At 42.4% G+C, this 144,179-nt stretch overlaps 2 protein-coding genes across 7 annotated transcripts in view; both read left to right on the top strand.

Annotated features, from left to right (window-relative positions):
* lypla1 (lysophospholipase 1) overlaps window positions 1-44,104 on the top strand; it is a 46,506-nt gene extending 2,402 nt beyond the window's left edge. For 2 of the 5 annotated variants that reach the window (XM_078216173.1, XM_078216171.1), the window contains exons 2-9: window positions 13,405-13,436; window positions 18,939-19,004; window positions 24,318-24,365; window positions 28,561-28,631; window positions 32,216-32,289; window positions 36,393-36,494; window positions 39,932-40,108; window positions 41,806-44,104. In XM_078216173.1, coding sequence (XP_078072299.1) covers window positions 24,337-24,365; window positions 28,561-28,631; window positions 32,216-32,289; window positions 36,393-36,494; window positions 39,932-40,108; window positions 41,806-41,859 — 507 coding nt within the window. In that variant the 5' untranslated portion in view covers window positions 13,405-13,436; window positions 18,939-19,004; window positions 24,318-24,336 and the 3' untranslated portion in view covers window positions 41,860-44,104. Of the gene's footprint in view, window positions 1-13,404; window positions 13,491-18,938; window positions 19,005-24,317; window positions 24,366-28,560; window positions 28,632-32,215; window positions 32,290-36,392; window positions 36,495-39,931; window positions 40,109-41,805 lie in introns of all 5 variants that reach the window. The other 3 variants (XM_078216175.1, XM_078216174.1, XM_078216172.1) reach the window with 2 other exon arrangements.
* Window positions 44,105-60,829: 16,725 nt separating this feature from the next.
* tcea1 (transcription elongation factor A (SII), 1) lies at window positions 60,830-134,811 on the top strand. 2 transcript variants are annotated; one of them, XM_078216168.1, is made up of 11 exons: window positions 60,944-61,140; window positions 85,305-85,367; window positions 87,831-87,907; window positions 111,580-111,685; window positions 117,721-117,808; window positions 118,610-118,755; window positions 123,760-123,816; window positions 125,464-125,618; window positions 129,248-129,394; window positions 130,580-130,651; window positions 133,696-133,991. In XM_078216168.1, exons 4-11 carry the CDS (start codon window positions 111,595-111,597, stop codon window positions 133,702-133,704), a joined length of 765 nt encoding a protein of 254 aa, XP_078072294.1. In that variant the 5' UTR covers window positions 60,944-61,140; window positions 85,305-85,367; window positions 87,831-87,907; window positions 111,580-111,594; the 3' UTR covers window positions 133,705-133,991. The 2 variants fall into 2 exon arrangements, with proteins under 2 accessions (XP_078072293.1, XP_078072294.1); XM_078216167.1 differs by lacking the exon at window positions 87,831-87,907 and having other exon boundaries at window positions 60,830-61,140; window positions 133,696-134,811.
* The last annotated feature ends 9,368 nt before the right edge of the window (window positions 134,812-144,179 follow it).

The raw sequence follows: 144,179 nt of genomic DNA, 5'->3' as shown, positions 1-144,179 counted from the left end.
CAACTGAGAGCAAATCAGTGTGTTGGAGGAATGGGGCCGTGTTTGCAAATGGAGAAGTGCAGTTTAGGCGTGTATCAAGTTTAAGTTTTTTAATCCAATTCAATCAAATCAAGTCCAATTCAGAGTCTCAACAAGTGAGACATTCCTGATCCAAGCAAGACAGGGCTCTTGCCTCCTGTCTTGGGCTTGATCTACATGATCCAAGCTGATTGGAGTAGGCATTGCACCTCCTCCAAGGCTTGATTTCATTTGCATCTTAGCCAAAAGGCCGAGATGCCGCTTTTAAAAATTACTTCAAATGAAGCTAAAATGTAACCTAATGACCAAGTACAGCATGTCGATACTACACTTGATCTTAGCCAAAGTTTATTTATTATTGTCACAAGTAGGCTTGTTACGAAGTTACTGTGAAAATCCCCTAGTTGCCACACTCGGTGACACCTGACCAGGTAAGCCTGAGGGAGAATTTAGCATGGCCAATGCACCTAACCAGCACACCTTTCTGACTGTGGGAGGAAACCGGAGGACCCGGAGGAAACCCATGCAGACACAGAGAATGTGCAGACTCCGCATAGAAAGTCAACACTTAGGATATTTACACTTTGAGGAATGTGGTGGAAGAAAAATATCATAATTTGTAAATCTCTAAAGATTCATGATTAAGCAATCGCTAAGGGAAAACTTGCCTTTATGTAGTATTTTCATGACCACCTAATGTCTCAAAGCATGTTACAGCCCATTTTTGAAGTGGAGTCGCAGGTGTAACATAGGGAATGTAGCAACCAATTTGAGCACAGCAAACTCTCAAACAGCAATGTGATAATGACCAGATAGTCTATTGTTTTGATGCTGATTGACGGATAAATCTTGGCCAAGACACCAGGGCTAATTCTTCTCTTTGAAATAGTGCTATGGGATCTTCTACAGCCACTCGAGCAGGTAGTTGGCATCTCAGTTTAATGCCACATCTGAAAGATGACACCTCCAACAATGCGGCACTCCCGCAGTCTTGTGCTGGAGTGTCCGCCTTAATTCTGGGCTATATTCATAGGGCCATCCATTCAGAAAGCCTTTGTTAAAGTCTCACATAAGAGGTTAGTGTACAAAATTAAAGTACATGGGATTGGGGGTAATATATTGGCATGGATTGGGAATTGGTTATCAGGAAGAAACACTAAATGGATTTTTTTTCAAAGTGGCAGGTGGTGATGAGTGGGGTCCTGCAGGGTTCAGTGCTTGGACGTCAATTATTCACAATATAGAGTGATATTTCCAGGTTTGCTGATGACACAAAACTTGGTGGGAATGTGAGGCGGATGTTAAGAGTCTTCAAGATGATTTAGACAATTTGATGAGTGGGCAGAAGCATTATAACATCGAGAATTGAAGTTATCCACTTTGGATGGAGAAACAGAATGGCAGAGCGTTATTTAAGTAATGATAGATTTGAAAATGTTGACATGCAAAAAAGGGATCTGGATGTCCCTGTACGCCAATCACTGAAAGCAAGTATGCAGGTACAGCAAGCAGTTAAGAAAACAACTGGTATTTTGGCCTTCATTGTAAGAAGACAGAGTACAGGAGCAAGAATGTCTTACTGCAGCTATACAAGGTCTTGGTGTGACCACACCATAGAACCATAGAAAATTACAGCTCAGCAACAGGCCTTTTGGCCCTTCTTGTTTGTGCCGAACCATTCTTTGCCTAGTCCCGCTTGCCTGCACTTGGACCATATCCCTCCACACCCCTCTCATCCACGAACCCGTCCAAGCTTTTCTTAAATGTTAAAAGTGACCCCGCATTTACCACTTTATCCGGCAGCTCATTCCACACTCCCACCACTCTCTGCGTGAAGAAGCCCCCCCCTAATATTCCCTTTAAACTTTTCCCCTTTCACCCTTAACCCATGCCCTCTGGTTTTCTTTCTCCCCTAGCCTCAGTGGAAAAAGCCTGCTTGCATTCACTCTATCTATACCCATCAAAATCTTATACACCTCGATCAAATCTTCCCTCATTCTTCTACGCTCCAGGGAATAAAGTCCCAACTTATTCAATCTCTCTCTGTAACTCAGCTTCTCAAGTCCCGGCAACATCCTTGTGAACCTTCTCTGCACTCTTTCAACCTTATTTACATCCTGTAACTAGGTGACCAAAACTGTACATAATACTCTAAATTTGGCCTTACCAATGCCTTATATAACCTTACCATAACACTCCAACTTTTATACTCGATACTCCGATTTATAAAGGCCAATGTACCAAAGGCACTCTTTACGACCCTATCCACCTGTGACATCACTTTTGGGGAATTCTGTACCTGTATTCCCAGATCCCTCTGTTCAACTGCACTCTTCAGAGTCCTACCATTTACCCTGTACGTTCTACTTTGGTTTGTCCTTCCAAAGTGCAATATCTCACACTTGTCTGCGTTAAATTCCATTTGCCATTTTTCAGCCCATTTTTCTAGTTGGTCCAAATCCCTCTGCAAGCTTTGAAAACCTTCCTCACTGTCCACTACACCTCCAATCTTTGTATCATCAGCAAATTTGCTGATCCAATTTACCACATTATCATCCAGATCATTGATATAGATGACAAACAACAATGGACCCAACACTGACCCCTGCGGCACACCACTAGTCACAGGCCTCCACTCAGAGAAGCAATCCTCCACAACCACTCTCTGGCTTCTTCCATTGAAAGAAGTCTCACAACACCAGGTTAAAGTCCAACAGGTTTATTTGGTAGCAAATACCATAAGCTTTCGGAGCACTGCTCCTTCGTCAGATGGAGTGGAAATGTGCTCTCAAACAGTGCAAACAGACAAAATCAAGTTGCAGAATACTGATTAGAATGCGAATCCTACAGCCAGCCAGGTCTTAAAGGTACAGACAATGTGGGTGGAGGGAACATTAAACACAGGTTAAAGAGATGTGTATTGTCTCCAGACAGAACAGCTAGTGAGATTCTGCAAGCCCAGGAGGCAAGCTGTGGGGGTTACTGATAATGTGACATAAATCCAACATCCCGGTTTAGGCCGTCCTCATGTGTGCGGAACTTGGCTATCAGTTTCTGCTCAGCGACTCTGCGCTGTCGTGTGTCGTGAAGGCCGCCTTGGAGAACGCTTACCTGAAGATCCAAGGCTGAATGCCAGTGTCTAATCCAATTTACTACCTCCCCATGTATACCCAGCGACTGAACCTTCCTAACTAATCTCCCATGAGGGACCTTGTCAAAGGCCTTGCTGAAATCCAGGTAGACAACATCCACCGCCTTCCCTTCATCCACTTTCCTGGTAACCTCCTCGAAAAACTCAAATCGATTGGTCAAACATGACCTACCACGCACAAAGCCATGTTGACTCTTCCTAACAAGTCCCTGTCTATCCAAATATTTGTAGATCCTATCCCTTATCACACCTTCCTTGCCCACCACCGACGTCAAACTTACTGGCCTATAATTTCCCAGATTTCTTTTGGAACCTTTTTTAAACAACGGAACAACATGAGCCACCCTCCAATCATCAGGCACCTCCCCCGTGAATACTGACACACGTGGAGCATTGTGTGCAGTTTTGGTCTCCTTCCCCAAGAAAGGATATACTTGTCATGGAGGGAGTGCAGTAAAGGTTCAGCAGATTGATTCCTGGGATAGCAGGATTGTTGTATGAGGAGAGATTGGGTTGACTAGGCCTTTATTCACTGGAATTTAGAAGAATGCAAGGGGGTCTTATTGAAACGTATAAAATTCTGATAGTTGGACAGACTGGATGCAGAGGTGATGTTTCCTCAGCTGGAGGACCTAGAGCTCAGGATATATGGACATTTAGGATTGAGATCAGGAGAAACCTCTTCACTCATTTGGTGGTGACTCTGGAATTCTCTACCACAGAGGGCTGAGGAGGCCAAGTCATGGAATATATTTAAGGAAATAGATTTCTAGATTCTAAAAGGTGTCAAGGAGTAATCGGGAGCATGCAGGAGTATGGTGTTGAGATTGAGGTTCAGCCATGTATTGAATGGCAACACAGGCTCAAAGGGCTGAATCATCTCCTGTTTTCTGTCTTTCTACGAAATGAAACATCATTTCGTCTGTGTGTTTTCCCATGACCGGGATTTGGGCCTCATTTAGAATATAGTGTTTATATCTGATCCATTCAGATGATGAGTGATAGTAAGGCTTTGGAAATGATTTAGGGGAGTGCCATAAGAATGGTTTAAAATATTTTATTTAGCCAGATAGGCTTGAAGTACTGGTCAAATACTTTAGAGAGGTATAGATCAAGCAATCTGAGGCTAATAACACTGATTTGTAAACACTGACAAATTATTTCAGCTATTAAGTTGAATAAGACGTGGGGTTATGCATATTATTTATGCAAGGGAAGAAATAGATTTTATGTTAGACAAGTTTTTGTTTTATAGAATAGTAGGTCCATGAGACACGTTGCTAGTTTATCTGCGGTCAGTCTTTATTTGAGAGAGCAGGACTGTGTTGTTCCTGGCTACAGGAAGATCACATTGTAGAAGTAGGATCGAATTAACATCAGTGATGTTCAATATAGTCTCTTGGAGCAGTTTTGTTGCCTAGGGGGTTCTAAGAGGAATTTTCAACGTGTTTTTTCCCTAATTGTCAATGGGTTTTTGATCTGATTTTTCATCTCCCAGGAGACTGAGACACCTAGGTAGTGAGGAGTCTCTTGACATGACTTTTCTTGTTTGTTTTTATGTTGCACTTCTTCCAACTCCTCAAAAATAAGTAAAATGCCAGTAAAGACATTGTGACTTCTCCCTTAGCACACTCAGTTTGTCCTGAGTTTTATTTGCTTTTCATGTATCTTTACTTTTCATATATTTACATATGTTCAGTTGTTGGGCTTGTTTCTATTTAGTTTTTATTATCTCTCCGTTTGAAAAATGTTAGTTAATTAGAGTTTAACTTTGGAAAATGTTAGTTTATAGTTTAACGTTGCTTAGCCTCTTTAACTTATGTAATTTGCTGCAGGGCACCAATTGGAATGAAAACATTGGTGATAAGATGTGGCATTTAAATGATTAGGTGGAGCATTTTTATTTTGTTAGCTAGAGTACTTTTACTTATTCCAAACCACTCTATTGAGTGCTGTTACTGCTGGATATTTAAACGCAAAGGTTAATTCACTTGTTGAGTAAACATCACCATTCAGTAACTATATGGATATCAATTTCTTTCCTCCAATCCACACAAAAAAATTAAATATTCTGTCCTAAAAGAATAGGATTCATGTCCAGGTAAATTTGTAATGTCCTTGATACTGCAGTCCAGGTGTGCATTCATGGTAACTAGAGATATGGTGAGGCGGTCTGTGACCTTAATGTTCATCTGCTTCCTTTCTTCTTCCAATAAAGTGTGCAATACCATGCTAATTTTTCATGCTTTCTTTCTACTTGACTCACTGCATTGACTCACTTGGTTTCCCTTTTCTCTCATTCTGATTCCTTCACCTCCTGTTAATAGTAGTGTGCCATTTAATCACCTACTGTTCTCTCCCAGAGTGCTTTACCGATCATTCTATTTATTTGCCTGTGAGTCTTTTTCTTCTTCCCAATCCCCTTGCCCATGTTTTTAACTATTGATCTGAGATTTCTCTTAATTCCGAGAAAGGGCTGAAGTATCAACTGCTATCTTTTTAAAAGAGAAAATGACCCAGAAGGATGACACTGGACTACCTCGGTGTCAACAACACCAATGGTGTCTTTAAGAGCACAGTGAAGCAGGGGCAAGGAGGAGACAGTGGTCTAATGGTATTGTAGCAGAACTAGTAATCCAGAGACCTGGGGGAGCAAGGTTCAAATTCCACCATGGCAAATTTGAATTCTGTTTTTATAAAACAAAGTCTAATGCTGACCATTGTCATAAAAACACATTTGGTTCAATAATGTCCTTTGGGAAAGGAAATTTGCCACCTTTACCTGGTCTGGCCGATATGTGACTCCAGGTCCACAGCAATGTGGTTGACTCTTAAATGGCCTGGAAAGCTGCTCAGTTGTATCAAACCACTACAAAGACTATAAGGAATGAAACCAGACTACTTGGCATCAATGTAGACACCAGAAACGACAATGGCAAATTCAACCTTGTTAACTCAGGAAAGTCCTTCTCATTGATTTGGGGCTTGTGTCAAAATTGAGAAAGTTGTCCTTCTGATTACCATGTACTGCTCCTTCTGTCCCCCCCCACCCCACCATTCTCTCTCGCTCCCAGTACTTCGCCATGTTGAACACCACTGGGAGGAAGCACTGAGGTGGCAAGGAACCAGAATGTACTCTAGTGAATTTCAATGTCTCATCACCAAGAGTGGATCAGTCGCACAACTACACACCAAGCTGGCGGGAGCTAAAGGACATAGTTGCTAGACTGGGCCTGCAGCATATGGTGAGGGAAGCAACTAGAGAGGAAAGCATACTTGATCTCATCCTCAGCATCTCCATCATGTTGTGCAGCACTAATAGTGCTAAATGGGATTGATTTTGAAGAGATCTCGTAACTTGACTGGGCAACCAAGAGGTGCTGTGGGCCCTCAGCAGCAGCAGAATTGTAAGCAACTACAATCTTCAACCTCATTGTCCGGCACATTCCCCCACTCTATAATTACTATCAAGCCAATGGGTCAACCCTGGTTCAATGAAGATGCAGGAGGGCGTGCCAGGAGCAGCACTTGGCATACCTAAAAATGAGGTATCAACCTGGTGAAACTACAGCTCAGGGCTACTTGCTTGTCAAACAGCATTAGCAGCTTTATATTTTATACAACACAACAATCGTTCTTTAGGAGCTACATTCAACCTGTTCCTTGCAGTTCTTAAAACCACCAAAGCGTATTATTGACAAATCTAAGAACTATTTTAAAAGACATTGCAGTTTTTCATTGGATTTCTCCTTATGGTGAGAAGCCACAATTGTACTTGGGAACACATTGCCATTCCGTAGAATGTACTGCAGTTGCTTGCCAACATTTACTTCTAAATCACTTCCCTCCTCTACTATTGAGAAGGGCAAGAGGAGCAATGTTGTAGTAACAAAATCAAATCTGAATTCTGCTCCCAAGTCGCACACATTTTTCTACTGTCTTTCCTTCACCATCGCTGGTTCTGTATTCCAGTAAGCCTATGGACGATTGCCATCTTCTCAGTGTAACTGGTGATAAGTAATAAATGCAACCTTTCTAGCATCACCCACACTCTTAGAATTTTTAAATAAGATAGTTATCTCTGAAGCTGTAGCACTATAGTATTTGTTTCAGAAGTCTTTCTCCTGAATGAATTAAAATTTAATCAGCTGTCCTTTCACGAGTAGTCACATGTTGTTATAGGGCTGGGTAAGGGGTTGGCTGAGGAAGGATCATCTAGACACAACTTTGGCTCTATTCTCTCCCCACAGATGCTGTCAGACCTGCTGAGATTTTCCAGCATTTTCTGTTTTTGTGGGTGGGGGGGGGGAAAAAAAGCTCATGCTATCTCAACCCACCCAACAGAGATTAATTCCTGGATTTTCCTGCTTCTGAATACAATTTTAATGTCTGGAAGGAGAGGTTATAACTCCCAATATTTTATTTAAAATTTTGAATTGGTGAGTGGTTAATACACATTAAAGTGAATGGGGCTAAATCAGGGGGAAAAAAACAAACTTGTTTCCCCTTCCTCCCCAACCCAACTAGAGAATAGAGGGACATTTTAAATGGTTATTATAGCTCCTCGTGCCCAAGGTGTGACCACATTAATTTTATGGGGCAAAAACAAATTGCAGGAAGTCGTCTTAGATCAACATTCTCCCCCACGATGCACAATAACTTGTCAATCCTATTCCTTAAACCAGGTGATCCAGCCCCACCTTTTTAAACTTCCCAGTCCAGATTTTAATCATTTCCAACAAATATTTTCCCATCTTCACCCTGTGAATTCCTGATACTGATCAGCTTGGAAAGTGGGAGTTGGACATTTTCATTCATCCCCAGTTCCCTAATCAGAGGGAACGGGCTGTTTGTGTTGGATTGGACTGAATAAAACCTAATCTTGCATGCATTACTAGTAGTAGGTCTGAACAGCCACCGCTTCATCCTTTCGATATATTGCTGGCACTCAGACAGAAAAAGCAGAAATTTTTTTTTTCCAACAGCTGATTGGGGACCAAAGACAGATTTAAGGTATTTGGCAAAAAAAATCTAGAGGTGACATGAAGGAGGAATTTATTTTTTACACAGGTTAGGATTTGATTTGGAGTCACTGTCTGATTCAGCAGTAACCTTCAATAGGGAATTGGATAAACACTTGTATAAGATAAAACATTGCAAGGACGTAGGGAAGGAGCTGGGGAAATGGGCATAACTGGATTGTTCTTCGCAAGAACTGACACACACTCCATGGAACGAATGGCCTCCTGTGTTGTATTGATTCTGTTTTCCTTCAAGCGATTATTGCCTGGAAAGAAAGCATTTTAACATTTGGCGTAGCCATGTCGCAGCACAGGTGCCACTCCAATCAAATTAAAACACATTGCGGAAAGTTAGATGTTTTCATTGGCACATGTTCCTTACAAGTTAATTTTTGGAACAAGATGCCCAGATGATTGTATTCCTGTATTATCAAAATATATTACAACATGTTACCATTTGACGGCGTGTGTTGATGGAGCATTGCAGTGGACTAGAGACAGCATCATATGAGAAGTGTCACTCAGACCTGGTGAGCTGGTGTGAGGATGGGTCATGGTTAAACAAGGAGCTATATATATTATGTATAAAAGCACGTAAGATCTGCGCATAAATTCCACAGAATTAAAGAAGCAACAGAATCTCAAAATTTTCCTTCAATCGTTAACTTCACTTAACTGCGTCCAAGACTAAATAGGAATTTCGGATAAAATGTCTTCATTGAATCCTATTGTATTTATTAAATGCCCGGAGGTCAGGTTTAACTGTACTTCGAGTTTGAATTTTAAATGCTATCTTAAGTCCAGCTTCCAATAAGGCAGTGTTTTACTTGGCCAGTGAATTCAAGAGCCACAATGAATTGATTATATAGGAGTGATACCAGCAGAGCATGAGTTAGTGAAGAATTTACTCATTCTTAATTGCCTATTGACTATTAAATCCAGGTTAACATGAAACATTGGACTGTCACTGTGATATGGGTTTTCACAGAATTCCCTCTCCAGCAGAACTGTGCCAGTTTCAAAATGCAAAAATTTTGCACCTTTGTACGAATTCTCTCGGTTCTCCAGTGCCACTCCAGAGCTTGAGCATAAAGGCTAATGCTTCAGAGTGGTATAGAGGGAGCATTGCACTGGCACTTTTTGGATGAAGCCTTAAACAAAGGCCCAATCTGCCTGTTTGGGTGAATGTGAAAAAGCTTTGAAATGTTTGATTGTTGTGAAAAGCCCTATGTTAATACATTTTTTTTCTTATAATGTGATAATTGTTGGTGACTGCAAATCAACTTCTTTAGCCCAGAAAGTGAACAATTAAGCTGTTCAGTCCCAGTCCTGCATGCTCTAAATAATTGGAGATTTTAAAAAATCTTAATTTTTTTTCTCTTTTTCTTTGCTCATCTCCCTCCACCAATCCAATCCTTCTTTCTCTTTTGATGTACCTACTATAAATTCATCCATTTAAATTAACAGCGCTCTTCAATCTTTCCTTTGTTTATTGCTCAATCTTGCAATCTCACTGATTAAGGGGAGACACTGATTCTTTTGTAGAAAAGTCACTCGGTCTAGATGAGGTGCAACTGATGTTACTGATGGAAGTAAGGATGGAAATTGTGGAAAATTTGGTTACAATCTTCTAAACCTGTTTGTATATGCAAATTAACTGGAACTGGAGGATAGCAAAAAAAGAGTGAGGGATGAACCTGGCAATCGGCTTAATGTGGAAATGCCGGCATTGGACTGGGGTAAACACAGTAAGGAGTCTAACAACACCAGGTTAAAGTCCAACAGGTTTATTTGGTAGCAAACTCCACTAGCTTTCGGAGCGCTGCTCCTTCGTCAGATGGAGTGGAAATCTCTCATGTCATTTCCACTCCATCTGATGAAGGAGCAGCGCTCCGAAAGCTAGTGGCGTTTGCTACCAAATAAACCTGTTGGACTTTAACCTGGTGTTAGACTCCTTACTGAATTGGCTTAATGCCAGGGATGAGGAGATTTCTTTCACAATACAGGACAAAAGTAATTGGCACCTGTGAAATGTGGCTTCATTAATGAAAGCAAGAACAAATATGTTAAAGGCAAGTCATATTTGAATAACTTTGAGTCCAATGATGAAGTAACAGAGAGGCTTAATTAGGTTTTTTTTTAAAAAATGGGATTTGAGTGTCACTGACAAGACCAGCATTCACTGTCCATCCCCAGTTGCCCTTGAGAAGGTGGTGATGAGTTGTCACCTCATACTGGTGCAGTCCATGTGATGGCACTCCCACTCCACCAGGATTTTGACCTACCAATGATATATTTCCAAGTCAGAAGAGTGTGTTGTTTGGAGAATTTGCAGATGAAGCATTCTCATACACCCGTGGACCTTGTCATTCTAGGTGTTGGAGGTTCTGTTGAAGTTTTGGTGAGTTGCTGCAGTGTATTGTAGCCACAGTATGCTGGTGGTAGATGAAGTGAATGGTTCAAGTGGTGAATTTGGTGCCCATCAAGGCTGCTTTTACCTAGGTGGTATCCAACTTCCCCCAAGTGTTTCTGAAGTTGCATTCATCTAGACACTTGAAGAGTGTTCTGTCAAACTCCTGACTTGTGCCTCAAAGATGGAGGAAAGGCTTTGGCAAGGCAGGCGATGAGTCATTGCCCACAGAATAATACCCAGCCTCTGACGTGCTCCGATATCCATGTAATATTTCTATAGCTGGTTCACTTAAGTTTCTGATTAATGATGCTAACAGTGGAGGGTTTTCCTTCAATTCCCATTGACTTCAGTTTTACTATGGCTTCTTGATGCCACATTTGGTCAAGTGCTGCTTTGATGTCAAAGGCATTACTCTCACCTCACCTGAAATTCAGCTCTTTATAGCCCGCATCCAAACATGGGCAAGTGAGGTTTGGAGATGAATGACCCTGGCACAATCCAAACTAAATATCAATGATGAAGTGCTTTCTATCACTTGCTTATGTTTTGAGAGTGATTAATGATTGATGTCAGTGGCTGGATTAGATTTGCCCTGCTTTTTGTGAACAGTACATAGGCTATTTTCCACTGACTAACGTTTATGTATGTATGGACTCTCAAAAGGTGTTTGAATAAAGTAGTGCATAATAAACTTGTTAACAACATTGGAACCTATGGGCTTAAAGGAGAAATGTCTGGTGAATTCAAAGTTGGCTAAAGGAAAGAAAACAGTTGTGTGGAAAGGTTATTTTCCGATTGGAGGGAAAGTGTACAATGGGGTTCCCCAGGACTCTATTAAACTACTATGCTTTCTGAAATATGTTGATATTGGCTATAAAGGACATACTTTCAAAATTTTCAGACAATAGGAAACTCAGAAATATATTAAGCAGTGAGGAGAACAATGCTAGACTTAAACAGGTAGGTACATAGATTAGAGAAGTGTGACCATTTTGATCGGAAGATTGAAGAGAGGTGTTCTAAACGGAATGGTACAATTTAAAGGGGATGCAGGGACACAGCTATAAGATTGTTAATACACAAATTTTTGAAGATAGAAAAACAAGTTGAGAATGCCGTTTAAAAAAAAAACACATATGTGATCCTTGGCTTTATAAATAGCAACATGGAATACAAAACCTACAAAGTTGTGCTAAATCTTTAATAAAACACTGGCTAGGTCCGATTAGGAGTCATATGCCTAATTCTGGGCACCACACTCTGGGAAGGATGCCAAAGTCTTGGAGAGGGTGCAGAGCACAAAATATTTACAAACATGATGGCAAGGGTGTGGGATTTTAGTTGTGTGGAGTGACGAGAAAAGCTGGGGTTGTTGTTAAAGAGAGAAGGTTACGAGAAGATTGATAGATGTTTCAAACACATGAAAGATTTTGAAAGTAAACGAGGAAAAATGGTTTCCTGTGGCATAAGGGTCACTAACCACAGGCCACATATTTGAAGTAATTGCCAGAAGAGGCAGATGTAGTGAATTATGATCTGGAATGTACTGTCTGAAAGTGGTGGAAGCAGATTTAACAGCGACTTTCAAAAGATAATAAGATGCAACATTTTCGAGGGGTGTGGGTCTAATTGGAAAGCTCTTGAAAGGCTATTACAGGTATGATGAGTCTTCTGCCACGACATTTTAAATCGTATTATTCAACAAGGTCCCTTTTGCCCTCTTCATGCAATGATAAATTTGTACTGCCAGATGTTTACTGGGTAAGAATAGTTTGAACTGAGAAGTGCAGAAAAAGTCTAACTGGGCCTGAGGTGCCCCCAGTTTCCAGCAAATTCTGAACCATTATCTTTATTGCAATGCAGCTTTTGTCCACAGCCATGACGGTTGTGATTTTGTTTTAAAAAAGAAAAGCTTTCACAGATGCTACTGTCTTTTTTTTAGTGCAACTTTCCATCTTATGTCAATCAAGGCTGCTATTGTCCTTCCCCTACTTTTCACCCTGACCTCTAACCTTGCCCTACTTTAACACTTGACGCTTTCTAATCTTGCTGTACATTTCTCCTTTGTGCTCCTAACAGTTTTTCCCAACCAGCAACATTGCAATGTGACAATATCACAGGAGATCAGTTAGCATTTTGAAATATGCTTGTGTATGCACTTCCTGTCCAACCTCCTGTGGCCATTTTTGGCAAATTGTGAAATTAAACATTGAAACTGCCTATGTAAACATTTTGAAGGGTGACCCTTTATGTAAAATGGTGTTCTGTTAGTTACCAACTTTGAAGTTACAATTGGAAGATGTTTATATGATGTGAGAACAAGATGTTTGTAACAGCCTGCAGTACAACTATGAAACAAAATAAAATTTATGGAAATAATTTTAGACTTGAGAGTACCCGTGCCAGTGCACAAATCCCAACTGTGTTTCAGGTGATTAATCAATGAAGAAATATGACTGAATTGATACTTCTAAACAACAAAAAAAGAATGGTTCCCCTAATTTGTTGCCTAACAATGTAAATTTATCAGTTTATCTTCTCAAAAATTGTCCATGGACAATGGCTAACATTGGAAAGTTAGAAACAGTTGTTGGGTTTTGTGAATTTTAGTTTTGACCTTCAAGGACAAAGGTAGGCATGTCCTATTTTCTCTCGATTCTATCTTGTTGCTACGTGTATTCACCATACAGTTAATTTGGTCAAATTTAAGCAAACTTTTATTTAGGGTATTTTGACATTTCATAATTTATTAATAACAATTTTAAAGAGTTCTTAACTTTGTTTCTCTCCTTTATTTGAAGGTTATCTTCCTACATGGATTAGGAGATACTGGGTAAGAGGATACTTTTTTTAAAGAAGGTTTTGTGTGCAACGTACCATTTCAAAGGTAATACTGTAAAACCTGGATTTATACTCTGTCATTCCTCGTTGGTTCAATAAATATACTGTGGTGTGATAGGAAAATCAAGATGATCCCATTCCTGAAATGATGGGTTGGTTTGTCCCTGTCACTGTGAGGACAGAGCACTTCAATACCCGTCCGCGTCCCTCAGCCACAAATGGAGTAAACATGTTTAAGGTTTCTCACATACTGGCATACACAAATGAAAGGGTACATGTCTAAGTGCTGATTAAGGACAGGTTGGGGCTTGATTGTAGTTACCCGGCCTCCATAATCAAATAGCACTCCCAACCTTATTTTCTAGTCTTACATGTGATGGGCATGCATGTGGCTGAGCTCTGAGGGGGCTACTGGCACAATAAAAACCAAACCACAACATAACTATTATTACATGAATAATCAATATATTCATTACTGAATAGAAAACTTAGTGCCTCCCGTAACCAAGCAGTATTGAATCGAAAGTGTAGACAAAGCACGTTGGCAACGACAGTGGATAATCACTGAAACTATTCATCAAATACCAATTTAATCCCTTTATTTGATAAAGCCAATTTCAGTGTTCAGTGTCAAGATCCGTGGTGATGGCAGTTCAGTGACCGGATACCTGGATTGGCAGGAATTCAGTGACTGGATCCTTGGCAACGAGTTAGTTCGGTGACCGGATTCCTGGCAGGGGCAGTTTTCTCGGTGACCAGATCACTGGTGATGTTAGAATCCCCAAAATGCAAAAGAGGCCATTTGGCCCATCTAGTCTGCACTAACTCTCCTAAAGAGCATCCCAAATAGACTCCAGTCCGAATGCCCTGTATATTTACCCCATTAATCCCACTAACCTACACATCTTGGGACACTAAGGATGCATGTATTAGACAAGGCTGGCACAGTGGTTAGCACGGCTGCCTCACAGCAACAGGGACCTGGGTTGGATTCCAGCCTAGTGTGACTCTGTGGAGTTTGCATGTTGTCTGTGTGGGTTTCTTCTGGGTGCCCCAGTTTCCTCCCACTGTCCAAATATGTGTCAGGTTAGGTGGATTAGCCATGGTAAATGCAAGACGTTACAGTGATAGGACAGAGGGGAGAACCTGGGTGGATGCCCTTTCAGAGAGTTGGTGCAGATCCGATGAGTTGGATGGCCTTGTCTACACTGTAGGTTACCATGGCTTATGAGACTAGTGCGGCATGACAAATGAGCTTGTTCTCTTCTGTACATGGAACATGTAATTCTTTCCGCACAAGAGCGTGCAGTCTGGAACTGCTTTTCTGCAAGCCACTAGCACTTTAAAATAAAATCAAGCAGCTATGGCTGCCCCTTTCAATTTGCTATGGTAACTCTAAGCAATCTGCACCATCAGTAATATATACATTTTTTGAAATATCAATGCTTCACAAGAATCAAGCAAACCTAGAAGCCATGGTCAAATCTCAATAACCAGCGGATGCATCAATAAATTGTAAACAAAATCTAGAAGTTTTTTTTCCCAACTTCTGAAAAAACATAATGTTCTGGTTGTAATTATTTTTGTCAGGATTGGAAATGAGTGAGCAATTTAATAGGATTGAACAGAATAGAAAGGAAATCACCACAGCTAGTGATACAGAACTGAATACAGTATGACAATTACTATTGTACGAAAGATGCTGTAAATAGACTTTTCCTAAAAGCAAAGCATTTGAAGACAAGTGCTGTGTAATGGGCAAAGATCACCTAAATCAGGCAGGATCAAGCATTGAAAGTGCTGGTAGAGATGCATTTCAAAGGACATGAACATTTCCAAAATAGGTGGGAATGAAATAGAATTGAGTTCTTGTTCCTTTTGCTAGAATATTTATATTTATATTTCTCACAAGTGATCCCTGGCAGCTGATTCTTTTTAAAAAAGATTGTGTCTATCAAAATGTGATATTTGATGTACATTGAATATGTACCATATGATAGACTTTATTATATATATATTGTTATTGGCTGTCTGTCGATTCAAGGATGATGTCTACTCAGTTCTGGTTTTCTGCCATGGGTCATGGCAGACTGATTAGCCTGATTCCCGACTCTCAGATCTTTGGGTACATCCATAGAATCCCTACATTGCAGAAGGAGGCCATTCAGCCCATTGAGTCTGCAAATATTCTCCGATAAAGCATATTATTCAGGCCCATATCGTAGCCTTGTGCATTTGTTATGGCTAACCCACCTAGCCTACACATCTTTGTGACACTAAAGGACAATTTAGTATGGCCAATCCATCTAACCTGCGCATCCTTGAACTGTGGGAGGAAACCAGAGCACCCAGAGGAAACCCAAACAGACGCGGAGAACGTGCAAACTCCACGCAGACAGTCACCCAGGCAGCAGTGCTAACCACTGTACCATCGAGCCGTCCTGGGACAGGATGTCCACAAAATAATGGGATCTGGAGTGCAGGATTTGCTTACTTTTCTTTCCTTTGCTGCTTCATGAAAATGTTATTCCTCAAAATTATGATGCAGCTTGATGGGCAAATTGTTGTCATTGTGTCATTTTAATGATTGGTAGCAAGCTCCTCCCAGTTGTTAAAGTCAATGCAGCTACACTTCAAGGAAAATTTCAGAGTGTCTTTAGAGCATTTTCTTTGTCCTCCCTGGCCTTTTGAGAGTTGAGAAAACATGATCTAGTGGGAAAGGTGCTTTTTGGCCATCTGGGTACAGTATCCAGTCCATTGAAGTTGATCTCACTGAAGTTTTGCTTGAATGCTTGTGGATCTGGCTTCAAGGTGGCATGAGCATTTGTTCGACTGTTTTCTTAGTGGATCAGAAGGGTGCGGCAAAGGCATTGCTGATGGAATTTCTCCAGCGCTTGTATATGTGAATGATATACAAAGTGGCCCTCACAATAGTACAGGTGTTTTGACGACTACTCTGTACACTAGGACTTTGGTTGGCCTGTGTGGAGGGCTTTGTTGTCAAAACACCTGCTACCGTATTTTGTAGAGGCTGAGCTGATGCCCCTATCTGGTGTTGGATTTCCTTGTCAGTGGTGACCTTTGAGAAAGGTGCTGCCAAATTATATAAAGTGCTCAACATGGAATCTCTCCATCAACATATGTGGCAAGTAAATTATTTGGCTGATCAGGTGTAGGTTGAGTTTTATTTTGGCAACATTCAAGGACAAGTTGAATTTCTTGTATGTAGAGTTGACGAGAGCAAGTGTGGCTTGCAAATCTGTTACAGAGTAGGCAATGACACTGTAATCATTCACAAACTTTATCATGTATCTTTATGGTGATCAGTTTAATTTTGGCATGGCAGGCGACTGAGGTTAGAATTTTCCATCTGGGTGGTGTTTAATACTGACACTGGAGGACATTTGACCTTGGATGAGGTGAATAGCCACTGTTAGATTGTAAGTAGTAAGAAGATAATCCCACACAACCCTGTTCAGCCTTGGTCTGAATTTTGAAGGTGACTGTCACAGATTTCTCACTCGACAGTTGCAGAGATTGTGATGAAGTTTGTTGGACGTCCAAATCATTGGAGCACAATCCCCAGATTTGCTGAGTCATTGCTTTGGTCTGGTTGATGAATGTAATGAAGAGTTCCTGATGGTGCTCTGGACATTATGTTTGGATTTGCCTGGCAACAAAGACCATGTCAGTGATTTAGGTTTAAAGTCACACTCTGTCTCTGAAAGAATTTCCTCAGCCACAGGAAATCAACAATCCAAAAGAATATATGTCAAGATTTTCTCTAATGGGCAAGAACGAAATACGTTTTTATATATGAAGGTATCTATATTCCTGTATTAAGAATCAGATGAACATAATCCGATAGAATTATTTACACTGATAGGAAATAGATATAACTTTAAGTAATTTTTATGTTTGTAATTGTGTGATAGGAATAAGGTCATTTTAATTTTAAGCTTAATTTATATTTCTGTATTTGTGCGAAAGGAAATTGCGTTTTGGTTTCACTTTTTAAAAAAAAAGTTACCTGCAGGTCTGTGGGTTTGTTTAGATGCCTACATTTGAAATAAGGTTTGGTGACTCCAAAGCAAACACGATTAAAACAAAAACAGGGCTATTGCCTAGCAATGAAGAGGCCACATGGGAATAGATAGCAGTTTGAGTTCAGTTGAAAGAATTCAATCCATTCACAGAATCTACTGGAACAGGCATGAAGGAAAACTGCAGAAGGGATTTCCCAAACTGAAAGGTCCCAAAACCAGGGAGAGGGACAAAAGGAAGTTCCAAGAAGATCTTCGAGTTTAAGGGAATGGGCAAGAATCTGGAATAGGTCCTGTTCAGTGACGGGCTTGTGAGAAGCCAGAAATTTTAAGAGGACCCAGACGTTAGTAACTCCTTATTATGGGCCTCTGAAGCAGTGATGTTCTGGGTATCTGAGGGATTGTGTGGAAGGTGAAGTTTGAACGCACGTGACAATCCAGATAGAGGAACACTGGAAAGAGAGGTTGAAACCCTGTAGGTGGATCCTTGGTGATGGCATCCAAGAGAAAATGTTGTTTTGGCAGGGATTCCAAGGCATGTCTTTCAAGAGCAGAGATTGAAAACTTTCGTGAAAGTTAGATTTCCAGTGAGATCTGTTGGTGGGCAGTGTATGACAAATGTCTGGGGGGACTTGAGAAATCTGTAGAAGTTGTTTGGGTGGCATCTGTCGCTTGGTTTCGGAAAGACAGTTCGCCTATTGATTTACATGGGCTGTGTAATTTGAACATTGGAGTACAAGGCAGGTTTTGTAACTTGTGTTATCCTTACAAATTTGTATATATCTATAAAGATATAGTTGGGTTTCTCATTTAATAAATGTTTTATTCTTCGTTAAAAGTTTATCAGCAGTCCTGTGACTCTATTGAGTAGTCACCCTCTATCTGTTAAGCCAGATTCTACCCTGGGATCTGATTTCTCCAGAATTAACATCAGCTAGGATCATAACACTGGGTTATCTAATTGTTGATGGTCTAATATACCTTGTGATAACTATTCTCCAGCATTCATCCACTCTGCCTAATGCTGTGCACCACGTGGTACCATCACACACAATAAAAACATGGTTTGTTTCTGAAATCTTTTAACATTTTATATTGCACAATAGGCAACATAACTCAAAATTATCTATCTTTCATTTCATAAAGGCATATATTTTCTATCAGTTGGACTTCTCCAGCTTGCTTCATTTGGGCCTTGGCATTTCTCAATTAGGAACAGCCTGTAACGTATATTGGAATTGTTTGTCTGTGTGCAGCATGGAACCAGATTCAGCAAATGTGTTGTACATTTGTATAATTTGCAGTTACCTGCTGCTTATTTAATATTTGCACACATTGGTTCCTTGGTTGAGCTAAACAAAGTGGCTGGCATCCGTCTTCATTGGGAATGTTTCAGATTTTAACGTGCAGCATTTGTTAGTTACTGTCTTTACATGCTTTGTATTTTGTAGACATGGCTGGGCAGAGGGCTTGGCAGCTATCAAGACTCCACATGTGAAATACATATGCCCGCATGCGTAAGTACATTAATGGAAAATTTTTAAAGGTCTATTTTTGACTTGTTTGAATGTCCATATCAAAATAAAGCAGCATGTTTGCTACAATTGCTTTATTCTTTCATGAGGTATAGGCACCGCTGGCAAGGTCAGCATTTGTTGCCCATCCTTAATTTTCCTTCAGTTGAGTGGCTTATTAGGCCATTTCAGAGGGCAGTTAAGAATCAACCATGATGTTGCAGGTCTGAAGTCAAATGGAGGCCAGTCCAGGTTAGAATGGCAGATTTCCTTCCCTAAAAGGCATCGGTGAACCAGATGGATTTTTATGTTAATCGATGAAAGTTTTATGGTAACCGTTATTGACACTAGCTTCCATTCCAGATTTTATTAACTGAATTTGAATTCCACCAGCTGACATGGTCAGATTTGAACCTATGTTCCAGAGCAGTAGAATAAAAGCAAAATACTGCAGATCATGGAAATCTGAAATAAAAAACAGAAAATGCAGGAAAGACTCAGCAGGTCTGGCAGCATCTGTGGAAAGAAGAGTCATATGGACTCAATTGTTTTTCTCTCCATAGATGCTGCCAGACTTGCTGAGTCTTTCCAGCATTTTCTGTTTCTATCCCAGCACATTAGCCTGGGCCTCTGGATTAGTAATCCAGTGATGTTATCACTACACCAACATCTTCCCCCAAATTCGGTAAAGCAGATATGTTGTTAAAAATCTTATCAGTTGCATCTTTCCTGTGCACATATCCCTGGCGATTTAATTTTGAAAGCAAACAGAATGCTACCAGCTGCAATGAAATTAACAACTGAGTTTTGTTAAAGGTTGGAAAATGTAAAAATTCTAATTATTGACTGAGACAGGCATCAGTTTTGTGTGAGAAGCACTTCAGGAATCATTTACAAAACATCAGATTTAATGTTAGTGGACGCATTTTTTAAAACCAACAAACCTGAGCTGCCAGACATTAGGGAGGCCCTGACAGGCCCACATCATCCTTTTGTTCAAGAAATATGAGCAGGAGTTGGCCAATTGACGCCCCCCCCACCCTACCGAGCCTGCTCTGCCATCCATAAAGACCATGGCAGATCTTTGATCTCAACTTCATTTTCCTGCCTGATCATCTTATCCTTTGAATCCCTAGGCATTCAAAAATCTTATTGATTTCAACTTTGAATACACTGAGCTTCCACAGCACTCTCAGGTAGAGAATTCAAAAGATTTACAACCTCTAAATGAAGGGACGACTCATATGAGCCTTTATGGCTGGCCCCTTATCCTGAGACTATGTCCCCTGATTCTCGATCATTTAAACAGGGAAAACAGTTACTTAACATTTATCCTCTCAAGCCCTGTTAATCTTTCAATGGAGGTATAGAAACCAACAAAGGATGACTTAAAAAAAAATAGGGGGAGTATGAGAGAAAACTAGGAAGAAATCTCACCAGACAGTAAAAGCTTCCTCAAGTATATAAAAAAGGCAAATCACGGTTGAAGTAAGCAGAAGGTGAGACTGGGGAATTAATGGGAAACAAGGAACTGGCAAAAACTTTGAATAAGTATTTTATATTTGTCTTCATAAACAAAAAACAGCCCATGAATAGTAGAAAATCAAGATGTGAAAGGGAGGAAGGAACTTATGATCGTTGGAGAAAAAGTTATTGAGAAAACTAATAGGAGTTAAGGCTCACCGTTTCCCTGGGACCTGGTGGCTTTCATCCCAGGGTATTAAAAGAAGTGGTTGAGGAGTTGGTAGATGAATTGGTTGCAATCTTCCAAAATTCCAAAGGTCCCAGCAGATTAGAAAAGCTTGTTGAAGCAAAGAAGGAGATAGAAAACAGGAAACTATAGGCCAGTTAGCCTGAAGTCTGTCTTTGTGGAAAATGGCAGAATATTATTCGGAGGATAATAGCAGGACATTTAGAACATCATAATACTACCAGGCAGGGTCAACATGGTTTTGTGAAAGGGAAAATATATTAGACAAAATTATTAGGGTTTTTTGAGACTATAACAAGTAGGGTGGATAAAGCAAGATTGACAGTTGCAGTTTATTTGGATTTCTAAAAGGCTTTGTCCTTGTTGTTTTGTTCAATATTGGGCCCTCACAACTCCCCAGCCCATCCATTCGTCATGCCTGATCTATCCAACTCATGCCCTCTACTCACGTCCAATGGCCCCTCAGAACCTCCATGGCACCCTATGCTCCTATTCATCCCATGGCCCCTTTAGCCCCTAAGCTAAATTAGTGCCATACAAACATGCATATGAACATACAAATGAAGAGCAGGAGTAGAATATTTGGCCTCTTGAGCTTGCTTCACCATTCAATAAGATCTGATCTGATTGTGGCCTAAATGCCACTTTCCTGCCTACTCCTGATACCCTTTGACTCCCTTGTTAGTCAAGAATCTATGTACATCTGCCTTAAAGATATTCAGTGGAGTATTGTGTGCAGTTTTGGTGTGCTTATCTGAGGAAAGATGTCTTTGCTATAGAGGGAGTAGAGCGAAGGTTTACCAGGCTGATTTCTGAGGTGGCCGGTCTGTCATGTGAGGAGAGGCTAAGTCGGTTAGGATTGATTTCATTAGAGTTTAGAACAGATCTCGTAGAAACTTATAAAATTCTAACGGGGTTAGACGGGTAGATTCAGAAAGAATATTCCCGATGGTGGGGGAGTCAAGAACTAAGGGTGATACTATAAGGATAAGGGGCAAACCTTTTAGAACTGAGGTGAGGAGAAATTTCTTCACCCAGAGAGTGGTGAATCTGTGAGATTCACTACCACAGAGTAGTTGATGCCAAAACGTTGAGTGATTTTAAGAAGAAATTATATATAGCTCTTGGGGCTGAAGGGATATGAGGAGAAGAGAGGATCAGGATATTAAATTTGATAATGAATGGCGGAGCAGGCTCAAAGGGCCAAATGGCCTACTGCTGCTTCTAGTTTCTGTTTCTGTGACCCTGTCTCCATCACTGTCTGGGGACGAGCGCTCCAAAGATCTATGACCCTCAGAGAAAAAAAATCGAATTTCTGCGTTAAATGGGAGCCCCCTTTTAATCTGTATCTCCCAGTTCTCTTTTCTCCCACAAGATGAAATGATATCTCCGTATCCAGTCTGTTAACCCCCTCAGGATCTTATGAGATCACCTTTCATTCTTCTAAACCCAAATAGATACAGTCCCAACCTGTCCAAGCTTTCCTCATAGGATAACTCCTTCACCCCAGAAATCTGTAAGGTGAACCTTCTTTGAACTGCTTCTGAAGCAATTATGTTCTTTCGTAGAATCATCACATCCCTACAGTGCATAAGGAGGCCATTCGGCCCATCAAATCTGCACCAACTATTTGGCAGAGTATCTTACCCAGGCTGCTACTCTACAAAAGGAAGCTTTTCCATAAAAGCCCTTAAGTACATTTATATCCCCTCAATACTTAAGAAAGCAAACATTTGTCATGACCCCCCCCCGCCCCAGTTAACTTAAAGCTGCCAATTAAACTGTGAACCTTCAGCTTCCCGAACAAAAGTAATGACAGATTGCAGAAGCAATAAAATCCATATTAATGTCAACACACATCGATTGAAATTGCTGGATTTTTTCACTCTTGAGACGCAGGCGGGCTTTTCAAAATTTCAGGGCAGTGGATTTTAATAACTCGTCAGTTTCACAGTTCCACAGATTTTATCCATCCGTCATGACCATTTATACCTCCGTCCTGAAATTGTGGAATGCACACTGCGGCTTGAGGTCGCTCCTGGAATGACAATCTGATCTGCTTTTCCTATAAATTGAGTTTGAACAGACCAGCTGCTTTGTAATTCTTGCCTCTATGCTTCATGTCCTGCCCTCTATGCCCTACTGGCAAAAATGGCAACTGGCCAAAGAATCTAAAAAGGGATATAGATACATACAAACATATGAATTAGGAGCAGAAGTAGGCCACCTGGCCCCTCAGGCTTGCTCCACCATTAAATACGATCATGGCTGAACTGATCATAACTTCAACTCCACATTTCCACCTCACCTTCCTTGCCCCCCAGTAATCCTTCACCTGCTTGCTTATCAAGAATTTATCTAGCTCTACCGTAGAAATATTCAAAGACCCTGCTTTCACCACCTTTTGAGGAAGAGAATTCCAAAGAAAAACTTATCTCTGTCTAAAATGGGTGACCTTTTATTTTTAAACAACGACCCCTAGTTCTAGGTTCTCCCACAAGAGGAAACATTCCTTCCGCATCTTAAATGGCTTCCAGGACCTCATCTTCCAAATGTCTTAGACATAATAAGCAGGCAATGTGAAGATTAAAGTTGTCCACAAATATTACTTTTGTTAAAAACTGCTCCTATTTCTTAATTAATACTCTGTTCAGCAGTGTTGTTACTGTTGGGGAGTCCATAAACTATTCCCATAGTAGTTTCTACTCTTTGTTATTTCTTATCTTCACTCCTGCGAATTCCACTTCCTGCTTTATGAAGCCAAGATTCTTCATCAGTACTGTTCTTAATATTGTCCATTATTATTTGAGCTACCTCTTTTCCATTTGTCTTGGAATTGTCAAGAATATTTAGTTCCCAATCTTGGTCTCTGTGCAACAGCATCTCTTCAATGACTAGTAGAGCAAACCCTATTTGTGCCATTAATCTGTCTATCTTGCTACAAATGCTTCATTCGCTCTGATAAAGCACCTTTCATTTTAATGTTTAATCAATTTCCCTGATTTGATCAGATGCACTTTCCCTGTTAAACTTTTATACCTTCCTGTGAGACTCTATTTATCTTTACCTGAAACACTACAGTGCTCCATGGTCTTGACTTTTCTTTTTGGGTTTATATATTTCCCTTGCATGAATGATTCCCTTCCCTTCTTTCCCCTCCACTTCTGCCAGTCTCCTCAATTTAAAGTCCTATTTACAACTCAAGTTATATAATCTGTCAGGACACTGTTTCACCTCAGTTTAAGTGGTGTGTGTCCCAAAGGAGAAGTTCTGTCTTTGCACAGTACCAGTGTCATTGGCACAGAAATTGAAACCTTTGTCTTCTGCATCACTGTTGAAATCATGCATTCAGCTTTCTGATTTGTTTGATCCAACGCCAATCCAGAAATTAACTTTTTTAAAGTTGTAGGTCGAAATCCTGAAACTTTCTAATAGTACTATGAGTCTACCTCCACCACAAGGTCTGCAGTGGTTCCAGAAGGTGGCTCACCATCACCTTCTCAAGGGCAATTAGGGTTGGACAGTAAATACAGTGTTTGCCAGTGATGCTTATACCCCATGAACTATTTTTTAAAAGTTAATGTATGGTCTGTGTTTGTTTTTAGGCCTATTGCTCCTGTCACAATGAACTTCAGAATGAATATGTCATCTTGGTAAGTGTTTGATGAGAATGGATGCTATTTGTAATTCTAGTGCAGTTGGTTTGTATGAAATGTCATAGGGATGCAAGACATTTTAGGAGTGCACTAGTAATGTTCCTTACTGAATAAGATTTTCCAGTTTGTGTAATGCTGCAAACCAGTACTGTCCTTCCTCAATCCCTTTCTGTCTGTCAAATATATTTTTGGAGCTTAGTGTCCTGTTCGATCTTCCTTCGAATTGCAATGCCTAACCCCTCCAATAATAAAATAACCCAAGCCTAGCCAAAGCAGGACCTGAATGACATTCCTGCTTAAGCTTCCACTTGGAGAGTAATATTTGCTTCATGTAAATGTCATAGTGACTGTTGAACAAAGCTGACCACAGGAATGTAGGACTTGGGAACAGGAGTAGGTATTTGGCCCTTTGAACCTGCTCCGACATCAATAAGATCATTGCCTGATCTGATTTTGATCTCAACTCCACCTTCCTGTCTGTCCCAGCCTCCACTGCTTTCTGGAGAAGAGATTTCCATAGACTAACAACCCCCAGAGGAAGATTCCTCCACGTCTACGTCTTAAATCAGAGACTACTTATTCTTTAACAGTGCCCTCCTTCCAGTATCCACTCAATGAAGTCCCATCAGGATCTTGCATTTACTAAGATCACCTCTCATTCTTCTTAACTCCTGTGGATATTGGCCCAACCTGTTCAATCCTTCTTCATAAGATGAGCCTTTCATCCCAGGAATGAGTTGAGTGAACCTGCTCTGAACTGTTTCTAATGCAGTTGCATCCTTTTTCAAATAATGAGACCAAAATTGTAGGCAGTACCTGACATGTGGGCTCAGAGACTCTGCAACTACAATAAAACATCCTAACTTTTATATTCGATTTTCCCTTGCAATAAGCACAAATATTCTGTTTGCTTTCTTAATCACTTGCTGTACCTGCACACTAACTTTTGTGATTCATGTACCAGGGCACCCAGATCCCTCTGTACTACAGAATTCAGCATTCTTGTTCTATTTAAATAGTATATTTTTTTCTTCTTGCCAAAGTGGATAAGTTTGCATTTTCCCACTTTTGCTGATTTTCAGTGGCTGGGTGCCACCATTTCCTGAGTTCCCTCCATTTATGTTCTGGAGGTCACCATTGTCCAAAACTGCCCTGGAGCAGCCATTACAATGCCTTGCTGCTGTTGCCATGGTGGAGGAGTATTAGGAGCCAGAGTTGGCCCTTCAATCCTACTCGGTCATTCAGTTAGGTCATAGCTGAACTATACCTCGGCTCCATTTGTTCTCATCTAACAAAAATCCATCTTAACGCCTTGAAAGCTCCAGTTGTCCCAAAAGCCCACAGCATTTTGCAGGAGAAAATTCCAGATTGCTACAATCCGTGTTTTTAAAAAAAAGTGTTTCCTGATTTTATTCCTAAATAGCCTGGCTCAAACTTAAGGATATGCCCTCAATTTTAGCAGCAGATAAAATAGCTCCTACCCAACAAACACTTCAAATATTTTAGTCACTGATCAGATCACTTGTCAGTTTCCTATGCTAAAAGGAATATAAGCAACATTTATCATATCTGTGCTCATAATTTCATCCTCATAGTTCTGGCATCATATTGTTGTTCTGTGCTGTGATCATTTGAAGCCAATTTGTCCTTCCTGAGGTGGTGAACCCAAAAATAAACTCTGTGCATCAGATGGCATCTGACTTAGACTGTATATAACTGAAATGTAACTTCCTCCCCTTTGTATTCCAAACCCCTTGAGATAAAGGCCAACGTTTCGTTTGTCTCTTTAATTGCTTTATGCATCAGTCTGCTAGCTTTTAATTAATTTTGTAGTTGAACTTCCAAATCGCTTTGCTCCTTTAGATTCAAAGTGGATGGCATCAAACATGTCCACGTTGAACTCCATCAGCTATAGTATTGTCCACTCCTATTAATGAGTCTCTCTCTTTGCAACTTCCCATTCCCATCAGTGTCAGCTCTGGCTCAGTTAGTAGCATTCTCTTGAGCCTGAATGTATGGGTTCAACTCCCCAGAGATTTGAGGACAAAACTGTTGGTTGGCATTATAGTGCACTGTAGATTATCTGGCCATCAATCACATTGCTGTTTTTTGGGAGCTTGCAGTATACAAATTGGCTGTACTCCATCATTATCAACTTGATGGGAGGTGTGATGGTGGTGGTTGGGGTGCAGGAGATTCTCTACTGGTTGAAGTCATACCTAGCACCAAGGGATGATGGTTCGGATTGTTGAAAGCCAATCATCTCCGCCCCAGGACACCTGCAGGCGTTCCTCAGGGTAATGTCCTAGGCCCAACTATCTTCAGCTGTTTCTTCAATGACCTTCATAAAGTCAAAAATAAGAATGTTCCCTGATGATTGCACGCTTCAGTATCACTGAACACTCCTCAGATACTGAAGCAGTCGATATCTGCATGTATCAAGATCTGGATAGCATTCTGGCTTGGACTGATAAGTGACAAGTAACATTGATTCCACACAAGTGCTAGACTGTGACCACCCCCAAAAGAAAATCTAACCCCATCGCCCTTGACATTACCATTGCTGAATCCCCCACTTATCAACCTTCTGGAGATTACCATTGACCAGAAATTGAACTGGATCAACCATATAAATACCGTGACTACAAGAGCAGGTCAGAGGCTAGAAATTCTGTGGTGTATAATTTGCCTCCTGTCTCCCCTAAGCCATCTATGAAGCATAAGGTAGTAGTGTGATTAAGTACTTTCCACTTGCCTGGATGGTGCTGCTCTAACAGCATTCAAAAAGCTTGACACTGTCCAGGAGCCACTTGATTGGCACCCCATTCACAACCTTAAAACATTCACTCCCTCTGCCACAACATACTGACAGCAATGTGCACCATCTGAAAGATGCAGTGCAGCAACTTGTCAAGCTCCCTTTGAAAGCATCTTCCAAACCCACGCCTACCACCTAGAAAAATAGTAGTTGCTTAGGAGCACCACCACCTGTTAGTTCTCCTAAGCCACACACTATCTTGACTTGAAACTGTATCCCTGTTCCTTCATAGTCACTAGGTCAAAATTTGGAACTTCTTTCCTAATATCACTGAGTGTACCTACACCAGTTGGACTGTATTACTTCAAGAAGGTGACTCAGCACCATCTCCTCGAGGGCAATTAGGAATGGGTAACAAATGCTGGCTTTGTCAACAATACTTAAGTCCCATGAATAAAGAATGAAATAAGATATAACCATTACTTACCTGGATGATGTGCAGTATTAACAACTGCATCCAACATCTCAAAGCATTTAAAGCACTTCTCTGGATTGACATACCCACCGCTGGACTTAATATCTTCTTCTTTCATCACTAACTCTCTGGCCAGAGGAATGACAGAAATTGTGGGGGTGGGAGATCACAGCAAAGCAATATTGGGCGAGTTGCTGCAGTACATTTGGTATGTAGTACATTTATTTAGCCCCTTTTATGATCTGTGTCCCAATGTGCATGAATGATATACTTTTGAAATACAGGACATTTCTTTCCAGAAATATTTTTACATTTATGCTCACTTTAAGTAGTCAAAACTATACATCTGGGCATTATCAATATTATTCTCTAAGTATCCACTTACAGTCGGCGCCATATAGAAGACTAGTGCTCTTCTTCACCCAACATTTGTTGGTGAGCAAGACATTGGAAAGTATTGCATCCTAAGAGAAAGCAACCACAATGATGACCTTTGACACAATCTTGAGGTTCAAAAATATTTAAAGTTGGGGCTCTGATAACTTGGAATGGGCTAAATTCAAATAAATAAATTTTCACCGAGACAAGAGGAACACTCTAAATTACAAGGCTAAACAAACTAACAAAGAGAGTGTGCAAACTAATTCCTAGAAGTCTTGCAGGGAGAAAGAGTTTACTGAGGTAACAAGAAAATGCAGGAACATTTAAAATGGAGCACAGAGAAATAAAACACAAGGGCCAAGTCTAAAGCAAAGATGGAACAGTACTTAAATGGTAAGAAGAGAGGAAAAAAGCCCATAAGCTCAAAATGGGCTTCGAACTGAGGAATACAAAATAATAACTAACCAAAATGAAGAGGTACTCACAGGAAGATATGAACAACATGGGTTATCTGAGTTTAGGGAGGCCAAGTTCATTCATTACAGATTTGTCAGTAAAAATGTTTTTTTTCCCCATAGGTTTGATATCTTTGGACTTTCTGTGGATTCTATTGAGGATGAGGGAGGAATCAAAAATGCAGCAGAAAGTGGTATGGGAGAAGAGAACTTTGCGCAACTAGTGCTTAATTAAGTCACAAATTGTTATTGTTGATAGTTTAATCCATGTTCAGACTTTCAAGAGCTAGGCGGCTTTGAAACTTTTTGCCTCATCCATTAACTGCTTGAGAAAACATTTTGGGTAACATTTATATCATTTATCTAACCATCTGCTTAATTTACTAATATTCTGAGATGTGTTACTGTTATTACATGTTTTTCAGAGTTTCCACTTCTCTCTGTTGGCCTATCTTTAATATTTCACCTTGTAAAATATTTGACTGAGAGATGAAGTAAGTTTCCATCCCCAGGGTCCTCGGGGAATCCAATCAATTCAATTTCTTCTTGCCTTCCTTCCTAGCCTGAACTCCTGATTTCCTTGCACCTCTTCTCCAGTATTTGAGGTTGATTTTCTTTTTCATTGGCACTTTGCTCTGTCCTTTGCAACTCCGTTTAAAAACCACCCCAACTCCTGCCTTCAAGGTCTAAAACCTTTTGCCTTTGATTTTCTTTCTTTTCACCCACCCTCTTTAAAATTCTCCTATTCCCTGCTCTGTATGCAACTTTCTCCACTTTGTAGTGTTCTCCTGAGATATTTAAAAAGTAAATAAATTGTGAAGCACATGTAATGTAAGCTCTTCTGGAATGTACTTTCTAATGTTGTCAGTTGCTGGGTTGACAAACACACAGGAAAGTAACAGCATGCAAATCTTGTCACTTTGTGGATCAGTGTCAATGGTTGTCCCTAAAATCTGGCAAACGTAGAAACTAGAAGCAGAAGTAGGCCATTCGGCCCTTCGAGCCCGCCCCACCATTCATCTTGATCATGCCTGATCACCGAATTCAATATCCCGACTTTTCTCCCCCCCCCCCGCCCCCCCCTCCCCTTTCCTCCCATATCCTTTGATCCTTTTAGCCCTAAGGGCTATATTTAATTTCTTCTTGGAAATCAGACAACGTTTTGGCCTCAAGTACCTTCTGTGGTAGTGAATTCCACACATTCACCACCCTCTGGGTGAAGAAATTTTCCTCACCTCAGTTCTAAAAGATTTACCTGTTATCCTCAAACTATGACCCCTAGTTCTGGAATCCCCCACCATTGGGAACATTCTTTCTGAATCTACCCTGTCTAACCTTGTTAGAATGTTATAAGTTTCTATGAGATCCTCTCTCACTCTTTGAAACTCCAGTGAATAGAATCCAACCCTTTTATAAAATATTCTATTCATACCTATATTCTAAATAATGCATTGATCTTTTAAGGCAGGCTTTCACATCAAGTTTTGAATTTCCCACCTTATTTTGTCCACTTAAGAAGTGTAGGATAAGAAAAGCCAAGTGGCCCACTTGAATTTATTCCTTTGTGACGAACCTGCTCGCTGGGGTGGTCTTTAGATTGCTTGGCTATTCTGTCTGGGTGAAGGTGTTTTTTAATGGCACAAGATGTCAGCATTGGCTCAGTGGTAGCACTCTTGCCTTTGGGTTAGAAGTTTCAAATCCAGCCCTAGAGACATTAGCACAAAATCCAGGCTGCCACTCCAGTATGATACTGAGGGAATTCTGCACTGTCTTTCAGATGAGATGTTAAACAGCGATTTCATTTGCACTCTTGGATGGATGTGAAATATTCTATGGAATCCTATCAAAGTAGAGCAGGGAATAAATAGAGTTGTGGCTGCAGAGGGCGCCCAAGGTCAGGAGTGAAACTGATGTGGATAAAGATAGTGGTGATGCAAGAGGAGTGAGAGCTGAGCAAGGGATGAACCAGGGTCTTGGGGCAGATTTTCTCATCCAAGGCAGGAATTGGGAAGGGAGTCTGATCCCATTTTGCATTCTTGCCTCCATCTCCAGCCTGCCATGAAGCACAATTTTCTTGAGGCCAGGGCTTAATGACCCTTGACACTGTTCTACCACCCACTCACTGGCCGGGGGTCAGCAATAGAGGCAGAACATCTGGGAAACTGGCCACATTCTAGCCTGAAAGTTACTGCCTGTGCATGGTCTTTATATAAAAGAGATGATCTTCATGTTCAAAGTGACCAGGGCAAAATGGAGAGCTGGGACCTGGGATAGGATAGGCAAAGGTTGATTATTAAAATGTCATTGCTGCTCAGCAGTTTTTTATTGTCCAAGCTTTACATTTTGCATCAAATAAAACTGTCTGAGCGCTGTCATCCCTGTTCCTGTCAGATGCAGCTAGTCAGCTTTAGAGAGCTCCTAACAGTTGTCACCTGTTACCCCGTGAAAATCCCAGGAAATCAGAAGGTGAGCTCACAATGAGCTTCCCAGTGGGCTCAATATGCCCCCTTAATGAGGCAGGTGACTTTACTTGGTGCCCTCACTTCCCAAGTCCATGGGAGACATCAGCAGAGTAGGAGACAAAGGCAGTAGATGGACACGCAGACACCATTTCTTTTTTCTCTCCATCCTCCATTCCATCTCAATTTGGGACAAGAAAATCTGGAATGAGGACTGAGACACCCCGATGAAGATAAATAGGCCTGGGTTTGGGAGAACACCGCTCAACAAATCTAGATGTAACAATTTAACAAGACAGTGGAGGAATTGGGAGGAATGATGTTGAGGTGGAGCACGGTTGACAGTGCATGTGTCTCAGTGGATAATATCGCTATGGCAGAATGTAGAAGAGGAGATAACTTGGTGGGGGGGTGAGAAGAAAACCCATTGCTGCAGATGTTTTGGCTATTGTCAGGAAAGAAAGGAAGTGTTTAACAAATGAGTGCAGTCCCCCTTTCCTATAGAGATGAGGCATTGGTGGGAATGGTGTGATTGGTACCGTCAAAGATTCCATTTGTGCCTTTTGGAGAAAAGATGTTTCCGTGCTATGGCAGGAGCACATACTGATTAGAGCTATTGAAATGGGGAGTTGTGGAAAAGATGAGCATGGATTTGGGAGCTAACAGCAAATTAAATTAACTTGGAGAGACTAAAGATGGGCAACTGTTTTTGAGGATCTGGAGGTCAAGGGTACAACTGTGGCTTATAAGTCAACTTATAGTCAACAGGTATATAAGGCAACTCCACTTTCCAGACCTAATAATTAAGATTTGCATGTACTCAGCATACAAATCAACCCCCTTTTCAGCCATGACATGATATACTCATATTATAGTCAACCTCAATTTTTCATTCCACAAATACACATTATGCTTACTAATGCCTTATAACTGAGCACAAGGCATCAAGCAGGCAAGAAGGCTGTGTTGAGAAGATGTGCAAGCGTTTAAGACATGTCCATTTTTGTGTTGGATGCTGATGACATTTTAAAATGGTGGCCACCCACATCCATGCTGGCTGTTCACTTTCATACTCGGCATTTAAGTTGACCCCCATCTTTGAGGGTTTTTTTTGAGACTTCAAAGGCTGAGTTATATGGCAACACCTACAGTATTGTTTGGGGGGATGGGGAAAGATGATGGCCGTGTTTTCCTTTTTTAAGTACACAATTTATACAAAATCTAAATGATGTGTAATTTACCTTGGGAGATTGCATAATTTTCTCTGCACTGAGTAAATACAATACATTTGTTTAATTTTATTTCCATTTATTTTGCAGTTAAAGCAATGATAGATCTAGAAGTTAAGAATGGAATACCGTCTCACCGAATTATTTTGGGAGGATTTTCTCAGGTGATGTATCATGTGAGCAAGGCATCATGTCTACTGGAATAAAAACAAATAATGCTAGAAATACTCAGCAGATCAGGTAGCATCTGTGGAGAGAAACATAATTAATGTTTCAGGCTGAGATTACTTTTATAAGAACATTGTGATGAAAGATTATCTAGGCCTGAAATGTTCACTCTGTTTCTCTCCACAGATGCGGCCTGATCTGAGTGTTTCCAGCATTTTTTGTTTTCAGATTTCCAGCTTCCACAGTTTTCTGCTTTTGTTTTCATGTCTAATTATGTTGGTCTATATAGTATTAGTGACTGGTTATCACTAAAATATTAGATTATAGTGGAACTGTAGAAAAAATACTGTCAAAATTAAAGCATGATAAGTTCTAATATTTGCTAACTCTGAATTGAGAGGGAAGCAGTTTTCCCATCATTTTCGATGTTGCAAGTTTAAATGTTGCTGTGGGTATTATTGTGGTATTGGTTTTGGTTTTATGTTTTCGAAATACCAACCAGGGATATTTACAGAACCCTCCCTATTGTGATATCATTGTCTAATTTAATAACATTAGCAATGTTCATTTTTAAAATTTATTTTGCACAATTTCTCCTGTCAATACATTCAGTATAAAGTGTTAATGACACCGCAAATCAAGCAAAGCTGATAGATCTAAAAGGAGTAGGAGGTAGCAATTCTCCTCAGACTATGGGTTGATGAGAATTTTTTGAGGAATTGGGCAGTGCAAGAGCTAAATGACCTTGCACTTTTCTCTAAAGTTACTGATCTGTAAAAATATACTGCTATGAATTGCCTGGTGACTTTTGACAGGTGTGAGATCCCAAGTAGCTTTGTTATTACAAAAGCTAATTATTGCTAGAAAAGAAAAAGAACAGCATGAGGCCAGGAGCTGTCTACAGCCTCATGTCATTTCTGTGTGTGGGTGTATGTTAAAATCTAAATTTTTACTTCCGCTTACAACCCAGCATCTTGATGATGAGTTCTATCATTGACCCTGGAAACTAAAACATGCATAGAAAAGGCTTATACTAAGTCTAAAAGGCAGGTAAGGGAGGCCAAAGCCTGTATCTGAACATCAAATTTGCTAGATCTGGATACATTTCTCCATTGTTGCAGACATTTTTGTTGAATCCTATTTTCACTGTAAAAGGATGTGGAATGACACCAGAAGGGTGTAGATGCTGTTATGATCCATAGGCCAGACCCCCATGTTTTCAATAAAATCCGGTTAGGGACCAAAAATGTTTTGTGCAAGATGCTCAGTGACTAAAGTCATAAGATTTTGGGAGCTTTAACTCAAAACAGACTTCTTCTTTAGTATCTCTGAGCTATTTGCTCAGCCTTCCAGACCTTTTTATCCAGCTCATGCAGAACTTACAAGAGTTCCTATCTTGTTTTCTGACAAACAGAAAAACTGACCTCTCCCTGAGTGTTTTTGTTTCTCTTTAGCAAGAATTTCCACGTTCCTCTTTATATCTGTCTGCTTTCTCTTTGTGTCTACATCTGTACACTGATTGCCTTCATCCTCCAGCTCCTCTGCTTGTAGTTCTGCTTTGTGTCTGCCAACCCGAAAGGCTTCTTTCTTAACTTCCTTCCTATGGTACTGCTTCTGGGTCAAGGGCTGCCAGGTCACATGGACCAGTACTTCTTACTATTCAAAAAAAGATCCCTTTACTACTGATCTAAACTCTTAAGTCATTTTCAAGCATTCTTTCTTTTTAAAGAAATTACAAATATTTCTTACTGCAATGCTTTTGGATCCAAGGTTGTCATAGGGAATTCCAGGGCTTTATGGCCTTGGTAGCTAAAGGCCACTGATAGTGGAGCAATTAAAATTGAAGATGGTCCAGAGATACCTTGAAGAGCTGTGGGACTGATGGAAGTTACAGAGATTGTGGGGCTGGAGGAGAGGGGAGGTGTGCAGTCATGGAGAGATTTGAAAACAAGCATGCAAATTTAAAAATTGAGGTACTGCTTAACCAGGAGTGCAAACGGGGGTGATGACTAAGATATTTTAAGAGTTAGGATACAGGCAGCAAAGTTTTGGATGACTTCAATTTTCAGAGTGTAGAATGTGGGCGACCAGCCAGGAATAATTAAGTCTAGAGAGAGTGCAGAAATGGATCAGAATGAGCTGAGACAGGGATGGAGTCGGGCGATTTTATGGAGATGGAAAGAGGTAGTCTTTGTAATGGCTGGATGTGGGGTTGGAAGCTCGTCTGTGGTTAAATGTGACTCGAATTATGTGAACAGTCTATTTCTGCCTCAGGCAATTGCCAGGGAAAGGGATGAAGTCGGTGGTTATGGATTAAAGTTTATAATGGGAACTGAAGATGGCTTCAGTCTTCCAAATATTTAGTTGGGGGAAATTACTGCTCATCCAGTGACTGATGTCAAACAAGCAGCCTGACAACTTACAAACAGTGGAGGGGTCGAGCAAAGTAGAGCTGGGTGTCATCAGTGTAGATGTGGAAACTGATGCACTGTATTTGAATGATGTCACTGAGGGGCAGTATGGAGGAGGGAGCAAGGATAGATCCTCGGGGTCAGCAGAGGTAACGATGCAAGAGTAGAAAAAGAAGCCAGGTTATTCTCTGGCTGTAATTAAACAAGATGAGAGTGGAACCAGATAAGAGCATTCCCATCCAGCTGGATGTCTGTGGAGAGGCATTGAAGGAGAATGGCATGGACAATTGTTAAAGGCTGCAGACGGGTTGGGAAGGAAGTCGCAGGATGCCATTTATGACTTTGACAAACTGTTTCAGTAATGTGGCAGGGATGTAATCCATTTTTGGAAGGTTTCAAACATAAGAGTTCTGGGAATGATGGACACGGATTTGGGAGACAACAACACATTCAAAGACTATTACAGCCTCTCCCAAAGGCTTTCTTTCAATCCTAGTATCCAGAGCACCATTGACAGCTGTGGCGCCAGCTGCTAGCACCTAAAGAGAATCACTCTCTGAAGTCCTCAATATCCTTTCCATTTGTAGGGCCCTCTTTTTTTAAAAAAATGACCTCTTTGACCTAATATCTTTTGTGATGTGGAGATGCCTGCGTTGGACTGGGGTGGGCACAGTAAGAAGTCTCACAACGCCAGGTTAAAGTCCAACAGGTTTATTTGGAATCACGAGCTTTTGAAGTGCTGCTACTTCATCACTCACCTGATGAAGGAGCAGCGCTCCGAAAGCTCGTGATTCCAAATAAACCTGTTGGACTTTAACCTGGTGTTGTGAGACTTCTTAATATCTTCTTTGGTGCCATTTTTGGTTTGTGAAGCATTTGGGAAATTATGCTACATTAAAAGTGCAATAAAAATGCAATTTGTTGTTGATTAGACCTCCCGTGGAGTGTATTCGAATGCTTTTTCTTAACTAAATACACTATGTAAATACCACTTGTCCATTGTAAAGTTGACTCCCAGTGCAGGTTGCTGAACACGATCCTTGCAGACGTTTCCTTCTGCAGAAGCTTTCTCTAACAATGTTGCTGTTTTAATAAATTTTTGGAAGCATGTATATTTGCATGTAAATGTCTCTGGGAAGAAAATGTCATCAGAAGTGTACAGTATTAGGGATTCTGTCAATTTTTATCAACCTGCAATTTTTACCCTTGCTGTGTGCTTTGTAAAACACATGCAAAACCACAAACGTTGTCAAAGTAACAGTGTGGATATGATCCAAAGGTTATCAAATAATGCCCCTGAACTTTCAGGACCACTAACCAGATGGGGTAAAATATGTAAAATCTAGCTGCAAATTGCATTAGGCACATTAATCGCAAGCTTGTAAATATTGCTTGTAATCAAAGCAATGAAAAGGAAATTTATCATTATCAATTGTTTGCTTTAAGATTAGACCATATTTTTAAGATGGTATTTAAATGTGTGAATTTATAATGAAATTTAGAATTATTCTCTATTACATATTTATTGACCATTGCAGCCATGGGTCAACAAAGTAATAGCCAGCAAATTTTATGAAAGTTGAAGGTATTTTAACTAAATGGGGCTTCAGCTGTAAAATATTAATACAAATAGTTTTTTTCTGATGAAGTTTAACAGTGATCTAATTCTTACTGCAATTTATTTATAGGGAGGAGCTCTGTCATTGTACACTGCTCTAACAACGCATCAGAAACTTGGAGGAGTGATTGGCCTTAGCTGTTGGCTTCCACTTCGAAGCTCTTTTCCAGAGGTACAAACAAAATAATCCTCCACATTGCTTAATGTTGTTACTCAGTGAGCAAAAACATTCAGCAGCCACCATCATAAACAGTTTGTGCAGCCACCCAAAATCAGTGGGGTCATCAAGACCATTCAGGCTGCAGGTGTGGTGCAGTCCAAGCAACGGCAAGAAATAAACTTGTCATCACATTTGATGCCAAGTTGAGCTTCTGACTTCATATGTGTGATGTCTCAAAGACTATCTTTTTACTTCCATAACGTCACTTGACTTTGTCCCCCAACTCAGCTCATCTGCTGCTGAAGCCCTCACCCATGCCCTCACAGACTCAGCAATTCCAATGCATACCAGGCTGGTCTCCTATATTCTACCCTCTATAAAAATGGCCATCCACAATTCTGCTGCAACATGTCCCATTACCCTATCATCCACGTACTCACTGATCTACATTGGCTTTCAGTCAAGCAACAGCTTGATTTTGAAATTCTCATTCTTGTTTTCAAATTCCTCAAGTCTTGCCTCTCCCTATCTCTGTTCTCCTCCAGCCCCACAAATCTCTGCCGCCTTTTAGTTCTGGCCACTTGGGTAGTGTATTCCTTATCAGCTGTATCTTCACTTGCCTAGATCCCAAGCTCTGGAATTCCCTCCATGCACCTCTCTACCTTGCTTGCCTCCTTTAAAACCTACATCTATGAGCAAACCTTTGGTTATCTGACCTAATCATCTCATGGCCCAATGTCATGTATTTTATAATGCTCCTATGAAACACTTTGGGACATTTCATTATATGTTAAAGGCATTATATTTATATAAGTAATTGTTGTATATGGTAAAATATGAAATGTCTTTTGGCAACTAATAATTGCATGGCCTTTATGTTTCAAAATATCCATGGTTTGTATTTCATCACAAGCATGTTTGATTTGTCATAAATGTTTGAGAGATGTCTCATTGTTGTAGCTAGCAATAACAGAAATGATACAAATTTATAATTCAAGAACTCAAACTGTTTTGTAAAGGAACAAAGTGTTACTTTGTTGTTATAAAAATAATTGAAATTGAGCATTGCTAAATGTTTCCTAAATTTGCGACTGGTACTTTTCCGCTTCCATCTCTTCCAAGTTCTACATAATTAAAATGCAACTAATATTATTGGTCATCTTATTAATACATGAGAGGCATGAAGTGAAAACCACATTACCATACTTTTAGTACTGGATATATCAGACTATAGACTGTAGAATGAGAAACCATTACAAAGGTACTAGCAATGAGAACTAGCTAGCTCAGCTTCTACAAAACTAAACAATGTGTTATATATTGCCATATTTTCTTTTCTATTTTGATTTAACCCAACCTTTCCTTCTGTCAGTTTCTATTTTTACAAGAAAATCTACTTGAATACTTAGTACCACATCACCATTAGCTGCAATGTGATTAAGAAAGTGGACTTGTTGCTTGGAGTAAAACAAAAGAGGAAGTGATAGTGGTATTGTATCTATTAGAGAAGCAAATGTAAATTTATTACCCTGTTTTTCGAGAACATGATAATACATTCCACTCTACTGCGCAGAAAGTTGAGATTTTTGGTTAGATGACTAACCAATGCTAACATGAAAGCCAGCTGTAAATAGCGTGATAATTATTAGCATTGTGGTAAGAAAGGATTTTTTTTCCCTCATCAAATTTGATAAATAGCATTTTCTTCATGACCATTTCTTCAGTCTTGCAATTTATTTCAATTTATGTTTTTTAAATTTGGAAGTACTATTTTCAATATACAGTTGACTCTCACTACATTAGGAACTCAATTAGTCTGTTTTGGGAATGTTAGTTTAGAAAAAAAAGCCCTGTTGTGTAACTTCAGCAATGCTGGTTAATGCTTGCAAATTTTGTGAATTCTTTTTCTAATAACTTATTATTCTTGAGCCTAAAATATGTTGTTTGACATACAAATTTGGACTTCACAATAATTTTTCCTTGTGTAGTCAGTAAATGTTTCTCACCTCTGCTCAAATTCATTAATTTAAGTAACATTTTTGGTTTTCCTGACTTTTCTAGTGAATTCCTGTCACTACAACTACCTGTTTTTAATGTTAGTTCTTGATATTAAAATCTGTGCTCCTCTTGACAATTTATGAAAAGTATCTTCTGTTGATTTTTAATTTTAGATGCCTCCTGTCCTCTTCAAAAAAAAGTACCGTGGAATCTTTAACATCTCCCAGGGAGGAGAGACTAGCTTTAGCATTTCATTTGAAAGGTGGCTCCTCTGATAGTGCAGCACCCTCTCAAACCTTTGCTAGAATGTCAGATTAAGTTTTAATGCTCTAGTCTAGAACCTACAATGTTTTGACTCTGAGGAAGAATGCTACCAATTGAGCCACATTTTAAACTGATTTTTTAAATGATAAATGTAGGGGTTTTTTTGTCCTGAATATGAATGACTTCTTTTGCATGAATCAGAAAATTTTATGTTTAACTTCTATCAGGCAATGATAATTTCTAAATGATGTTACTGAATCATATAAACATAGTTAATAAGCTGGGAAGCAATTAAAAACCATCATTGGACAAAAGATGTGCTTTATTGTTATTGCAACTTTGGGTAGGTTTAGATTTCACCTATATTCTACATCCATCTGGACCATTCTGCAGCATGGTTTTCTTTTTATCTTTTGTTTTCCAGGTTCTGATTTTAAAATTTGCATGTGTTTTAACTGTATCTTTGTGCAAAACATTCAATTAATTATTCATTATGCTATCAGAAGCTTCCATTAGCACATAATACATGGTTTATAACTAGGCTGTGTATCCATTCTTAATTATATTGTGAATATTTAAAGTTGAAAGAAACTAAAGTCACTGGTGACAATGATTATTCATTTCTTTTGTACCTACAAGCTCACAAGAATATTCATATTTTTAGTTATAAAACATTGATTGTGCCTCTTTTTTAGAGCTTAGGCTGTTTTATTAAACAAGATTATTTGCTAACATTTTATCTAATTTGGTTAAACTTGTGCCAACGTTTATCCATCTGTGATTGTCTGAGTAACCCAATGGGATTTGCTTTTTTGCATGTGCATACTTGAAATGTGAGTACTAACAAAACAGTTTTGCACTGTACCAAACAAAATCAATGCACAGCAGAGGGAAAAGACTGTTACTAATGAATTTTTTCCTGTCAGATTGCAAAGTTACTGCCCTTGAGCTTCTTCTACTAGTAGAAAGAATACATGAGGTTTAGGTATTTTAATCTATATGTTAGCTGAAAATAGATTTCTGCTGAGTAAAAGGGGTGCCATAATTTAGAACCGATTAAAGTACTGTAACATATTTTTTTCCAGAATTGTCACCACTTCTAAAAATTACCTTTCTTCTTACTATTCATTTCTATTAAACTGTGGATCAATATAGGTTCTACAAGTTATTGTCATTTTTTTTTAAAGGCAGCTGCCAACAGTCCAAACAAAGATATTCATGCTCTTCAATGTCATGGAGAGGCTGACTCTCTTGTACCTCTAATGTTCGGTCGTCTCACTGCTGATAAAGTAAAAACCATCATCAATCCAGACAATGTCATTTTCAAGTCCTATGCAGGCATGATGCACGGTTCGTCTCCCCAGGTCAGCAGTTATGTAATTTGAAATATTAGAAGCTGAATGTATTCCTGAAAAATCAAGGTTATTGTTTTGATAAGTTGTGTTGAATTTGAGTTGTTACAATCATGACTACAATATTTTAAAATATATAAATTTTTAGAAATAATAATCCAATGCATGGAAAAGTCATCTGATTGCTGTTGAAAGAATAGTATTGTAGTTTTTTGTTAACTTCAACTTGAAGCCATGTTAAAGACATTTTTTTTTTGAAACATGTCATTCTTTTGTGTTTTTTTTCTTGCCCTTCCTTTGCCCCTCAAGTCACAAAGAAATTAAGCAAGCTCCTCCAATGCTTCAGTGATTAAATGTGTCATCCAGTATGGTGCAGACTTGAGACTAAAAAGGTTCCAAATTTAATCCTTCGTCTATGCCAAGTTAGTTGTTCTTGGCCAGTGGTGGTGGAAGCTCTAGTCTAGTTGGTCTCTACACTGACGGATTTTGAAAGGAAAATGTACCAGGATTCTGCTGCTCGTAGTTGGTTTGGGAGAAATTCAGAAAATGTATATGCATAAGCATTTCTTGGAATCGGGATCAACTATTATATCTTCCCATGACCAAACAGTGTCTGAAACTCATTACAAAGCTAATGTGAGGAATACCACTTGTGGTACCAGAGGCTGGTACGATTATGAAATGATAACCCAGCATGGATTTGTATCCTTAACCCTTTTAGCCCCACCCCTCACCACTTCTGGAAGTTAGCAATTTAAAAGTTAATTGACTGTCAAGCATCATGCGGAAAAAAACATAACTTTCCAAATCTGATATAATGAGCAGATTACTCATAGAAATAATTTGAGCTGGAAGTGTAGCTCCTCAGAAGTATGGTTTTGTGTTGTGTACCTGTCAAAACACCATTCATTGGCAGTTGGGCAGTTCTACTCAGCTATGAATTTTATTTTAATGGCCATTTATGGATATTATAAGAGTACATTTATATGTAATGAAGCTCCTATGTGATTAAGTGTTCACTTGAATATTTGTGTTTAGTCTCACACACGCGGTGGTGGATATTCCCATATTATATAAGTTGAGAGTCATGACTGGAGGGTTCTTGTAAAAGTAGTATATCTTCACACTAGGTTGCTTGAACTAGGAATGATGCAGGTCAGGGAGCCAAAGGCAGTTTGTTGAGCTTGGATTCCGGGGATGTTGTGGCTCATGGCTAAATGAGTAGGGTGTTGTGCAGAGGGAGTAGTTTGTGTTGTTAGTTGTCCAAGACTGTCTATATTGCACACACTCCAGATGGAGATGAAACACCATTACTCTGATCACAAATGTCCCATGTATTAAAGCAGTGGTTCCCAAACTTTTTTCACTGGGCCGCACTTTCGGAATAAAAATTTGCTTGCGCCACACCGAATTTTTTATTGATAAGAAATACATTCAAAAACAAAAAAACAACTCTTAACAGTGCTTGATTCATAACATAGAACGCAACTACTTTATAATATGATCATGGGACATCCAGAAAGTATAAAACAATGCTTGTTTAAACCATGTTTAAATGTTTCTTTGATTGTCCTTGAATCTTCCCGCCACACTTGCCATCCTCTCTCGCCGCACCAGTGTGGCGCGCCGCACCCTTTGGGAACCACTGTGTTAAAGCTATGAACTATATGCGATACAGCAATTTTAATAATGTTTTCTTTTCAAACTAGGAAATGATGGACGTCAAACAATTCATCGAAAAGCAGCTACCTCCAATCAACTAATAGACCACCAGAAACATTTTTCTAAGAGGCTGCACCAGCATCTGATCATGATAGACCTTAATCCTTCCTTTCATTTACTCTTTAAGATGTCAGTCATCCATCATTTTAATACTTGCACATTTTTCCCACTTTACATTCTGTAATTTTCACAAAGGAACTTTCAGTGTTACATTGGGTTGGATTCTGCCTGCTACGGTTTATAAATACTTTACACTGCAGTAATTGCAGGGAACGTTTAATTTGCTCGTACCCAAATGTTTGAGCACCTTAATCTTTACTCTGCCCAAGTTCAGTTTGCTTTGATTTTGTTCATGTGCTTCATTCTGTCTTGACTGTGATGATGGTGTCTGTATGATTATATGGAAAAAAAAGATACAAGAAGCAAATTTCTATTAACTCCCAAAAAGAATGTCACTTGCTGGTATTTTACTACAGCAAATATTGAAATAGAAAATCAAATAAAGGTCAAAGTTGATAACCAAAGGTTGTTGTTCCAAGATAGTGGTACATGTAATTGCATTTCCTCTAAATACTAATTGGAGGAGTACGTTTAATATTTACTTCTCAAAGAGGGGTTTAAAAGCTGAACAGCAGAGTATGAAAAACAATAGGAGTAAATGATCTCTGAAAGAACAAATGCTGTCAAAATTGAGCATGAAGCCAGCATTAAAGTGTGGTGCTTTAACATTTAAATAAATGCAACTTGTTCAGGACAACATTACTTGGTATAATACGATATATCGATTTTAAGAAACAACTATGATCAATTTAAGAAACAACTATGAGTTGAATTGTAGTTGTCTTTACTATGTCCATTTCCCCAAGTTTAAAGGAATAAACTGTGCAGGGATAACTTTACATATTCCAGTTAGATATGTGCAAATGTTGTAATGGTGGAAATGGCTAGCGTATTTTTATTTACTTTTTGTATGATGTGAAATTGACCTAATGTTTAAGTTACATTTTTAAACTGCAAACTATCTTAAGAATATTGATCCAACTTGGTCTGACATGTGGCTTGTGTTACACACAATCCTAGAATGCAAACAGGTTTCAGTGACAAACGTGCTTCATGATTCTCAAACTAACAATGAGATTTAATAGAAGCATCTAAATTTAAAATTGTGGCTATCACTGGTACAATGTTTAATTTATTTTTGAAAAAAATGGTTTTTGTACAGGAATTGCATGTTTTTAAAAAAAAGTATTTGCCATGGAAACCAGACGAATCACTACTTCAAAACAAAAGTGATTTAGCATCAAGATTGAGATAAACTATACTCCAATTGGCTACACATCAAAATTTAATGGCATGTTTAACTGATTTCAGAATTTTGAAATTCTGAAAGAAATTTTGATTGTGCAGTAAGTATAAACAGTTATCTGACAATGCATTCACAATTTAATGAAATGTACCTAACTACCTAGGTTAAACTAACATAACTATTTGTTAACTAAATTCATGGATGTGATAAATCCTGTTGCCGTACAGTATACATACTGTGAAGCAGTGCTGAGAACAATTGATTCACAGACATTTGTCAAGTTTTATGATAAATGTGCACTATCTTTAGCACATATTAAAAAAAATCAGAGAATGAACCAACAACATGATTTAAAAATAAAACGCCTATTGATACTAGACCATAGTGAAGTCCTAGATTGTGTGCTTTGTTTTTCTACTCTGCATTTTCTTCCACTGTTCAACTATTTGATTCCTGTTGTTAGACTGAAATTGCGAAGAATCTAACTTGGATGAGGTAGAAAAGGACCTCCTAAAAGTTCAAACTATGATTGGAGGTTGCAGGTGCAGTTCTATTTGCGCTTATCTATCTTTACTGGTTTGGTTTGTGGAGGCCAGGAACTATGAAAAAGTCAGCCCTTAATGTTGTTGTCACATGGGTGAGAAAATCCTAAATCACAAAACTACGGAAGCATGATGAGTATGTAACTGGGCTAGTAATCTGGAGGCCCGGATCTCAAGATCCGAATACTAATAATCCAGAAACGTGAGCTCAATTAATAAATCTGGAATAAAAACATTATCAGTAATAATCATGAAACTAAAGTTTAAAGTTTATTTATTAGTCACAAGTAGGCTTACATTCACACTATAAACACTCAGTGTTTTCAAAAAGGGTAGCTTACCATCACCATCTTCTTGAGTGCAGTAGGGGTTGAGTAATAAATGATGGCCTTACCAGTGCTGCTCAAATCCTGTGAATGAATAAAAAAAGTTAGCATCAATAACTCCAGATATTTGCATATTAATGAAACACAAACTTTTCAGGTGTTTTGTGGGGATGTACTTCAAATCATACCTAGTTTTATGAAAGAAAGATGAAATGTTTGAATGAAATTTGAGATGGCCAGATTAGCCTGTGAAGTGTAAATGGAATAATAATTGCACTACAGTGATGGAAAGTTGAAGATGCATAAGTGATGGAAAAAATGGGGGTTAAGGGAGCTGATGGTAATTCAGCAAACGCACACAGGTTTCTCTTTTAATTATGTTTCATAGATTATCATCTTTGACCAGCAACATACTATTTCCGTATAGCACCACTTCACTGACATAAACAATAACTTTTTTAAAAACTTAAAACTTTATTTATTAGTGTCACAAGTAGGCTTACATTAACACCGTAATGAGGTCACCATACTCCAGCGCCTGTTCGGATTCACTGAGGAAGAATTTAAGCATAGCCAGTGCGCCTAACCAGCATGTCTTTTGGACTATGGGAGGAAACCGGAGCACCCGAAGGAAACCCACGCAGACACGGGGAGAACATATAAACTCCGCACAGACAGTTATCCTAAGCAGGAATCAAACCTGGATCCTTGGTGCTGTGAGGCAGCAGTGATAACCACTGTGCCACCGTGCTGCTCTGGGTTAGTCAATTTCCAAAGTAGCTCAATTGCTTTATTGGGAGGCAAGGCTTTGGATTCATCAAGAACAATGACTCCAGAAGGTCTGGTTGAATGTGAAACTTTGCCTTGCCAATATAACTCCCAGTAAACTTTATGGGGTTACTTTAGGGTCTTGTGAACTGACATTGACATTCCAGCAGTTCCAGAGAGATGAAATATAAGCTGCCAAGAGAAAAATGTGTCGAACAAGATATTAAACCTTTTAGGAAGAACCTTTGAATTGAAAATGTACTTATCTAGGAGAAATAAAATTGCACAAGATTCCACAAAGAGAAATAAGCTAAATGGCTAGTTTGAACTGGAGCGTTTTCTTGGAGAAATTCCTCTTCTCACAGTAGCGTCATTGGCTCTTTGATGTACTGCAGCAGTACAGAGTCTTTGTTAAAATTCTGATTTAAAGGATGGTGTTAAATTTTATTGGCAATATTCCATCAAATTCCCTATTTGTGTCTTGTAGATGGTAGAAAGGCTCTTGGGCGTCTGAAGATGACTCACTGCAGAGTTCTCAGCCTTTAACCTATCATTGTCACCACAATATTTCAGTGCTTGTTCTGTTTACATTTCTGGTCATGCAAGATCCCCCAGATGTTGGTGGTAACTTCAAGAAAAATGTCATGGTGAGATGTCACTTGGTTGGCAAATAACATATGTGCCACACATCAGCCGAAGCCTGAATGTTGTCCAGATCTTTCATACAGGCATGGACTGCTTCATTATGTGAAGATGTGAATGGAACTGAACAACTAAATCATTAGGCACCTAAATCCACATGTTAAGTTCTCCATTTATGACCTGATCAAGGAATGCTCATTGATGAAGCAATGAAAGTAGTTGAGCCTTGGGACACTGCCCTGAGAAACCTCCACAATGGTGTCCTTGAGTTGAGATGATTGGCATTCAACAACTATAACTATCTTCCTTTGTGCCCTCAAACAGTGAAGATGCTTTTCCCTGCTTCCGATTGACTTCAATTTTAATAGGTTCAATTTTAATCATTGTCAGACTGGAACAACTTGGTTGGAGCCATACCTAGTTCTGGAGCACTATCTTCAACACTACAACTGGGATGTTGGGGCCCACCGTCTTTAATGTATTTAGAATCTTGATACCACATGGAATGAATCAAATTGGCTGAAGACAGGCTTCTAATGGTGGCAACTTCCAGGTGGATCATCCATTCCACTTCTGGCTGTTGATGGTTGCAAATATTTCAGCCTCATGTTTTGCACTTGCGTGCTGAGCTGAGCTATCATTGAGGATGGGTTGTCCATGGAGCCTGTGCCATGAACATTAGTTATTTAGTTTGTCCACCAACATTCTGCAGAACCACAATCTGATCCAGTGGTTACCTGATCTCTTAGCTCTATTTATAGCATGCTGCTTCCACTATTGATTGTACATGTAATCCTGTGTTGTAGCCAGATATTCATCACAGTTTTCCAGAAGCCTGCTGCTGTTCCTGGCTTACTCTTCTACACTAACTGAACCAGGATTATTCCCCTAGCTTGATGGTTATGGTGGAGTGAAGGATATGCCAGGCTTATGAGGTTACAATTGTGATGAGGCAATCTGCTGGATACCCAGTTTTAAGCTGCTGCTCTAAACTCTCCAGTTCAGTATGATGATAGTGCCACACAACATGATGAAGGATATCCTCAGTATGAATACAGGACATTGTCTCCAAAAGAACAGTGAAGTAGTTACTCCTACCAGCGCTGTCATAGATCAATGCAACTATGAACATTTAGACTAACAAGGAAGGTCAAAAAGATTTTTCCCTCATTTTGGTTCTATCCCCACCTGCTACAGATTGAGTGGCAGCTTTATCCTTAAGAACTTGGCTACCCCAGTTACTGGTGATGCTACCAAGCCACTTTTGCAGATGGGCATTAAAATGTCCCACCTAGAGTACATTTATACCCTTGCTGCCCTCTGTTTTTTCTAGGTGGTGTTCAACATGGTGGACTATTGATCCATCAACTGAGGGAGGGTGGTAATCCGCAGGACCTCTTACCTGTTACCACGATATTTCATGAGGTTTACAATATGGACTGACAACTCCCTTTCAACTGTAATGCCACCTCTGCAGGACAGGACATACTCAAGGACTGTCATCGAGGAGTCTGGGATGTTGGCAGAGAGTCACTCTCAGAATTGTATGCGTCAAGCTGTTCCTTGACTAACCTGTTGGTTAACTCCCCTAATTTTTGCACAAGTACCCAGAACATAGTGAGAAGGACTTTGTTACATTTACTGGTCTGGTTGTGCCTTTTGTCAAATCCAATGTTTAGGTCTCGGCCAGGAGGTCTGTCCAGTTTTATTATACTTTGAAATGGCCTAACAAACCATTCAGTTTACAAAATCATTAGGACAGAGGGCAGTTAAGAGTCAACCACGTTCCTGTTGCTGTTAATTATGGGCTTATGTTTTGGAACAGGGATTAAGCCTACTATGTGCTGACTCAACGAGAGCTCCAGCAGCAGCCTGGTTACACTAAAGCAAGAGATGGAGGTGGCACTTTAGTCATGTCAACGTGCCTTTATTGTTGCTGAGTGTATATTCCACAGCAATAGAATATCAGAAATTAAATGTTTTAGTTAGTTTTTTTTCATTTGAAACAAAGAAACTTAATAAAATGTTTATTTGTGATAGGCTTTGAGTGGGTAAATAGATTGTCTCCAGTGTTTATTAAATCCGTTTTTAAAAGAACATAAAGTATTATCATTCAATTTTATTTTATACATGAGTGTAAGAGTTTGGAACACAAGATAATCTCTGACTTATTTTCTGCACCCCCACAACTCCCACCTTCCCCATCCCATCCTCGCTCTTAAGTTTATTGAGCTCATGGACATCAGCCATCTCAATTTCTCTGCTCCTCCCACTCACTCCAACCCGTCTCCTTCTGAACTTGCTGCACTCCATTCTCTCGGGTCCAATCCTGACCTTGTTATCAAACCCACTGGCAAAGGTGATGCTGTTGTTGTCTGGTGTACGAACCTCTACCTTACAGAGGCTGAGCGCCAACTCTCAGACACTTCCTCCTGTCTCCGCCATGATCCCACCATTGAACATCAAGCCATTGTTTCCAGAACTGTCACTGACTTCATCTGCTCTGGGAATCTTCCCTCCACAGCTTCCAACCTCATAGTCCCCCAATCCCACACAGTCCTCCTACCTCCTTCTCAAAATCCACAAACAGGACTATCCTGGTAAAACCATCATGTAAACTTATTTGGAATGAATTTACAGCTGTGATGAAGAGCAACAGTAAGAAGTCTAACAACACCAGGTTAAAGAGCAACAGTAAGAAGTCTAACAACACCAGGTTAAAGTCCAACAGGTTTATTTGGTAGCAAAGCCACTAGCTTTCGGAACAGGCTGTTCCTTTGTCAGGTGGGTGGGAGTTCTGATCACAAACAGGGCACAAAGACAAACTCAATTTACCTGAATAATGATTGGAATGTGAGTCTTTACAGCTAATCAAGTCTTATAGGTACAGACAATGTGAGTGGAGGGAGCATTAAGCACAGGTTAAAGAGATGTGTATTGTCTCCAGACAGGACAGCTAGTGAGGTTTTGCAATCCAGGCATGTTGTGGGGGTTACAGATAGTGTGACATGAACCCAATATCCCGGTTGAGGCCGTCCTCATGTGTGCGGAACCACACATGAGGACGTGTTTACCCCAGTCCAACGCCGGCATCTCCACATCATGAAGAGCAACACCCAGGAGAATCTACAGCAATCAAGGTCAAACCGATTGCAGTACGAATCCTTGGAATGATAATTAGTTTTCAATTGTGCCATTATGCACAGATAATATTCTCTTTGCATTTTTGAGTTTGAGAACCATAGAGGTTATGTACAATGGAATTCATATTCTATCAACTAAATAAAAGTTTAAATTTCCACACTCGAGTGCAATTAGTTTTCGTTTCTTACAAATTGACAACCCGGATGGGATCACAATCGAGTTAAACGAGAAAACACCAATCACCCAATTACACTATAAGACTCACCCAGTCGATATATAGTAGACCATCCTTGAAAGCTTTCTTGAAGAATGAAAGCAGAGCAATAGATTTTAAAACATTTGGTTGATAGAATTGACTAATAAGTGACACCAGGAATGTATTTGAATTTTAATAAGTTAATAAGTAAAAAAATACATTGTTTTCTGAACTTCTGACAAATTCAAACAATGTTCTATAAGGAGACATTTCAATATATCCTGAAATGCAAAGATAGTAAAACAGGAAGAAAGAAAAATGTGACTTGTCTACACACATTGTCTTGCAAGGGGTTCTGAAGAGCAGCAGATGAATCAGTAGATATCCGGCAAGTAAAAGAAAGATACTATTTAAAATAGCGCTATGACAAAAAACTGACAAGCCTCAGTGCCAGATTGGCACTTTTTTTTCAATTCAATAGTGAGACATTAGCATCACTAATTGGCCAGCATTTATTCCCCATCCCTAGTTGTCCAAGGGCAGTTAAGAGTCGACCACATTGCTGTGGCCATGGAGTCACAAGTCAGCCAGACCAGGTAAGGATGGCTGATTTCCTCCCCTAAATAACATCAGTGAACCAGATGGGTTTTCTGACAATTGACAATGATTTCATGGTTATTAGTAGATTCTTAATTCCAGGTATCTCGTGGCGGGATTCAAACCCAGATCCCCGTGACATTAGCTGAGTTCCTGGATTAATAGTACAGCAATAATACCACTAGGCCAACAGATCATTAGATACTGGTTCTGTTATGACCATCATACATATTCTACACCCTGAAAGTCATTGTACAGATGAAGCTGAATATGGGCTTTGATGGATCTCATTCTCCAACAAAGAACAAAGAACAATACAGCACAGGAACAGGCCCTTCAGCCCTCCAAGCCCGCGCCGCTCCCCGGTCCAGGATTGAATCCTGAATCCAGGATCCCCGCCCAATTTTCCAGCCTATCTACATACCAATATCCTATCCACCGAGCTGTCCCTCACAGCTACGATGCTTTGTTCATCACAACCTATTAACTCACCCCCACCCCCCCATTCCAGACCATGTGATCTCCAGGGAGAGGCGAAAACCCAGAGTGAAAACCCCAGGGCCAATATGGGGAAAAAAAATCTGGGAAATTCCTCTCTGACCCCCTGAGGCGATCGAAACGAGTCCAGGAGATCACACTGGCCCTGATCGGAAAATGCTTCCCAACCCGAGTCATTTCCACTTCCACGAACACCATATGAATTCCCTGCCCCCGAGACAGGTTCCCAACTATCCGCAGTCTCGCTCTGTACTGGCACCAGCAAGATGATCATAGAATGAAGCCTTGAAACGAGAAACAAGGAACAATTAGCCCGCGCCGCTCCCTGGTCCAAACTAGACCACTCTTTTGTATCCCTCCATTCCCACTCCGTTCATATAGCTGTCTAGATAAGTCTTAAACGTTCCCAGTGTGTCCGCCTCCACCACCTTGCCCGGCAACACATTCCAGGCCCCCACGACCCTCTGTGTAAAATATGTCCTTCTGATATCTGTGTTAAACCTCCCCCCCTTCACCTTGAACCTATGACCTCTCGTGAACGTCACCACCGACCCGGGGAAAAGCTTCCCACCGTTCACCCTATCTATGCCTTTCATAATTTTATACACCTCTATTAAGTCTCCCCTCATCCTCCGTCTTTCCAAGGAGAACAACCCCAGTTTCCCCAATCTCTCCTCATAACCAAGCCCCTCCATACCAGGCAACATCCTAGTAAACCTCCTCTGTACTCTCTCCAAAGCCTCCACGTCCTTCTGGTAGTGTGGCGACCAGAACTGGACGCAGTATTCCAAATGCGGCCGAACCAACGTTCTATACATCTGCAACATCAGACCCCAACTCTTATACTCTATGCCCCGTCCTATAAAGGCAAGCATGCCATATGCCTTCTTCACCACCTTCTCCACCTGTGACGTCACCTTCAAAGATCTGTGGACTTGCACACCCAGGTCCCTCTGCGTCTCTACACCCTTTATGGTTCTTCCATTTATCGTGTAGCTCCTCCCTACATTATTCCCACCAAAATGCATCACTTCGCATTTATCAGGATTGAACTCCATCTGCCATTTCCTTGCCCAAATTTCCAGCCTATCTATATCCTTCTGTAGCCTCTGACAATGTTCCTCACTATCTGCAAGTCCTGCCAGTTTTGTGTCGTCCGCAAACTTACTGATCACCCCAGTTACTCCTTCTTCCAGATCATTTATATAAATCACAAACAGCAGAGGTCCCAATACAGAGCCCTGCGGTACACCACTAGTCACAGGCCTCCAGCCGGAAAAAGACCCTTCCACTACCACCCTCTGTCTTCTATGACCAAGCCAGTTCTCCACCCATCTAGCCACCTCCCCCTTTATCCCATGAGATCCAACCTTTTTCACTAGCCTACCATGAGGGACTTTGTCAAACAGCAGATTAGATTTGATGTTTTCTTTTTTGTGACATTCCATTGATGGTTTATGTGTGTGCTGTAGACGGGAAGAGCATTTTGGGAATGGGGTTAATGGAAAAGTACAACATGATCATGGATTATACCAATGGGTGCATGTGGTTTGGAGATTGAACTAGGAATGGACTGGAGATGATGGAATGTCGGATGCAATTGCGCTGCCATTAAAATGTTGAATTTGGTTAACGGCAGGAAGGGCATCTGTAAAAACCACCCGCCAAATATAAAAATGATGGTTGATATGAAGGAGTGATCAACCAGCATTGCGGTGACCACATATAGCATGAGAAAGGAAAGAAAGGTAGAATATTCAATCAGACTAATCAGTCAATTGCTTGGAACTTAGGGAAATCTAAAAATCAGGCCAAGAAATATTTAGACAAAAAGGTAAAACCATTTGAGTATCAAGTCGGAGATACTGTCATATGTTCCTTTTCCCCTAATTACATTTTTGAGCCAAAATGGAATGGATCATGCTCTATAAGTGATAGAGCAAGACCTGCTGTTTCTTTGATACATTCATTCATTCATTCAAAAGTGCTTTGCCTAAAGGCAGGGCCTTGGCTCATTGTCTGTTGATGCTTCATCTCAGCCATGTCCTGGGAATTTTTGTCAGTGGTGGTTTGCCATTGCCTTCCACTCTCAGGAGCTGAGCGAAGAGCTCCCTAGTCTACCGCAGCCGGAACAGTAATCGAACTATCCCCATTGCCATTATTCTGAACCACACTCTTGCCGTCTTATCTGAGCTAAATGGGCCCCTTATTTGATACAATACCCTGGGAGAAATGGGGTCAAAGTAACCAAATGATATACTGATCAACTAAAAACTGTGAAAGGGCAAATGCAGTTTGTATCATTGTAGGAAAGGGTTGGGAATGTTATTCCTGCCACTGGGCGCTTCCTGGCCTTGCCTATGGTAATGGTGTCACCAACCATCTGGGGTGTGGGAAAGCAATATACAATGAAATCAACGACTGCACGTTCACCATCAATGGTGAAAGAGGTGAACTCTGTGGAACTACATGGGTGCTGGAGGGGGACTGTATTTAATGTTTTGTTATATAGTGCGACTTTTAATGGATTATATCAATGGATGCAGAAGTGAAACACCACTTTCAACTTTGCAGCGTGGGATCAAAGGAAAATAGGATGAGCCCCGCGGCACGGTAGCACAGTGGTTCGCACTGCTGCTTCACAGCTCCAGAGACCTGGGTTCGATTCCCAGCTTGGGTCACTGTCTGTGTGGAGTTTGCACATTCTCCTCGTGTCTGCGTGGGTTTCCTCCGGGTGCTTCGGTTTCCTCCCACAGTCCAAAGATGTGCGGGTTAGGTTGATTGGCCATGCTAAAATTGCTCCTTAGAGTCCTGAGATGTGTAGGTTAGAGGGATTAGTGGGTAATATATGTAGGGATATGGGGATAGGGCCTGGGCGGGATTGTGGTCGGTGCAGACTCGATGGGCCGAAGGGCCTCTTTCTGCACTGTAGGGTATCTATCTATCTATCTATCAAAACTGTGGGACTGACCATTCTTGTTCCCTGTGTTGGCTGAGACATGAAGTGAGATTGGGATGTACAGCTGGAAATGGAGTGGGATGGAGGGAAGGGGGTTTAAGATCAAGGTGCAACGAAACACATGGACTGTTCCAAATCAAAGAAAACAATGGATTGATGAATCAAGCTCATCTGTAGCCTGAGAGGTTGCACAATTACATTAGAACTGAATTGTCCTTCTAATGTTCGAATGTCAGAGTCCTTTGTGGAAAATCCCATTTAGGGTCTTTCACAACCAAATGGAAAATCAAATAATCTCGGATTTCACGGGAAGAAATGCAGATGAGTTGAGATTTAACAGTGCCTTCCAGGATCGGAAACGTGCTATAAATAGCCTTGTTGTGAATAATACTAAAACAAAAAGGTAAGAAAGGGTTTTAAGAATGGACAGGGATAGGGGTCACCACAGGAACCACAGCAGGGAATCACACAGAGATACAGAGCATGTGGGAACACAGTGAGAAGATGAGGTGCCAATCCTGGCCAAGATAGGCCAGGCAGACAATAAACAGATACTGAAACTACAGGAAAACCTTAAATCAACCTTAGACACAACATCAAAATCTGTGAAAATTCTAGGATGAGGTGAATGAAATAGTTACTGACTCAATCTTTCACAAGATTGAGTTAGCTAATACCAGTGTCTGTGATGTATTGGAGTTTCCTTCTCAAGCAGACACAGAAAGGCCTCAATGATATTGACAAGAATTGAATACCAAACTGTGTTACCCTGAGCCATTAACGGACAGTCTGAATGGTACAAGAGGCTGATGTAGTTCAGGAAAGAACGGGCTTTCTTACTAAGCTATGATCCCATGTCCTGGAGCACCAGAGTCCACTGACTGTTGTCTAAACCAGATTACAATAAGAAGTGGGAAATATTTAACGTGAAATCTACAGGAAACCTAGAAGGGGTTCTCCACACGCAGCACATTGAATATCCCCAGCACTCCTTTCGGAAAGGTGCAACCTCAGAGGCTCCCAAACTAGACTATTGCTCGCACAGCAGGTGATATGTGTAGATGTGACAGTCTATGAAGCAGGATTCCAGAATGTGGCTTCACGTTGGATGAGGCAAAGGAAGAGGACAGAGCTCAATCAAGTTATGTGGGCCAGGGAAAGTTATTATTGTGTGACTACTTCCACTCGTAAATAAAGTCATGGGCGGATCTGCGCTACATGAGAAACCACACCTCTGTTTTAGACCTACCACAATGAGCATAATGGAAATTCTCATCTCAGTCTGATATGAACCCAAAATATGAGTAAAATCTAGGTAAAGATCACGGCACTCTTTGAAGCTGTTACTAGTTTGGACATCGTATTCCCCCGCCCTCTCACCTCTTATCTTGACTTCCATTATTCAATGAGCTAGTCACTTCCAAAAATATCTGATTAGAATGCTACAGAAAATGATTTGACTTTCCAGAAAGGTCAGCAATTAGGAATCCACCATTAATGGGAAGTCAGCATTTGTGCATGGACTCAAATGATCTCTTTCATCCTTATCTTAGTACAGTAAGAAATCTCACAACACCAGGTTAAAGTCCAACAGGTTTATTTGGTAGCACGGGCTTTTGGAGCGCTGCTCCTGCATCAGGTGGGTGGAGAGTTGGATTCACAAACAAGGCATATATAGACACGGACTCAATTACAAGATAATGATTGGAATGCAAGTCTTAACAGGTAATCAAGTCTTTACAGGTGCAAACAATGCGAGTGGAGAGAGGGTTAAGCACAGATTAAAGAGGTGTGAATTGTCTCAAGCCAGGACAGTTAGTAAGATTTTGCAAGCCCAGGCAAGTCGTGGGGTTTACAGGACATGAACCCAAGATCTCGGTTGAGGCCATCCTCATGTGTGCGGAACTTGGCTATCAGTTTCTGCTCGGTGATTCTGCATTGTCGTGTGTCTTGAAGGCTTCCTTGGAGAACGCTTACCCGAAGATCAGAGGCTGAATGCCCTTGACTGCTGAAGTGTACCCCGACAGGAAGGGAAAACTCCTGCCTGGTGATTTTCGAGTGGTGTCCATTCATCCGTTGTTGTCACATCTGCATGGTCTCGCCGATGTACCATGCCTCAGGACATCCTTTCCTGCAGCTTGTCAGGTAGACAACGTTGGCAGAGTCGCAAGAGTATGTACCTGTACCTGATGGATGGTGTTCTCACATGAGATGACACGTGTCGATGTTCTGGCACGTCTTGCAGAGGCTGTGGCAGGGTTGTGTGGTGTCGTGGTCACTTCTTCTGAAGGCTGGGTAGTTTGCTGCGAACAATGGTCTGTTTGAGGTTGCGCGGTTGTTTGAAGTCAAGTAGTGGGGGTGTGGGGATGGTCTTAGCAAGATGTTCGTCTTCATCGATGACAGGTTGAAGGCTCCGGAGAAGATATCATAGCTTCTCCACTCCAGGGAAGTACTGGACGACGAAGGGTACTCTGTCCACCATGTCCTGTGTTTGTCTTCTGAGGAGGTTGGTGCGGTTTTTCGCTGTGGCGCGTCGGAATTGTTGATCGATAAGTTGAGCGCCATATCCTGTTCTTACGAGGGCGTCTTTCAGCGTCTGTAGGTGCCTGTTGCATTCCTCCTCATCTGAGCAGATCCTTTGTACATGAAGGGCTTGTCCGTTGGAGATGACTTCTTTAATGTGTTCAGGGTGGAAGCTGGAGAAGTGGAGCATCATGAGGTTATCTGTGGGCTTGCGGTACAGTGAAGTGCTGAGGTGGCCAATCTTGATGGAGATGTGTGTGTCCAAGAATGCAACCAATTCTGGAGATTAGTCCATGGTGAGTCTGATGGCGGGATGGAACTTGTTGATATCATCATGTAGTTGTTTCAGTGATTGTTCGCCGTGAGTCCAAAGGAAGAAAGACATTGGAATCTGGTTGTACACAGAGTTCCTACAACAGTGACTACACGTTAAGAGTACCATTGCTGTAAAATGCTTTGGGATGTCTGGTGGTCATGAAAAGCACTTTCATGTAGTTGTTTTTGTAATTAGTACTGAGTTCCATTCACCCATCACCCTTTTGCTTGTTAACCTACATCAGCTCCCAGGATTTTCAAATCCCTCCAAATTTTCAACCCACCATATCTATGTAATCTCCACAAACTTCTGCGATGTCTGTGCTCCTCTAATTCTGCCCTTGTAAGCCCCCATGATTTTAATTGCTCCACCATTGGTGGCTATGCCTTCAAATGCCAAGTTCTGGAATTCCCTCCCTAAACCTCTCTACCAATCTTTCCCCTTTTAAAACACTCTTTAAAATCTACCTCTTTGACCAAGCTAATAGTCATCTGCTCTAATTTTATAATTTGGTCAATTGAACTGCCAGGATAGATATTTCACGTGATGTACTCCTATGCTGTGAATCCGACACTGAGAATATTTGAAGTTTAGACTGGAACTGCCCAGTGACTGTTGTCAGAGATAAAATGTAAATGATACTGTAGGAATAAGGTACCCAGTATGGGATGGATTTACAGTTGTAGTGAAGAGCAGCAGCTAGGAAAACCTACATATTTTTATTTAGCTGCATCAAATTTTGCTTTATAGTGTTCCCATTTTGGAAAGTTTCATAAGATTAAAGTTACTAACCAAATAGAATCTGTTGATGTGGAATCATTCAACAGTTGACAGCATTCTCAACTTTTCCATTGGACCATTGGCAATAAGCTAATGACAACATATTTAAATCCATGTGTCTTGGCAAACACTGCCAATACTGCAGGTACAAACTGTGGACTATCATCTATTACTGGGATGGTTTATATCCCAATTTTGCAAATATGTCTTGGAGTTCTCTCAGAACACAATGCCTGGTAATGGAAATGGGGCTAGCTAATTTGATAAAATATTACTCTGATAGTCATATACAATGAATAGGGTACAGCAGTGTAACTCGCAAAAGTTGGCCTGACCTTCAACCAAGGCCTGGGCACCATCTCATGCTATGGTGATAGCTGCTTGCTAGGATGAACAAGAAGATGTCACATCTTTCAATGGGTTAAGCTCTGTTGACTTTTTTTCCATTCATTTTATTTATCATGGTATGTGAGTATCACTGGCTAGGCCAGCATTTATTGCTCACCCCTAATTGCCCTTGAGAAGGCGGTGGCAAGCTGGCCTTGGCCAACAGAAGCTGTCACAGATTCTGCAGATAGGGCATTCTATGATAGAGTTGAATGAACCACTGACATTAATTCTTTGTATAATATAGTTATTCCCACAAGTTGTTATCCTTTGAATATCATACAAATATACAAAATAAGAGCAGAAGTAAGCCATTCAGCCCCTCAAACCTGCTCCGCCATTTGATAAAATCATGGCTTATCTGTTTGTGTTTCAAGTTCTACATTCCCATCTACCCCAGATAACCTTGAATCCTTTGCATAACAAGAATCTATCTACCTCTACATTAAAAATATTCAGTGACTCCACTTCCACTGCCTTCTGAAGCAGAGTTCCAAAGTCACAAAACCCTCAGAAGAAAATTCTCCTCATCACCTTCCTAAAAGGGTGACCCCAATTTTAAAATAGGGCTCTGGACTCACCCACAAGGAGAAATATCCTTTCCACATCCACCTTGCTAAGACTCTTCAGGATCTTGGACATTCCAATCAAGTCACCCCTCACTCTTCTAAACTCCAGTGGAAACAAGTCCAGTCTAACATTTCTTCATAAGACAACCCACTCATTTTAGGTAAAATGTAAATCTCCTCCAATTTACACCCTTCCTTAAATAAGGAGAGCAAAACAATAATTCAGATGTGATGTCAGCAATGCTTTGTAGAACTGAAGCATAACATCCCTATCTTTGCATTGGCCATGCTAGATTCTCCCTCAGTATACCCGAACAGGCACTGGAGTGTGGCGACTAGGGGATTTTCACAGTAACTTCATTGCAGTGCTAATGTAAGCCTACTTATGACTAATAAATAAACTTTACTTTCACATTTTGTTCAATTCCTCTCATAAAAAAGGATAGTATTCCATTCGCCTTCTTAATTATTTGCTGTATTGCGTACTAACTTTTTATGACTCATATATTGGAACACCTGGATTCCTCTGCACCTCAAAATTCTGCGGCTGTTCTCCGTTTAAATAATTTTCTTTTTAATTCTTCCTGCCAAAGTGAACAATACGAACATACAAATAATGTGAACAACTTCACATGTTCCCACGTTATACTCCATCTGCCAGATTTTTGCCCATTCACTCAACCTATCTATACCTGTCTGCAACCTCTTTATGTCTTCTTCACAGCATTCTTTCCTACCTATCATGTCATCTGCAAATTTAGCTACCATGCCTTCACTCCCCTCATTTAAGTCGCTGAGATAAATTGTAGAAAGTTGAGGCCGCAGCACAGATCCCTGTAGGACTCCACTCTTTACATTCTGCCACTCAGAAAAAGACCCATTTATGCATACTCTGATTTCTGCCAGCCAGCGAATCTTCCATCTGTACTAATGTGTTACCTCATGAACTTTTATTTTCCACAATAATCTTTGATGTGGCACCTTATCAAATGCCTTCTGCAAATCCAAGTACATCATGTCAACAGGCTCCCCTTTATCTACAGTGCATGTTACTCCCGCAAAGAACTCCAATAAATAGTTCAACATGATTTCCCTTTCACAAAACCAGGCTGATGATTACCCTGTGTTTCTCTAAATGTCTAACAATATCCACCTTAACGATCAATTCTAACACCTTCCCCACAACAGACATTAAGCTAACTGTCCTTAGTTTCCTCCCTCTGTCCCGTCTATGATAGAGGGATTATATCTGTTTCTTTCCAGTATCAAGCAAATTTTGGAAAATTATCAATGCAACTACTACCTCATTAGCCACCTCTTTTATGATGCTAGGATGAAGTCCATCAGGACTTCAAGACTTGTCAGCCCGCAGCTTCATCAGCCTCCTCAGTACAGCTCCCCCAGTGCTTGTAATTTCTCCAAGTTCCCCTCTCCCTTCCACCTTCTAATTTACAGCAATTACTTGGATGTTTTTTGTATCCTCTATAGTGAAGACAAGAGCAAAATATTTGTTCATTTCATCTGCTATTTTCTTATTATCTACTATTGACTTCTCATTGTCACTCTCTAGAAGGAAATCTGCCGTTCTTATCTGGTCTGGCCTACATGTGTCTCCAAACCCATAGCAATGCGATTGACTCTTAACTGCCCCCTACAATAGCAAGTCACTCAGTTCAAGGCCAATTAGGAATAGGCAATAAATGCTGACCTTGCCAGCAATGCCCACATCCCATGAAATAATTAAAAAGTTATATAATGTGGGATGTGATGGATTGAATCTACTACCTTGTTGAACTTAATTGATACTCTTTTTCATCTTGTCCTATACATCACTGAATATGTGAGGATATTTCAATATTGAACAGCCTTTGGTTGGTGGCTTATAGCTGAGTATGTATATGCACCAGTTGAGGCTGTTCTAAGTTGTACCTTGATGTTCATGCCCAGAAACACCTTTTAATCCAGACCTTTCTCTCCAACTGAGGTCACATTGTAGTCCTATGAATGAATTCATAGCCCAATTTACAATTATATTCACCATGTTGGACCAGAATTCTTACTTTATAATAATTTATAAATCATGGACACAAGTTGTTCCACCTTTTCAAGTTTAAGATTAATTGCTTTTTGGTATCAAAGGGGAATTACATTACATTGTACACTCTTGCTTCTATCTGAAATCATAAGTAGTCTTTCTTGTACCCTTGAATCAATCCGCACTTCCAAACACAAGTCTGTCTGGTACTGGTCATTCTGTTTCATCAATATCTGCTCCCTCCAAAGACATGCTGGTTCGGTGCATTGGCTATGCTAAAATTCTCCCTCAGTGTACCCGAATAGGCACCGGAGTGTGACCACTATGGGATTTTCACAGTAACTTCATTGCAGTGTTAATGTAAGCCTACTTGTGACACTAATAAATAAACTTTAAACTGAAAAGGAACCTATTGTTTGTTTAAGTTTTTTAAAATTTAAGTTTGGTTGGCAATATTGAACTTCCTCAGCACTGGCTTTACCGTGTTCCCGCCTCCAATTACAGCCTAGCTAGCCCATGTGGAGTAGACATTAACTGCTTCTTCCCTATTTCTGAGAAATGTCACCACCTGTACATGCTCCAACTCCTGGCCAAGCTTTGTCGCAGGAGCAGTTTTCTCCAGCTTGCTCCAATTTCTTCCATTTCCTCGCAGTGGTAACATAACACTGCCTGATGGCATCATGCACACACACTTTATTTCTTTTTTTAAAAAAACCACGCTGGCTAGCAATGTGTCTACTAAAGTAAGAAAACACACTAGTTTAAACAATCATTATCATTGCTGCCAATAGTCCACCATGCAAACCAGCCTCCCATCCATTGACTCTATCTACACTTTCCGCTGCTTCGGAAAAGCAGCCAGCATAATTAAGGACTCTATGCACCACAGACGTTCTCTCTTCCACCTTCTTCCATCGGGAAAAAAAAGATACAAACGTCTGAGGTCACGTACCAACTGACTCAAAACAGCTTCTTCCCTGACTTTTGAATGGACCTCCTTTATATTAAGTTGAACTTTTGCAGACTCGATTGGCCTCCTTCCGCACTGTAGGAATTCTATGAAATTGATCTTTCTCTACACCCTAGCTATGACTGTAACACTACATTCTGCATTCTCTCCTTCCCTGTGTACAGTATGCTTTGTCTGTATAGCGCGCAAGAAACAATACTTTTCACTTTATACTAATACATGTGACAATAATAAATCAAATTTGTGGCAATAGCTCTTTAAATAGCAAGCAAAGCTGTGCGTTGTGGGAATGTCAATGATTTATTAAACATAAAGGACAAGTTAACTGGCAGTGAGTGGTCTGTGCAGTTAAGCTGCTTTAGTAGACACACAGCAGAGCTCTGTCTGGCCTGATCAGCCGCTGCCAGATCACATGACGGTGCCTCCATGGCCCTGCTTCACACGTCAGGTTCCGAACAGGGGAGGGGAGGCCGGCAGCATCACAGGCAGCTCGGCCCGCCGTCCATCGATTAGCCGTGTCTGCTTGCAGCGCTTCCTCTATTTACATGACGGATTTTCCACTGCTTTGGGCTTTCTCTGTGTGAGTATTTGGCGCTTGCGGCTGCCGCTCAGGAGAGCCGGAGGGATTTTGTTAACGTCTCGGGAAAATCAAACGCTACCGTCTGGTCGGTTGCGAGCGGGTTGGCGCGATGAGTAAAAAGGAGGAGGAAGATATTGTTCGAATTGCGAAGAAGATGGATAAGATGGTGTCGAAGAAAAGCACGGTGAGCTGTTTGGAGGCCGTTTGCCTTGTAACTAACTGTCAGAGAAAGCCGGGCCCTGCGCGCGCGCGCCTCGCACACAGCCATTGGAACGTTCCCCGGCCACCGCGCGCGCGCCACCCAGCCCGCGCGCCACCCACACAGCCATTGGAACGTTCCCCGGTCCCCTCGCACGCCTTCCTCAATAATTGGAAAGTTCCTCAGGCTCCACACGCGCCACCCACACGATCGTTGGAACGGTACCCGGACCCCGCGTGCGCCTCCCTCAATAATTGGAACGTTCCCCAGATTCCCCCGCGCGCCACCCACACAGTCATTGGAACGGTCCCCGGACCGCCACTCTGACAACCCGCCCAGTGTTGAGGGCGGCGTGCGCCTTCCGCCTAACAATGAAACAGCGGCCGGCCCGGTGCGTGGCTTGACAGGAGAGACTGAGTTTGACTGTTGGAGTTTCCTGTGTGTTCCTGCTACCTGCCTTCATTGGAGAATTGAACGCAACAATGGGTGGGGAGGTTTTCCAGTCGCTGAATATGACGGGTTTCACGTGTCCCCCCAATCGAAATGCACAAATAAATGGGTCCCCGAGCATTTACACTAAAACAGAATCACACACACACACAATGAATTACGGCTATGGAGACTCACTGATCTGCAATTGTATCCGGCGTGCATGGGCGTTTCTATTAAAATCGTATGTCTTTTAAAAAATGTACTGGTCAGAATAGAAATTAATTCAGGCACATTATTTTTCTCTGATCCGGTGCTGAATTTGCAGCGTTTACCAAACAGTTGGCAGGAATGGACAACTGCATCAAAACAAAAAAGAGATATTTTTAAAAAGGCTGCCCATGAAATGGGCAACCAATCATGGTATTAATAGCTTGGGCGTTCAAGAGTCGGTCAAAATTATACTTTATCAAGGTGTTAAGGGCCAGAATGTAAGAGCCGGAGTAATTGGGAATCCCAGCAATTTACTACTAATTTCCATTAAGGAAGACTCCTGTACTGAAAAGGGACAAATTTTTATTTTGTTCAAATTAAATTGTGCAGGTAATTTCAGAGCATAAATTGACCATTATTTGGCGGTGCATTTAGTATCCTACATTGTGCAGTGCCCAATGTTCATGGAAAGGCTACCTGCAAATTATCATAGAATCCCTACACAATGCAGGAGGAGGCCACTTGGCCCATCAAACATGCATCGACAACAATCACACCCAGTACCTATCCCCTTAACCGCATGTATTTACCCAGCTAATTCTCCTGACAGTAAGGGCCAATTTAGCATCGCCAGTGCACTTAACTCACACATCTTTGGACTGCGGGAGGAAACCGGAGCACCCGGAGGAAACCCACGCAGACACAGAGAATGTGCAAACTCCACACAGACAGTAATCCAAGGTCGGAATTGAACCTGGGTCCCTGGTGCTGTAGTTACTGGAGCATCATCATCGTTTGAAAATTCAGTAAGTGGTCACAGAATCTATCAAATTACAAGCACAGTGAATAATAAATTGCTCAAGTTAAAGGAGAATAAAGGACAAACCATTTATATGATCTCTTCCATGAAATCAGGGCGGACAAAGCAGTCCATAGCTAATTAATTAATTAATATTGTCACTGCAAATACAGAAACCATTTTGCACAGAGATCAATTAGCTATTGCTCAGTGGTAGAGCTCTCGTTTCTTGAGTCAGAGGATTGAGTCTTCAAGTCCCACTAAGAGACTTGAAGGCAAATAGTCATTTGGTAGTACAGAACTGTAGTACCCCCACAGTGCAGTCTGTGCTCCACACAGACTGTCACCCAAGGTTGGAATTGAACCCAGGTCCTTGGTGCTGTGAGGCACTGTGCCACCATGCCACCCTACAGAACTCAACTGTTGTTGAAAAAAGAGACACATCAGAGCTTTGTCCTGCACTCATCAGGGCACTTCACATGAATACCAACATAAGCGGGGAAAAAAGCATGTCTCTTTCAGAAAGACTTGAAAACATAATTTACATTGATTATTTATTGCAGTACTGAGAGGGTGCTGCACTGTTGGCGGTGCCATCTTTTGGATGAGACATTAAACTGAGACTTTGTCTGTTATCTCAGGTGGCTGTAAAAGATCTCATGGAACTACTTCAAAGAAAAATAGGAAGCATTTGGTCTCTTGGCCAATATTTACCACTCAACCAACATCACTAAAACAAATGATCACAAACTACTCAGCTGATCTCTGAATAGTGTGCTGAAAGATTTTACATTTGTCTTTGGACAAACAGGTTAATCTACATTAAACTTCAACTGAGACAGTATCTTCAGCAGTCATGCAGCATTGTTTTAATCATATGGTTAAAACATTCAGTCACTTCCAATGAAACCTGAATTGGTGCAGCTGATATTGCGTTAGAGCTTCTTGTCATGGTGGCCTTTTGTGAGAGATGACTGTTACGGTATGGGAATTGGTGGTCTCAGTACCTGACAATGCACAGCAGAAATTTGAAATTCTTCATAGACTTCAACCTCAGATTGAGGGTCAGCTGACATGAACTTCCAAAGAAAAAGAAATGGTCTCGTTGTATTCCTGAATGTGTTCTAAACAACTGGGAGATCTCCTCCCTGACAAATGTTAGAAATGTGGGTTCCTTCAAGAGTAAATCAGGACTAGTTTGAGTGAATTGAGAGGAGATGATGCTCGTTGAAGCTTGTATTAAGAGCTGGCGTTTCCCCCAGTGGGGGAGACTTTGGGACGTGGCGAGAATCCAGAAGGGAAGGGTAGAAGCCAGGTTTGTACTGAACTATTATATCACAATGAATCGGCAAAATGTCTTCTGCTGCCTAATTCGGGAAATGGATATCCACCTATTTATCATGGTAGCAGAGGTTTGACCTCGATCTCTTCAGGTGGGAAGATAAAGAAAACAGAAAGCAATCCCCTGTTTCTGACAAAAGTAAAAGCTCCCAGTGGCTCTTAAGGTGAAGTGGCTGAGTCACACTGCAAGATCAGAAACTATGGTTACCCACCAGTCTTTCTGGAATTGGAACCATTCGAGTAATGGCAGAAGAAGGTGGAGATGTGGACTCTGGTCACTCCTTTAGCGAACAGGAAACAAGGTATGGCTTTGGTCTTGTCGTTACCAGAAAGAAACAAGATTAGAAATGAAGTATTTGACTTGGATACTGAAGATGGTTTGCCAATTCTACTGCAATTTACGGACAGACTTTACAAAAATGACTTGTTAGAAGCCAATGAGGCGTGGCCAATATTTGATAAATTTAAGAAGATGGACAATTAGTCTGCAGAAGAATATGTCATGGATTTTGAGAGATTATACAAAGTACTGAAGAAATTTAATCCAGACATTCCAGAGTCTGTAATTGTGTTTAGATTCTTAGATGGATAGAGTTTGGTTTTGACAGGCGTTCAATTTTGTGGTGAAGATCTTCTTCTTGAACAAATGACCGCTGCTCTTAAAAAGAAAAGTGGGAAACTATAGTTTCCAGCTACCTTGCCAAGAGATGTTGAAAGTTCTGCAGTGGGACAGAGAATGGAGGACTCCATGGTTACTGATCTCTAGGGGCCGAATTGTGGATGTTTGTACAGAGAAGAAATTGCTCGAAGATATCTTGAGGTGGGTTGTACTTTTAATAGGTTATGGAGCAAGGTAAAATGCATGACTAGGGTGATAGCCGTCAATGGCAAACGCACCCCAGAAATAGACGGGGAATAATTACTAGGTGCTTTCGGTGTGACTCAAAATAACACTATTTAAGGAATTGTCCAAAAATCAGGAATCTAGCATTTGAAGCAACTCATGAAGCAGACGGTGCTGATGATGAAGATGATAAGAATGATGGGCAAGAATTTATTGTATTAGTGACAGAAAACTTAAGTTGGCCCATGAATATCTTGGTTGCCAATTCATTTAATTGTGCTGTACCAGATAGTGGCTATACCTCAACAGTGTGTGGGGTAATTTGTTATTTGGAGAGCAGATAAGGGAGTTAAAAAAAAATATACGAAAGGGCTACCAGCGTTCGGTTTGGAAATGATGATATGCATCAATATCTTTTAGGAGAAAGTGAACCTCAGAAGTGAAATTGCAGGAAAGTGTCATTTCATTAGCCCTCATGTGGTTTGGAGTAACCATACCATTATTGCTGAGTAAGTCCTCGATGGAAAAAAACAAAGATGCATTTGGACATGGAGAATGACAACACGGTTTGGTAACACGGTGAACGTACAGTTCACTGGATCCGGACATCATTGTATTCTACTGAGGAAACCGGGAATTTTCCGTCAAGAAGCATTGTTGACCTCTGGAGTAAAAGTCTGGCTAAAAGGAAAATTGCTTATGCAATATCCAGATAATTTTCTTTTTAGCCAGACTTTTATCTGGAAATTGCATAAGCAATTTTCCGAACCTTCATCACAAAACTTAAAGCTGCGGCTAAAGGATGCCGAAGTGTGGATAAAGTATATGAATCATTTGTAGAACAGGTCATATCTCGAGGTGATATATGTTTTAACATTGAAAGACACCACCAGGCCTGGTTGCAAGTGTCCCATTAGCCTGAGAATTTAAAGGATCGGAATGTTTATCTGTTACATTTTGTAGATATGGCAACCAGGTTCCACATGTCTGCGGTAAACAACAAGGACCAGCGGACAATATTGGATAAAGTCATGGAAAGTGGGTCGGTACAGACCTTGGGTCACCAACAAAATTTTCATCAGATGATGGAGGTGAATTTTGCAAATGAAGAGTTTTAGGGACATGTGTGAGAACATATAAAGTCATGCAAACTTCTGCAGAACGTCCGTTCAGTAATGGCTTGTGTGAAATAAACCATGCTGGGAACTGGCGTGGGCAGTATATGTGACAAATTCCTTACAGTTGATTGGGTGGTATAATGCATACAGCTAGATTCCAAAATTGCCTTTAGTGCCATTTGACGATCCTCCAGCACTGGAAGAAATGACTAGTGGCTGTACTTTCTGCGCTACTTGTTGGCAATAAAGTTGCAGTATCGGTAAAAGTTAAGAGAGCTTTAAGACTTTGTAGAAGACCATCTGGGGGATATTTCTGTTCTGGTGATCTGGTTTATATAAGAGAGAAGGATGCAGGGATTGAGGTCTGGGGAAAAATTATTAGATGTGATGGCAAAACTAATAGTACGATAGGGGAATCAGGCAGTAGAAACACATTCTTCACGAGTAATAGAGATGAGTTAAGAACTTTCACACTGACAACATGGGTGAAGGTGATGATAATGAGGAGCCTTATGCTTCGCATACCCACGAGTTCTACAATTTGGAGCCAGACGAGCAGGATTTGAGAGCTCAAGAAATACATAATGATATGGGTACTGACCATGAAGAACATGAAAAGGTAATCTCATGCAAGAATCGCTCACCTAAAGTTTCCTTGTGGTGTACAGGCCAGAAGGATCGGATAACTAGAGGGGCGGACCATGATCGTGGGATGAACAGGGAAGCCTACAGGCAAATACAAAAATTGGCTACATGTCCAAGACGTGAGGTGAGGGCCATGAATTGACAGCAGGGAGAACAAGAGTGGAGAGTAAGAAAACCTAACTTGAATACTGATTTGGGCGATACATTTAGGAGGAGGAAAAGATGACACACAGTAGAAAGGCTTTCTAGTAAACAGTAAGCTGGAAAGAATTTTCAGTATATCCAGAGGTGGTTGATAGAAGTGGATCTGCTCTGTCACACAGATGGGTTTGCACAGAAAAGGTTCTAACCTTTCTCCCATTGCTGGAAAGGTGATTTTAAAGATTTTTTAAAGCAATTCTAACCACTTATTCTTGAAAGTGTAACTTTATAGATATCAGAATAGCTTTCCTTCAGGGTAACCTGCTCAAGACAGAAGTATGATTACAACCTCCAAAGGGAGCACTAGGAATAGAAGGGAAACTCTGGAAATTGAATAAATGTCTTTATGGGTTTAGTGATGTTTCTTGAGTGTGGTATTTTTCAGTAAGGGCAGTTTTGTTAAAGTTAGGTTGTTCACAGTTGAAAGTGGACCTAGCCATGTTCTATTGGGACTGTAAGGGAAAATGTGTGGGCATCTTTATGATAAATGTGGATAATTTATTATAGGGGTATTACTGACTTTGAAGAAAATTTTATTTATCAAAATAGAAAGGTATTTAGAATTGGCAGTTAAGCTTCTGGGGCTTTTAAGTATGTGGGTTTGGAGATTATAAGGGTCAGTCGAATATAATTTTACATAACAGCCTTACTTGGGACAATGTCAGTCCCACCACAATTAGTGGTCGCAGATCCGGACAGAAAGCGGCTGCTACTAAGGGTGAGGTGCGATAGTTGAGTCCCTTCAAGACAGCTCAGCTGATCAGGTACGAAGACAAGACCCGGTGCAAGTTTTGATCTGCTGAAGCTAAAATGTTGCGAAAAATCCAATGGTGGAAGACATTTTGAGAATGAATAAAGCTTTAAATGGATTAAAAATAGAAAAGTGTATGCTGAAGTTCTCAGCTTTGGGTGATCCTAATAATAAGAAATTAATTATTTTTTGGATACCTCAACATGCAAAGCTTGGCGATGGTTTTTCCGATGCAGAAAGATTCATACTTCTTATGGGTGAAAATGGGGACAATTGCCCCTTGACACGGGAGGCAAAGAAAATAAGGAAAGTAGTGAAGAGCACACGCGTCACAAACTATTGCTCTAGTTGATGCTGTTGATATGGAGTTCTATTTGTCAAAGCTTTTGCAGGAAATGTTGTATTTAAAAAATAAAAGAGGCTGAAAAAAAATTCCAATGGAATATTGCACAGATAGCTGATCTTTGTGGGACTGTATTCATTTACATGTTTTGTAGAATGTATAAAGATAGAAATAGCCAGTTTAAAACAACTGTTGGAGAGGAAAGAAATCTGTCAGCTAGGGTGGACAAATATTAGTCGTCAACTATTGGATAGCTTCACCAAGAGAAATGGCGCCACAGAAAAATTGTTAAAGGATGTCTCACCATGTAACAGTGGCGAACTTGAAATATTTTTTCTGTATTTCTACCTGTGTACATTTGTCTAACAGTAATTAGTTTTTTCTTAAAAGAAAGGGAATTGTCAACATTAGAAATTTAAGAGTGTAAACCAGGACTAACTTCACAGTGAATTGCAAGCAAGTGATGCTCATTGAAGCTTGTATTTAAAGGTTGGAATTTTCCCCAGTGGAGGGGAAGACTTCTGGACAGGGAGAGAATCTAGAATGGAAGAGTAGAAACTAGTGTGTGTGCTGAACTATTGCATCACAATGAAACAGTTGTGAGTCATGTGGGTGGCATGGTGGCACAGTGGTTAGTACTGCTGCCTCACAGCTCCAGGGACCTGGTTCGATTCCCGGCTTGGGTCACTGCGTGGAGTTTGCACATTTTCCCTGCATCTGTGTGGGTTCCTTCCAGGTGCTCCGGTTTCCTTCCACAAGTCTGAAAGACATGCTGGTTAGATGCATTGGCCATGCTAAATTCTCCCTCTCGTGTACCCCAACAGGCTCCAGAGTGTGGTGACTAGAGGATTTTCACAGTAACTTCATTGCAGTGTTAATGTAAGCCTAAAAGCAAAATACTGCGGATGCTGGAATCTGAAACAAAAACAGATAATGCTGGAAAATCTCAGCAACCTCGGGGCAGAGAAGAAAGCCAATGTTTCGAGTCTAGACGACCCTTTGTCAGAGCCTTAATGTAAGCCTACTTGTGACACTAATAAATAAACTTTACAATGTCTCTGCCTAATTAGGTAAATAGATATTCGCCTATTTAACACTCCCTGATAATCTGAAGCATTTATTTGTGAAATATTTCACCAGGACCAGAATTTCCTCCAATTTGTTTCCCTTATGACCACAGCTACATATTGTTGTGGAGAAATACAACCAAAAATCGAAGGTCAAGTCTTCAGACAGTAAAAAGAGGCTGTAGCCTCTGGCACTACAAGTAAATATGGAAGGTTGTTGCAAAAAAGAACATGTGGCCAAAATATCTATGAAATGGGGCAAATGCATCATATTCTGTAGCACTCTGCACCCCAGGTTTTCAGTTAGTATAGAAATGTTTGGTCAGGGTCTATACAATTAGCTTTTCTACTTGAGAGCCTCCAAAAGCTGCAGCTGTTATGTCTAAGTTTAGTAAGAAGGTGTGGAACAACAGCAATCTGACTGAGAACACCAAAGTGCAAGCCTACTGTAGTATTAGGTGTCTGGGACTATAAGGGTTAATGTAGGACTGGGGAAACAGTGCTCCCCACGCTATGATGTAGAGCGTCATGTGTGAGTAATAATGAGTCTGGTAGAAGTTGGCATGAAGATTATACCTAGTCAGGACTGTATGCTATAAATATGTATATTGTTATGTGTTATTAATAAACAGTTATTGTTCAACCATTCAAGGCCCTAGACCTCTTCAAGAAACAACATGCAACCTTACAATATCTACCAAGTCTGCATCCTCAGTGCAGTCATACAGTGGTGAAACCGGGACAACATATGCTAAGCAGTAGAAAAGGCGGAATGGTTTCCACTTTCACTGTCTTGCACATATTCTCAGCATTTCATGGCAGGACACTGCCACCAACTTAAAGATCCTGGAGTATGCTAATCCCATTAGTATATACTTGTTTCTCAGCCAAATATCCATGCTCATTGGATATTTATTTATTTAGCAAATGCAAAGTGCCTAAGCCAAGCAGTTTATTCCGGTCCTGCTGTGATGGTGCGGATAGGCCTTTGTAGAGTCTGTGGATTGAACACTCTTCTATGATGTGATGCATAGTTTGCTCTCTCCCAAAGGAACATAGGGGGCTAGCGCTAATGCCCCATCAGTGGAGATTGGCCAAGCAGGGGTCGGGGTCGTGGCCGGCCCCGATCATGGAAGGTTGAAACCACATAGCTGTTGGGTTGAGTTTGCGACCTGTTTGTTGTGTCCAATGATTCCCATTCATTTGTCCAGGTGGAATTTGTGTTGAAGTCTTGTGTGGGAGGCTTTTTCCAGATCAGCCTTCTTGATGGGAGTCGTACCTTGGGTGGGCTGAATAGATCAGCCTGAAGAGACAGGTAGGGGGCATTGCAAACTTTTTCTACCACTTTAGTGGGTTGTTGCAAGTCGATGAATATGTGGAGGAGTGATGTTTACCAGGACAGGGAGCCACGGGAGTGGTGTTGAAAGTTGTGTTCTAGTGATGATGCACGTTGTTTATCAGATAGATGACGGCCACATATCCACGGACTACAATGAATTGGTCACTAGGTCATAACCTGCTGGATGTCCATCCACCACAAGAACGGCCGCAAGCAAGATATGAAGATGACAAACATTGATACAAATCACTGAACCTATGGCTGTGATCTCTGGAGACTAACTGGAGGGGCATTGGAAGAGACGAGGTGAAATGAGAAGCTCTGCTGGCTGACAAAAGTCCAGAGAAAACACCAGCAAATCTTGAATCTTACCAGCCTATTGTCTTCATCTGCAGAAAATGTGGCAGAATCTGCCATGCCAGAGTGAGGTTCCTGAGCCACACCAGACAATGTTCAACACAGAATTGATCACCAAGGCTCAAACCATCTGCGGTTCTGGATTCAAGTAGAAACCGATGTGATCAGTGGTTATCTTGCATGACAGAAGGCTGCCAGAGGAGGATGTGAGAACCGGATAATGACCAATTTACCATAAATATATTGGACAGAAGGTTAAATATTTTCATTGTCTTGTGTACCAAGTAAACAACTTCATTGAAGAATATTTGCATAAATATCCACTAATTCTATCGGGGGCAAAGCTACTCTGTCTATGCCAGACCACGTTTGGTTCTGGCTGGACATAAAATGTGGTGAAGTTTGAAAATAGCAGCAGATTGGAGCAGTCCAATTTTAAAAAAGTTAAAAGCAGGGAGGTAATATATGGGTACGCCTTTATCAGTGATATATTAAAGGAACTCAGTTGTTAGCGCTGTAATCCTTGAATCAGAAGCTTGTGGATTCAAGCCCAAATCCAGGAGTCGTGTGTACAATCGAGACTAACCATGTTCTGCATAATCCGAGGACCTGTCTTTTGGTTGTGATTTTAAATTAATGCTGCATTTGCTTACTGTCTTTCTTAAATACAAAATCCTTAAAATTACAAAGCCAATGCTTAGAGTGGACCGGGCAAACCCAAATCCATTTTTTCAAATTTTCAAGTTTGCTGACAACACCACCGTAGTGGGTTGGATCTCAAACAATGACAAGACAGAGTACAGGAATGAGAGAGAGAATCTGGTGAACTGGTGTGGCAACAATAACCTCTCTCTATGTCAACAAAACGAAGGAGATTGTCATCGACTTCAGGAAGCGTAAAGGAGAACATGCCCCTGTCTACATCAATGGGGACGAAGTAGAAAGGGTCGAGAGCTTCAAGCTTTTAGGTGTCCAGATGACCAATAATCTGTCATGGTCTCCCTATGCTGACACTATAGTTAAGAAAGCCCACCAACGCCTCTACTTTCTCAGAAGACTAAGGAAATTTGGCATGTCAGCTATGACTCTCACCAACTTTTACAGATGTACCATAGAAAGCATTCTTTCTGGTTGTAGCACAGCTTGGTATGGCTCCTGCTCTGCCCAAGACCGCTAGAAACTACAAAAGGTCGTGAATGTAGCCCAATCCATCAAGCAAACCAGCCTCCCATCCATTGACTGTCTACATTTCCCGCTGCCTCTGCTTTGCCAGCATAATTAAGGATCCCACGCACACCGGACATTCTCCCTTCCACCTTCTTCCCTCGGGAAAAAGATACAAAAGTCTGAGGTCACGTACCAACCGACACAAGAACAGCTTCTTCCCTGCTGCTGTCAGACTTTTGAATGGACTTCCCTCGCATTAAGTTGATCTTTCTCTACACCCTAGCTACGAGTGTAACACTACATTCTGCATTCTCTCGTTTCCTTCTCTATGAACGGTATGCTTTGTGTAGCACGCAAGAAACAGTACTTTTCACTGTATGTTAATACATGTGACAACAATAAATCAAATCCAATTCCTTGCTTGCTCAATAAACCAAATTCCAATTGAATCCATTTCATGGAAAGCAGCCGCATAATTAAGGACCCACACACCGGACATTCTCTCTTCTACCTTCTTCTGTCGGGAAAAAGACACAGAAGTCTGAGGTCACATACCGACTGACTCGAGCACAGCTTCTTCCCTACTGCCATCAGACTTTTGAATGGATCTGTCTTGCACTAAGTTGATCTTTCTCTACAACCTAGCTATGACTGTAACACTACATTCTGCACTTTCTCCTTTCCTTCTCTATGAACGGTATGCTTTGGCTGTATAGCATGCAAGAAACCATACTTTTCACTGTATAATAATACATGTGACGATCAAAATCAAACAAGATCTAAGATGACAAAGGCATTACACCCCAACTTGGGCTTCATCTGACGCTTGATCTTAGCCAAAAGGCCAAGTTGTGAACATGGTTTCGCCCCTGCTAGGTTGCTGTCTTGGGTGAATAGTTACGATCCAATAACCCCAATTGAAAAATTGTAAGTATTAGACCAAATTTCTTCTCTCCACTGGCAACATCAACAACGGACTTTGACTGGTTATTTTTCTCATATCTTGTGTGAAAACTCAGTTTTCCCTGAGTAACAACTTTGATTCAAAATGATTTAATTTGGGCTATCCTGAAAGTGTGATGTGGCACTCCTTGTTCTTAGAAGCTCCTAATCGTAACGTTACCTTGTCCTTTAACATCAGTTGAACAGATAATAGTGTTTTCTTTGCTATGTAAAGTGATTTGTTAATAAAGGATGGTTTGATATCTCGCTGCATGTATAATCACACCATTAATTGCATCGATTTCCACTTGAATCCAGAACCACAGAAGTATGAAGGCTTCCCCAAGCAGGTGTAGCCCTGAAAGTTATGTAGCAGCCGTGAGCTTAGATCACTCGCCAACACTAGATCCTGGATCCAGACTCGGTGTATTAGCTATCCTGGCCCAATATGCTGTATGAATCTAAAACCTTGACTTGGAGGTGAGGGTGATTGGATTCACTGACTTTAGAAAAAAAGTCTTGTAGGCATAAACTTGGATCTGTTTGTAAAGGTTGTTTCTAAATGTTTATTGTCCCAATTTGTCAAAAACTGAGAGAGAAAACATCCATAACCAATTACTCCATTAGTAACTTCAGTTGGCATCAGTTTCAATGTGAGAAAATGTGCAACCGATTAATGACGCCAAAGTTTGGAGTTGATTGGTAACAGTCACAGGTTCAGTGCAAATTGCACCTCACTTACACATTGTTTGATTTGCTCTCCTAGATGTTTATGGAATCTCGATGCCTTTGTTTAGGCAGCTTAAAACAATGGTGATATTTTATATTTTGTGTTTTTTAAGATTCAATTTGAAAGGGAGTTTTATATAGATAAAAAAAGAAATGTGCCTCTGATGCACGAATTTCTATTACAAAATAAGAAAATTTGGGTGGGATTTTCCACGCACCCCTGTGGCATGTTTCATGGTGTCAGGCAGCCCGTCACTGTCAACGGCACTTCCTATTCGATGTAGCCCCCATCACCAGGAAACCTGTGGCAGGGGTTCGCCGTCGGTGGTCCTGGAAGATCCCACTGGTGAGAATGGCCATTATTTTTGCCTTCATACAGACATTGAGTTCATATTTGGAATAAGGCTGGCAGTCTTGGGTATCCTAATTTCATTGAGATTACTCCTGGCCTTGTAGCTGAAGTGAGAACAAGTCTTCTAATAAAACATAGTTAAACACAAAAAGAGAGGAGAAATGATCCAGACTTTTAAAATGTTGAGTGTGATAATGTAGGTGTAACTAAGTTGTAGCTTTAATTGTGAATACAGTACAACAGAAACGAGGAATCTAATGAGGCTCAAACAGGACTAGAAATGAGAGAATTCCTGTCGTTTCCCACTTGCACAGAGTTGTAGAAAAGACTCTGAGAAAACTGCTATTGGTTTCCACAGATGTGTGGGGTTCACAACAGGAACGTTGATTCCAAATAATACAATTAAACTCATGCATATATTAGAAGTAAAATTACATAATTCTGGAGTTTTGCTTTTGGAAGGGCAGGAGAAACTGTGCTGAAAGTTTGGGATGTCAAACGGTGAATCTGTAGCATGAAGGACCAAACTATTGTTCCTTGTTTCACGTTGTTACAAGTGCGCCTCTTCAAGATTTCATGTTTCCGTTTTGCGATACTCTTATTAGATCACTTTTTCTCCCAAGTTTGTGGGTTTTTACTCCCCCATCCTATTGACAGGTTGTGCCACTTCAGGGATCTTTACCCTTGACCTTTGGCTGCCCTAAACGGCATAAACCTTCATTTTAGGCAGAAGCATATTCTCCAATTTTACCTCGTCTCACTGGGCAGTGGGGCATGGGGTGGGTGGAGCAGTCAATTTTCATGTGGCAAGCCACTTGCTCCCCCCCCCCCCCCCCCCCCCCCCTCCATTAACTTCTGGTTAAGTGTCTTGGCGTTTATTGGTAGGGGGATTGAATTTAGGAGTCGTAGCGTTATGTTGCAACTGTACACAACTCTGGTGCGGCCGCACTTGGAGTACTGTGTGCAGTTCTGGTCCCCACATTACAGGAAGGATGTGGAGGCTTTGGAGAGGGTGCAGAGGAGGTTTACCAGGATGTTGCCTGGCATGGAGGGGAGATCCTATGAGGAGAGGCTGAGGGATTTGGGATTGTTTTCGCTGGAAAGGCGGCGGCTAAGAGGGGATCTTATTGAAACATATAAGATGATTAGAGGTTTAGATAGGGTGGATAGTGATAGCCTTTTTCCTCTGATGGAGAAATCCAGCACGAGGGGGCATGGCTTTAAATTGAGGGGGGGTAGTTATAGAACCGATGTCAGGGGTAGGTTCTTTACCCAGAGGGTGGTGAGGGATTGGAATGCCCTGCCAGCATCAGTAGTAAATGCGCCTAGTTTGGGGGCGTTTAAGAGATCCGTAGATAGGTTCATGGACGAAAAGAAATTGGTTTAGGTTGGAGGGTCACAGTTTTTTTTTTTAACTGGTCGGTGCAACATCGTGGGCCGAAGGGCCTGTTCTGCGCTGTAATGTTCTATGTTCTATGTTCTAAGTCCTGTTCTGAATCTGCTCTTTGAGTAGGGCACCTGGAGGAAGGAAGTGGGTGTGATTAGGTCTCCATTTTTAATTTTAGTTGAAGTAGGAGATCAGTGATGGCATTGGTGTCAACACTGAAGCTGTTAGGATTTGAACCTTAAGCCAGAACAGGTCTAGCAGGTAAAGCGGAAAAAATTAATTTTGGCTTTCCTTTAGTACAAACCTGAGCTGGAGCATCTCCTTTGCTTTCAAGTTAGCTCCAGTTCTCCAAAAGACAGAATTTATCCATCAAGTTGGATCATGTTTTGTGCCCCAATGCCTGAAGCAGAGTGACAATAAAGAAAGTAAGTAAAGGAAGAAAATCTTGCATCCCGGATCCTGCTTCCTTGGATAGAAACATAGAAAACCTACAGCACAAACAGGCCCTTCGGCCCCACAAGTTGTGCCGAACATATCCCTACCTTCTAGGCCTACCCTGCTTCCTTGGATGCCCTGCTCCATGTGCGCCTAAACATCTGTGGGTCAGTCACATGAAGACGCATGGCAGAAACCTGTGACCCTTCAAGACGTCGTCCTCGAGACAGCCGATGATGAGCTTCCGATGGAACAGAGGACGTGGTATGGTTATATTCTTGGATGTGCTTTAACAATCGAAGAGACCCTCTCTGACAATCTGAAGCATTCATTTATGGAGTATTTCACTAGGCCCAAGAGATCCTCCAGCGTGTTTGCCTTATGACCACAGATAACATTGGCTGTAGAGAAATGCGGCCAAAAATTGAGGAGCAAGTCTTTAGACAGTTTAACAAAAAAAGAGGCTGCAGCCTCTGGCACTACAGTGTGGGTTGCCTCATCCTTGCTGCAGAAATAACATGTGGTCAAAATATTCATAAAATGGGGCAAATACATCTCTCGCCTCCACTCCCAGTTGTTTCTGGAGGCCCATCTCAACTGATGTTCAAATACCTGCACACTGGCTAAGCATTGGTGGTTCTAAGCAAGCGAGAGTTGGAGAAAATTTATTAGGGCAAGGCCCAGCTGGACCGTCGCGCCGCTTCTCCTTGGATGTGCCACTCACTGAGGGGTGGGGGTGATGGCACTCGGAGCTTTCCCTTCCACAAAAAGAAAATGAAAAGATACTGCGGCCCCTCCATAGTGGCACAATTCTTTTTCAAGGGATGCTTTCCTGTTTTTATTTGCTACCTGATCACAGTTATATCTTAAATTAATTTTCTGCAAACTCAGCAGCTCCATTGCCATGCAGTGTGCAGTACTGAGCAGTCTCAAGCTTTACTTTTGCACTGGAATTCTTTCAGCAGATGTGTGTAAAGTGATGCTATACAGAAACTGTTTTTCATGGAAATGAATGTGGAAGGTTTACGCAGCCATATTCTCTTACCGTTCATGTCATACAATGTTAATTTGTTCCTTCAGCAACTTTGCAGTTGGTCCATAGGGCGTGTGTGACAGCAGCCTGTGTGGGTTTGGGTAACGATGAGGTTTGGAGGCCTTGGGATTGAGAGAAAGATTTCCATAAGAGATGTGATTAGCAACTCTCTTGGTAATGATGGCGTTGCATTTAGCAGTGGGGTCATGACATGACTCAGCTCAGACGTGTTGTCAGGGAGCTGGTGCTCTGCCTATAAGGGTAGCACTTCCTTTGTCAACAGGTTTGACACTAATGTTAGCATTAGATCTGAAAGAAAGGAATACTGCGTTTGCCAAAGGGGATAGATTAAAGTAAGTGAAGTTAACTGACACAACCAATATCACACCAGCAATTTCCAATTAAAAAGATCAAAAGAGCAGAATGCCAAAGGAAGGGGTCCAGCTTCATCGGTAAAGCTGCAGACAGTCAAAAGCTTAAAGACGGGGGAAGCTTCCTAGTTGTAAAAGTTGGCATGCAGACCATTGTGGAGGAACTCACCAGCACATTAAGCTCAGAATTTCTTATAGTGAGGCAGGAGGCTGAAGTTGAAACCTTTGCTGAGGACAAAAGGATTGCGAAATTATCGCAAGTGATGATATTGGAAGGAAAGATACGGTCAGAAGAAAGTGAAAAGGGATCGAGAGGAAAAGTAGCCATTGAGGAGTTGAAGTTTGCAGTTTGCTTGTCACCTGATCAGAAAACAAAGTGTAAGTGTAAGATGTGATGAAGTGGAGCAGAATATCAAGTTTGAATAGATATTAATATAGTGAATCTCCATCCTCAACTCATTCAGCTAAAATGGCATCCTCCCTATACTGGATCCAACTATGATGACTAATATTGCCACAATATTCAATGTTTTTCTATTCTGCAGAAAGAGGGTGGGTTTGAGGCAGTGAATGGAAAAACATTGAATATTGTGGCAATATCAGTCATCATAGTTAGAACCAGTATAGGGAGGATGACATTTTAGCTGAATGAGTTGAGGATGGAGATTCACTATACTAATATTTTTTCAATGCATGTTAATTGGTGTCGGTATTATTGAGTCTTGTCCAAATAACTACTTGGACCAAAGTATTTGCTACCCTTAAGAAAAGAATATTTCTGCTAATTCCCCTTCGCTAATCGTGAGAGACATTTAGAGTAATGAGTTGGATAAATAGCTTTATTTGAGGTTGATTGGTGGCATAGGTTTACAAAAGGGCAGGGTGATTGATCATTTGGATAGATAGCCTTATGGCCAATAGTTCTCATTGTACTCTGCCAATCTGAAGCCATTAGTTGCAATGCTATCAGACATTCTGTTTTTATTGTGTAAGAAGTGAATAATTATTCTGTTTTAAATGTTTAAATAACATAAGTGTTTTACTTGTTTAGATTTTCAAAGATAGTAATAGTGTGTAATTGCTATAAATATATTCGCCCAGATCTTCCGATCTCTGAATTGTCAGAGATGGAACGTATCATGGAAGATGCACAACGGGATCTCTCGGAAATCCCAATGCAAGGATCTTTGTGGGAATTGGCCGGGAAGTTTGAATTATAGTGGGAAATTCTGGGACCCTCCAAAAAAGTCTCCAACTAGAGACTTTGGATAGTTCCCACTCACTTACATTTCCTTGGTAACCATCCAGGTAAGACGGGGAAAAAAAACACATCTAACTCTTGGATAACTATACAACTGACCATCCTTGACTCTTATCCACCACTCCCCAAACCCAACCTCACCATTTTACCCACCCTCCCACACAGCTGGCTACCCTCACCACTCAATCACCTCGCTCACACTTATTCAAATGTTCTAGAACTTTTCATTTATTGAATGAAGACTTATAAAAATATGGCCGCGAGTGCTGTAAAAGCCTTGGCTTCATCCAATGATCGTGCAGTATGAAGAAGGATTCCCAGAATACGTACACTGTGTTTCAGAAATCCAGGCCAGAAATGCGGAGCTCTTGTCTTATGTACGAAAAGTAGGATTGGCATGGCAATCCACTGGTGATTGCCACTCTGAAAAGTCAGCCCATTTGTTTCTACTGAATTCTGTCTGTGTACCGGTGGATGAAGGGCGTCTGTTGGTTTATATTTTGAGGTATAGTTTGACAATTAATATATTCTTCTGCCTACCTAAGACAAGGAGATCATATGGTGATGTGTGTTCAGTTCTAAGTGACCCAGATTACTGCGGTAACATTTCTTCATTTGATCCTGAGTCTCACTGCATTTACCTAGATATCGAATCGGTAAATCAAGTACAGATTCGTGGAGCACTCATGATCCAGTTAAATAAATGTTCAATTACACTGAACCCATTATCTTGCATAAAGCTTAACAGAGGGCAGTGTTTAAATCTGCATCAAATCTGTGGAGCGTGAGGCAGTAGATTTCCTCAGGATTGATATGTCACAGCACACTCAAATAATGTGAATTTCCTTTTACTTCCTGCACACGGATGAAATTCAAGACTTTTATTTCAACTGCAATACACCACAAATCTGGCTAATTAACGGTTGTGGTGCATTAGTTCATTTGGAGTTATTTGCTGTGCAATATGAACTTTTGCGTGCATGTTGTAGTCTGGAGCTATGGATAGTGATGGTAGAGGCTCCAATGTTCTTTTGATGAAAATAGCAGGCCTGGAATCTCTCCTGCTCATACCACCTGCCATCGGTGTGTTGGAAGGATTTTCAGGTTGATACTCCATCTGTTTGGTCACTTCATGAACATACCTTCCTTGACCATCAGGTCCTGGGGTGGGACTCAAACCCAGAGCGCCTGGCTCAGAGACAGAGATGTGACCCACTGCACCACAAGACCTCCTGGTTAATTCAAGCTCTGCTTCAGTAAACCACAATATGTCTGATTTCTACAGCTAGCTACTGAGTTAGAGATTTGGAGCACTGGTGTTTCCTTAAATATGCTTGAATATACAGCCATTCCACTGTGAATCTGCAGATATAAAGTGTTTACGATGAGTTTTATTTGATGTTTGGGAAATATGAAAGAGACTCTAGATTGATGTTGAATCGAACTACTCTCTTTTTTTCTCTTTCTATTCGTTTACAGGATGTGGGTGTTTGTTGCTGGCTAGGCCAGCGTTTATTGCCCATCCCTAATTGAGAAGGGACCGTGGTGGTGACCTGCCTTCTTGAACTGCGGCAGTCCCTGTGGTGTATCAAGTGCAGTAAAGCAGGGGCTGCTTGTTGCAGCGTTCCAGTTGTGGATTTTATAAAATGTTGTTTGTATGAACTGGCAGTGGTTAATTTGATTTAGTAAGGATTTTAAACTGTAGTTTAAACAAGGTTAGCTGGTAATGTGAAAAAGTAGGTGCATGTGACCCTTATTGGCTGACTGATAGGGTTTAAGGGTGAAACTTGTCTACAATAAATGTTTGGTTGCAATCTGTTTATCTCAGCAAGGCTCTGAAAACATAAAATGAGATCTTCTGATTGCAATGCAAGTTGCCATTAATAATACAGTTTGAAAATCTAAACTGCAATGTACTCCAGCATCTGTAGCATTATTCTCACGTACTCTTAATTTGGAATATGTTGGGTGGGATTCTCCCCAAAAAAATTCTAAGTGTCGAATTTGCGTAAAAACTGGAGTAAATCCCGCTGGTATTTTCAGCAGGATTTTCAAAATGAATTTCCCACACTCTGTGCACTGCAGAGTGCCTCAGAGTAAATCTAGCAAAAAATCAGTGGGCAGGCCTATTCCCACTGGAGAGGCCGGCAGTATAGCGCTGAGCGGGCTACCGCGCATGTGCTGGGATCTGTCAGCGCCATGATCGGCACATGTACCGTATCCCTGCACTGCTGGCCTCCCGATCACTGGCCAGCCCTATGACCCCACATCACTGGCCCCCAGCCCCACCTCCATCTCTTCCCCCAGCAAACCCAATCACCCCACCACGAACGCTGACCTTCGTCCCTCTAACACCGATCCCAATGCAGAGTGGCAGCAGGATCCCCACCTTACTGATCTCTTCCCTTCCCCTCCCCCCCGCCACACATAGGCCCTGCATCCTTGCCAGTGCCAAGATGTCCCTTGGGCATTGCCAGTTTGCCCCCTTGGAGTGCCAATGGGCCAAGCTGGCAATGCCCAGGGGGCACCTCCTCACCCCCGACCTCCTGAGGAGCCTTGATGTCCCCCCCCCAGCAGGGTCAGGCCACCAGCTCCTTGCAAATGGGGAGCTATTGTAAACCCTGCTGGAGTGAAACACTCCAGGCAGGGGGTGGGGGAGAGGCTAGTGGGCCAGGAGACTTCAGTTCTGGGCCTGCTAATGAGATGCAAATCATAATTTAAACAAATTATACGGCTGACGGTGCCAGAAAGTCGGTGTGGGGAAGCCGTGGCGCCCAGTGGGAAACCCGCTAAACGGCCTCTGCTTGAGTCTCCCAGCCCGCTGTGCTGCGAGGACTGGAAGAATCGTCCCTGTATTGTTTTAGTTGCTAAGCTGAGCTGACTAATTTGATAATACTTCCAGGGAAGTGGTCTGAATAGATTGCCTGGTTAATTGGTAGCCATTATTATTCAAAGCTTCTACATTGAAGTCAACTTGGCTCTTTCCTCTTCTTTTCAGAGGCCAGTTCATTTTGAGGTCAGGAGAATCCACACCAATTGACTGCCAATACTTAAAAGATTGTTCAGTTCTGATCCAGTGTTTATATGAAATTTGAGGTCAGGAAGCTGTTGGACACTTGTGTCAAACGTAAATTACACAAATAAAAATACTCAAGGTGATAGCTTGGGTGTGCATTTGTCCAGGTAACAACACTGAATCAAAAAGTAATAGTGCTCCTTTCAGACTGTTACATTAACCAGTGGACAGCAGCATGAACTGCCAATCCAGTGGGTGCTGAATGTGTACCTGCACTACAAATTTGTGTTTCGTCTGAGCCAGAAATTACGATGTGGAGATGCCAGCGTTGGACTGGGGTAAACACAGTAAGAAGTCTAACAACACCAGGTTAAAGTCCAACAGGTTTATTTGGTAGCAAAAGCCGCGAGCCTTCGGAACAGGCTGTCCCTTCGTCAGGTGGGTGGGACCTGACGATGGGACAGCCTGTTCCGAAAGCTTAGTGGCTTTTGCTACCAAATATACCTGTTGGACTTTAACCTGGTGTTGTTAGACTTCTTACAGAAATTACAGCCAGCATTTAATGTCCTTGCTACATAATCCTAGCATGCTTGGTGTTTCATCATTTTGTGTTGCACTTAAATTGCGTATACATCAATTAAAGTTCAAATTATTCAGTTCTGAGAAACATCTGAAATTAAAGCTATGTGACTATACGTGACTTTTGGCAGCACGGCGGTTAGCACTGCTGCCTCACAGCGCCAGGGACTCGGGTTCAATTCCGGCCTTAGGTCACTGTCTGTGTGGAGTTTGTACGTTCTCCCCGTGTCTGCGTGGGTTTCCTCCGGGTGCTCTGGTTTCCTCCCACACTTCCAAAGATATGCGTGTTAGGTCGATAGACCAAGCTAAATTGTCCCTTTAGTGTCAGGGGGACTAGCTAGAGTAAATGCATGGGGTTATGGGGATAGGGCCTGGGTGGGATTGTGGTTGGTGCAGACTCGATGGGCCAAATGGCCTCCTCCTGCACTGTAGAATTCTATACCTTTTTTCCTTACAGATTGTTTCAATAAAATCTGAAACCTGCACTTAAAGTCCCCTAATGTGTGACCGAATATGCCTGTGGGCTGTGACAAGTGGTGTTCCTCAGGGATCAGTGCTGGGACTGTTGCTGTTTGTAATATATATATAAATGATTTGGAGGAAAATGTAACTGGATTGATTAGTAAGTTTGCGGACGACACAAAGGTTGGTGGATTTGTGGAAAGCGATGAGGACCATCAGAGGATACAGCAGGATATAGATCAGTTGGAGACTTGGGCGGGGAGATGGCCGATGGAGTTTAATCCGGACAAATGTGAGGTAATGCATTTTGGAAGGGCATTTTGGAAACCTTAAGAGTATTGATAGGCAAAGGGATCTGGGTATACAGGTACACAGGTCACTGAAAGTGGCAATGCAGGTGGAGAAGGTAGTCAATAAGGCATAGGGCATGCTTGTCTTCATCGGCCGGGGATTTGAGTTTAAAAATTGGCAAGTCATGTTGCAGCTTTATAGAACCTTAGTTGGGCCGCACTTGGAGTATAGTGTTCAATTCTGGTCGCCGCACTACCAGAAGGATGTGGAGGCTTTGGAGAGGGTACAGAAAAGATTTACCAGATGTTGCCTGGTTTGGAGGGCATTAGCCATGAGGAGACGTTGGAGAAACCTGGTTTGTTCTCACTGGAGCGATGGAGGTTGAGGGGAGACCTGATAGAAGTCTACAAGATTATGAGAAGCATGGACAGAGTGGATAGTCAGAAGCTTTTTCTCAGGGTGGAAAAGTCAATTACTAGGGGGCATAGGTTTAAGGTGCGAGGGGCAAGTTTTAAAAGAGATGTACGAGGCAGATTTGTTACACAGAGAGTAGTGGGTGCCTGGAATTCGTTGCCGGGGGAGGTAGTGGAAGCGGATACGGTAGTGACTTTTAAGGGGCGTCTTGACAAGTACATGAATGAGATGGGAATAGAGGGATATGGTCCCCGGAAGGGTAGGGGTTTTAGTTAAGTCGGGCAGCATGGTCGGTGCAGGCTTGGAGGGCCGAAGGGCCTGTTCCTGTGCTGTAATTTTCTTTGTTCTTTGAATAATTTTAGTGCTACTGTAGCCTGGTTGTACAAATTATATACTTATTGATCCTATCATGTTTATTTGATAGCTGAGACTTCAGCATCTTACCACACGATAACCCACTTCATCCTGTTAATTTAGCCAATCTCAACATTTTTCCCCATCTTCAACCCTAACTAATTTCATAGAATTATAGATGTTTTGCAAGAGGAAAGCTTAAGACAATGAAGAGCAGAGTCTGTACTAAGAGGCTGTCTACTTTGATGGGAAGAATGGAAGAGCAAGATATTTAATTAGAGATAGACTAACAGAAAAAATTGGGTGTCTTTGTTCATGAGTCAAAAAAAGCTAGCGTACAGGTACAGCAGGAATTAGGAAGGCAAAATGAAAAATTGATCTCAATGGCATGTGCTGTTCAGGCAAGAGGGATGGAATATAAGTGTAGGGAAAGTCTTGCGGGGCATTGGTGAGACCACACCTACAGTACTGTGTACAGCTTTGATCTCATTTAAAGAAGGATAGATTTGCGTTGGAAGTAACTCAGAGAAGGTCCACAAGGCTGATTCCTGAGATGAAGGTGTTGTTTGATGAGGAAAGGTTGAACCGTTTGAGCCCCTCGTCTTCAGAGTTAAGAATGAAGTGTGATATTATTGAAACATGAGATTCTGAGGGAGCTTGACAGGCTGAATCCTGTGAAGATGCTTCGCTTTTTGTAGGGAATCTGGAACTGCAGAACAGAATAAGGGAATGCCCATTTCAGACTGAGATGAGGAGGAATTTCTTCGGTCTCTGGAATTCTCTTCCACAAGAGAGCAGTGGAGGCCAAGTCATTGGATATATTCAAGGCTCAGATAGGCAGATTCTTGATCTATAGGGGAGCCAAGGTTATGGAAAACAGGTAGGGAAATAGAGTTGAGGCCCAGATCAGATTAGCCAAGATCTTAGTGAATGGTAAAGTAGGCTGAAGGGGCTGGATAGCCTGGCTTAGCCTATCTCCGCTTCTCTTTCTTATGTTCTTGTATTCTTAGGATAGAGGGAAAATTAGATGAATCACTGGGATGGTCAAAGATATCTGAAGGTTTTTTCTGAAGGTCATTCTGGACCTGAAAGGTCTCTATCAAAGCTGACCAGATGTGTAGAAGAGGAACAGAGCCATTTCAAGTCGTCATCTTGAGGGCAATTGGGAGTGGGCAATAAATGCTGGCCTTGCCAACAACTCTTGCATCCCATGAAAGAGTTTAAAGAAACGATGATCCTGGTTCAGTTCATCCATTATTCTGATTTGGGCACTTGTGACAAAGCAAATCACTACTAGCACTCTTAATGAGTATTTGAAAACAGTCCCCTGCTATCTGGTTCACCGATAAGTTGAATAATTTCACAACATGACAAACCAAAGCCTTAATTCAGAATGGAATCCAACAGTGAGAAAATACTTGTTAACATGCCCTTCTGTAGTCAACTATCAATTAATATGATCCTTAAGCATTGGGTATGTTCATTACACTTTTTAACCTGACTTTGATGGCAAATGGGTGATTATTGCAAATGGGGCGGCACGGTAGCACAGTGGTTAGCACTGCTGCTTCACAGCTCCAGGGTCCCGGGTTCGATTCCCAGCTCGGGTCACTGTCTGTGTGGAGTTTGCACATTCTCCTCGTGTCTGCGTGGGTTTCCTCCGGTTTCCTCCCACAGTCCAAAGATGTGCGGGTTAGGTTGATTGGCCAGGTTAAAAATTGCCCCTTAGAGTCCTGAGATGCGTAGGTTAGAGGGATTAGTGGGTAAATATGTGGGGGTTGGGCCTGGGTGGGATTGTGGTCGGTGCAGACTCGATGGGCCGAATGGCCTCCTTCTGCACTGTAGGGTTTCTATGATTTCTATTCAGTCCCTTTGCGTTCTTAAAGAAGATTTCTGTGTTGTTTTACAGATTGGAGCCATGGACTTGCTGAAGGAGTTAAAGAGTATTCCCATGACTTTGGAGCTATTGCAGGTACGCTGTCTTGGGAACAAAGGTTTTTAACAAGAACTGCGGGAAATCAATAATAATTTATCCCCATGTCTGGGTATGACTGCCAGTGTGTGTTGAGCACAATAATGGGCCTAATATTTGCATTTCATTTCATTCTGTCCTATCTGTGGTGCTTTGACATTTAGCTCTTTTGGCTTCACTTTGTGAAACTTTCTCCTTAAACCCCTCCATCTTGTTGCCTCACCTCCCAGTCTCGTGTAAAATCCTCTGCTTAACCTTTTTTAGTTTTTCATGGGATGTGGGCATCATTGACCAGCCTGGCATTTTTATTTCCCATCCCTAATTGCTCTTGAGAAGGTGGTGGTGAGCTGCCTTCTTGAATCAGTGTAGTCTGTGTGATATAGGTGCACCCACAGTGCTGTTAGGGAGGGAGTTCCAGGATTTTTTTTTGACCCAACAGCTACGAAGGAGTAACAATACATTTCCAAGTTAGGATGGTGTGTGGCTTGGAGGGGGACTTGCACAGAACTTGATGTTCCCATGTATCTGCTGCCCTGTCCTTCTAGGTGGTGGAGTTTGTAGGTTTGGAAAACGGTGTCAGAGAAGCTTTGGTAAGTTGCAGCAGTGCATCTTGTGGATGATATGATACACACTGCCGCCACTGTGAGTCAGAGGTGGAGGGAGTGGATGTTGAAGATGCTGGCTGAGGTGCCTATCAAGCAGCTTCTTTGCTCTGAATGGTGTTGAGCTTCTTGAGTTTTGTAGGAGTTGCACTCATCCAGTAAAAGGAGAGTATTCCATCAAATGGCTGACTTGTGCCTTGAGATGGTGGACAGGCTTCAAGAGGTGAGTTAGTTCCTGTAGAATTCCCAACCTCTGACCTGCCTTGGAGTGACATTATTTATATGGCTGGTTCAGTTGAGTTATTGGTCAATGGCAATGCCCAGGATGTTGATAGTGGGGGATTCAGTCATAGTAATGCCATTGAATGTCAAGGAGCAATGGTTGAATTCTCTCTTGTTGAAGATGGTCATTGCCTGGCACTGAGCAACACAAATTTTATTTGCTGCTTATCAGCCCAAGTCCAAATGTTGCCCAGTCCTTGCTGCATTTGGACATGGACAGCTTCAATATCTGAGGAGTTGTGACTAGTGCTGAACACTGTGCAAACATCAGCGAACATCCCCACTTCTGACCTGATGATGGAAGGAAGGTCATTGATGAAGCAGTTGAAGGTAGTTGGGCGTAGGACACTACTCTCAGGAATTCCTGCAGTAATGTCCTGGGACAGAGATGATTTTAAATTCATTTCATGGGATGTGGGCATCTCTGACTAGACTAGCATTTATTGCCCATTCCTAGTTGCCTTTGAGAAGATGGTGGTGGGCTGCCCTCTTGAACTGGTGCAGCCCGTGTGATTGACCTCCATTAACCGCATCCATCTTCCTTTGTGCTAGGATGATCCCAACCATAAGGCATAGGAGCAGAGTTAGGCCACTCGGCCCATCGAGTCTACTCCGCCATTGAATCATGGCTGATTTTTTTTTCCTCATCCGCATTCTTCTGCCTTTTCCCCATAGGCCGTTATTAATCAAGAACCTATCTATCTCTGGCTTAAAGACACTCAATGACCCGGTCTCCACAGCCTTCGGCGGCAAAGAGTTCCACAGATTCACCACTCTCTGGCTGAAGAAATTCCTCCTCATCTCTGTTTTAAAGGATAGTCCCTTTAATCTGAGGTTGTGCCCTCTGGTTCTAGTTTTTCCTACTAGTGGAAACATCCTCTCCACGTCCACTCTATCCAGGCCTTGCAGTATCCTGTAAGTTTCAATAAGATCCCCCCTCATCCTTCTAAACTCCAACGTGTTCCTCATATGACAAGCTAGACCAGTGGAGAGTTTTTTCCCTATTCCCATTGATTCCAGTTTCCGCCCGGTCTCCTTCGTGCCACACTTGGTCAAGTGCTGCCTCGATGTCAAAGGCAGTCATTCTCGACTCACCCCTCGAGTTGAGCATGTTTGGACCAGGGCTGCAATGAGGTCAGGAACTGAATGGCCCTACCCTGTCTATGCCTGCATTTGCTTCCCTTTACTACCAATCAACATACATTTTTGTCTTGGGATGAATCTTGGAATGCTTTTCACTCCCTTTAAAAGATGTAATTTAACTTTTCTGTGGTGGCATAAAATGGGTGATAGCGAATTGGCAATCTGTTTTACATTTCTACAGATTTTTAAAATTCCCGTTGAAACCAAGGAAAAGTTAAATGAGGAGAGCTGTAAAAGGTTCTTCAAATTTGCTATCACCCATTTTACACTCTTGTGTAAAGTCAAAATCAAATCCATAATTGTTATTGAGCACAATAGAATCTACATTTACAACCTCATTTTTCAATTAGTCGGTTCATAATTGGAGATGCCATTTTACCAAGAATCACTCTTTACTTTAAATGCATCAAAGTCTTTTATGATATTGTCCCACCAGAATCTACTGAATACTACTGTGAGGGCTTTGATTCAACCATGTAGCGTGGGACTGGAGTCACTTGTAGGCCAGACCAGGTAGGGATGGCAGGTAAAGGCAAAATACTGCGGATGCTGGAATCTGAAACAAAAACAGAAAATGCTGGGGAAACTCAGCAGGTCTGACAGCAGCTGTGGAGAGAGAACAGAGCCAACATATTGAGTCAGAATGACCCTTTGTCAGGGCTGAAGCGGAAGGGTTAGCCTGACTTGAAACATTGGCTCTGTTCTCTCTCCACAGATGCTGTCAGATGCGCTGAGTTTCTTCAGGGATGGCAGGTTCGTCTTTGTGAACCAGTTGGGTTTTTATGATCGTTTGGAACCTTTCATGACTATTTCTCCTGGTGCTAGTCGACAATTGTCTTGATTTACTGAATTCAGTTTTACAACTTGTGTGGGTGAGATTTGAATTTCTGACCCTTGGGTTGCCGGTCCGGTACTATAACAATGAGGCTACTGTTCTGTTTATGCCGATCAGTGATTTTCTTTCTCAGTGAGTCTTCATAGATTATGATAAACCAAACTATTTGAACATGGTGATAATTAATGAAATTGTGTGTTTTCCATTTGCAATGAGAGGAATGCAATGTGAAATCAATGGATTGTTTATATACAAGGAGCCAATAAATAATTAAATGATAAAAGTTCTTAAATTTCTTGATCCAGGGTTACCTGGTGCTTAGTTAGGATTATGTGCATTTGAGGCTTTGAAAACCCTCAGCCTTACAGTTTGCTTGTATCCTATGAATCTTTTCATTATCAAAACTCTTGTAATTACTTCCAAGCTTTATCTCATATTGAACTTTTACAATTGCATGAAAGAGGTAGCAGGCAGATAATCTGCTAGAAGATATCCAACAGCAGGTTAAAAGGCAGTCAGGTGTAAATTGAAGTATCTGCCTTCATTGACACTACGAAGTATTGTAGATGTTTACAGCACAGAAGGAGGTGGGATGATGAAGGAAAAGGAGGCACAATCTGTGACTAACGAAGGAAGTTAAGGATGGTGCCAAATTGAATGAAAAGGCATACAATTCTGCAAAGATTAGTGGTAGGCCAGACGATTGGAAACATTTTAGAAGCTGTGAAGGATGACTTAAATAAAGAGGGAGAAATTAGAACACGAGTAAAATAGCAAGAAAGATAAAAAAAATTGACAGTAAGAGCTTCCATAAGTATATAAAAATGAGAGTAGCTAGAGTGGACGTTGGTTCCTTAGCGGAAGAGAGTTGGGAATTAATAATGGAAATAAGGAAATGGCAGAGGCTTTAAACAAGTATCATGGTAGAAGACACAGAAATCACTCTAAGAATAATATAATAATCAAGAGGAAAAAGGGAAGGAGGAAATTAAAACAATCATGATTACTGGAGAACAAGTACCAGGAAAACTAGAGGCAGAGAAATCACCAGGACTTGATGGCCTGCATCCTCGCAACTTAAAGGAACTGGCTTCAGATATAGTGTGTAATAAATTTATTAGACTTGTTTGACTGGCGTGGTGGCTGCAGAGATAGTAAATGCATTGGCTGGTCCCAGCAGATTGGAAAACTGCAAATGTAACATCTCCAAGAAAGGGAGACAAAAAGCAGGAAATTATGGACCGGTTGGCTTAACATCTGTCATTGGGAAAATGCTGGAATCCATTAGTAAGGAACTAGAAGGAGCACATTTAGAAAATCAATGCAATCAATATGGTTTATGAAAAGGAAGTTGTGTTTAATAAATTTCTTAGAGTTCTTTGAGGGTGTGACCAGGTGGATAAAGGGGAATCCGTAATTATAATGTATTTAAATTTGACAATGGTATTTGATAAGGTGCCACGTTTGAAGGTTACTGCACAAAATAAGAGTCATGTCTGGGAGTAACTAAAGCATGGATACAGGATTGGCCAATGAACAGAAAACAGAATTGGACTAAATGGCTGGAATTTTACCGGCACGCCCGCCCGAGGCTCATAAGATCGTGCCCGAGGTCAATGGAGAATGCCGTTCTGCGAGCCGCGGGCGTGCCAGTAAAATCGGGGCCAATGGGTCATTTTCAAGTTGGCAAACTGCAAGTATTGGAGCACCACAGGGATCACTGCTGGGGCCTTGACTATTTACAATCTACATTAGTGACCTAGTTGAAAGGACCAATCGTTTTGTAATCAATGTTCTGATGATAGAAGGATTGGTAGCAGAGCAAGTTGCGAAAAGGACACAGAGGGCCCGATTTTATCATCAAGTTGCGCCCGTTTTCAGGCACGAACATTTGGTAATGTCGGGCATGAGGCGAGTAGCATGATCCGCACCCGTTCCCCCTTTACCAAGGGCTAAAAATGGCCGCCGTCGGGACTGCCCCCGAAACGGGCGCGACGTCAATTTACATGTATTTGCATGCATTTAAATTGACTTGGTGGGCTGCACGCCCAAACTTACCGGCACGTTCCCCTTTACCACTGCGTTCACCCATCCAGATTCAGCACAAAACAGACATGGTGCACAAAGAACCGATTCGGGCGCTCCAGCTTCTGAGGAGGTACGTTAAGAGCCTCCAGCGGCTCTCTGACTCAGATCGGTGATGCGGGGGAGGTCATATGGCTCTCGGGGGGGGGGGGGGGGGGGGCAGGAAGAAGCCACTTTGTGTGCGATCAGTGGGGGGGAAGGGGGGTCCCATGCCACTCTGCGTGCGATCGGTAGGGGGGCAGGGGGGCACGATTGGTCTGGCTGGTGGGGTGGTGAGGGGGTCAGTAATGTTGTGAGGGTGGGGCAATGTTTGTGGGGGCCAGGGGGAGGCATTATCCAGCCCAGGAGCGATGTAGCAGGGGAGTGTTTTTCTATTTTTTTTACTGTGCATGCGCATTTGGAGGTGCTGATCGGAGCTGCAGTGTTTCGGGTGTGGTAAGCCCCGCCCACAGGCTTCTGCAGCGTGATTCGGAATCGCTGATACTTTTTCAGGCAGAGAATGTATGGCAGCGCCTGAGAACAGGTCTAAAAGTCGGATCTGAAACACTCCCAGTTTCAAATCTGCCCAGCACTTAGAATCAAAATGGTAAAATAGGGCCTAGAGTGTGCAAAGGGATATAGGTAGGTTAAGTAAATGGGGAAAACATTGACAGATGGAGTATAATGTGGGAAAATGATGTTATCCACTTTGCTGCATCTTCTTTCCTTATCAAACCATTAAGGCCATACTTCTCATATGCTTCTGTGGTGTAAAACCTGTCATTTCCAAAACTTACACTCAATCACCTAGGGCCTCTGTTGTGCAGGACCATGTTAAAGATTGTAACCACTTTAGTTCCTGGATAACCCATGAGCAATAACCTTGGGCGATCACCTGGTGCATTCAAGTCTGCTTCCGCTTCAGTAATGCAAGATACAGGAACTGGCTCCCTTATCCCGCATCCCAAAATCCAGAAGGACCTGAAAACCAGCCACATTCAAAGCTGGTACCCTGGGTAGCAATTTAAATAAAACCCTTTAATTTTTTTATTTCTCCTACTTTATTTTGTGTATTATAAGTACATGCTAGGCCTAAGGTCCAAAATCGTAAAATCCCAAATCCAGTACAGTGGTCCTGAGCTTCCCAGATATGGATGGATACCTGTACTGACGAATTCTGATCCATGAAAATGTTAATTGCATGTTAGAAATGATGATGTCCTACATTTAAGTTTTAAAACTTAAGTTTATTTATTAGTGTCACAAGTAGGCTTGCATTAACATTGCAATGAAGTTGCTGTGAAAATCCCCTAGTCGCCACACTCCAGCGCCTGTTTGGGTACACTGAGGGAGAATTTAGTATTGCCAATGCATCTAAGCAGCACATGTTTTGGAGTGTGGGAGGAAACCGGAGCACCCGGAGGAAACCCACGCAGACACGGGGAGAACGTGCAGACTCCGCACAGACTGACCCAAACCAGAAATCGAACCCAGGTCCCTGGCACTGTGAGGCAGCAGTGCTAACCATTGTTGCACCATTCTGAGGAGAGATTACACAAACTAGGGTTGTGTCTCCTGGTATTTAAGAGTTTGAATTTAATGGTTTTGGGTGTTGTTTCGCTTCAATGCAATGGGTAAAAACCCAAAAGTAGAAAATAATACAGCACCCGGAAATGACAACCTTCTACTATATAATGCGATAGATGAGGTCACAGTGGAAAATTGCTCTGGTATCTGGTGTGAATTTGATGCATGGTTATCACTTGTAGATGCATCTCTGATGCTTGATTGTTGGGTTGTGGCACATTCTGTTTTGTACAACCTCTTCCGTAATTGCTGTAATTTGTGATTCTATTCAATTATCTGTGTGTCAAGACACAGTGTATCGCTGGTAGTGTGATTGTCAAGCAAGTTTTGGCAAATCATAGAATCCCTACCGCACTGAAGGAGGCCATTCGGCCCATCGAGTCTGTACCGACCCACTCCCACCCAGGCCTTATTCCCGTAACCCCACAAATTTTCCCCACTAATCCCCCTGACACTAGGGTCAATTTAGCATGGCCAATCAACCTAACCTGCACATCTTTGGACTGTGGGAAGAATCTGGAACGCCAGGAGGAAACCTATGCAGACACAGGGAAAAATTACGAACTTCACACAGACAGTGACCCGAGGCCAGAATTGAACCCGGGTTGCTGGCGCTGTAAGCAGCAGTGTTAACCACTGTGCTGCCATCATGTGCTTTGCCCAGAGACAGGTCCTTGGCTCAATGTCTGCTAATGCTTCATCCTGTGCCATTTCCTTGGCAGTTTGTTTAGTCAGTCATGGTTTGTCATTGTCTTCCACCAGGGCAAGTTTTACCGAATTGATCATGCTTTCCACATGATTTCAAACTGGATTCAAGAAATGTTTAAATGAAGAAAACATTTTATTCTTATTAAAACATTGTGAAATGTTTTGAGAAACCACTTTTATTTAAAGTTGCAGTTCCTGAATTATGCAATTTATTTTTTAGGAATAAGGCCTTTATTCAAACAATTCCTTTTTCTCCATCCTGCCAAATTCCTTTCAACAATTTGAAACTTATTTTAACAACTGAGGGCAATGTACGGCAAATACACAGTTCCAAAAATCAAATTTGTTGATAGTTTTGCAGTGAGAAAATGTATTTGTAAAAATGCTGTTCCATAATGTGTGTAAGTAAATTTTATACATTTTATCTTGCTCGTGATAGATGACTGTAAAAATAAATGTAATTAATGGAAAGGTCACTTTAATGATTAAATTTAGTATTTTAATGAACTGGACTTCATGGATTTTGACCTGTGATTAAATACCACTTTAAAACAGCAGTTAATTTTAATCATTGTACATTACTGCAAATACAAATTTGCACCAATAACACTCATAGCAGCGAGTGCTAGGTCAGTGTTGATCTGGAAGGCATGCACTTGAATGACTTATTTTAAAAAGGAAATCAATGTGGTTTATTAATTTTGGTTATGTGCAATCCAAGTCTCCCTACTGAATAGTCTTTGATTTGTTGCTTTAGTTTAATTCTAAATTTGAACAGAAGATGGCACAATGCTGATTCTGTTCAAACAGATGCATACTTTCTGCTGAGCAGGAAGATGTGAAATGCACTCTTGCCTTTCTAAGACTCATTCACTTAATGTAATTCTATCACTTGCTTTCTCTTCTTATAGTACAATCATACATCTAGCAAGTGGAGAAATACTTGTATCTGTGGTCCTTTGGGAGAAAAAGGTTGCAAAATTTGAAGGGACATGGCCAGCATTGTGATGCACAATGATCCCACGCCTGGTGCTCCTGATTCGGGGAGCTCTCAAACTTAAATGATCACAGCGTGTAGCCAACACTAAGCAGACTGCCGAGTGCCTGTAAGCTCCAGCAGGGCATGCAAAGTCATGAGAGGCTAGCAGGAATTGAAGCTGGCCTGCACCTCTTAAAGGGGAGGTGCATTCTGGCTGGAGAAACTACTGTAGAAGAGAGAGTGAGCAAGAAGAATACTGAATTATGGCATAACATAGAAATCATAGAAACCCTACAGCGCAGAAGGAGGCCATTCGGCCCATCGAGTCTGCACCGACCACAATCCCACCCAGGCCATACCCCCACATATTTACCCGCTAATCCCTCTAACCTACACATCCCAGGACTCTAAGGGGCAATTTCTAACCTGGCCAATCAACCTAACCCGCACATCTTTGGACTTTGGACATGGCAATGAGTGTGCTCGAGATTTTCCAACACTGCACTGATGACTTTTTTGTCAAGCAGGTGCAGAGGAAGAGAGATATCATGTAGAAACACAGAAGATAGGAGGAGGTCATTTGGCCCTTCGAGCCTGCTCCGCCATTCATCACGATCATGGCTGATCATCCAATTCAATAGCGTAATCCTGCTTTCTCCCCATAACCTTTGATCCTATTCACCACAAGTGCTGTATCTAGCCACCTCTTGAATGCATTCATTGTTTTGGCATAAACTACTTCCTGTGGTAATTAATTCCACAGGCTCACCACTCTTCAGGTGAAGAAATGTCTCCTCATCTTCACCCTAAATGGTCTACCCTGAATCCTCCGATTGTGACCCCTGGACTCCCCCACCATCGGGAACATCCTCCCTGCAACTACCCTGTCTAGTCCTGTTAGAATTCAATAAGTCTCTATGAGATCTCCCTCATTCATCTGAATTCCAGTGAAAACAATCCTAACCTAGTCAAGCTCTCCTCATACATCAGTCCCGCCATCCCTGGAATCAGCCTGGTAAACCTTCACTGCACTCCCACAAGAGCAAGAACATCCTTCCTCAGAAAAGGAGACCAAAACTGCACACAATACTCTAGGTGTGGCTTCACCAAGGCCCTGTATAATTGCAGCAACACATCACTGCTCCTGTACTCGAAACCTCTCGCAATGAAGGTCAACGTACCATTTACCGCCTGCTGCACCTGCATGCTTACCTTCAGCGACTGGTGCACAAGGGCACCCAGGTCCCGCTGCACACTCCCCTCTACCAATCTGCAGCCACATATCTGCAGGAGGCCAGGGGAGAGACCCAGGCAAACATGCAAACCCAGACAAAGGGAGCAGATAATTATGGCAGTCAATGCCAGGAGTCTAGTCCTGAGGACCTGGGATGCAGTGCTGCAAAATGTTTGATCTTGTGACTGATCAAGGTTAGTAAATACATCTTCAGTGCCATAGCCCACCAACCACTCCACTCCCCTCCACACTGCTCAACTCACCATCCTCTCTTTCACTTGCCTAAAGTTCTCCATCAGTCACATCCGTACCTTCACCTCACCCGCCCATGTAATATTGTTTCAAACCCCACATCCACACCTTGGACTTTACACCCAACATATTGTGCCATACTCTGGCACAGTACAGAGGGATGCATAACCGGTGGCAACAGCTTTGGCAGGAGACAAACATGGCTGCCCCTCCCTGTGGAGGAGGAACTGCACATCGGCATTAGGGCAATCATGAGTGAAGCTGTGGCTAGCTGTGAGGCTCAAACCATCAAAGATAACAGTTGACCCGTTCCAAGTCTTCATTCACATATTCCGCTTCCCCATATCCCACAATCTCTTCTGATGTACAAGCTGCTGATGATCTAAAAATGCACCTCCTACTCTTCTCTCACCAACCCTCTCTCCCAGCCATTCCCTCACCACACAACCTTTCTACTTTTAGATCCCAAATATTGGAATCTGGCAGGGCTGTGGTACAAGCGAGGGTGATGGAAGAGCAGGGAGACCGTGATTAGAAGTAACTTGTTCTCTCACTTGCAGCCACCAGCTCAGCTACCAACACTGCATATACATTAGAGGTTAACTTGCATACGGTAGGCACAGTGGTTAGCACTGCTGCCTCACGGCGCCAGGGACCCTGGTTCACCAGGTCCCTGTCTGTGTGGAGATTGCACATTCTCCTTGTCTACGTGGGTTTCCTCTGGGTGCTCCGGTTTCCTCCCACAGTCCAAAGATGTGCATGTTAGGTTGATTGGCCATGATAAATTGCTCCTTAGTGTCTAGAGAGATTAACAGGGTAAATATGTAGGGTGCGGGGATAGGGCATGGGTGGGATTGTTGTTGGTGCAGGCTCGATGGGCTGAATGGCCTCCTTCTGCACTGTAGGGCTTCTATGATTCTATGACCTGCACCTGATACACTATGTATGAGTGGGCTGAAGCCAGGACGTGGGTAGTGCGCAGGCTAGAGGTCGGTTGGGTTTGCATACAAGTTTTAAAGAGGGTTTAGATGAAGTCTTTGGGGCAACCCAAAGGAGGGTTTGAGCCATTTGACCCATTGTATCTGCACTCGTGCAACCAACTCTGAAAATGCTTGTGATCCAACCAAGTTGCAGCATTTGTTGGCCAGTCTGTCATCTTCTATTGCAGCACAAGCAATGAAGATTGCAATGGTCAGTGACAGAGGTTCAGGTATGGGACAGTTGATGAATGGGGAATCAAGTTTGCTGCTGCCACGGTTGGATAAGCCGATCAAAAATAGCCGCCCAGAAAGGGGATGTTTGTTTCCAGCTCCTCCTCCTGCTCAGCTGCTTGTTGTAACCTGATGGCAAAAGGCTGTGTCCCCATCATGGTGAGGTTGTGTAGGATGCCATGTCAAATCGTGCCACTCACTCCTTGGTGAAGCAGAAACATCCAATACTGTTACTTGAGCAGAGTTGAGCAGGGGATGGGCTTCAGGTAGCAGAGTTGGATATTGTGGATATTGGTCACCTGGTCAGAGACCTCAGTTTCCCCCTAATTCAACCCCCACGCTCTCTTTGAGCAGCTTGTCCTCCTCTGTGTCATCTCTGCTTGCTCTCCTTGAGATACTACAGGCCAAGAGGGCTGATAATAACACCCGTGACTGGGAGCAAATGGTCTGAGCAGACCCTTAAAGTGAGAACCAAGTCCTTCAGAGTGTGCCAGACTACTTCACACCATCTTCAGCAACTTGGAGCAATCGTAGCCACCAAATGCTTCTGCAAGCTCAGCAACAGCCAGTAGAAATCAATCTGCAATTGACCCGAAAGTAGTCAATGATCCTTTTCGATAAGGCTGGTATGTGTGGTGGAGGGGGGGGGGGGGGCGGTTGGTGGTGGTGATAGGGCAGGAGTGGGAGGTTGTCCTTCCTGTTGCTGTACATGTATTCAGCTGTGCAAAGTTAACGAAGAATCTTGGGTCAAAAGTACAATCTGCCTTGTCTGTGTGGTTCTCTGTTTGTACTATTGTTCTTTCTAAAACTGATGCCCATACAACCAACACCAGAAATGTATGCGGGTGCCAGATTGGACCCAGAACATCAGCCATTCCACTGAAAATCCTGGCACAATACATTCAGATTTCTCCATTCAACCAGAACTTGATTGAACCCAGTTTTTAAAGTTAGTAAATCTTAACATGGTTACGGTATTTGTTTAAGACTAAAAACATTTTGATGTATTTTAGCTCATGAAGTTTAGATGTTTCTTGTTAGCTATTTTCTTGACATTCCCAATAAAAAGTTTAAGTTTTATTTATTAGTCATACGTAGGCTTACATTAACAATACAATGAAGTTACTGTGAAAATCCCCTAGTTGCCACACTCCCGGCGTCTGTTCGGGTACACTGAGGGAGAATTTAGCATGGCCAATTCACGTAACCTGCACACCTTTGGACTGTGGGAAGAAACCGGAGCACCCAGAGAAAACCCACACGGACACGGGGAGAATGTGCAAACTCCGCACAGACAGTGATCCAGGCCGGGAATGGGGCCCAAGTCCCTGGCGCTGTGAGGCAGCAGTGCTAATCACTCTGCCACCATGCCGCCCAGTTGCATTCTTGGTTTGATTTATTATTGTCACATGTATTGAGATACAGTGAAAAGTATTGTTTCTTGCGCACTATACAGACAAAACATACCGTTCATAGAGAAGGAAACGAGAGAGTGTAGAATGTAGTGTTACATCATAGCTAGGATGTAGAGAAAGATCAACTTAATGCAAGGTAAGTCCATTCAAAAGTCTGACAGTACATAGGGGAGAAGGAAAGAAGAGAGTGCAGAATATAGTGTTCTAGGGTGCAGAGAAAGATCAGCTTAAGATATGATAGGTCCCTTCAAAAGTTTGATGGCTGCAGGGAAGAAATTGTTCATTGTTCCCAATTGTTCATTGTTCCACAGGAGCAGGCTGAGTGTAAGAAAGATTGTGCCTGCATTTTATTTATTTATTTTTCAGTTAAATTTGGCTTAAAAATCGGAGGTTTTTTTCAAAACAGGGAGTAGGCCCAGGAGCAGCCTGGGGAAGGTTTAAAAAGGGCTAATTTAAAAAGGAGGTTTTTTTTTCAAAACAGGCAGTAGGCCCAGGAGCAGCCTGGGGAAGGTTTGAAAAGGGCTTACCTTGGAGGTTTCAGCCTCATTGTTCCACAGGAGCAGGCTGAGTGTAAGAAAGATTGTGTCTGCATTTTATTTATTTTTCAGTTAAATTTGGCTTAAAAATCGGAGGTTTTTTTCAAAACGGAGTAGACCCAGGAGCAGCCTGGGGAACGTCTTTTGGAGGGTTTAAAAGCGGGCCGCACTTTTGAGCGGGCAGCGTCTGGAGCGGGCAGTGGAGTGAGCAGGGAGCAGAGTGTGAGCTGTAAGGGCTTTGGCTCACAGGGCTTCGGCGAAGGCGAGGAAGGTTGTTTGTTTTTCTTCTGTTACACCCCCTTTTTTTGTTTTATCTCCCATGGCTGGTATGAGTGGGAGGCCAGTATACTGCATTCGGTGTGGGATGTGGGAGTTCCTGGAGATAACTTGCCTCCCGGAAGTCCATCTCTGTGCCAGATGTGTGGAACTGCAACTCCTGAAGGACCGTGTAAGGGAGCTGGAGCTGAGGCTCGATGAACTCAGTTTAGTTAGGGAAAATGAGAGATTAATAGATAAAAGTTATAGTCAGGTAGTGACACCAGGGTCTCGGAAGGAAGACACGTGGGTCACAGTTAGGAGGGGTAATAGTCAGAAGGGTGATGTGCCAGAAAGTACCCCAGTGGCAGTCTCCCATAAAAGAAAGGGATGGGCAAAAGATGGGAGAAGGGAAGGGAGTGAGCAGTCTGTGGAGGGATCCCCTGTGGTTGTCCCCCTCCAAAATAGGTATATTGTTTTGGATTCTGTGGAGGGGGATGACCCTCCAGGGGTAAGCCACGAGGACCAGATCGCCTCCACGGAGACAGGCTCAGGGGTCCGGAAGGGAAAGAAGGGGTTTAGGAGAGCGATAGTTGTGGGGGACGCAATGGTTAGAGGCACGGACAGGCGGTTCTGTGGGAGTGAACGAGAATCCAGGATGGTAGTCGACCTCCCTGGTGCCGGGGTACTGGATGTCTCCGAGAGGGTAGGAAGCATATTTAAAAAGGAAGGTAGTCAAACGGATGTGATTATACACATTGGTGAAAATGATGTAGGTAGGAAGAGCAGGGGGGTCATACGAGAGAAATTCAGGGAGTTGAGTGCTCGGCTAAAAAGTAAAGCCTCCAGGGTAGCAATCTCTGGACTGCTCCCGGTGTCTAGTGCAAGTGAGGCTCGGAACAGGGAGATTCTACAGTTGAACGCGTGGCTAAAGGACTGGTGCAAGAGGGAGGGTTTTAAATTCATAGATAACTGGGAAATCTTCAAGTCAGGATGGCAATTGTACAGAAAGGATGGGTTACACCTTAACTGGAAGGGAGCAAATATCCTGGCTGGGAGTTTTGCTAGAGTTTTTCGGCAGGATTTAAACTAGTGTGGCAGGGGGGTGGGGAACAAAACAGTAGGTCAGTAAATACTGAGGCTGGGGTTGAGCTGGGGGCCAGGGCAAGGCTAGCTAAGAAGAGGAGCACTCTGGAGGAGGATGACCTGAGTGGGCCTGGAGGTCTGGAGTGTATCTGCTTCAATGCGAGGAGCGTAACAGGTAAAACAGACGAACTTAGGGCCTTAATGCTTATGCGGAATTTGGATGTGGTTGCGGTGACGGAAACTTGGTTAAAAGAAGGACAGGACTGGCAGCTGAATATTCCGGGGTATAAGTGTTTTAGGCGAGACAGAGGAGGGGCTAAAAAAGGTGGGGGAGTAGCGATATTAGTTAAGGAGCATATTACCACGGTGCAGAGGGTAGACAACTTAGAGGGGTCATGTACTGAGTCGCTGTGGGTGGAACTCAGAAACAGGAAGGGTGCAGTCACTATGCTGGGGGTGTACTACAGACCACCCAGCAGCCCACGGGAAGTGGAGGAAAGGATATGTCAGGAGATTCTGGATAGGTGCAGAAAAAATAGGGTTGTTGTAGTGGGGGACTTTAATTTCCCTGGCACAGACTGGAAAGTGCTTAGAGCTGGGGGTCGGGACGGGGAGGAATTTGTTAAATGCGTACTGGAAGGTTCTTTGGAACAGTATGTAGATAGCCTACTTAATGTTCCCTAAAAAACCTAACACTTCTTCTCTTGTAATGGAGATTTTCTCTAACGGGTCAACACCTCCCTCCGAGACACTCCCGGTTAACACGCCCCTCTCCAGTATAGCCCTAGGGGGCTATACTGGACCTAGTTCTGGGAAATGAGCCCGGTCAGGTCGTCAAAGTTTCGGTAGGGGAACATGTGGCAAATAGTGACCACAACTCTGTTAACTTTAGGATAGTAATGGACAAGGATGAGTGCTGTCCTACGGGCAGGGTGCTAAATTGGGGGAAGGCTAACTATAGCCGGATTAGGCAGGAATTGGTGGATGTTGATTGGGAGAGGATGTTCGAGGGTAAGTCCGCGTCTGGCATGTGGGAGTCTTTTAAGGAACTATTGATAAGGCTGCAGGATAGGCATGTGCCTGTAAAAAGGAAAGATAGGAAAGGTAGGATTCGAGAGCCGTGGATAACCAGGGAAATTGAGGATCTGATTAAAATGAAAAGGGAGGCGTACGTTAAGTCCAGGCAACTGAAAACAGATGGAGCTCTGGAGGAATACAGAGAGAGTAGGAAAGAACTCAAACGGGGAGTTAGAAGGGCAAAAAGAGGTCACGAAATGTTCTTGGCAGGCAGGATTAAGGAGAATCCTAAGGCATTCTATTCATACGTTAGGAACAAAAGAATTGTCAGGGAGAAAATTGGACCTCTCAGGGTCAAAGGAGGGGAATTATGCTTAGAACCCAAGGGAATAGGGGAGATCCTAAATGAATACTTTGCATCGGTATTCACGAAGGAGAGGGGCGTGTTAACCGGGAGTGTCTCGGAGGGAGGTGTTGACCCGTTAGAGAAAATCTCCATTACAAGAGAGGAAGTGTTAGGTTTTTTAGGGAACATTAAAACTGACAAAGCCCCAGGGCCTGATGGCATCTATCCTCGACTGCTCAGGGAGACGAGAGATGAAATTGCTGGGCCTCTGACGGAAATCTTTGTCGCTTCTTTGGACATGGGTGAGGTCCCTGAGGATTGGAGGATAGTGAATGTGGTCCCGTTGTTTAAGAAGGGTAGCAGGGATAACCCAGGAAATTATAGGCCGGTGAACTTGACGTCCGTGGTAGGGAAGTTGTTGGAGAGGATTCTTAGAGACAGGATGTATGTGCATTTAGAACGGAACAATCTCATTAGTGACAGACAGCATGGTTTTGTAAGAGGGAGGTCGTGCCTTACAAATTTGGTGGAGTTTTTTGAGGAAGTGACAAAAACGGTTGATGAAGGAAGGGCCGTGGATGTCATCTATATGGATTTCAGTAAGGCATTTGACAAAGTCCCACATGGCAGGTTGGTTAAGAAGGTTAAGGCTCATGGGATACAAGGAGAAGTGGCTAGATGGGTGGAGAACTGGCTTGGCCATAGGAGACAGAGGGTAGTGGTCGAAGGGTCTTTTTCCGGCTGGAGATCTGTGACCAGTGGTGTTCCGCAGGGCTCTGTACTGGGGCCTCTGCTATTTGTGATATATATAAATGATTTGGAAGAAGGTGTAACTGGTGTAATCAGCAAGTTTGCGGATGACACGAAGATGGCTGGACTTGGGGATAGCGAAGAGCATTGTCGGGCAATACAGCAGGATATAGATAGGCTGGAAAATTGGGCGGAGAGGTGGCAGATGGAGTTTAATCCGGATAAATGTGAAGTGATGCATTTTGGAAGAAATAATGTAGGGAGGAGTTATTCAATAAATGGCAGAGTCATCAGGAGTATAGAAACACAGAGGGACCTAGGTGTGCAAGTCCACAAATCCTTGAAGGTGGCAACACAGGTGGAGAAGGTGGTGAAGAAGGCATATGGTATGCTTGCCTTTATAGGACGGGGTATAGAGTATAAAAGCTGGAGTCTGATGATGCAGCTGTATAGAACGCTGGTTAGGCCGCATTTGGAGTACTGCGTCCAGTTCTGGTCGCCGCACTACCAGAAGGACGTGGAGGCGTTAGAGGGAGTGCAGAGAAGGTTTGCCAGGATGTTGCCTGGTATGGAGGGTCTTAGCTATGAGGAGAGATTGGGTAAACTGGGGTTGTTCTCCCTGGAAAGACGGAGAATGAGGGGAGATCTAATAGAGGTGTACAAGATTATGAAGGGGATAGATAGGGTGAACAGTGGGAAGCTTTTTCCCAGGTCGGAGGTGACGATCACGAGGGGTCACGGGCTCAAGGTGAGAGGGGCGAAGTATAACTCAGATATCAGAGGGATGTTTTTTACACAGAGGGTGGTGGGGGCCTGGAATGCGCTGCCAAGTAGGGTGGTGGAGGCAGGCATGCTGACATCGTTTAAGACTTAGCTGGATAGTCACATGAGCAGCCTGGGAATGAAGGGATACAAACGATTGGTCTAGTTGGACCAAGGAGCGGCACAGGCTTAGAGGGCCGAAGGGCCTGTTTCCTGTGCTGTACTGTTCTTTGTTCTTTGTTCGTGAGTGGGTTTGTACGTGATTTCAGACTTTTGCATTTTTCTTCTGATGGAAGAAGGTGGAAGAGAATATGTCCAGGGTGGATGGGGTCCTTGATTATGTTGGTTGCTTTTCCAAGCCAGCGGGAAGCGTAGAACGAGTCAATGGATGGGAGGCTGGTTTGCGTAATGGAGTGGGCTACGTTCACGATCCTTTGTCGGTTCTTGCTGTCTTGGTCAGATCGGAGCCAAGCCAAGCTGTGATACATCTGGAAAGGGTGCTTTCTACAGTGCATCTGTAAAAGTTGGTGAGTGTCAGTGCGGACATGCCCAATTTCCTTAGCCTTCTGAGAAAGTAGAGGTGTTGGTATATAGGTGTTGGTAACTATAATGTCAGTGTGCAGGCACCAGGATAGGTTGTTGGTGATCTGGACACCTAGAAACTTGAAGTTCTTGACCATTTCCATTTTGTCCCTGTTGATATAGACAGGGGCGTGTGCTCCACTACACCACCTGAAGTTGATGACTCTCTCCTTCATTTTACTGACATTGAGGGAGAGATTATTGTCGTCGGACCATTTCTCTCTCTTTCCTGTACTCCGCTTGTCATTGTTTGAGACCCAACCCACTGCGGTGGTGTCATCAGCAAACTTGAAAATGTAGTTGGAGTGGAATTTGGCCACACGGCCATAAATGTATATGGAGTATAGTGAGGGGCTTGTCTTGTGGGGCACCAGTGTTGAGGATGATCATGGAGAAGGTGTTGACTATCCTTACTGACTACGGTCTGTGGGTTAGGAAGTCAAGGATTCAGTTGCAGAGGGAGGAGTCAAGCCCTAGGCCACGGAGTTTGGAGATGATTGTTGGAATAATGGTGTTGAAGGCTGAGCTGCAGTCAATAAATACGAGTCTGACATAAGTGTCTTATTTTATTTGATTTATTATTGTCACATGTATTATACAGTGAAAAGTATTGTTTCTCGCGCTATATAGACAAAACATACCGTTCATAGAGGAGGAAACAAGAGAGTGTAGAATATAGTGTTATAGTCATAGCGAGGGTGTAGAGAAAGATCAACTTAATGCAAGGTAAGTCCATTCAAAAGTCTGACAGCAGCAGGGAAGAAGTTGTTCTTGAGTCAGTTGGTATGTGACCTCAGACTTTTGTATCTTTTTCCTGAAGGAAGAAGGTGGAAGAGAGAATGTCCGGGGTGCGTGGGGTCCTTAATTATGCTGGCTGTTTTACCGAAGCAGCGGGAAGTGTAGACAGAGTCAATGGATGGGAGGCTGGTTTGCGTGATGGGATTGGGCTACATTCACGACCTTTTGTAGATCTTTGTGGTCTTGGGCAGAGCAGGTGCCATACCAAAATGTGATACAACCAGAAAGAATGCTTTCTATGGTGCATCTGTAAAAGTTGGTGAGAGTCGTAGCTGACATGCCAAATTTCCTTAGTCTTCTGAGAAAGTAGAGGCGTTGGTGAGCTTTCTTAACTATAGTGTTGGCATGGGGGAACCAGGACAGGTTGTTGGTGATCTGGACACCTAAAAACATGAAGCTCTCGATCCTTTCTACTTCATCCCCATTGATGTAGACAGGGGCATCTTCTTCTTTACGCCTCCTGAAGTCGATGACAATCTCCTTCGTTTTGTTGATATTGAGGGAGAGATTATTGTTGCCGCACCAGTTCACCAGATTCTCTACCTCATTTCCATACTCTTTGTCTCGTCATTGTTTGAGATCCGACCCACTACGGTGGTGCTGTTAGCAAACTTGAAAATCGAATTGGAGAGGAACTTGGCTGCACAGTCATATGTGGTATGAGGAGTATAGTAGGAGGCTGAGCACACAGCCTTGTGGGGCACCGGTGTTGAGGATGATCGTGGAGGAGATGTTGTTGCCTATCCTTACTGATTGTGGTCTGTGAGTTAGGAAGTTCAGGATCCAGTCGCAGAGGGAGGTGCTGAGGCCCAGGCCACGGAGTTTGGAGATGAGTTTCGTGGGAATAATAGTGTTGAAGGCTGAGCTGTAGTCAACAAATAGGAGTCTGACATAGGTGTTCGTGTAATCTAGGTTTTCTAGGGTTGAGTGTAGGGCCAGGGACATGGCATCTGCTGTGGACCTGTTGCGGCAAAAGGCAAACTGTAATGGGTCCAGGAGGCTGGAATTGATTCGTGCCATGACTAACCTTTCGAAGCACTTCATAATGATGGATGTCAGAGCCACCGGCTGATAGTCATTAAGCACGCTGCATTGGTTTTTCTTAGGTACCGGGATGATGATCGTCTTCTTGAAGCAGATAGGGACCTCAGATTGTTGTAAAGAGAGGTTGAAGATGTCTGTGAATACCTCCACCAGCTGATCCGTGCAGGATCTGAGTGCACATCCAGGTACCCCATCCGGGCCAGTATACTTTCCATGGGTTGACCTTCAAGAAAGCTGCTCTGACATCTGCAGTGGTGACCCCAGATACAGGTTCATCCAGGGCTTCCAGGGGGAAGGGCATGCTCTCACTGACCTCCTGCTCAAAACGGGCGTAGCATGCATTGAACTCATCAGGGAGAGGTGCGTTGGAGCCGGTGATTTTACATGCCTACATCTCGTAGCCTGTTGTGTCTTGCAGACTTGCCATCGTCGGCGGGGGTTGGAGTGGCTAGCCTGGGACTCTAGCTTGGTCCGGTATTGTCTTTTGGCATCTTTGATGGATCTCCTTAGATCGTATCTGGCTTTCTTGTATAGATGTGGAGATGCCGGCGTTGGACTGGGGTAAACACAGGAAGAAGTCTCACAACACCAGGTTAAAGTCCAACAGGTTTATTTGGTAGCAAATACCATAAGCTTTCGGAGCACTGCTCCTTCGTCAGATGGAGTGGAAATGTGCTCTCAAACAGTGCACAGACACAGAAATCAAGTTACAGAATACTAATTAGAATGCGAATCTCTACAACCAGCCAGGTCTTAAAGGTACAGACAATGTGGGTGGAGGGAGCATTCAACACAGGTTAAAGAGATGTGTATTGTCTCCAGACAGAACAGCTAGTGAGATTCTGCAAGACCAGGGGGAAAGCTGTGGGGGTTACTGATAATGTGACATAAATCCAACATCCCGGTTTAGGCCGTCCTCATGTGTGCGGAACTTGGCTATCAGTTTCTGCTCAGCGACTCTGCGCTGTCGTGTGTCGTGAAGGCCGCCTTGGAGAACGCTTACCTGATGATCCAAGGCTGAATGCCTGTGACTGCTGAAGTGCTCCCCCACAGGAAGAGAATAGTCTTGCCTGGTGATTGTCGAGCGGTGTTCATTCATCCGTTGTTGTAGCGTCTGCATGGTTTCCCCAATGTACCATGCCTCGGGACATCCTTTCCTGCAGCGTATCAAGTAGACAACATTGGCCGAGTTGCAAGAGTAGGTACCGTGTACCTGGTAGATGGTGTTCTCACGTGCGATGATGGCATCCGTGTCGATGATCCGGCACGTCTTGCAGAGGTTGCTGTGGCAAGGTTGTGTGGTGTCGTGGTCACTGTTCTCCTGAAGGCTGGGTAGTTTGCTGCGGACAATGGTCTGTTTGAGGTTACGTGGTTGTTTGAAGGCAAGAAGTGGGGGTGTGGGGATGGCCTTGGCGAGATGTTCGTCTTCATCAATGACATGTTGAAGGCTCCGGAGGAGATGCCGTAGCTTCTCCGCTCCGGGGAAGTACTGGACGACAAAGGGTACTCTGTCCACCGTGTCCCGTGTTTGTCTTCTGAGGAGGTCGGTGCGGTTTTTCGCTGTGGCGCATCGGAACTGTTGATTGATGAGTCGAGCGCCATATCCTGTTCTTATGAGGGCATCTTTCAGCATCTGGAGGTGTCTGTTGCAATCCTCCTCATCGGAGCAGATCCTGTGTATTCGGAGGGCTTGTCCGTAGGGGATGGCTTCTTTTACGTGTTTAGGGTGGAAACTGGAGAAGTGGAGCACCATGAGGTTATCCGTGGGCTTGCGGTACAGTGAGGTGCTGAGGTGCCCGTCCTTAATGGAGATGCGTGTGTCCAAGAATGCAACCGATTCCAGAGAGTAGTCCATGGTGGGTCTGATGGTGGGATGGAACTTGTTGATGTCATCATATAGTTGTTTCAGTGATTGCTCGCCATGACTCCAAAGGAAGAAAATGTCATCGATGTATCTAGTGTATAGCATCGGTTGAAGGTCCTGTGCGGTGAAGAAGTCTTGTTTGAACCTGTGCATGAAGATGTTGGCATATTGAGGTGCGAATTTTGTCCCCATGGCTGTTCTGTGTGTCTGGATGAAGAACTGGTTGTTGAAGGTGAAGATATTGTAGTCCAGGATGAAGCGGATGAGTTGTAAAATTGCATCTGGAAACTGGCAGTTGACGGCATTGAGTACTGAGGCCGTTGCAGCAATGCCATCATCGTGGGGGATGCTGGTGTAGAGTGCCGAGACATCCATTGTGACGAGGAGTGCTCCTGGTTCAACTGCTCCATGTGTGTTGAGTTCCTGTAGGAAGTACGTAGTGTTGCGACAAAAGCTGGGGGTTCTTTGTACAATGGGTTTCAAGATGCCCTTGACATAGCCGGAGAGGTTCTCGCACAGGGTTCCATTTCCTGAAACGATGGGACAGCCGGGTGTGTTTGCCTTGTGTATTTTTGGGAGGCAGTAGAGATCGCCAACGCGTGGAGTAGGTGGGATGAGAGCACGGAGGGTGTTTTGAAGGTCCGGATCAAAGGTTTTTTGATCAGAGTGTTGAGTTGACGGGTGTGTTCTTTGGTCGGATCTGTGGGTAACTGTCTGTAGTGTTCCTCGTTGTTCAGTTGTCGGTACACTTCTTTGCAGTAATCCGTTCTGTTCAGTTTGACGATGGCCCCTCCTTTGTCTGCTGGTTTGATGACAATGTTGCGGTTGGTCTTGAGAGCGTGGATGGCATTGCGTTGTGCTTGGGTGATGTTCGGTGCTGTCTTGTGAGTGCGGCTGATGAATTTGGTGTTGACGCACCTCCTGATGGCTTGGGCATACATGTCAAGTCGAGGGCAGCGGCCTTCCGGAGGAGTCCAATTCGACTCTTTCCTCTTCGGTTGCACTGCGGATCTCTCTGTCTGCTGTTCCGGTTCATTAGCTGTCTCATTGTGTTCGCTGTTGGCCTCTTGAGGTTTGTGGAAGAACTCCCGCAGCCTCATTCACCTGATGAATTCCTCTGTGTCCGCTGCGAGACTGATGGGGTTTATTTTGGTAGTGGGGCAAAAGTTGAGCCCTCGGCTGAGAACTTCGATTTCATCTGGCTGAAGTGTGTAGTCAAGGTGAGCAATCACTGAAACAACTATATGATGACATCAACAAGTTCCATCCCACCATCAGACCCACCATGGACTACTCTCCGGAATCGGTTGCATTCTTGGACACACGCATCTCCATTAAGGACGGGCACCTCAGCACCTCACTGTACCGCAAGCCCACGGATAACCTCATGATGCTCCACTTCTCCAGCTTCCACCCTAAACACGTAAAAGAAGCCATCCCCTACGGACAAGCCCTCCGAATACACAGGATCTGCTCCGATGAGGAGGATTGCAACAGACACCTCCAGACGCTGAAAGATGCCCTCATAAGAACAGGATATGGCGCTCGACTCATCAATCAACAGTTCCGACGCGCCACAGCGAAAAACCGCACCGACGACCTCAGAAGACAAACACGGGACACGGTGGACAGAGTACCCTTCGTCGTCCAGTACTTCCCCGGAGCGGAGATGCTACGGCATCTCCTCCGGAGCCTTCAACATGTCATTGATGAAGACGAACATCTCGCCAAGGCCATCCCCACACCCCCACTTCTTGCCTTCAAACAACCACGCAACCTCAAACAGACCATCGTCCGCAGCAAACTACCCAGCCTTCAGGAGAACAGTGACCACGACACCACACAACCTTGCCACAGCAACCTCTGCAAGACGTGCCGGATCATCGACACGGATGCCATCATCTCACGTGAGAACACCATCTACCAGGTACACGGTACCTACTCTTGCAACTCGGCCAATGTTGTCTACTTGATACGCTGCAGGAAAGGATGTCCCGAGGCATGGTACATTGGGGAAACCATGCAGACGCTATGACAACGGATGAATGAACACCGCTCGACAATCACCAGGCAAGACTGTTCTCTTCCTATGGGGGAGCACTTCAGCAGTCACGGGCATTCAGCCTTGGATCTTCAGGTAAGCGTTCTCCAAGGCGGCCTTCACGACACACGACAGCGCAGAGTCGCTGAGCAGAAACTGATAGCCAAGTTCCGCACACATGAGGATGGCCTAAACCGGGATGTTGGATTTATGTCACATTATCAGTAACCCCCACAGCTTTCCCCCTGGTCTTGCAGAATCTCACTAGCTGTTCTGTCTGGAGACAATACACATCTCTTTAACCTGTGTTGAATGCTCCCTCCACTCACATTGTCTGTACCTTTAAGACCTGGCTGGCTGTAGAGATTCACATTCTAATTAGTATTCTGTAACTTGATTTCTGTGTCTGTGCACTGTTTGAGAGCACATTTCCACTCCATCTGACGAAGGAGCAGTGCTCCGAAAGCTTATGGTATTTGCTACCAAATAAACCTGTTGGACTTTAACCTGGTGTTGTGAGACTTCTTACTTTCTTGTATAGGTCAGTGTTGCCTGACTTGAACATCTCAGACCTGGACTTCAGCAAGCAGTGAATTCACCAATTATCTAGGTGTTCCAGGGTTCAGTGTATGGCCAAGGAGATGGCGTCTGCTGCGGGCGTGTTGTGGCAGTAGGCAAACTGTAGTGGATCCACGTAATCTGGGAGACCAGAGTTGGTGCATGCCATTACTAACCTTTTGAAGCACTAGATAATGATGGATGTCAGAGCCATTGGGCGATAGTCATGAATGCATGCTACCTGGATTTTTTTTCATTCACCTTCCTTCCTAAGTAAGCTGACATTTTAAATGGTTATTTCTTCTCAAAGCCACCATTTTGCCTTCATTTTAAAAAAAAACTCGTCCATGACCTCTCTGTCCCTGCAAGTTACTGACCCATCTTCAGTTTTATTGAAATTGGAATGCTTGGAGTGCTTTGCACATCTTTACTGACAATCTATATTTAAGTCTCTATAATCAGGATCTCACTTCTGCAACATAACTGAAATGCCAAATTTGCAAATGAAGTCTGTGTGATTGTGACCGTTCCTACTCCAACTATTCCTCTTGGCTCTTTCGGATCTTTCTGCAGTTGACCACACCACCATCTCCATTCACCAGCTGAGTGAAGCTTCTGCCACTTGTTTCTTTTACTGACTGCTTGTCACTAGAGCATCTCCAGCAATGATTTATTTTCTTATACCACAATGATATCTCTGAAGTTATCCAAGGAAATATTCTTGGTCTCCTCCTATTCTTCATCTTTGGGTTGCCCATTGGTGACATCATCCAAAGACGCAGAATCAGGTTCCACATGTGCATTGATAATATCCAGCTGTATCCCGCCGCTGTTGCTGTGCTATGAGCCTGTTTGTCTGACATTTGTTATTGAGAAGACTGAAGCCATCATTTCAGCTGCCTTAACAAACTCTGTACTCCTGCCAACAATCCCATCCGCTGGGTCCCCAACCGCGCTCACTGTCTCAGCTTGATTCAGACAGCTTGCAACTTCCATCTCCTATTTGATCCTGAGCTGAGTTTAACCCTATATGGTTTTTGTTACAATCAGTGCCTAACCCCGCCTCCAATAAATCACCCATCTCCATCCCTGCCTCATCTACAGCCAAGACCCCAAGTATTCCAGTGGTGGTTTTGCTGTTCTCCAGCCTGTCCCCCAAAAGCTTCAATTTGAAATTCTCCCCCTAATGTTCAGATGACTTCATGGCGTCTCCGTATCTCTGTAACCTCCTACTGCCTTTCAAGATTTGCTGTATTCCTCTAATTTTGACCTCTTGTCCTTCATCCATCCTTCCATCCACCATTGACAACCTGCCTTCAGGTTTCTAGGCCCTATACTCTGCAATTCCTCCTGCCTCACCACTTTTTTTAAATTTGGAAGCCCCTCCTTAAAAGCTGCCTCTTTAACCCAGCTTTTAGTCAACTCCTAATATCTCTTTCTTTAACTTGGTGCCAATTTCTCTCAAATATGCTTTTATGAAGTGCCTTAGGATTCTTTTCCAAATTAAATGCACTATATAAATGCAAGTTTTTATTTACAAGGCGTAAGTGGAAATCTGCTTGATTGCTCCTTTTAGTGAGGGATATATATTGCAACAAAGCATTTTTAATTCTTGTTGTCTGTTGTGCACAAAAGTCACGAGGATAACGCATACTGTGAGCCTTACTTGGGAATCTGTTTTCCGTGGTCCATGCTGAAGATAATATAGTGGGAAACAGAAAATTCTGGCAGTGCGCAACCTGCTTATGTTTCACAAAATAAAGGAATGCAGATGGTCTGATGATTTTCTGGTTTTTTTTATGCTGAGTTAAGTTAGTATGACATTTGAGATTGGTTATCCAAACTTCTAATTTGCTGAACCGACATATTTCTTCAGCAATTTAGGATAAATCTCGTTGTAGTCCACGTACATGTTCAATGCCCATGGATAACAGGATTTGAATACGAGCATACACACTGAAGTAAACTATTGTAAGTTGGAGTGTGGGTATCTGTGTGGATAAACCATAGAGTTGCAAGATTTTTAAAAAACATTATTATCTGGGTTACTAAAGATGCAATTCATATTATTCAGCTTCTAGAGAACTGGACTGCTTTCTCCAGGCATCCAATTCATTTGGCAGTGTTGGGTTTACTCATTCATTCATAAGAAACTAGTAGTATTTGAAGTGAAGCTTGTTGTAAATTTTTGGAGTGACTTTTTTTTAATATGTTGGAAAATGAATCATTTGTTAAGTAATGTCTCTTCAATTGTTTTGTAGTCTACCAGAATTGGGATGTCTGTAAATGCCATCAGGAAACAGAGTAAAGAAGAAGACGTCATTTCGTTGGCAAAATCCCTTATCAAATCCTGGAAGAAACTCTTGGGTAAGGAACTATAGACTAGAAATCGATAATAAATGCAAAATACTGCGGATGCTGGAAATCTGAAATTAAAAAAAGGTGCTGGAAAAACTCAGCAGGTCTGACAGCATCTGTGGAAAGAGAGACAGTTAACTTTCTGACTCCGTGTGACTTCAGAGCAAAATGAAAATTCTGTTTTTGCCCCATTTAATTTCTTTGTTAAAGTGAACTCATTTAAGGGTCTTTGTTATAGTCCACATACTGCGCTCATAAAATAAATATTCTATTGAACCCTTTGCTAAACAAAAAGGGTGGCACAGTGGTTAGCACTGCTGCCTCACAACGCCAGGGATCTGGGTTCAATTCAGGCCTCGGGTGACTGTGTGGAGTTTGCACGTTCTCCTCATGTCTGAGTGGGTTTCCTCCCACAGTTCGAAAGACATGCTGGTTAGGTGCATTGGCCATGCTAAATTCTCCCTCAGTCTACCCGAATAGGCACTGGAGTGTGGCAACTAGGGGATTTTCACAGTAACTTCATTGCAGTGTTAATGTAAGCCTACTTGTGACACTAATAAATAAACTTTAACAGAAGCAAAGACAATGAATCTCCTCTCCACACACCGCTGAGCTGTTGGAAATTTAAATAATTTTTTAAAAAGTGGAAAATGTTTAACGGAACTAATAACAATCGAGTAGGTTCTATATTTTGTGCTTACCTGTGCCAAACATAGATGTATTGGTGTTTTTGAAATCTACATTCTTATATCATTCCTTTTGTTGAAGTTGTGATATTATCCAAGTTTCTGTACGACTTGATCATACGCAGTATTAGCCCTGTTCTGCTGCTTTAAACCACAAATATGTTGTATTTAAGTGGTTCAAAGCAAAAAAAAATGTAAAATGCATGAAGTCATGGGCAAATTTATTGATGTCTTGAGTTGGTTTGAGATGCTGTGTGGTAGGCACAAATATATCTTAAACCGACTCTAGACTGCAGGATTCTGCAAAGTAGTGTCCGGCTGTGTTGATTTGTGTAATGCTGTGCATGCAGGTTCTTGTTTTTCCTGAGGCTCTTTCATTGCTAGCTCACGCTGGAGGTGAGCTACATCTGTCAGGAAGGCAAGGATCGTAAAATGGCGCCATTATAATTCATGCCAAAAGGAGTAGAACAAAGTTACAAGAAAACCTTCTGTACTCTGAAGCAAAGCATTCAAGTAGCAAAGGTTATTTGTAGGAAGTACTTAGGATGATAATTAATGTGAGTTTCCAGGTTTTTTTTTGGTGGTGCGAAGCCTCGCAGATAGTGAGCACAGATTGGAAAGTTGTGCCAATTGATGGTGAGGATCATTTTCCAATGGACACTGGAGGCAGTAATATCATCTCATTGCACTTTCAACTAGTATTTCCCAGTGCTAATTATGCAAACTTTCGTTCCTTGCCAAATTTCCCAATATCAGGGGTGATAGATGTACATTGTCCATGTAGATTAATCAGATCAGGGAACCTGTGGCATGTCCTGTTCAGTTCACTCCATGTGCAGTTTTGAAGAGTGTCTTTGTTTCCTGTTCAATTGTGTTGTATTTCGCTTTGCAGATTAGTTTTTTTGCATGTTTCTTTTTTATTTCTATTAGCACTAAATTAGCAGCTAGAAAAGGATAGGAATTACTTTGTATTTTCAATAGCCGTACAAGATTCAGATCAGGAAGCTACAATCATGAGGGCAAAACAAATGCAGCTGCTGCAGTCCCCAAAGCATTTTGCCAGCCGTATAACTCCACATTTTTGGATTTTTTTTCAGACATTCATTCACGATACGTGGGTGTTGTTGAATAGGCCAGCAGTATTTGCCCTTGACAACGTGTTGGTGGTGAGCTTCCTTCCTGAACCATTGCAGTCCATCTGGTGTGGGGACACCCACATCACTGTTAGGAAGGGAGTTCTACAATTTTGACCCAATTACAGTAAAGGACCTAATATGGTTCCAAGTGAGGATAGTGTGTGGCTTGGAGGAGAACTTGCAGGTGGTGGTGTTCATATGCATCTGCTGCCCTTGTCCTTTTGGATAATAATGGCTGTGAGTTTAGAAGGAGCCTTTGGTGAATTCTATACGAGCATACGATTTAGGAGCAGTAGTAGGCTACTCGGCCCCACAAGCCTACTCTGCTATTCAATATGATCATGGCTGATCTGACTGTAACCTCCCATCCACATTCTTGTCTACCCCCAATTACTTTCACCTCCCCCCTAACTAGCTCTGGCTGAAAGATATTCAAACGATTCTGCTTCCACTGCCTTTTGAGGAAGAGTTATCCAGAGATTCTCAACCTTCATGAAAATCATTCCCCTCATCACTATCTTAAATGATCAAACCCTTATTTTTAACCCCTAGTTCCAGATTCCCCCACCAGAGGAAACATTGTCTCCAGATCCACCCTGTCAAGACCCCTCAAGATCTTGGGTGTTTCCACCAAGTCACCACCTACTGTTCTAAACTCCAGTGGATACAAACCTAGCCTGTCCAACCTTTTCTCCATAAGCCAACCCTCCCATTCCTGGTACTAGTCTAGTAAATCTTCCACATCCTTTCTTAAATAAGATGACTAAAACTATACACAATACTCTAGATGTGGTCATCAATACCTTGTACAACTGAAGCATAACTTGCCTACTTTTGTAATCAGTTCCTATCAGAATATACAATAACATTCTAATATCTTTCCTAACTACTTGCTGCACTTGGATACCAGCCTTTTGTGATTCATGCACTAGGACACCCAGATTCCTCTGTACCTCAAGAGCTTTGCATCTCTCACATTTAGATAATATGCTTTTTTATTCTTCATTCCACATTTGTCCACATGGTACTCCATTTGCGAGATCTTTGCCCACTCACTTAGCATATCTATGTTCCTTTGTAGCCTTCTTGCGTCTGCTTCACAACTTACTTTCCAGCCTATCTTTGTGTCATCAGCAAATTTAGCAACTATCCCTGTCCCTTCAGCAAAGTCATTTATATAAATTGTATAAAATTGAGGTCCCAGCATTGATCCCTGTGGCTCATCACTTTTACATCTGGCCAATGAGAAAAAGACCCATTTATGGCTATCCTTCAATTCTTGTTAGCTACTCAATCTTCTATCTACATCAATATGTTTCCTCTTACACTGTAAGTTGCTGCAGTGTGTCTTGCAGATGGTACACACCACAGCCACTGTGGTTCGGCGGTAGAAGGAGTGAATGTTTGAGGTGGTGGATAGGGTACTGATCAAACAGGGTGCTTTGTCCTGGATGGTGTCAAGCTTCTTAAGTACTGTTGGAACTGCACTCATCCAGACAAGTTGCTGGCTTACTGACTTGTACATATTGTACAGGCTTAGCGGTGGCAGGAGGTGAGTTAGTCTCCACAGAATTCCCAGCCTCTGACCTGCTCTTGTAGCCACAGTATTTGTATGGCTAATCCAGTTCAGTTTCTGGTCAGTGGTTACCCACCCACCAGAATGATGATAGTGGGGGATCCAGCAATTGTAATACCATTGAATGTCAAAGGGACATGGTTAGAATCTCTGTTGTTGAAGTTGGTCATTGCCTGGCACTTGGGTGTCAAATAATATTCATGCCACACATCAGCCCAAGCCTGGATATTGTCCAGCCTTGCTGCATATGGACACGGACTGCTTCATGAATGGTGCTGAACATTGTGCAATCATCATTGAATATCCCCACTTCTGGACTTGAAGGGAAGGTCATTGATGAAGCAGTTGAAGGTAGTTGGGCCTTGGACACCAGCCTGAGGGACTCCTGCAGCCATGTCTTGGGACTGAGGTGATTGACCTCCAACAACCACAAATGCATCTTCCTTTGTGCCAGGTATGACTCCAACCAGTGGAGAGTTTTCCCCTGATTCCCATTGACTTCAATTTTGCTGGGGCTCCTTGATGCTACACTTGGTCAAATGCTACCTTGACATCAAGAGCAATCACTCTTGCCGCACCTCAAGTTCAGCTCCTCTCATGTTTGGACCAGGGATGTAATGTGGTCACGAGCTGAGTGTCACTGCTGGAGTTCATACTATGCATCAGTGAGCAGGTTATTGCTGAGTAAACGCCACTTGATAGTGTTGTTGAACACCCCTTCCACCACTTGCTGATGATCGAGAGTAGACTGATGGGGCAATAATTGGCCAGGTTGGATTTGGTAGGTACTGCATTGAAACTACTGGAAAAGTTTTACAAGGGGTGCGGCTAGTTCTGGAGCACAAGTTGATAGTACTACTACCGGAACATTGTCAGGGCCCATATACTGCCTTTGCAGTATATCCAGTTCTTTGAGTTATTTCTTGATGTCACATGGAGTGAATGGGAATGACTGTATTCTGGCATCTGTGATACTGGGAACCTCAGGAGGAGGCTGAGGTGGATCATCCCCATGGCACCTCTGGCTGAAGGTAGTTGCAAATGCCTGTCCTCTGTCCTTCAAACGTTTGCTAGGATTGCTGAGGTGATACTCTGGGAGAGTGGTATCAGTTCCACGGGGCACACTGGAGCTCTCTCAGGATGATGGCATTCATTTTCACACCCCTGCTGGTGCCCTTGTTGTTGCATGTTAGCCAGCCAGCTCAGACTGTTGGAGCGCACGCTGAGATGATGCAGCCAGAACCTGGGCCTTCTAATCTCTACACTGCTTCAGGTCGTCTTCCAAGGTCATCTGCAGATTCCTCTGCTGAAGGTCAGCAGCTTCCGCCACCCATTCTACAACCACTGGGAGCTCTAGGACAGGCAAAAAGACGCAGAAAACTGACAGCAAGAAAATTCACACGGGTGATTAATTTATTTTCATATGGAATGTGGCATGGTTTCATTTTAAAATTTTAATTGTAATATGTATTTTAAAGTTAGCTTTTATTTTTGCATTGTTGCTAATATGATGGTCAGTGACAGGGAAGGTAAAGAACCTGGGACTGGTGGTGAATAGGGAATGGAGGTTGAGGTTACTGGCATTGCAGCTGAATTAGTTGTTTACCAACAGCCTGAGTAAAAGAGATGGTTGAAGTTGGCACCTTGCCTCCCTTCCACCACCTTATCCATGTACTCCTGTTCTTCAGCTTCTCACCTGGTGGGTGGTAACAAAGGCTGTTCTTCACAATGGCAAATATGCAGCTTTCCATCACAGGATCTTTTAAAAATTCTTTCACAAGCTGTGGGCGTTTCTGTCTAGACTGACATTTACTGTCCGTCAGGATCTGAGGAGTCGGTAATGATGCTGAATGTTGTGCAGTCACATCTGTGAATTTCCCCACTTCTGACCTCATGATGGAAGGAAGGTCAATTTGTATTTTGATTGGCTTTTTTGTCCTTTTAATTATTGGTTGGTAAAAGCGCAAACTGAATAGAATTCAACATTTTGGGATAAAAAGTTCCAGTGGGCCAGTACTGGTGTGTCCAGAGAGGAAGGATGGCAGAATTGCCAGAGTATAATTTTCTATTCAGGAGCAGTTCAGCTGAATTATGAGTTGGGCCCCGTGTATGAATGGCATGGAACCCACAGTTTAGCAACTACATGCTAAGAACAGTATTTCTGAGGAAGCAGCACCTGTGCTTTCCTCTACATTTTAACACATTTTCTATCTTTCTCTCTGACTGGGATTTTTAAAGCTGACATCAAGTGAAAACAGCAGCAAAAAGCCCTGATGGGCCTCACCAACAAAAACGTTTTCTAAAGAATGTCTTTTAAGTAGTAGTTGAGATATTCAGGAGTTTTCTCTGTTTTCGTTATCAGTACTTAAAAAAAACACTGTAGAATTGTAACAAGGTCGATGCTGAACTCATTGTTTTACGAGCAGTTTTTACTTAAAGCTTTTCAATAGGAATGCAAATCAAGTCCTTTGTTCACCTCTGACTAGTAAAGAAACAATGTTTCACACACTTCTCTCACCGCTGTTTGCCCTTTGCTCTGTGTTTAGTTTAGAACTGGTTTCATTTTGGTAACATGCTTTATAAGGTGCCTTTATTTGTATTTTAGAAGGTTTTGAAATGGTGTTTGATTCAAATGCTATTTTGCAGATGGACCTTCAGCTGAGAAATCCTCAGAAGAGAAGAAAAGGGATTCTGTGTCCTTGGCACAAAACAGTCCGGAAGCGAAAGAAGAAAGGTGATAGCTTCTGGCAACGAAATTCAGAAAAATCTTGCATTAGTCTTCTATTGACGTCTAACAACACCAGCATGCGCGCACACCACACACCACAGTAGGATAATGGTATTGGGATTGCAAATGAAGATTACAAGGTTCTTCGTGTTTGGCTGGCTAGCCTTCCTTTGCGAGTGGGAGGCCCAAACCTCACCCCCTCCCCAACCATCTTGGTGGTGTTTTGATTTTACTTTTAGCAGTGATTGTTAAGTTTAAAGTTTAATTATTAGTGTCACAAGTAGGCTTACGTTATCACTGCAATGAAGTTAATGAGCCTTTGTTAGAACTTGCACTGATTTACTTGAGCTAATTTGGCAAATAACGAAACTCCCCTCAGCCGATCTCTACCAGGCAGAATCAAAGAAGCAGGGCATGCTGACGGAAACTCTCCCAGGCTTTTCCCTGATGACTATTTCTACTCGCACTGTTAGCTGAAAGTGTATATTTACTAAAAATTGAGGACAGAATCAGATATGGGTGGAATTCAGTGTAGCCACCAATCAGTGATGGAACTTACCTTGCCTAATGATATTGGTCAAAGGATCATTGGAATTAGCCATCACTGTAACTAGGGCACTCAACTAAGTCAAACCAAATTTAATCTTCCTATAACCTTTGCTTGCAGTTATTTTGCTTTATTTCAAACATGTTTATAGGTTAGCTGTGCTTTAGAGAAAAGTGTTCTTGTAAAAATCATTATAAAATTAAAAGAAATGTATTAACCGCCCAAAATAAGTGCTGAGGTTTTGTTTGTTTTTTTTGTAGTTCGGGAAGTAATTCTAGTAACCCCCATGAAGCATTCTATACTCCATCACCTTTTCAACTAAAAAGTTATCCTCAGGCTCCTTTCACCACGGACTCGGTAAGGATCAAGTGTCGAGAAATGTTAGCAGCTGCAATGAAAACGGACGGTAAGTCACATGCCAATTAATTTTAAAAACAGAGAAATTAAAAATATGTTTTAACCGAAATTATTGGAAAGTGGAATGCGCCTTGGCTCAATAGTAGCATTCCCACCTTTGGGTTTGATAACCACTCCAGATATCCCTGGCAAGTACAAGCAAGTGTTTTAGTCTCAGCAATAATGGGAGGAGGGGGCTCCTCTTCCCCCAGCCTACTCCACCCTTTCTCCTTTGATCCTAGTGCAAGCAAATAGACAAGAGTTTTGGCTTCTGGATGCTGGAATATCTGGAGTTAAGAATCTACTGATGATCATGAAACCATTTTCGATTGTCGGAAAAACCCATCTGGTTCACTAACGTCCTTCAGGGAAGGAAACCTGCCGTCCTTTCCTGGTCTGGCCTACTTATGACGCCAGATCCATAGAAATGTGGTTGACTCTCAAGTCGAGTGGCTTGCTGAGTTGCCTAGCAAGCCACTCCATTCAAGGGCAACTAGGGATGGGCAGTAAATGCTGGCCAGCCAATGAAGTCCATGTCCCAACTATGTTGACATCTAGTGAGGTATTCAACACATAATCAGGGTGGATGATGACATCCTCATCATATCCAACTGGTTGGTTCTCCTGGCAAGGGATTGTGAGCAAAGTCTTATGACCTGTCCACAAAATAATTTATTTGTTATTGGAACAATCTAAAGCATGATTCACTGGATGTAGAAGCAGTGGAAAGAAAGTTTCACGTGCCGCTAGGTATTGAATGGAAATAAGTTGGAAAATATTTTGAACAATAAAAATAATTTTATCAATCTTTTCTATTGTATTTTTTTGTCTGTTTTCTTTGGTGTGAGATTTTTGGAGAGTGCTTAATGCCCGCATCAATTTAAGTACGTTTTGTATTTTCATAAGATTGTACAAATGACTTTTGCAAATATAAACAATGGACCATTTTTAAAAAATCTGGTATTATTTAAAAATATCTGGAATGCTATATATTATATTTATATATTGATTTTTTAAAATCCTTCAATTAGCATTTTTTTGGGTGTCTGTTCACCAACTTGTTTCATTCTGTTTAATTAAAATAAATGGGAAGTTAAACTGAAGTTGGCATGAGATCTCAGTCACGGGGCACTACATTGCAGAAACCATTGGAATAATCATGGGCTCCATGGTAACAGCAGTTTCAAAATTATATCTGTAGCACTGCACAGATGTGGGCTGTAGACTCTTAAAACAGCTACAGCCCAGCCTGAGAATGTTTTTGCACACTTCATACGATGACAGGGTGATAATGCTCTTTTATAAACAGGTCTGTGAATTTTGAATTATAGGGTTATACAGCTGAGGAAGAATGTGAGCTGACCTCACAGCGTTATAGACTAGTACAGCACAGAATGAGGCCATTATGATCATCAAGTGTTTGATCCTCTCTGCTCCCTTCACTTATTCCTCCTCAGTCATGTTCATCACTTCACCCTGTTCTCTCACTCCTAATTTACAAATTTACTGTGTTGATCCTTGCACTTATTGTCTAAATAAGGATAACAAACATTCAAATGGTGGTCTGTGCCAAACGACATTTTAGTGTGGGCGTTACTTTCTAACATTTTGCAGCGTGCGCAGATTGTGACATCAGTCAATGCTCATCACTGATTTGACGCATCGCCTGCTATCTCGGATCTCCACTTAACTGAAACTCTCTTAAACACACAGAGGTAAGTATGCAGTCGGCAGTATGAGGGACCCTCTCTAATGCTATATAAAGGCACCATTATCCAACTTCAGATTAGTTGCTTTTTATTATCTCCTGTTCTTGCAGAGACGGTGGAAGTACTAGGTTATGGGGAGTGCAGTGTTGTGCAAAGTGTGTTTAATCTGCAGGGATTCATGCTAGATATTGTGAAGATGTTGTGTGCTTCTTAAAGGCTGCTGAGTACATCACTTTCTCCCAGTCACAGGGGACTATAGTTGCAGTTTTCCTTGTGCTGCACATCTGAGGGAAATGGAGCAACGGAACAAAGAAGTCCAGCTTCTCGCAGGAGGAGAAGGAGGAGTAGGGATCTCAGCAGGAGACCTTACCCACCTAGAATCTCTAAGGAGCACTTCTACCTGCACCTAGGCCAGGTGTGATGCATTTGGCAGCAGCACCTCATCAAAGTAGTGGAACCAGACCTGCAGCCTCAGAGCAGGGTGAAAAAGATGCTGCCATTGGACCTCAGTGACTGTGGCCTGGAATGTTTTGTCAGTGGATCTGCTGAGCTGATTTTAAAGTTTGTTGGTCATCACTGTATCCTGGAAGTGACCGAGCTTCTGGATGCCAGGAAAGAATCCTCTTTCTGAGAAGCAAGAGGAGAAGGTACGTGGCTTTACCAGGATGCATCAACTATGTGCATGTGGCTTTGTGGATACTACATTGCAATGGGGGGTGGGTTTACTGCAATTGCTCGGCATACAGTTGGTGTGCAACCAAGCCCAGAACATCATGGCAGCAGTCATGGTGCTTTCATCCTGCACTAGTCCACTGTACCAGCAACCTTCCAGTCACCACATCCAACTGGAGGTGGCTGCTTGGTGGCAAGTGCTAACAGCTCAATCCCAGACTGATGACTGCAAACCCCCACACGCAATCAGCACTCATATACAGCAAAAACAATGCTGAGGGAAGGAAGGCCATCGAGCAGACTATCGGCATGATAAAGCTGCAGTTCTGCTGCCTGCACCGCTTTGGGAAAGAGTCCTTTAGTAGTTACTGGAAAGGGTGACCCCTGTATAGCCTTCCACTCCACCTGGGCATTGTATAGATTCATTCTGGGCAATGGAAGCTGAGACATTGACAATCAAGCACTGCATTGTGGGCATGCTTGGAGATGGCTGTCACATGCACACCGGTAAAGATGGGCCCCAGACTCTGTGCAATGTTCTGTGCCAGGTTGGAGTTGGTCTCCTCTGTTGATAGCACCTTGTTAATTGGCATGCACATCTGGCCCACTGGGTGAAGGTTTTGTTTGAAGACACTGGAGATGTCAGCAGCAATCTGAGCCTCCAGAAGCACTGGTCCTGAGAAATGTTTATAGAGCTGATTGTCTTCCTGCAGATCCTGTGTTGGGGGTCGCACCTCCTTCCAGCAGAATCTCAGTGCCTGAACCAACTGCCCAGTGGAGTGTTATGCGGCTGAGGAGAAAGCAGCTGGTACTGCTGCAACTGCTGGTGTTGCTCTTGCTGCTGCCGGAGCTCTTGGCAGTGGTGTGGCCTCTGATTCTGACCCTTAACAGAGGTAGAAGGCAGAGAAGCATAAGCTACTCGAATGTTGTGCTGAAGACCAGTACCAGGGAAGTACAGCTGAAAGTGTGAACTGGTGAACAGGTGAAGTCCCTTCCCAGCAGTTGATAATCACCTGTCAAGCAGTGAAAGCACTCTGAGAAATAAATGCTTCGAACAATAATATCTAATTGGCCGTGGCTGGAACTCTTCATTGTAACTAATTCAAGGTTTCAGAGCCTGTCAGTTTCATGGAAGAAGCTGTCCGGTTGTGCACTTTCCCTTGGTGACTGTGGGGAGATGTAGAGACAGTGTGGAAACTGAGTGCTGTTGGAAAAAGAGGAGTTCTTAATTGCCTTTCTAATCATCTCAATTGCTTTCCATTCCCACGGATGTTTGAAGCATGTCCCAGGGAAAGCCTCGAGAGAGAGAGAGAATGATCCATATTGGGATCCAGACTCAACATCAATTTCTGGGACATGCACATCACCCATATTCTGGAACCTGCCTCCTCAGTCTGTTCCCTCTCCAGTTTGTCAGCCTTCTGCTCCATTAGCTGGCCAGGCGGCAGTTCTTGGGTATCTGAAAAGGGGGAGTTTGAGTTTGAGGAGGCTGGGGGGAGGTGAAGGCAAGAGGTACATGGTTACACCATCTGCAACTTGTATATCATAACAAGTTGCAGAATGAGGGTTCAGTGGGATTTGACAAACTGCATTAAGCAGAAATATACTGTCATTCTCAATGACTGCAGTGGCACTGCTGGCCATGACAGATGCTCCAGTTATTTCCAACACCATTCTTCCATAGGGGTGTCAGTATATACTGCCAACCCTGCAACTCCTGGTTTTTAATTCAGCAAGACGTTTGACAACACCAGGTTAAAGTCCAACAGGTTTATTTGGTAGCAAAAGCCACACGTGTGGCTTTTGCTACCAAATAAACCTGTTGGACTTTAACCTGGTGTTGTTAAACGTCTTACTGTGTTTACCCCAGTCCAACACCGGCATCTCCACATTTTAATTCAGCAGCATGTTTGGTGTTGGGCTGCAGCTTATAATTGCGGAAATGAGCCGACAACATGAAATTTGCACACTGCCTGCATTACTTCAATCCTCACATGCATTGCCAATCCATTTGCCCAATTTTGGGGCCTATCCAATTTAACCCTTCATCTTTCCAGGCTGTTTTCTCTCTCTAAATGATGGAAGAAGGGAATTTTCTCTCTGTACTATTTGTAACAAAATGATAAATATGTTATAAATAAAGTCATAATTCTGCCTTCTTGAGGACTTGAAACCATCTTTCTCAGCGAAGTGTGTGAGATGGTTTTATTCTGGACCAGTTATTTTGGGCTCTTTAATTGAAGTGGTGGTTAGGCTTCTGTATTATAATTATGCTGTTTAGTGTGGAGTGTTGTATGTTATGGCTGGTATTTGAAGAGCTTGCCGTGTATACTACAGAGAAAATCATATTTGATAATGATTACAGGAAATTGGGGTAAAGGATTCCAATGATATCCTATGCTAAGAGATTAAATCGAGAGTTATTTTGAATCGTCAGTGTAAATTATGCTACATGTGTGTCTGCACCGATGGTCAACTTTTATTAATGTGGAATCCTGAACTAAAGTGTTAACTACTGTCAGCTCACTCTCAAATTTATTTGGGAAATTCATTTGCTCCAAGGGATGTTTGTATATGGGTTTTTTTGACAAGGAAGTTAACATTGGTGGTGTCTTCTCATTTCTTCTGTTTAGGTGATTACATCGCCATTGGCTCAGACTGTGACGAGCTTGGAGCACAAATTGAGGAAAATATCCTTCCAAGAAGTAATTGAAGCCTTGACTATTTCAGTTGGTCAGAATTTGAACTTTGTAATGCTGTGTCAAACTCTGAGCAATTGATCTCTAAAACATTGAATTGGCAGTGGTACCTGGTAATGGAAGAGGAAGGGTTAAAGAGCTAAACTAGTGGGTTCAGACAGTTGTCACTGCTAAGAAGTTGTTCTTTGTTATATTTGTTGACCTATTGTATGTTTGGCTCTTCAATTCCCTTCACTCAGTATTGCTCTCAAATTTTTGAACTCATGTCCTAAGAATACCTTTAATTGCTGAGTAAAATGTATTTTTAATGGCTGTGGGCATTTGTTAACCGAAAAGAGCTGATCGGCTTTCAGAAAAGGCAGATTATTGCATTAAGAGAGTGCTGGCTAGATAGACTCAGACTGTCTCACTGCGTAACTCGTTTCCCACTCGGTATCCTCAGCCAAGTGAATGAGTCTTTGCTGATCACTAGTGTAGATCTCATGCACTTGCTTAATCCGCTGCATTCCAAAGATCACAAAACCTTGGGGCTTGGCACTGACGTATGATGAATGACTGCCAGGGAAGGCACCTGAGTAAACGAGATTTCTAAAATTATTCCTAGTCATTGAAGCTAATGATATACATTGTGCTTTAGTAATACTGAAATCTCATCATTAATGTCCATAAATAATAGCATCCTCTTTCTGTGACTCCTTACAAGGATTTATAAAATATCACAAAGACTGGCCCCTCTCCTGAAAGGACACTGGTACGGTTTAAATGCTTTGTGCTTGCTCTACTTATAATGTGTTAAGAGAAAAATCAATTTTTTTTGTCCTTATAAATAATAAAAAATTATTTTTTAGTCTTTGATTTTCAACTTTGCCAGTAATAGTTATCTGCCATGGTTAAATGATCTAAATTGACCCTTCTGGTGGTGAGTTTCTCTAGCTCTTAGATATAAAAAGCTTCCTAAACACCTTAACCAACTTTCGATGCAAGGACCTGGTGCACTGTTTGCTGGCCTGAGTTCCCCTTGTAGCATGTAGGTTAGGACAGTGCTCACATCTGCAAAAAGTTGCACTTTTTCCGCTTTGGTGAAGCATCTGAAGCACCCATGGGTTCCATCTCAGTGCAGACAAGCAATGTTTGACGCTTGCCTGGCCATAGACAACTGATGAGATCTAGAGGCTGCTTGACAGAAACGATCCCTCAACTCCCAAGCACGCAAACAATCTCCCTGCAAAAAGATTCCCCAAAACAGCAGTTGTCCCATAAATAAGGACAAAAAACCAGACCTTTGAAAATCACAGGCACACAGAATTGATCCTCGTCCCAGCTGAACCAATGAAGAAGTAGATTGCTTCAACTCTTAAATATATATTGATCGCTGTGTCTCGTTTTTGAGAGCAGGATTCACTTAAATGTTGTCACAAGATAGTTTTCATAACTTTTTAACATTTTTATAAATTTAAACGTAATTGCAACAGCAGTAATAGTTGGACATTCATAACACAAAATTAGATAAATGACATCTTGTATTACAAAAACTTATTAATATTCAATTTGTAGTAACTTTGAGCAAGGGAGAAGACTGTGCCAAATGTTTTTTTTAATTAAAACAAAGATACTTGAGCTTCCTTAACCATTTTTGACGTGTGTACCAGGAATTTAAAAACACAGATATGAAATATAAAAACAGAGTGAGGAGCAGAATTGCTAATCTGAAGGATTCAAAGAACCCTAATTTGAGGAGGAATGTCCTGTGTGGAAACATTGCACCAGACAGATTGGCAAAAATGACTGCAGAGGTAATTACATCTCATTTGTTGCTGTTTGTTTGTTTAGCTTATTACAAAAACAATACTAAGCTGCACAATCGGTGTGTCATACAAGAGTAGGGTTCCTCACATTAATGTTTGGGCAGGAGATGACCGGAATGCTGGCCTTTATATCTAAAGTGTCAGTCGTGGCTCAATTGGTAGCACATTTGCCCATGGCTCTGATTCCAGGACTTGAGCCAGTTACAAAAAACAAGGCTGACACTCCAGTGCAGTACTGAGGGAGCACGACAGTGTTTGAGGTGCAGTCTTTCAGATGGGGCGTTAAGTTGAGGCATGGTCTGCCCCCTCAGGTAGATATATTTTGAAGAGCTGGGCGGGGAGGGAGGGGGTGGTTTGAGTGACGGACTGGGTTTCATTCACAACCCTTTGTAGTTTCTTGCGGTCTTGGACAGAGCAGGAACCATATCAATGCATGGTGGCACAGTGGCTAGCACTGCTGCCTCACAGCGCCAGGGACCCGGGTTCAATTCCTGGCTTGGGTCACTGTCAGTGTGGAGTTTGCACGTTCTCCCCGTGGGTTTCCTCCGGGTGCTCTGGTTTCCTCCCACAGTCCAAAGACGTGCGGGTTAGGTGCATTGGCCATGCTGAATTGCCCCTTAGTGTCCTAGGATGCATAGGTTAGTGGGGTGAATATGTGGGGTTATGGGGATAGGACGTAGGTGGGATTGTTGTCGGTGCAGACTCCATGGCCGAATGGCCTCCTTCTGCAAGGTAAGGATTCTATGATTCAATCTATGATGCAACCCCTGTCAACATCACTGCTATTTGAGGGAGCTTGCTTTGTGCACATTGGCTGCTGAGGTTCAGTCATCATTGGATACAGGAGTACTACTGGAAGACTGAAGGTTTGCTTGTGTTCCACCACCACTCACAGAAGACAAGGTGGATAAACCACAAATGATATCACCAGTGGGAAAGTAATTGCAAAACATTTATCAGAGGCAGAATATACTTTTCTTTGGAAAGGCATGGGTTAATCAAGAACAGCAAATGTGGATTTGTTAAAGAACAAATCTGACTAGCTAGATTGAATTATTTGAGTTAGCCAAGGTTGAACAAGATAGTAAAGTAGATGTTCGGAAGATACTTGACAAAGTATCAAAAGGGACGGTTATAAAGAAGATGGAAACCCCTGGAACTAAGGAGAAAAGTACTGGTGCAGATATATAATTGGCTTGGGAGGAAGCAAGGGCTGATGGTAAATGGATGTTTGCAGTGTTGTTCCCCAGGGTCAATTTGAATCCTTTACTCTTCACAGTTTTTATAAATGACTAGAGAGCAGCATTTTAAAGTTTTTAGATGATGAGAATCTTGGCGAAATAGCAGTTGTTGATGAGGACAGTTATAAGTTTCAGGATGGCAGGAATAGAATCATAGAAACCCTACAGTGCAGAAGGAGGCCATTCGACCCATTAGGTCTGCACCGACCACAATTCCACCCAGGCCCTATTCCCGTAACCCCACATATTTACCCTGCTAATCCCCTGACACTGGGGTCAATTTAACATGTCCAATCAACCTAATCCATACATCTTTGGACTGTGGGAGGAAACCAGAGCTGCTGGAGAAAACCCACGCAGACACGGGGAGAACGTGCAAACTCCGCACAGACAGTGACCCGAGGCCGGAATTGAACTAGGAAGTAGGATAATGAATGTGTGAAATAGGATAATGAATGTGTGAAGTGATGTATTTTGCTAGGACGAATAAGGAAAGACAGCATACTATAAATGGCATGCTCTTGATATGCGTAGCCATACAGAGTGTATTTTGTGTCCATTTACACATTTTAAAAGTGTGGGGAAGTAGGGGAAGTTGATGAACTGGTTTAAAAATGCAACTGAGTAACTTGGGGTTTATAAATAGAGGAATAGAACATAACTTTAAATTAGCTGAAGCATTGTAGATGATCTGGGCTCCACATTTTACAAAAGATTTAAAGCCTCAGAAAGGGTACAGAAGAAGCTTATCAGGATCAAAATAATAACTTCAGTTCTGATGAGAGGGTGGAAATGTTAGTACCGTTCTCCTTGAAACAAGGTTAAGAGGTGACCTAACAAGATATTTTCAAGATACTGTGAGCTTTTAACAGCGTAGATGTGCTAAATTATTCCCATTGGCAAGTCGGTCAATAACTAGAGGTCAGAGATTCAAAATCATTGTCAAACAATCTACAGAGGGAATGGGAATTTCTTTTTTACTCTTGAGTTTTAGAATCTGGAATGCTCTACCTGAAAATGTGGTGGAAGCTAATTCCACAAATGGTTTTAAAAAGGTGTTGACAAATACTCGAGGATGAGGAACTTGCACCCTTAAAGGTTAGGTGGATTGGCCAGGCTAATTTGCTCTTAAGTGTGTACAAAGATGTGTAGGTTAGGTGGATTATCCAGGGTAAATGTGCAGGTTTAAGGGGATGGCGAGGATGGGCATGGTGTTCTTTGGAGAGTCAATGGGCCAAATAGCCTCCTCCTGCATTGTAAGGATTCGGTGATTAAAGTGGGGATGTGACGCTCTCTTGAAGAGCATGTGTAGGTACAGATAGCTGAATGGCTTCCTTTCATGCTGTGTACGTTTCTATGACTATAATTCAAATAAAGCAGTTTTCTTTTACACTAATTAATGCTAACATGTCTGCTAGCCATTCAGAAAACAAGTCGAGACTGGAGTAATTGGGTCTTATTGGTTAAATGGTTGCTGGTAGTCTGCAAAATGATCACCGCTGAAAACAAATCGCATTTCTACATTGATCTTTGCTGGTGGAGAATATCAAGTTTCCTATTGCAGGCTTCACTGTGATGGATTGGGGGGGGGTGTGAGGGATGCTTGGTTATGTAAGTACAGTATGTGAGTTGAAGGGGTTGCAGTGAAGTGACAACTAGAGAGTGAGAGACGACCTCAAATTGTAAACTATGACAACTTGATGGTTTTTCAGGCTCTTAACTAAAGTTGATTTTTGCATTTTGGATAAAAGCGAAGTACTTGCATTTGCATAGCACCTAATGTTTCAGAAAAACCCCAACACACTTAACAAATATTGAATTGCTTTGAAGTGTAATTACAGCTGTATGTGACGGTTAACACCATTCTCCATAAAGTAATATCCCACAAACAGTAATAAGTAATCTGTAGTGCTGGACCTCATTGAAGAAAGAATGTTGGTCAGTACACTGCAATGGCATTATAAAATCTTTAATACTTACCTGAATCCTAGAACAAACCAACAGGACCTTGCTTTCACATTTTAATGGAATAACAGTGCCTCTGACAATCAAATACTGAAAGTATCAGCCTACATTAGATGATTTGGATGGAACTGAACCCACAGCTTTCTGATTTTGGAGGCAAGTGTGCCACCAACTAAGCCCAGCTGACACTTAGTTGCTAATAAATAAAATTGGCGCGCACTTGCTTTTGACCCCATCCCCCACCCCCTTTACTAGAACATTACCCGAGTACTTTGATGAGTTTATTTTATATTTACTTTACTGATTCTTTATCCAACGCTATAGCTCAACCTTTTTAAGTATTTAATCTGGCTTTTCATTTCCTGTGCAAGTCTTTTTCTAATCTGTCTGCTATATTATAAACTATCTCAGGAAATGGCCAGTGATGAACTTAAAGAAATGCGGAAAGCCTTGACCAAAGAAGCTATTCGAGAACATCAAATGGCTAAGACTGGCGGTTCTGAGACTGATCTGTTCACATGTGGCAAATGTAAGAAGAAGAATTGCACCTATACACAGGTAAGAGTTTTGGATGAGTACTGCAAGGTGGTGAAGTTCTTGAAGGGTTGTGGGGGTGGGGGTTGTTGTAGAGAAGTTTATTCACTTATTCATCATTCATTCCCCACAGTGGGTAACGATTGTTTGTAAATATCCCGTCCCACCTGCTGCAGGAATTGCCTGTTGAGGTCGGGTGGGAATTTCTGGTCTTGGGGCATGCGTGGCTGGAAAACTTCATCCATTGTCTTCTAGTTAAACACATTATTCTCAACTTTGTGAGCATGCTATAAGAGCATATGGCTAATTGACTGATCTGGGTGGATTGTATCCACATATTTTAAAAGAATCTAAGGGAGAAACCCAGGTATTACTATTCATGTGTAATAATTCATTTAAAATGACTGGTGGATAGCTGAAGCAATTCCTATATTCAAGAAGGGACAAAATGTGTCCAGGGAATTATAGACCAGTCAGCTTAACATCAGTGGTAGGCAAGATAATGGAATTCTAAAGGAGAGAATAGAAGAACATTGAGAAATATAATAGTGAATTAGCATGGATTTCAAAAGGGAAAATCTTACTTGGCCAATGTTATTGAATTATTTGAGGAGAAGACAGAGAGTAGACAATGTACAGTAGATATAATTAATGTGGATTTTCAAAAGACTTTCGATCGGGGCCCCCATAACAGACTAATGGATTAGGTCAGAGAATGCAGAATCCAGGGACAACTGGCAGAACGGATTGCTCACTGGCTTCAAGACAGAAAGCAGAGAGTGGGAATAAAGGGCAGTTATTCCAAATGGCAGAAAGCGGTGTTCCACAAGGATCAGTGCTGGCACCACTGTTGTTCACAATTTACATTAATGATTTGAACTTTACAATCAGGAATAATTTCTGAGCTTGTGGATGACACCAAATTTCGGGGGATAGTAAAATATTGAGTTTAATATTGCAAAAAAATATTTACTGCAGCACATCAGTAGATTTGCAACATGGGAAAATAATGGGAACTTGCTAACAAAAGGAGTGGTTGAAGCGAATAGTTTAGGTGCATTTGAGGAGAAACTGGACGTGCATATGATGGTCATATGATGGCCTTACTTGATTGTTATTATCAATTGTTACTCCAGTGTATCCATTTAAATCCACTTTGTTCAAAAGAAGGAATGGTTAACAGTATTCTTACCTTTCATGAACTTGTAGGTTCAAACTCGTAGTGCTGATGAACCAATGACCACATTCGTCGTATGCAACAGCTGCGGAAATAGATGGAAGGTGAGGTTTTTTTCTATTTCGGTTTGTAATAGAAAGCTTAGGAAAATTGCACATTATCGTGCATTATTGCATCGTTCACTTTAGACGAGGAAGTGCTGTATATTTTGTAAAGGGCATCTATAGTACAATTTTAAGTGCTGAGGAAACACTTGCAGCCGTTCTGATGTATTCGGGGGGGAACTGGAACATTGGGTGGGATTCTCCCATTTTGAGACTTAACTGCATTGCTGGGTGGCTCTGGTGGCTCCTGGTGGCCGGAATGGCAGGATCCTGCGCCGGATTTATTAATTATGCACAGCCAAGTTTCCCTCCTAACCACCTGGTGAGCCGGCAGCTGATTTGTCCATCCGCCATCAGCTGGCAAGTTTGAAGGTCCCAGCGCCATATTTAAATACCAGTCCAGCACATTCATATCACTCTCCAACCCACCTGCCTTCACCAGACCATGCCTGGCCTTACCTTGCACTGCACCTGTGGTCAAACTTTGGATATTTGTTGTGGTTGCTGTATAGGTCTTGCAGTAAGAAGTTTAACAACACCAGGTTAAAGTCCAACAGGTTTATTTGGTAGCAAAAGCCACACAAGCTTTCGGAGCTCCAAGCCCCATCTTCAGGTGAGTGGGAATTCTGTTCACAACCCGACATATAAAGACACAGACTCAATTTACATGAATAATGGTTGGAATGCGAATACTTACAGCTAATCAAGTCTTTAAGATACAAACAACGTGAGTGGAGAGAGCATCAAGACAGGCTAAAAAGATGTGTATTGTCTCCAGACAAGACAGCCAGTGAAACTCTGCAGGTCCAGGCAAGCTGTGGGGGTTACAAATAGTGTGACATGAACCCAATATCCCGGTTGAGGCCGTCCTCGTGTGTGCGGAACTTGGCTATCAGTTTCTGCTCAGCGACTCTACGCCGTCGTGTGTCGTGAAGGCCGCCTTGGAGAACGCTTACCCGAATATCAGAGGCCGAATGCCCGTGACCGCTGAAGTGCTCCCCAACAGGAAGAGAACAGTCTTGCCTGATGATTGTCGAGCGGTGTTCATTCATCCGTTGTCGCAGCGTCTGCATAGTTTCTCCAATGTACCATGCCTCGGGACATCCTTTCCTGCAGCATATTTTCTGCAACGCTGCAGGAAAGGATGTCCCGAGGCATGGTACATTGGGGAGACCATGCAGACGCTGCGACAACGGATGAATGAACACCGCTTGACAATCACCAGGCAAGACTGTTCTCTTCCTGTTGGGGAGCACTTCAGCGGTCACGGGCATTCGGCCTCTGATATTCGGGTAAGCGTTTTCCAAGGCGGCCTTCACGACACACGACGGCGCAGAGTCGCTGAGCAGAAACTGATAACCAAGTTCCGCACACACGAGGACGGCCTCAACCGGGATATTGGGTTCATGTCACACTATTTGTAACCCCCACAGCTTGCCTGGACCTGCAGAGTTTCATTGGCTGTCTTGTCTGGAGACAATACACATCTTTTTAGCCTGTCTTGATGCTCACTCCGCTCACGTTGTTTGTATCTTAAAGACTTGATTAGCTGTAAGTATTCGCATTCCAACCATTATTCATGTAAATTGAGTCTGTGTCTTTATATGCTCTGTTTGTGAACAGAATTCCCACTCACCTGAAGAAGGGGCTTGGAGCTCCGAACGCTTGTGTGGCTTTTACTACCAAATAAACCTGTTGGACTTTAACCTGGTGTTGTTAAACTTCTTGCTGTGTTTACCCCAGTCCAACGCCGGCATCTCCACATTAGGTCTTGCAGCACTGTCCTGTCCAGATAGACACTGGAGTGTGGCACTCCCCAACCCCAGGCACAGCACAGAACCGAGAAGGAGATATCGGAGCGTCCATGGGTCCAGCAGCACGATGCTCGGCTCGGGGATGGCAGACAGGAACTGGTCTGCCCCGGCAGAGGGGTGAACATTTGATTTGATTTATTATTGTGACATGTATTAGTATACAGTGAAAAATATTGTTTTCTGCGCGCTGTACAGACAAAGCATACCGTACATAAAGAAGGAAACGAGAGAGTGCAAAATGTAGTGTTACAGTCATAGCTAGGCTGTAGAGAAAGATCAACTTAATGTGAAGTAAGTAGGTCCATTCAAACGTGTTATGGCAGCAGGGAAGAAGCTGTTCTTGAGTCAGTTGGTATGTGACCTCAGACTTTTGTCTCTTTTCCCCGACACAAGAAGTTGGAAGAGGGTATGTAGGGGGTACGTGGGGTCCTTAATTATGCTGGCTGCTTTGCCGAGGCAGCGGGAAGTGTAGACAGAGTCAATGGATGGGAGGCTGGTTTGTCTGATGGACTGGGCTACATTCATGACCTTTTATAGTTTCTTGCGGTCTTGGGCAGAGCAGGAGCTACCAAGCTGCTCTACAACCAGAAAGAATGCTTTCTATGGTGTATCTGTAAAAGATGGTGAGAGTTATAGCTGACATGCCAAATTTCCTTAGTCTTCTGAGAAAGTAGAGGCGTCACATCACATCAAGAGCAGCGCAGCACGATGTAGAAGGGTTATCCCACAGATCTTGAAGTCCCTTGCGAACTGAGGACCGTCATGTGCACACCACTTTTGAGCAATCGGGTTTCAGACTATTGTAATTTCACACTAGAGTGGCGCAAGTTTTGACAGCCTGACATGATGCCAGCAGGCAGCTGTTTTAATAAACATTCATGAGATACAAATGTGTTCACGCCACCAAAGGTGGATTGGGAGAATTCCGCCCTAACTGTCTTAAGGGTGGTAGAGGCAGAAACCCAGTACTTGGATATGCACTTGAAGTGCCATAACCAGGAACTGGAAAGTGGGGTTAGGTTGGATAGCTACTTGTCGGCTAGCACAGATACTATGTGCCAATGGTCTCCTTTCGTGCTGTACCATTTTATGACCCTGTGGTTACACTTAATTTTAGATGAAGGTCGCGTCTTTTGATATCTGTAGTTTCTTATAGTTGAAATCATAACTGGCTAATTTGCTGCCCGTTTTTGCAGTGTTCTTAACAGCTCCTCATGTTGCTTTTCACAGTTCTGTTGAGATTCTGAAGACGCTCCAGAAGAGAATCCATTGGACCAGAAGTTGATGAACTTCAATTTCTAATTAGTTGTGTAAATGAGAAGTTAAAACTTCAACAAGGATATTTGTAGAACAATGCATCCCTGTGACAGATTTTTTTGTATAAATATAGTTTCCTTAAAAACATTCTACTGTGTTTTCCTTGCAGAATAGTTCTGGAAACAAAACTCGCATGTACAAGCAGGCAGTAACTAAATGTATGAAAAATTTCTTTTTATATGTAGTTTGACATTAAAGTTTTAAAACTCACTCAATGCATTATCTGTTTCTTGGGTTTGTTTTTGAATGTCGAAGCATTTACGCTTTTTGGGGGATTGCAAATAAGCTGACTGAAGTACTTGATTTCTGTCATCCATTTTTGGAATAGCACTATTGAGAAGAATCTTAAATCAACACAAATTTTATATATGATAAACTCAACAATATGTAGGGCGAGATTCTCCGGCCTCCCAGCCGCATGTTTACTGCCAGCAGGAGGTAGCACGTTGTTTGCTAGCGGTGGGATTCTCTGGGCCCACCACTGTCAATGTGAATTCCCATTGACGTCATCCCACGCCAGTGGGAAACGCGCAGGTGGGGGTGCACTGCTGGCGGGACTGGAAAATCCCGTCGGCATGAATTCTGAACATGAATTCCAGCTGTAATGTTTAGCGGACCCAACTGAGTGTTCATCTGCTTTGTAAATAATATTAAACAGCATTCTTTATTGTCTAGGGTCCCCAGTGAAGATTTTCAAAAGCTTTCTGCTGTTGTAATAAAAGTGAAATACTGCTGGAGATCTGAAATGAAAACAGAAAATACCGGAACATCTCAGCAGATCTGGCAGCTTCTGTAGAGTGAGAAACAGAGTTAATGTTTTGAGTCCATCATGGTGCTTCTTCAGAACTTCCAACAAAGAGTCATGTTGGACTCAAAACTTTAATTCGGCTTCCCTCTCCACGGATGCTGCCAGACATGCTTCCTACTATTGCATTAGTTTGTGAACCCCTGCTTTCTAAACTAGCATGAAGCAATTATGGAATTGTCTTTTTTTTAATTGCTGGAATAAATTAATAAATATTGGCAGTTCAATTTGTTCACTTTCTCTGTCTGCCTCCTAAGGTGAGTGAAACAAATAGTTAATGAAAGGAGAAATTAAATAGCTGCATTTGTACAATACCTTCCACAATCTCAAGACGTCCCCAAAGCCTTTACAGTCAATTAAGTACATTTGGAAGTGTAGTCATTACAGGAAACATAACAAAGAAAATTACAGCACAGGAACAAACCCTTCGACCCTCCAAGCCTGCACCGACCATGCTGTCCGACTTAACTAAAACCCCCTACCCTTCCGGGACCATATCCCTCTATTCCCATCCTATTCATGTACTTGTCAAGACGCCCCTTAAAAGTCACTACCGTATCTGCTTCCACTACCTCCCCCGGCAACAAATTCCAGGCACCCACTACTGTGTGTAAAAAAAATCTACCTTGTTCATCTCCTTTAAACCTTGCCCCTCGCACCTTAAACCTATACCCCCGAGTAATTGACACTTCCACCCTGGGAAAAAGCTTCTGACTATCCACTCTGTCCATGCCTCACATAATCTTGTAGACTTCTATCAGGTCTCCCCTCAACCTCCGTCGCTCCAGTGAGAACAAACCAAGTTTCTCCAACCTCCCCTCATAGCTAATGCCCTCCATACCAAGCAACATCCTGGTAAATCTTTTCTGTACCCTCTCCAAAGCCTCCACATCCTTCTGGTAGTGTGGCGACCAGAATTGAACAGTATATTCCAAGTGCGGCCTAACTAAGGTTCTATAAAGCTGCAACATGACTTGCCAATTTTTAAACTCAATACCCCAGCTGATGAAGGCAAGCATGCCATATGCCTTCTTGACTACCTTCTCCACTTGCATTGCCACTTTCAGTGACCTTTGTACCTGTACACCCAGATCCCTTTGCCTATCAATACTCTTAAGGGTTCTGCCATTTACTGTACATTTCCTATCTGTATTAGATCTTCCAAAATGCATTTCCTCACATTTGTTTGTCCGCATTAAACTCCATCGGCCATCTCTCCACCCAAGTGTCCAACTGATCTATACCCTGCTGTATCCTCTGATGGTCCTCATCACTATCCGCAAATCCACCAACCTTTGTGTCGTCCGCAAAATTACTAATCAATCCAGTTACATTTTCCTCCAAATCATTTTTATATATTACAAACAGCAAAGGTCCCTGCACTGATCCCTGAGGAACACCACTTGTCACAACCCTCCATTCAGAAATGCACCCTTCCACTGCTACCCTCTGTCTTCTTTGACCGAGCCAGTTTTGTATTCACCTTGCCAGCTCACCTCTGATCCCATGCGACTTCATCTTCTGCACCAGACTGCCATGAGGGACCTTGTCAAAGGCCTTACTGAAGTCCATGTAGACAACATCCACTGCCCTACTCTCATCAATCATCTTCGTCACTTCCTCGAAAAACTCGATCAAGTTTGTGAGACATGACCTCCCCTTTTCAAAACCATGTTACCATGTTGCCTCTCACTAATACGTCCACTTATTTCCAAGTGGGAATAAAGCCTGTCTCGAAGAATCCTCTCCAATAATTTCCCTACCACTGATGTAAGGCTCACTGGCCTGTAATTACCTGGATTGGAAGGATAATAAATGGAAGGATTGTGCACAAAAGACAATGATATTATAACCAATTGGGCCGTGTGTGAACTGTCAATCACTGCTGTTCTACCATTATTAAATTAGTGCTTAAAAAGAACAGTTTTTGTATTTTGTGACTTCTATTAGTTCTCACTCTAAAGAAATGTATTATAGTTACAAGGCAAAAATGCTTTTTAGGTTGCAAGGGATATTGATAGATTGAGTGAGCAATGCAACTAAACTTCTCCACAAGGACATTGGTACCAGTTCTGCTGATGTACAACCTATCGCTTTTGAATAGGTGCCTCCTACCCCTGAACTGATTCTAATGCCACAAGGATCTGAAGCCCTCCTCCCTGCACTATAATCCATGTGTTGATCCTCCCTATTTTCCTATTTCTACTCTCACTTGCACATCTATGTTCTAACTGATCCTAATGCCACAAGGATCTGAAGCCCTCCTCCCTGCACTATAATCCATGTGTTGATCCTCCCTATTTTCCTATTTCTACTCTCACTTGCACACAGCGCTGAGAGTAATCCAGAGGTTCTACTTTTTAACTTCCTACCTCCTGAAAAGTTAACCATAGAATTGCAATACCTGTCCTCGCTACAGCTGACATTTTCAATTCTGGGTGAGGAAATGGGCCACTTTGTTTCGTGTCCTGACTTCACACAGCAAGTCCTGCACATGGCCACCAGAATTCTAAAAAGGGCCAGACCAATTAATGGCAGGGAGCGGGCGTCCAATCCAAATATGGACGGTTGGCTGGCTTCCAAGGCTGGAGGGCCAATGGGAGGCCCTCCAGCACTGAGAGATTAGCAGCGCCACTCAGCTCGAGGTTGGGATGGTGGCAGGGAAGCAGCACTGAGGCCAGTAGTGCAAAACCACATGCCTGCCGGCCTCTAATCTCTGCCCCAACGTGCATGAAAATCCTGCCCCATATCAATGGTATGAATATGTATCTCAACTTCTGGCTCACTGCCCCCACCCACCTCACTGTAGAATATTTTGCACCCTCAATTATGTCCTTTACCCTGCCACCAGGAAGGCCACACACCATGTAAGACTCACTGTGACAGCTACAGAAATGCCTGCCTATTTCCCTAACTCTGCAATCTGCCGTAGTGACTGATTTTCTAATATTTGTTGTTCCCTTTTGTGCATTTTTTTGCCCAATGGCCCTGGTTTGGTCTGCTTTCCTTCAAGGTGTCATTGCTCCCAGCAGCCTATAATGCTGAGGGCTGAATTAAGACTGACACAGACCCCAGAGACTTCTGCACTTGTTGCCTCCTTTACTCCTGGTGGCCACCAACCTATTATCCTGAACATTCTCTGCCTGTGGGGTGACTATCTCCTAAAACACAATCCAGTAAACCCTCAGCCCTCCCTGATTCTCTGCAGTGACTTCAGCTGCCCCTCGAGCTTGAAAGGCTTGGGCTTGAGCTTGAGCTTAAGCAGCTGGAGACACTTCCTACACACACGGGTCTCCTAAGACACATGAATTGACCTGAAATTAGCGTGGCACGGGAATTGCAAACAATGGGTCTCAGCTGCCCATCTATGATGTAAAAATATCTATTCCCTTTTTGGACTCTAGTTGGTACCTTGTTTAAACATACTAATTTTAATTAATGCCTCTGCACTGCTCCATGCCACTAATCTTGTTATTAATGAGCTTAATTAACCCAGTTTGATTTTTTTTAAAAATTTCCCAGACTGAGTTTGAATGAATTTCCTGGTTTACGGAGACTTTGTGAGCCTGTGTCAACTAGAGGGTAGCTCAGTGATTTGGTTAAAATACTCGGCCAGCGGAAGAGGAGAGTTCATTGCTTACAGACTGGGCTGAAATGAGAATTAATTGAGCCATTCGTTCCCCCCTCTCCTCTCCAAACCCCTACCCCCTCATCCCCTCCCCATAAATTCCCTGACCAATTTTTAAAAATATTTCTGCAAAGTCTGTGATTGCATTTTGAGCTTTCCTGTCTTCAGAATGTTAGCAATATTTAACTACTATTGTGTTTTATGTCACACAATGAGTCAGAAGGTACACCATGATAGCGTTGTACTATGTAGTACATTATGTTTTCTAACTGATTCACCAATGCAATTTTCTGTCACTGTGATCTGCCTGTGAGAGCACTTACATTGAAGAGACAACCTACAATAGATCTGCTCTTACTATCAATGCATGATTCACATCTGTCCAGCTGTTGCACTGTCTTTCTTCAAAGACCATTGCTTCCCTTCACCACTTCATCCCTTTCTCTGGTTTTGCCATCAAGAATGGAAGCTCAGGCATCTGAGGTCATGTATCAGAATTTATAGTGTTTGTAAAAATTTGCAAAATGCACATACAGGTTTGTGTGGTCAATAATGTCAAAGGCTGGCAATAGATTGAGAAGGATGAGGAGTGACGGTTTAGCTTTGTCACAGTTACATAGGGTGCCACTTGTGACTTTGATTGGAGTTGTTTTTATAACACGGGCAGGGGCAGAAGGATTCAATCATGGAGTTCTGGGATTGTGGAGATGACAAGTTCTGGGCAGTGGATGGAAACATAGAAACATAGAAGATAGGAACAGGAGAAGGCCATTTGGCCCTTCGAGCCTGCTCTGCCATTACGATCATGGCTGATCGTCCAACTCAATAGTCTAATCCTACTTTTTCCCCATAACCTTTGATCCCATTTGCCCCTAGTGCTATATCCAGCCGCCTCTTGAATACATTCAATGTTTTGGTGTCAACTACTTCCTGTGGTAATGAATTCCACAGGCTCACCACTCTTTGGGTGAAGAAATGTCTCCTCACCTCCATCCTAAATGGTCTCCCCTGAATCCTCTGACTGTGATCTCTGGTTCTGGACTCCCCCACCATTGGGAACATCCACCCTGTCTAGTCCTGTTAGAATTTAATAAGTCTCTGAGATTCCCCCCCCCCATTCATCTGAACTCCAGCAAAAGGATAGTCGGTCAAAGGATTTTTTTGAGGAGAGGGATGGTGTTAGCCAATTGATAGGAGAGGCAGTAGCCAAAGAGAAAGAACTATTAACAAATATCAGCTAACCTGGGGGCCAGGAGGTGAATTTGGATGGTCAGCGGGTTAGTGGAAATAGGGTTGAGGGAGCAGGAGAAAGGCCTTGTGGACAAAATGAGCTGGGAAAAGACATGTTGGGAAGAGATAGTAGAAAAACTAAAGAAAGATGCAAGTTTAGGGCTAGAGAAGAGGGTTGTGGCTAGTGGAAGAGAGGAAACCAGCATCGGAGCTGATCCGATGGACTCCTTCTTTGTGACATAGTCATGAGCTTTATCCTGTTGGTGGAGGTGTCAGGATTGGATTTTAGAAGATGTTTTTCTGTAAGGAATAGAAGCCGGAGGTTATCCTTCCATTCTGGGATGATCCCTGAACAGTGAGCAGTTTTAGCAGATGAGAGCTGGATCTGACAGCGCTTAATGTAGTTCTGATGTAGATGAAACAATTGTCTGTCATACTCTTTCAAGTCCTGCATCCCTTGGATTTAAGGATTGGAAGATAAGGGCCATACAGTATGATGACCAGGATAAGAGAAAGGAATAATTTTATTGGCAAATAGGGATGGCAATCTTACCGGCTCGTTATGCTGGGAGATCAGCGTGGCGAGCTGATATGATCGGGCAAGAGGTGAAAAACTGGGTTAATGCCCAGTATCTCACTCTCAAGCTGTTACTGGCCCTGTTCTGCTGGCATAATCAGCCTTACGATTGCATCTGGGAGCTCACTCAAAAGAATGGGTGGGATTCTCTCCCGTTTTCATGCTCGTTTGGCACTTCAAATTTTTTTGGTAAGATCCCCCCCACTCCCCATTGGGTGTTGAAGATGGAGGACCAGCAATATCAATGTATGTTGTATTTCACCCAACAACAAACCCTTATTGGATCTATCTATATTTCCCAAGTGGACCTTTCTGGTCTCTTGTGGGTCCTATTTAGTGGCCAGTGGTCACTTTGATGCTATCATGGCCACTGAAGCTGCCCGATTGTGAATCTAATGCTCACAGACCATTCTACCCGAAAATACAGATGGTCCAGACAAAACAACTATTGGCCTTTCTATGTTTCTATTGGTAACAGGTTCAGTGCATGGCATCCAAAAATCTTTAAGACTTCTTCCTTTAGAAAGGTCTGATTTTCCACGCACCATTCCATGCGCACCCCTCCCCCCCCCCCCCCCCCCCCAACACCGCCTCTGCTCCCCCAAAACACCCTGGTGTGTTTTCTGGTGGCGGAGGCAGCTCACCAGTGGCTGCCAGCAGGATCTTCTGGTCCTGCTGAAGATGACATTTTGTATGGCACGCTTGCTTTGCTGCCAGGAACCTGCTGAGGGGAGCCACTTTCAGCGGGACTGGAAAATCCCACTGGCTGGAAGAGGGGCCAGAAAAGAAGTCTGAGGAAAATAATCACCAGCAGCCTGAAATTCCCACTGCAAAGGGCTACCTTCTATTGAGAGGAAGATGAGAAAGCATGAGTTTCGTACTGAAAGATGCAGAGGTCTTTATTCAGACAACCAAATTATCCTCTTCACCCATCAATTAGGAGTGGACAATGTGATAGATCATATCAGTGGAATTATTCATTAATACAACAAACTCCACTTTTTCGAGAATTTATGTAGGAAATAACCTATTTGAAATCTTGTGTAACAAGAGACTATGGAAATTCAATTTAGGCCTCTAACTATTGAGCATTGCCATTCTTTGCATCCTGGAAAGGGAGACTCACATATCCGTATCTCTTCATACTAGGATTCCGCTAAAGAAATGGATTGAAGACAGCTTCCTAGGCACGAACATTATGATTCTTGAACCTACTCCATGTATACTGTAACAACTCACTCTATTTCTTTCTTAATTTCTTATCCTTGGCCCAATAGAAGCCTTCAGAGCCATCAGGCCATAGGTTCAAGGCCCACTTCAGAGACCTGAGTACATAATCCAGGATGACACTTCAGTGTAGTACTGAAGGCTGCTGTACTGTTGGAGGTGCAATCTTTCGAAGGAGACATTCATCTGAGGCTCAACCTGCCCTCTCAGGTAGAGTCAAAAGATCCTATGACACTGTCCAAAGAGCAAGGGCGTTCTTCTGGACATCTAACATTACTAAAACACAGATTATGCACTCATTATTTTATTGCTGTTTTGAGGACCCCACTGTGTGTAAATCTGTTTGCCATGTTTTCCTACACTGCAAGAGTGACTACACTTCAAAAGTGTTTAATTGGTTTTAACCTGTTTGGGTTGTCCTGAGATTGAAAAACGACCTGTATACGTGCCACTCCTCTCTTTTATCTCATCATCAAAGCAAATATATTAAGCTTGAAACTTAATGTTGTCATGCACACATAGTTACGCCTGTGAATTTATGGAAAAATGAACACGACTTTTAAAACAACAACATGGAGAATGGAAAACTGCATTACTACAAGATGGAGTCAATGTGGTCAGGTTACCTCTCTCCTTATTTGCAAATACACATGAAACTGCCCTAGGCTGAAAGTAGCCTGCTCTCTCCTGTGGATTTAACAACGACTATTATCTAAATGCCTACAGAGAGTTATGCACTATGATCACATAGACTTAGTGACTGTAAAATGAAACTCTACAGATTGGGCATGAAGAAAAAGCATTTAATCACCAGGAAATGCAAAATGCTGAGATTCAAACTCCATTGTTTGTCAATGCTAGTGACTTCAGAGACTATTCGGGTGGACAATGATAGGAACAGTTTAGTAACATACATCTTGAAAGCAGGGTCAAATGCCAGTCAGTCTAAGAGACAAAGAGACCACAGAAGGAAAAGATCCCACACAGGAAAGGGAAAACCCTGCCTAGAAATTCACTAATAGAGAAATGTGGCTATCATTTTAGCTACTGATTTTCGCAACCAAACCAGATCAGGAGCTTAACTTCATCCCGATTGGAACAATGCCAGAAACCCGCTGTTGCATGGAGTAAGCTAGTGTGAACGCATCACTCGAAACTTCCAAACTCCATGGCCGGAATCTTACCACTGTTCAGGCCGGCAGGATTTTCCCATCCCGCTGCAGTGAATGGAGATTTGGCTGGCCGCCAAGTTCTCTGACTTCGCTGCAGCGAGAGTGTAGCATGAATGGCAGGTAAGATCGTGCCCCATTTTTTTCAGTAAGCCTAAAGGAAATCATTAAGTTTGTAACATTCCCAGCTTCCATCTTGAAAAGCAAGAGTAATAGTGACTTTTACAAACTCTTAAAACATCTAAATATACGACCGCATTTATAATCACCTTTTCTTGTCTGTGTGTGTCTTGTGTGAATGTGAGTGGCTGATGTTGCGATTATATATAGTGGTGAGGGGAATAAACCTTTTTTTAAAAACTTGCCTGTCTTGAAATTTCCTTGCAACTCACAGCACTCAAGGGGTTAAAATATTTCTTCTTTCAAACATAACTTGTGGTGGTTAATGAAGTGATGGGAAAAGGGGGAGTCATCCTACCATCTCTCTCCTGTCCATAATAATATTTATATGGGAAGATCCTATCAACCTTACAGTTTGCCTACAAGGTAGGATGTGCCTTGTAAAGTTGTGATATGTCGGTTAAGATGATCATCCTACGAGATGTAGCATTGATTTGGAACAGTGAAGTGCCTTCTGAATGGAAACCTGACATTCAATTTGAAATGTATGTATGTGTGAGTTTTTTAAAAGTCCATTAAGAAACTATCGCAAGCTTTATGAAAGAAGCTTTCATTCATCCTTTAATTCCCTGCTTGGAATCTTAATTTTAGTAACATTCCGCTGTTTGTCATCCACTGTTGCATAAACGAGGTCATTGAGGTTCTCCCTTCAAAGAGAGGTAACTATATTTCATTCTCTTTTGCCCGAGTCAAGCAGATGGACTGAGCACAAGTGTTTATTGGGATTACAGGCTTACCCATAGTGTTGGGTGCCATTGGCTCCATACATGTTGCTTTGCCCATGCCATGTGTCGCTTTTACCATGTAGTGAACTTGAAATGAATTCCATTGCCTCACTGTTCAGTTGATGCGTGACCATTGGCAGCACATCATGCAGGTCAATGCCTGTTACCCTGGACATGGTCATGATGCCATCATTCTGTGGCAGTCCACTATGCCAGCAGTGCTTCAGTGAGAAAGGGTGCCTATGAGGCAACAAGGGCTACCTGCTGATGACATGGCTTGATTCCTCAACACACAGGCACACACAGCACACAGACCATGAGAGCCACATTGCCTCAAGAAGTGTGATCCTGCAGACCATTGGCAGGTTGAAACAGTGGGCTGGATTTTACAAAACACCCGGAATGGCAAAGCAGGTAATTGGACCCCTAAAATAGGGTACTGTGCCAACGACAGCAAACCCACCCTTCCACCATACGTTTATGGGTGGCAGGGAAGTGTCTGGTGGGCCACCTGCCCATGGCTCAATTGAGACCCTTATGTGGATAATTAATGCCCACTTAAGGGACATAGAACATAGAATCCATACAGTGCAGAAGGAGGCCATTCAGCCTGTTGAGTTTGTACTGACTATCTGACAGAGATCTTACCCAGGCCCTATCCCCGTAACTGCATGTATTTACCCCAATAATCTCCCTACACATATTGGGACACTAAGGGGCAATTAAGCATGGCCAATCCACCTAATATGCACACCTTTGGATTGCAGGAGAAAACTGGAGCACCTGGAGGAAACACACGCAGACACGGGGAGAATGTGCAAACTCCACACAGTCACTCAAGGCTGGAATTGAACCC

Source organism: Mustelus asterias, chromosome 7 (assembly GCF_964213995.1).
Source record: "Mustelus asterias chromosome 7, sMusAst1.hap1.1, whole genome shotgun sequence".
NCBI classification, from domain to species: Eukaryota; Metazoa; Chordata; class Chondrichthyes; order Carcharhiniformes; family Triakidae; genus Mustelus; species Mustelus asterias.
Note: the sequence above shows the minus strand (reverse complement) of the source record. Positions and strands in the feature narration are given on the sequence as shown.

Bases quoted from the DNA above. Each gene is read 5' to 3' on its own strand.
- tcea1 (XM_078216167.1), top strand. From the start codon at position 61,066: ATGAGTAAAAAGGAGGAGGAAGATATTGTTCGAATTGCGAAGAAGATG. The intron at 61,141-85,304 runs GTGAGCTGTTTG...GTTGTTTTACAG, and splicing joins TGGTGTCGAAGAAAAGCACG to ATTGGAGCCATGGACTTGCT. The intron at 129,395-130,579 runs GTAAGAGTTTTG...ATGAACTTGTAG, and splicing joins AGAATTGCACCTATACACAG to GTTCAAACTCGTAGTGCTGA.